Genomic DNA, 144,179 nt, shown 5'->3' with positions numbered 1-144,179 from the left:
TAATAGATATATGTTGAAGAAATTCACCGATTTGCTCCCACGCCTGGATGACAATAGATTGTTTGTTGTTGTTATCTTTGAATCGCATATTTTTAGGGCTTTCGCTTAACATTGAGAGATTAGTTCTAAGCGAATATATTCATCCACAATTAAAAGATCCACGTGCTTCAATTGTTATCAAGTACTCTACTTACTACATATTTTATATTACTTATGTTGCATATTTCTTAAATTATATTCGCTTTAATAGAGTTGTGATTTACCTGGATAGCTTCGAACATTTTTTCCAAGAGGTGGTATCTAAGACCAGAAATACGAAATTAAATTCGGATTGCCATTTGGTTGAAGCTGAAGCCAATCAACATGAGTAAACCCTAACTCTGGTTCTAGTTTTTTTTTTCAATTGACTGTAGCGAGAAAGTTAAGCACGACACAGCTGTGTGAGTGAACTACACCACTTAGAGGGATAAAACTTTCTTTCGTAGTTGGATGGAAAACAATGCAGCGTTTGTTTTATTTCCTTCCGGTCACTAATGAACACTGTTTTTCTAAGATGGTATCAGACTTCTACGTGGCAGCAGCTGTGTCAGCACGATACGTTAGGTCAACATTGACGGGCGATGCACAAGTTAGGTATGCTTTAAGAGAGAAATAGTTTGAAATTATCTTACATGAGTGGCGGGCAAGATGTTATTTCAGTAAGAAAATAAATTTTATTGTATCGCTATCGGAAACATAGACATTTTTTGTGTTTGATGAAGTTTCAATGTTTGACTAGAAGTTGTCTTAGATAACTTCCAACCAAAATATTTATAACTGACAATATTGTCAGTTGCCCTATCAAGATTAAATGTTCATTCGTGTTTTTGCTCGCATGTTGTATGTATGCAATCGACCACTGAAATATATTAATTGCTTAACCACTCAAATTTCAAAGTGACACATTCAACAAGATAAATCCCGAGGTACTTCACGGCTTTCTTTTAATGACTTGTTGTACCCACTTTTTTATTTGCAAACGGATAATTATCGCATTGCGTTTGTTCCACCCATTAATAATAAAATTCGTTCGTAAGCAACTCTGCATGGAACAGAAAACCAACACGTGTTAAGGTAGCGGAATAAATGTGGTAAGGTACAGTGGGGTGAGTGGGTAAATGGGGTGGTAAGTGGAAAAAGCTTTAATATTTTAGTGATAATGCTTTGGATTAATCAAATACACTTATCAATCCTACTTGGCCATTCGAATCAATGCTCCCGATAAGTCAAACAAGAGATAATGAACCATTTCAACAAGCACAAATAAAAGTTTATTCACTGGTCAAGTTGGTCTTTTGTACAAGTTGTTAGGCGAATCAATAGTTGTTCTCTTAACCATGTTCAACAAGTGCATTATTAAGTTGGTTTTATTTATAGAGTTATTTGTTCGCGGATAAAACAAATTTGATTATTTCTGGAGGTCAAATACACCGTGTTCAATAAGTTCGGATACATTTTTCAAAATCCAAATGCAAAATAATGCAAAAAATACCAAAAGGTAGCTGATGATTTTTTTGTTCGTTGAGTCCTATTTGCTAACTAAAGTGAAGGACTTCAAAAACTAGATTTTGACTTATTTCAAGGCGGATATCCAGAAATATTGGAAGATCTTGCACATGAAATTCGTGCATGCCAGCGGTTACGATTTTGATACACATTTGAAGCTGAAAAAAAATCTGGAAGGGGAGATATTTCAAACTTCTAAAACTAAAAAAACCACAAGACAATTGATACGTCACATCTGCGCTATTGAAAGGTGGCTCACTTTTTTTCTTTTTCCTGGAATTCATTTTCAAGCAGTTGCTATTTTTCAGAATTCAGTTACAGACACGAATGTTCACAATTGCTCACTATATTGTAAATTACTTCCGCGTGAAGAAGCCGTCGCACTATGGGGATTTAGGCGGACTTTAATCGAAAAATCCACTTTCACCAATAATTTTTTCACAGTTTTTTTTTTTCGAAAGTAGATACACAAGATAAGAAAACCCCAAAATTTCAGTTCCCTACGAGGTATAGTTTTTGAGATATTCGTTATCAAAGTTGAGAAAATGTTAAAACGCGGTTTTCTTCTTCAAAATCTTGCTGCACTTCATACCAGTTTTTGAAAGGTTTTTTCTGATACGATACCGAGGTTTATATATTGCATTATAAAGATAACTGGGCTGCAAAATGGTGGGTTGACATCAAGGAAGGAGCGCCCAACAGAGCTCTGGTCCCCACAAGTCCCTATCTCACGCTTCCACGGGTCGTCCGATGACAAAAGACCGCCAGCTAAGGGTTGTGTACTTAGCTGGTAGTGCAGCCTGGGCACTGTTGTCCTTCTGACATCAGCTAGAGTGAGAAGGTACGCCCAGAGCGTCTGTTCACCAGGAGGTGCGGCTCAAACAGCGTCTGCCTGGTACCCAGCGGCTGATTAACGAAATGCTGTATCGCGTCAGCTATACCTAAGGTGGCAACCCCATCATCGCGATGTAGGTAACGCGACCCCGGTAAGGTTGCTTACTGAAGCCTCTCAAATACCACGAAAAATGGAGATAGAAGAAAAAGAGAACGTTATTTTTGGCAACCGACCCGGCAACGAAATAAGGACTATGATTGGAAACCCGGTACCTGGAATGTCAGGACCCTAAATGAACCTGGACGAGTGAGCCTTCTGGCTCGTGAAATGCAGAAGGTTGGAGTGAACGTGGCTGCTATTCAGGAAGTCCGATGGCCTAGATCCGGAGAACGTGAATTCCGAGCCGTGGACCTCACGACAAATACTGCAATATCACAGCGGCGGCAAAAAAGCAGAGCATGGAGTTGGTTTCGTAGTGATGGGCAAGCAGATGAAGCGAGTGATGCGGTGGAAACCCATTAGCGAACGAATCTGCGTGTTGAGGATACGGGGCAAATTCTTCAATTACAGCCTAATCAACGTTTACGCACCGACAAACGATAAATCCGACGACGTGAAGGACACGTTTTTTGAATGTCTTGATAAAGCCTATGGAGAGTGCCCAAAGCATGACGTGAAAATTGTTATCGGAGACGCTAACGCTCAGGTTGGTAGAGAGGATTTTTTCCGTCCCATAATCGGTAGGGAGAGCCTTCACTCCGCTATCAATGACAACGGCCTACGGCTAGTAAATTTTGCTGCTGCCAGAGGGATGGCCATCAGTAGCACCTACTTTGCACGAGAGAACATCCGAAAGCACACCTGGAGACACCCAAATGGTGAAACTTGCAACCAGATAGACCATGTTCTGGTGGATGGGCGCCATTTCTCGGATGTTATCGATGTGCGGACATTCAGAGGTCCGAACATTGACTCTGATCACTACCTCGTTGTCAGTAAAATTCGATCACGGTTGTCAACTGTATCGAACGAAAGATCACAGCGAACGATGCGTTACAATATCCAGCGATTGTCGGCGGAAGGAGTATCGGCTGAGTACCGCCAGAAGCTCGACGAACGGATAAGTGCAATCAACGTTAGCGACAACATCAACGATCTATGGGAGTCGATCCATGGAGCGGTGAGCACAACAGCACGAGAAGTGGTAGGCACTGCACAGAGGCGACCCAGGACGGGTTAGTTCGATGTGAAGTGTCAGAGAGTGACAGACGAGAAGAACGTTGCCAGAAGCCGGATGTTGGTGTCAGGTACCCGATCGAATAGAGATCGGTACAAGGAAGCAAGAGCAGCCGAAAAACGAACCCACCGCAGGAAGAAAAAAGAGTACGAAGAACAAGTTATTAGTGAGGCGCAGGAAAAAATGGAGCAGAACGATATGCGGAGGTTTTATGAGTCTGTCAATGGCATGCGGAGAAAGACAGCGCCATCTCCCGTCATGTGCAACGACCAACAAGGGAATTTGCTGACAGATAAAACTGAAGTGGCTGCCAGGTGGAAGCAACACTTCGAGACTTTGTTGAATGGAGGAAGTGACGGTGCATCGGCGAACAGAATAAATATTAGCGACGATGGACAAGCTGTGGAGTCACCTACACTAGATGAGGTTAAAAAAGCTGTCAAAGAGCTGAAAAACAATAAGGCTGCGGGAAGGACCAGCTCCCGGCTGAACTTCTCAAACATGGCAGTGAGCAGCTTTATGAAGTTCTGCACCATATTATGTCGAAAATATGGGAAGACGAGGAAATGCCTGCTAGCTGGTTGGACGGCCTCATTTGCCCTCTCTTTAAGAAAGGGCACAGACTGGAGTGCGCCAATTACCGAGGAATAACCCTCCTTAATTCGGCGTACAAAATTATGTCCCGTATTCTGTTCAACAGATTGAGACCGCTTGAAGAGTCCTTCGTCGGCGAATATCAAGCAGGTTTTCGTGAGGGCCGATCAACGACGGATCAAATGTTTACCCTGAGACAAATCCTTGATAAATTCCGGGAGTACAACTTGCAGACACATCATCTGTTTATTGATTTCAAGGCGGCGTACGATTCAGTGAAACGGAATGAATTATGGCAAATTATGCTTGAACATGGTTTTCCGGCGAAACTGATACGGCTGATTCGTATAACGTTGGACGGATCGAAATCAAGTGTAAGGGTTGCGAATGAAATATCGACGTCATTTGTTACCTTAGATGGATTGAAGCAGGGTGATGCACTCTCGAATCTACTGTTCAATATAGCGCTCGAGGGAGCGATTAGGAGAGCTGGTGTGCAAAGAAGCGGTACCATTATCACAAAATCGCATATGCTCCTGGGATTTGCGGACGATATCGATATTATCGGAATTGATCGCCGTGCCGTGGAAGAGGCTTTTGCGCCTTTTAAGAGGGAGACAGCGAGGATTGGACTCACGATCAATACCAGCAAAACGAAGTACATGGTCGCTGGCAATCAACGTGGGTTCATTAGTGGTGGTGGTAGCGAAATAGTGCTGGATGGTGAAAAATTTGAAGTGGTAGAAGAATGTGTGTATCTTGGAACATTAGTGACGTGCGATAATGATGTTACCCGCGAGGTGAAAAGGCGTATTGCAGCTGCAAATAGGGCTTATTACGGACTTCGTAACCAGCTTAAGTCCCGTAGTCTGCAAACGAAAACAAAACTCGCGCTGTATACTACTCTGATTCTTCCGGTGGCTTTATACGGCCATGAGACATGGACGTTAAAGGAGGCTGATCGGAGAGCTCTCGGAGTGTTTGAGCGTAAGGTGCTGCGGAAAATACTCGGCTGTAAACAGGAGAACGGCATCTGGCGGCGTCGCATGAATCACGAATTGTTCCAGGTGTATAAAGGGCTGGATATTTTTAAGCTTATACAACACGGCAGACTACGGTGGGCTGGTCACGTTGTTCGTATGCCGGGAGAACGTCAAGCGAAGATAATATTTAGTAGAGAACCCGGAAGAGGCCGCAGGCTTCGTGGAAGGCCGCGTACACGATGGCTTTTTGCAGTTGAAGAGGACCTGAGGGCGCTCAATGTTCAGGGCGACTGGAAGCGATTGGCCCAGGATCGAGTCCAGTGGAGAAGGATACTCCATTCGACGTAGGTTCATCGAAGAGCTGTAGCCCATCAAGTAGGTAAAGATAACTAAAAGAGCTTTCATATCGTACTATCGAAAATCGTGATATCAAAGAGGAAATAAAATTAAAATATCAAAATACGGAGAAAACACTAAAAATTAGATGTATTTTCAACTTTATAAGTCAGCAACTTTTTTTCCTCGCATTTCCCCGCGGAGATATTTTGTTAGGAATCATATTTAGGTTGTGTACTTTTAGATTCCCACAGAAAATTTTGCGCAAACTTGCGCCATTTTGAGAAAACGCGATTTGTGCTCCAAAACTTGCCTGTTTTTCCTTAGTGTGCATCATTGGAACACAAATTTCAATATTCTATTATAATAAACGTTCTTCCCTATTTGTTATTGATATTTTGTGAATAAAAATTCGATGTCGTTTGGTAATTTATATAGATTGTTGATTAAAGAGTCAAAATATTAAGCCCTTTTCAAAAGTTAGTCGCGAAATAACTGGAATTGATATTTAACAACATTTTTCTGTTATGACAACATATAAAACATCTTATAAGCTCGAAAAAAGGAAGAAAATATTTTTGTCCGACAGTTTGTATGGGGAGGCCCCATAGTGCGTCGGTCGTATGTTTCGGAGTCCAGGATCTTCACATGGTTCTACGCGAGCGGGCAGCAGGGACCATGTCCAAGGGCTTGACGACCCCTCCCCAGCCGTCTGTGAGTCAGGGGGTTCTGCCTAGGAGGTGGTGGGGTTAACAGGGGGCACTGTTAATTCCCTCCCAAAAACCACATATCCGCAAGCAAACCTTATCAAGCGACCGTGTGCCGCTTAAAGCATACAAGCCCCTAACCCCGAATCCCAAGGTGTCAGGCGACCCGTGCCGAAGGGATGAATGGCCTGGGGGGTGAAACAATTAGCCAGGTCGTTAACGGAGCCTGTGGAGGTTCCACAGAGTGAGGGCTGCTTCGGCGGCAAGCGGGTGGCAGTGGGTGGTACCCACACACCCCCAAGTGATGCACATGTGGTGCAAGAGAATGGGAGTTGGGGGTATTACTCGTAATACCCCCACAGAATGAGGGACCGAGTGTATGGGTGAGCACACAAGTAAGTCTCGCATGGTACGCATGGTCGGTAGTGTTAGAATGACTGAAGTCTGGTGAGGCCTGGCAGGAGTGTCGGGGGGCAGATACCTCTGCGGCACCTCAGAAGTAGGGGACACGAAAGTCTCGCTGCGTCTGGCAGGAGTGTCGGGGGGTTGATGCTTCTGCGGCACCTCAGAAATCGGAGACATGTAAGGTAGTGGTGTGACCCCGTCCCAGGATGGGGAGACCACCACATTGGCTGAGGACTACCTGGGCTTCGAAACGTCAATGGGTGGGTGCTACCGGCATAGTACCTTACGGAGTCCTATTGACAGTATCAAAGCCCGGGTAGGTGAGTGTTAGGCACGCTTGACGTGCCGGGTGTTCCACGCCCAAACGATGCACAGGAGGTGCACAGAGTGGATAAAATGGGAGATGGGGGTATTACAACCCCCACTGAGTGAGTGACTGAATGTCAAAGAGAGTGGTGCACAAGTGGTGCAAGCGATTGGGACTGAATGTATGAGCGAGCACACAAGTTAGACTCGCATGGTACGTATGGTCAGAGTGGCTGCTTAGGCAGTAGTGTGATCCGGCTGTCAGGGACGGAATGAGTGAAGTCTCGCTAGGCCTGGCAGGAGTGTCGGGGGCAGATACCTCTGCGACACCTCAGAAGTATGGGACACGAAAGTCTCGCTATGACTGGCAGGAGTGTCAGGGGTTGATGCCTCTGCGGCACCTCAGAAATAGGGAGACATGAAAGGGTTTGCCTCGTAGCTGAGGTAAGAGCGGCATAGGAGTCACCTCCCTAGGGTCACCTCCGGCTTGGCAGACAAGTGGTGCCGTCCTGTTACAGGACAGGGTGAGCACCATACTGAATGAGGACTGTCTATGTTGTGAGATGGCGGCATTGGGGTACCCTGCAGGGTGCCTGATCTTCCCTTGCAGTCATTCAAGCGGCATAGGCAGGTGAGTGTTGGGGCACATGTGGTGCCAGTATGTCTTGTGCAAATGTGTTGCATGGGGAGTGTCGAAGAGTTGAGGCGCATACGTGCACTTGTGTACGTCATGGAGGGGGCGCAATGCCCAATAGTCATCCCCCGAAGTATTGCTTAATTGCGGGCCGGGGAAATGACTGGAGAGGAAGGAGTTGGTTTTAGTGGGTCGGGAGTGGTGATCCCATCCCCACACTACCTGGGTTCGCCTCCCCAGGTGTCTGTTTGCAGATTTCCATCACCTTCGTAAAAAAAAAAAAAAAAAAAAAAAAAAAAAAACATGGTTCTACGCCACCTGGAAATCGAAATGAGCAGCTTCGCTTGCGTATTCGCCGTAAGAGATGGTCTTGAAACCTGTCGTTTACTGCAATGACGTGCGATGATTAGTCGATCACGTATTGACCAAGAAAGGGGTTCGAAACGATAATGCTTTCTGCAGAGCAGGTGTCAACGGAGGCGGAGGTTCGTTCAAGGTAACGCTATCGATCATTGAAAAAGCTTCCGAACGAACAGCCAGATGCAAAGACACGGGTGTGGAAATGCCTTTGCTCTTAGCAGTTGCACCGATTGTCCCGAAGAAATGCACCAGATTTGGAACAAGCTTTTAAATTTGAACAATTTCGAATGCTTTGATGGTCGGCGATCTGAAAATCGTCAAGCTCCTCTGGGAAATAATGGGTCATAGTTTGGCATTCCTCTGCCCTAAAATCAATCTTTCAAATACAACCGGTCAACACCGAATTCTTGGTCACATTCGGGAGATGGCAACGAAATGGAGAGAACTGGGCTCCGACAGTAAGGTGGCAAGACAGTATTACGGTTACGTAAATGAGCCGTTGCTGAATCGGCCTCCCATCGAAAAAATCATAATTCTTTGCTCACCTTGCTCGCCAAACATTACACTGGGCGTAGTGAACGCCATTTTGAAAAATGAGTTCTTTGATGCAGTTACTGCTAACGAATGGGTGAAGATAAGCAGCTGCCAGCGCCACAGCAATTCGAATTTACTGGCCGGAATTGCCATAAATTGATGACAAACTGCCATAACTTTAACAATAATGGTCTATTAAAAACTATATATTTTGAATTGTAATATTAAACCCCATATACAGATGAATTTCTTTACAGGCACTGGACCAGTTCGACAAAATACACAAAAGTTTCTTCCAGAAGATCCTCCATGGAGACTTTCTAGAACATATTGAGAATTTCGCTAATACGTGTTTTTTTTTTCATATGATTGCTTTGACGTTTAAGATGTATATGGAACGTAAGTGCATAGCACGGAACCATTCCCAAAGCTTTGCTATCTTACCTTTAATGTAGAACTCAAAACAAAAATCACTATGAATCAAAAACTTTAGCTACATGTACTTATGAAAGTGCCGCACCGTTTAATTTAGAGTAGCTTGATTTTTAACTTTTACAACATCACCTCAACCAAGGTTTTAAATTTTTGTGTCATGCTGTCGCCGTTTTCCTTCCTGCGAACAGTTGATGCAAAAAGTATAAGATTGATAATGTCGCTGACTAACATCTAGATTGCTTCGACCTAACAACCAAAGTACCGGTATCTAAAGTGTCATACTGATAATGGTAATGAAACCTAACATGTACTACAATATGACGTATAATAAATGTCCAAGCTGAGCTTATTGAAGCATATTTTGGCAAAATAATTTGAATGCCATCAGCGCCACTAGCCTTCTAGTACTTATGCTTCTACTTTGCGAACCATCACATTTGCGACAGCTAATGAAGAGCCCAATTAGAAAGTTTTGAAGTTGACACGATTTCAACAAACACAAACTGAACGAAGCTCGCCGACTAAGTTATGGCGGCGCTTGGCTGGAAGCTTGGCCTCGCTGTCGCTCGCAATGTGCGATCTTTGACCCGGATGCGTTTCACAAATTCAATAAGATAAGCTGCGGCTACAGGAGCTGACGTGTTTTTTTTTCTTCTGTAAACTGACGAAGCAGTTACTTTGCCAAGTCAAATTTTCTTTGCGGAATGATTTCCAAGGAAGTGCCGCTTTTGCATAATATAATGAGTGGGATTCCAACTTCCAACCAAAAATAGAAAGAGAAACCTCATTCGAGAGTGGAGTTTATTTTGGCTGCTGTTTCCCAGCAGGTGACGGTTGATTATGTTGATCTGCCTTTTAAGTTATTTGCATATCTGATCTGCATCTGTGGATAGACTCATGTGATTGTCGTTTAGGGTGTACTAATTCGGAATGTGACAAAGCAGGCAAGCCACAGTTTGCATCTTAATATTATTTGCACATTTGAATGAAAAAATAACAGATTGATACACCTAATGGTTTTAGTGCCTTTCTCGTCAATTTATAAGATTTAGAATCACACATTAGATAAGTCTAAAAAATAAGTTCTGGAAAGTTTTGATTTGGTTCATATATGGTCAGGGTTCAGCCATATCACACCAAGCGCCAATGGAAAATTTCCAATTTTTTTGATAAAGTTTTCTTGTAACAGATTAAATTAATCACAAATCGAATCAGACATCGTTCGAGCTGAGGATATTTTACAACAAATGTACGCATGAATTGACATAAAATACTTTCCATTTTCCTTTTGCGAACAAAATATCACATCTATTATCAGACTAAGGCCGGAGTGGCCTGTGCTGCACATAAAAGTCTTCTCCATTCAGCTCGGTCCATGGCTGCACTTCGCCAACCACGCAGTCTGCGGAGGGTCCGCAAATCGTCCTCCACCTGATCGATCCACCTTGCCCGCTGTGCACCTCGCCTTCTTGTTCCCGTCGGATCGTTGTCGAGAACCATTTTCACCGAACTACTGTCCGACATTTTGGCTACGTGCCCGGCCCACCGCAGTCTTCCGATTTTCGCGGTGTGAACGATGGATGGTTCTCCCAACAGCTGATGCAACTCGTGGTTCATTCGCCTCCTCCACGTACCGTCTGCCATCTGCACCCCACTATAGATGGTACGCAACACTTTCCTTTCAAAAACTCCCAGTGCGCGTTGGTCCTCCGCGAGTATCGTCCAGGTCTCGTGCCCGTAGAGAACTACCGGTCTTATAAGCGTTTTGTAGATAGTCAGTTTGGTACGGCTGCGAACTCTATTCGATCGGAGCGTCTTACGGAGTCCAAAGTATGTATGATTTCCAGCCACTATGCGCCTCCGAATTTCTCTGCTAGTATCGTTATCGGCGGTCACCAGTGAGCCCAAGTACACGAATTCTTCAACCACCTCGATTTCGTCACTCGTGGTGGGTGGCTTACATTGACCTCTCTTGAGCCTGTTCCTATCATGTACTTCGTCTTGGACGTATTGATGACTAGTCCAATCCGTTTAGCTTCGCTTTTCAGTCTGATGTAGGCTTCCTCCATCCTCTCAAAGTTACGTGCCATGATATCAATGTCGTCGGCGAAACCAAATAACTGGACGGACTTCGTGAAAATCGTACCACTCGTGTCAGTCCCTGCCCTTCGTATTACTCCCTCCAAAGCGATGTTGAATAGCAGACACGAAAGACCATCACCTTGCCGTAACCCTCTACGCGGTTCGAAGGGACTCGAGAATTCCCCTGAAACTCGAACTACGCACATCACCCGATCCATCGTCGCCTTGATCAACCGTATCAGTTTATCGTACAAAATATCACAAGTCAGTCTAAAAGCCCCGTTTGGTTGAACCCCGACCATATTTTACTGAGAAACTTACTAAGAATAAACAAAAAAAAAATGGCAGCGTGATTTATTTCCGATGCTGACAAAAAAATGCTTCACAAAGGTTTTGTATCCCAGGAGCTCCGGTGAAAATTTACTCGGGAAATATATGAAAACATTCGTTGTGAAACGAAAAAAGCATCTCAGAAATTTCAACTGCTTCCATTCATCACATTCCCTTTGATTCTAAAATAAAGGTATATGTATTTGAATAAGAGGCCACAGCTTAAATTTGAAGGAAATTAACAAATTCAAGCTTAATGAACTGGTATATGTACACAACTTGCAGATTACCATTACTTAGTACCAAACTCAGGAGCATGCACAGAACCATTTGATGGAAGGGAAATCATACTATAAGCCAAGGATTAAAATGGATAGGTTTAACTTTCCAAGTTAACCGTCTTGATCAACATGAGAAGAACCCAGTCAGAGCGAAGGTATCTTTGAATTCTTCACCTCCGTCGATGATGCTCAAAAATAAAACAAAGTGCATTATATTTTTTATGGAACAATCTTATTCATATTTCTTTTAAATTGATTGGTTGATTTTGGTATCTTTTTCGATAAACTGAAAGAAAAAACACGGATAGTTCCCCGCCCTGTGTATAAAAATATCCGTACTAGTTAGTAGAATAGAAGTTGCATAGGACACATGACCATGGGCGTAGCCAAGGGGGGCAGGGGGGGGCCGTCGCCCCCCCCCTAAATTGTGGAAAGATTGCACGGGTACTGAAATGAATTCCCTTAAACATGTGCACTTTACGATCCAATCATATACAGAAATAGGTGGTTGAAATTCAAAAGATTCCCAAAACTTATTAGGGCATCCAGGATCCATAATATATGAAAGTTCAAAACAACTCGAAACATTTCGGACTCAAAAATTCTTCTTGAAATCCTTCTAGAAGCTCCCCTGGGAACTTCTGAATTCCTCCGGAAAGTTATCCACAAATTCCTCTGAAAATCGTTCGAAAATCCTTCTCATGTAATTGTAATTCCTCCTTATCTAGAAACCCCCCACTATTTTTTTAGGAAATTCCTTGAAGATTTCTTTTCTTCTCTCCAATATTTACTTCTAGATATTTCTTCGGTTATTCTCTCTTCAGGAAAAATCCGGCATTTCCTTCAGGCATGCATTCGAGAGTTCCGTCAAGAATACATACGGAATTTCTTCCCAAAATTCTACCAGAAGTTTCTTCAAAAATTTATGACGGAAATCCTCCGATTTAGCTCCATAATTTCACTTGTAAATCTATAAGAAATTCCTTCGGAAATTCTTCTAGGAACTTCACCGGGCATTCCTCTCGGAACTCTTCCTTTAATTCCTCCGGGATTACTTCCAGGAAATTTCCCGGGAATACCTCCAAACGTTCAATAGCGAAATCATCTAGCATTCCAATCTGGAATTCTTTTCGCAATTAATTCAGAATATTCTTCAAGAAATTCTCTAGAAATATCTTCATGAACTTCTCCTGGAATTCGTCCAAGTATTTCCCCAGAAATTCTTACAGGTATTTTTTCTGGAGTTTCTTCAGGTACTTCTCCAGGAATTTTCCCGGGAGATTTTCCGCGGAAGTGTACTAGAATTCCTTCCGGACTTCACTCGGAATTTACTCGGATATCTGCCAAGAGTTCTTCTAGAAATTTCTTCGGAACAATCCGCAGGGATTTTCTTCAGCAATTCATCTGGGAATACTTTCAGGATTTCATCTGGGAATTTCTGCATTAATTCCTGGTATTTTTCTGGGAATTCCTTCAGATATTTTTTCGGAAATTCCTTTAGGAACTTCTCTAAGAATTATTTCAGGATTTACATATGGGAATTCCTCCGGAAGTGCTTGTGGGAGTTCCTCCGGAAGTTCTTCCAGGAGTTTTTCCAAGAAATTCTCCGGTAATACCTCCAAGAACTTTACAGGGACTTCCTGGACGATATTTGGCAGGAATTTCACGGCAAATGGGATTTTGGAAGTTCCTTCAGAAATATTTTTTCTCTTCCTGTAGGGTATTCCACCGGATATTCCTCTGAAGTTCGACCAGTAGTTCCGTCGGGAATTCAATCAGGCTTTCTTCCAGGAATTCATGTAGCATTTCTTTAGGCATTTATCTACAAATTCCTCCAGAAGTTCCTCGGAGAATTTATCTGGGAGTTCTTACGGGAATTCCTCCGGGAGGTTCTTTTAAGAATTCTTCCAGGAGTTCCTCCTGGAATTCTTACGGAGGTTCCTTTGAGAGTTCATCCTAGAATTCTTACGAGAGTTTCTCCAGGATTTCCTCCGGAAGTTCTTGCTGTAGTTCTTCAATAAATTCCTCCAGAAGTTCCACTGGCAGTTCCTCCGAGAATTCCTCTGATAATTTCTCCGGCAATTCCTATAGAAAATCCCCCGGGAGTTCCTCCGGAAATTACTCTGGGATTTCCTTCGTGAGTTCCTTTTCAGAGAAACACCCGGAGAAACTGCCGGTGAAACTCCCGGAGGGATTCTCGTAGAAACTGCAGGTGGATCTCCCGGAGGAATTCCCGAAGGACTGCCGGAGGAGCTCCCGTAAGAACTCCCGGAGGAATTTCAGGAGGAACTCCTAGAAGAATTCCTAGAGGACCTACCGGATGAGCTCCCAGAGAAACTATTGGAAGAACTTCTGGAGGAATTTCCAGCTTAATTTTTGAAGAAAGCCTAAATGATTTCCTGAAAAAAGCCTGAATAAATTCCTGGAATTGTTCTTGGTGGAACTCCCAAAGGAATTTCCGGAGAAACTCCCGGATGAATTGCTGGTGGAATTCCCGGAGGAACTCTAGAAGGAATTTTCTGGAAGAATTTCTGAAGAAACTTCCGGGAGAATTTTCAAAGGAACCCCGGGGAAACTACCAGAAGCATTCTCGGAAACAAGAGAATTCATCTTATAGACAAATCTCGTCTAGCTGAAACCTTTGTTGGGGTTTGTAGCTGGACCATCATCATCATCAGAGGACCTCCCGGAGAATTCCCTGGGGAGCTCGCAGAGAAATTCTCCGAGGAGCTTCTGGTGGAAAATCTATATGAATTCCTGAAGAAGCCTAAAAAAATTCCAATTCTGCCGAAATTCCCGGAAGAATGTTCAGAGGAACTGCTGATAGAACTACCGGAATTATTTCTCGAAGGGAATCCTAGAGAAATTGGAAATGCCGGTGGAACTCCTGGAAGAATTCCAGGAGGAATTTTCGGAGAAACTCCTGGAGGATCTCCCAGTGGAAATCTTGAAGTTTCCACAGGAATTCTTTCAGGATTTCATTGCGAATTAATCTAGGAATTCCTCCGAAAATTCCATTTTTGATTTCATTTTCGGTATAATTTCTGTATAAATTTCCGGTGGAATTCCTGGAGAAATTCTTTGAAATTTTCACAAGAAATTATTCGAAACAATTCACGGAAAATTTTATGGAATTTACACAAGAAATTCGAAGATTTTTCGTTAAAATCTCAGGAATGTTTACTGGCATTTCTGCGGAATTTCCACGGAATATTCTTATTCTTAAAAAATATGGGAAACAGCACGAAATTATTTGAATTATTGCAGAGAATTCTGCAGAACTTATAAAGAAGTTCGTGAAGATTTTCTTGGAGTAAATAATGGTGGAATTTTCGGATCAATTCCCGGCAAAAATTATGGTGGAATTCCTGAAGACACTGCCGAATAAGTTGCTGGAGGCATTCCTAAAGAATCCCTGATAGAATTTCGGATAGAATGTCAGGAGCAATTGTCGAAGAAATTCCTGGAGAAAGCTTGCATATTGATTTTTCTGCCTATTTTATAATAAATATTATTTCAGAGAGGATGTATTCAGATGTATGGTTCTAGTTTTCTTAAACTTATGGAAGAATGCATAAGACAAGACTTATGGAAGAATGCAGGATTTTTATAATAATTGTTATAGCCGATTTTATATTCTTTCTGAATACTAAGTTCGTTAATATTTTTCTCACTTTATTTGAAAATATCTGATGAGCAATGAATCACGCATTTTTAAATCCATTATTGTATTAATTATTATTGTTTCGATTTGGTTTGGATTTGGTTTCATGTGTTAATATTCCTGTGTTTTTATAAAACTACTATAAAACTACGATTTAGAAAAAAGTTGGCCCCCCCTTCTCGAAATCCTGGCTACGCCCATGCACATGACTTTCCATGATGAATCCCGGTCAATATTCCCGATTACCCCACCGAACTCACACAACTTCCTTCCCGTGGTTATTGTGGAGATGCAGAGGTATTCTCGGTCTCTAGTAGCAACAATAACCACACACTAACATTCCCTTCATTTCCCAACTGACTGTTAAGACTCGGCCTTTCGCCGTTATTGATCAACATTCGTGAGCTGCTGAAAAGTGCACTTTGAGAATAAATGGTGAACACCACTATTCACTTGGATCGAAGTGCAATTTACACCATCTTTGATTAATCACGTATCAACCATTGATATGTAGGGGAGAACAGTGCAAGCACAATGGGCTTGCTGATCGACGGTCTCTCTTACACTTATGGATACCATTATCCAATTGTTAATATAATGGTGTCATAAACATACGGGGTTCATTGGAAACAAAAGTAACCTTACAATGCAATGGCCAGTCTGGAATGGGTCACTGGAGCTGCAATAGAGCTAGCATTTTGGCTAAGCTTTTTTGGGAAAGATTCGAAAAGATCTGGTATTATGTATTAAAATTTATTTTTTTGTCTACTTTCCGGTGGTTAGTGTGGTGATTTGCGCATAGCTGCGCCAAAGCGGGAAATTGACTGGTGCAATGTTAGAATGAGGTAGACCTGTACGCCGAAGTATTTGTGAACGGCGGCGGCGTAAGGCCATTTTTACACCGGCGTCGGCGGCGTCACGCCGGAAGCAATGTTCGGCGGCGGCGTGACTGGGCGTGAAGAATTTAGAGCTGAGAAAAAAACTCTTGCTTTTTATGAATCTTAGGGGTTTTTGTACAATTGCTTTTTTCCCTCTATTCACGTAAATTTTTAAATTTTTAGTTCTTCACTCGTCGAGAGTACAAAGGCCAGGGGCACTCGAATCCGAATTCGAAATGGAAGTGAAATTCCGTAAATGTTCCAATTTTTCCGACCGTAATAACAAGTAATGTTGCGAAGGACTCAGAACCCAGGTTGGGGTTCCCGGGCTGCCCGGCCACTGTAGGGGTGAGGACTTGGGGTAACCATGGAATGCCCGAAAGCCTCGAGTTGTGGGAACATGCTCCCAAGATTGATCTCAGGTCCCAGTGAAGCCGTTAAATTAGTTTGTATAGACCCCCATCTTTTAAAAAAGAGATGAGGGCGGCGGTGCTAGCAGCGTTGTCGGATAGTGCATCCCTGATGCTAGCAGATATCCCGTAGGTATCCCTGAGAGCCTGATATTTGGCGCATCTACAGACATAATGTTCCATGGTGTACGAACATCACAGACGTCGCAGGTTGTATGAAAAAGGCTCCCGTTAAAGTTATGCGAGAGCCGTGTGTGTCCGGTACGGAGCCGGGAGATGATTTGCTGTTCTTTGAGGTTGGATAGGTCTGTCCATGGCGATGTGGTCCCCTTCAATTTCCAAAGGTATCCGGATGTTGTGACAATCCAGGAAATATCCCAGTTTTCTCGTACAGCATTCCTTATCCAGGTTTAACGTCACCAAACGGGACAGATGACCTAAAACGCTGCGAGGGTCGTGTTCGGGAGCATGTTCGCTAAGATGCTTTGGATCCAGGGGTGCTTAGGCTCGTTGCTCTGGAGTGCGGTAATGACGCTGGCAGAGCCGGACAGGGCGAGGATGGGTTTCCTTTATGGATAGGTGCGATAGGACTGCTAATTACAGTGACTTATGGGGGCAACATCCTAATAGCTATAGCTTGAATCTCCACAGCTAAAGTTTACATTACATCATCCACTAGGACATTTCCGCATCACAGCTCAAGTACTTCGGATATAAATCCAGAAATTCGAGAAAGGAATTCTAAGAATTAATTTAGAATTTCTTTCATGAATTCCTTCAGAACTTCCACCAAGAATTCCCTTGAAAACTCTTTCCGAAATTTCTTCAAAAGTTCTTTCATGAGTTTCCTTCTACTTTAGGAATTGCTTCGGAAATTCCTTTACGGAGTCTTTTGGGAAGTAATTCATTCGAAACTATTTTTGAGGATTCTTTTGAAAATTCATTTAAGAATTCCTTAGAAAATCCTTCAAGAAGTTCTGTAAAAATACCTACGGCCACTGTTTTAGGTATACAATGTTATCGTGAAACATTGCACAGCTCACCAAACCATGGAACGATAGCTGAACCTACCTATGGGTAGTTTTGAAACCATATTCATCAATCTATTTGAGTACTCACCCAGACTAACTGAACAATTTGTAGTCAGTCATGTTGCTGCTGGTCCATCGTTGGGTTTCCATTATAACACTCAAATAAGTATTAAAATCAATTTTATGCAACTCATATGAATGCTATATTGGTTATTAAAGCACTCATTTGGTTGGTATGGAAAAGTAGGCGTTTCTTTACTTAAACATGATCCAGGTATTATGATCCGAAATTTCAAAAAGTCTTTTTCCAAGCTGCAGTATATCGTGAATAACTTTCAAACGGATAGAGATAGGAGGTTGCTATTTTTAGCAAAATATTCGTTATAAAATTCCCCATCTTTCTATGTATATCTAGTTTCGAAAGCATTATGATGGATACCCGTTTTGGATGCATTAATAAAAAAATATTAGGAAAAATTCATCATTTTTGGGCATTTAAAGCATCAGTGAAAAATATATAGAGCTGAAACATGCGGTATCAAAGTTTTACCATAAAGTATAGACCCTAAGTTAAATGTAAAAAATATAAAATGTATAGGTTTCATCGAATTTCTTTCCGATATACCGGTATTTTCGATGTTACCTATAAAAAATGCACTTTTTTCATAAAACGCGTCGGGGCCACCCCTAAACGTCACTTCCCAGAGTTGTCGTAGAACAATTTTTCTTTTGTTATACCCTAAGCTTTCATTTGAAGGTTGAGCCCCCAAAATCCCAGACTTGGTCCAATTTTGGGACACCCTAGTATACATTCGAAACTCCATTTAGAAGAAAACCTTCGGAATTTGATTTAGGATTTTTTTTTTAATTTCTTCAAGAATTTCTAATAGAAAAACTTCCAGTAATTTGAGGAATTCTTCGGAAACTCTAGGAAGATATTTTTGGTAAAGCCTGCCACGTTAAATCCCGGACACCCATCTTCCAATGCGATTTTTAAAAATAATTACAAATCACTGAGATGATCAATTTACATGGCAGCTGAATCTCTTCGCTTTATGTGACATTTCCAGCATATTTTAGTTGTCGTCTGAATTGATAAAATGGCAATAAATCATTTGGGCATTATCTAAGCACATATCTAAGTGTCCGAAATATAACGTCTTTCGAAAATTCCCTCTGGAATTTATTTAGAACTTTCTTCAGGACTTCTTTGTGAATTCCTTATAGGAATCCCTTCGGACATTCCCAGATATTCCTTTAGCAACTCTTCCAGAAATTCTTGTAGACCTTCGAAAATTTCCTCTTTTATTACTTGAAGAATTCTTTGGAAAATCTCTTCAGAAATTCTATTGGAAAATCTCAGAAAATTTTGTTTGTAAATTGCTTCATTTTATAAACCGTTGCTTAAGTGTTTTTTAATAGAAAATAAGTTTAATACTCAAATACCTTTAGAAATTTCTTCAAAAATTCCAATTCTCCAAATTCGAATTCTTTCTGGAATTATTCCTGCAGTAATTTAGAATGGTTTACTGAAGGAATTTTCTAAAGACTCCCTAGAGGAAGTTCCAAAAGAATTTCTGAAAATATTACAAATGCCTTTCCGGAGGAAATTTTGAAGAAATCCCTGGATGAATGTCCAAATTAATTCCTGGTGGCTTTTCTAAACAGATTATTGAAGAAATTTCTGGAGGAATTGCCGACTCAATTGTTGAAGGAATAACCGAAAAAGAACCTGAAAATATTTTCGAACAGGATTTTTAAAAGAGTTTCTGAAGGAATATTCGAAGAAAGTAATTTACGAAGGAATTTTAAATGGATTTTCCAAACAGGTATTGGAATTTACATTGAAATTTATTTTCTCCAGGAGTTTCTTTAAAAAAATCCGGACAGTAGTAAAACAAACTCGGTTTTAACTCTAGAAGCAAAACTGCATGCCAAGAAAAACTCCCATAATATCGTGAGTGCGGATATTCGAACATTCTCAAGAATTCCTTGGGAACTTACTGCAGGAGTTCCTTCGAAAATTTCGACTGTTTTTTTTTTGTAAATACCTTAAATAATTCTTTAGGAAATACATTCAGGAATTTATTCAGTAAGTCATCAAGAAACTCATTCTAGTATACCTTAAAAAATTCCGTCAGGAATTCCTTTAAAAAACCTCCACAAATGAACCCAATTTTTTCTGGAAATTCTTCAAAAACTCTCCTAATATTAATTCTGATAATTTCATCACGAATTCCCTCAGAAATTCTTTTTGGAATAACTTTAAAAATGTCTACCCATGTAGATGGGTACACTTCCTTACAGTTGTAATGGATTTGACGCGCCCTTCCTAAAAAGCTATCTCTTGGAAAGCTCAAGATTGCGAATCTATTTATTAGTCTGTTGAAGGAGACTCTCTCTATTCCGCGGGCTTCGCGCAAGTGTCTCTGCTTACGGGCCCACCACCTTCGATTTTTGCCCTTCACACATCAATTTCGACTGTAATATTGGATGGAGCCGTATGCAGAGCTAGACTCGAGTCAGGATGGTAGATAACTACATACATACATACATACCAAATTTTAAAAATTTCTACAAAATTCCTTCGAACATTATTTTAAAATTCCACTTCCAATTCCATTTCCAGTTAAGACATTCCATTCCCTCGGAAATTCATCTAGTAGTTCTTTAGGAATTTCCTCCGCCATTTCCTTCCAAAATTCTAGGACGAATTTTCGGATATCTCCGTACGAATTCCTAGAAAGATTTTCAAAAGAACTCCTAAAGAACTACCGATATGCTTAAATTTCTTAAAGAATTCATTTGGACATTCCTCTAAGAATTCCTTCGGAATTTTCTCCATGAATTCCTTCAGAAAATCTTCCAGACGGAGATAAATTCAGAAATTCCTCAAGACTCTAAGGATTTTCTTCAGGTATTCCTTCAGAACTTCCTCCAGGACTTCCTTCGGCCGTTATTCCAGGAAAACCAATAAATTTCTTTTGGAATTGTTTATCTAAATAAATCGAAACCGTTATTTTAAGAACAATTCTGGCTATTCAAGTACAAGGAGAGTGAAGAAAATGTTCAATTTGGTGGGTCACGTACCCCATCGTGCTCCAGCTTCAGAAGCCAAGTTACCATTATTGCATTCTGTAGCCAAGAAGATCTTGGGTGATCTAACATTTAATACGCCAATGCGGGTAAAAGTGACAGAAATAAAAGCAAACAATTCTGCTATCCAAGGAATCCAAGTTTAAAAGTGCTCGCGTTTTCGGGGGCACACCACTCGATACGGAAACAACGCACAACTGTCATTTTTATTATTTCACGCATGCTGCGACGCAGCAAAGCTAAATCAACAAAAAATGACAATTGTGCGACAGAGGCGACTGAATCGAGTGGTGTGCCTCCGAAAACGCGAGCACTTTGGAACTTGGATTCCATCAGGAGTGACCTTAATTAATGCCTGTTAGGTTGCCTTGGTTCAGCAGATGCAATCGCACTGCATACTATGATTTTTGTGTTGGCCAATCATCGGCGTGAAGTACGAAATTCGGCAGCGCTAAGTCACCCGGCGTATGGCGCGCCGCCGACACCTCGGCCGGCGTCGGCGTACGTCAATAAGTGTCGGCGGCGGCACGGCAGCGCACAGGTCTAGAATGAGAACGCTGTCTGTCTTTGTTCTAGATCCTAGGGTAGGCTGATCAGATCATTTAGGTAAAAAACGGGACAGACGCGCTTACGAAACGGGACATATAAAAAAAACCTTGAGATAGGATTTTTTTTAAAGCTTCAAGAGCTGTGAAAATCTCATTTTCAGACCTAATTTTCATTTTAAGTGAAGAAAAAAATAGTTTAGAGTGAATCATTTACCACCATAACCTTCTATTGTATTAAGTTTGTTGACGAAAAATATTAAACTACAAATATTTCACTCTTCAAAGGGACGCGAACAAAAACAGGAAGGAACAGAAAACTACGCATCTTTCAATATTAAAAAATAAGTGAAATTGCGAAAAAAGCAATAGGGTAAGATTATTGGTTTTCCATGCCAAATCCCTTTTTCATGAATATAAGTGGGAAAAAATCTGCGGATAAGAATAACAAGAATCTCAACAAAGAAAGAACATTAATAAAATGTAATTTTAATTATTTCCATGAATATGGTGGGTGCACGAGAATAAATGTTAAATTTTAATGCCGCTAGAGGTAGCCTCACATCTCGGGAATCTTGTTCGTTGATTTTGTTCCCATGTGCTCCCAAAAAAAGCGGAAATCTTGGACAATTTATAGTCTGGTTTACAGCTCGGACTCTCGGAGATCTCCGCCGAATTGTTTTTTAAACCTGGCCGAATTGTTAATTTTTCATCCGATATTCCGTCCACACACATGGGAGCGAAATTTACAGACAAGCTCCTGATGTGTAAACTAGCCTTAAAGTATGTAGGGACTTTAAATCTAGCCTTCAATCCGACAAAATTTTCGATTGGTTTGAAAATATTTTTTTCATACCGCTTTTTTACAGTGGATGATTTTGAAACATTCAGAATTATTCAGAAAAACTTTGAATGATTCTTGATATTTCTAAAAGAATCAAATGATTGAAAAATACTTAGTAAAGCAAATTTGAAAAAAAATAAGGTTAAAAAAAATAATCGAAAATGAACTGAATCTGGAAAATATAATGTCTGTCCCTGCGCTTCATTTTATTGACTGGTCTGACCTTATTTTCAGGAAATACTTGCCTAATAAGTCACTAATTCCGTTCAAACCACTAATGGAATATTTGGACAAATTTCAATACCTCTGGCATAAGCAGAAAAAGTCATTGAAATGAAACTGTATTTAAAAATCTCCCGGAGAATTACATGTTTTCGATATCATTAACTGTTTAAACCCATAAAAAAAAGTCGATCAATGGAAAATACAAAACGGTATAGACAGCAGTCTTTTAAAAGCAACACTAATAACATAACAACTCACACTTTTTTGATGGGTTTCATCTACTTTCTTTGTTGAGAGATGAGCCATCAGAGGGCTGCAAATTTCTCTAATAAAGACACACACAAAACACTTTCTATGTATTTGATTTCTGCCTAAAATATTGAATTTGTTTGAATAATATTTTGAAGCTCTTTGGAAAAATCAATGAAAAACGGGACAAATTGAGGATTTTTTTTAGATTTCGACGGGACAGCACAATAAGGTCTAATAAACAGGACTATCCCGTTAAATACGGTACGTATGGTCAGCCTATCCTAGGGCCGGGGCTTGCGGAAGCCCTTGGATAACATAAAGTATGTCGGATAACCATTTTAACCTCAAAATGAATTCAACGTTTCAAAATTACTTTGTGGTGAAGTTTTGAACGCAATCTCAGGTTTTGTCCGTAATTCGTATGAGGGCCCGCCACTGTAACACATCACGATTACCAGTGTTGTTAAATATATAATTGTTGCAAGAGCTACACATTGACAACATTTAATGGCTATTGACATATTTCGCATTTTGATGTACGGTAATGCACATCTAATATATTACCACATGGGTTCAAATATTTCCATGGCGTGTCATTTTCAGAGGTTTTATCTGTCTATAGGGATCATAGTGATATGTTTCTACCTCGACAAAATAGACATATTTTCAACAGTTATAATATAGTTAGTTATATGTAATCATATTATGATATCTTTTCCATGATTCTCTTAGTGAAAGAAGTGCTTCTAACAAGTTGCAATGTTAGCAAAATTAAGAACTCGTTGGATTGAGCTGAATCTACGATCGAAAAATCAGAGAGAAGCTTTTCTGTATTACGAAAACTTTCCGAAGTTCAATAAGCAGTGATTTCTTTTATGTCAACAACATCATTTTGTTGATGTCCGTTTCTCATCGTCGAACCTAATAAACAGTTTACGTGCAACAAGCATATTTCGTGTAGCAAAGTGCTTGCTGTTCCCTTCTTTCGGTATCTTAATAAACTGCATCAGATTTCCCGTCCGTGGCATTCTCGGTGTAGAAAGGTAGCTAAGCACACCGCACCCGAGAACAGCAGTTTTGATATAGCGGTATGTAGCGTTTTATTGAAACCATCTGCTCCGTTCATTCGCGCCGAGCAGGGATCTTTTCCAGGCTGAGAAGCACGTAGTTGAACCTGCTGAATGCACCGAGTACAGAATACAAATTCAACACTTTATTGCCCAATGGCAATCGCAAGCGTTCGTTATGCGAAGGCTCCTTGGTAGCTGCATTCAGCCGGCAGAAAACCTAGCAATGATCCAGCGTTGTATTAAACTTTGTATGTATAGTGGCAGGACCTGGAAACAAAAGTTAGAAGGGTTATAATTAGCAGAAATGCATATCACTTGAATTTAAGAAAGACAGAATAAGTAAAAGTAGGAGCAATAATAGCACGAAAATCATGAAATGACGCAAATACATTTGTCATGATATTTACTCAACGTAAGGGAAAGTGAGTCTATTTTTTTACATGATTCAATAGCGTGTTATTATTACAGTGGATTAGAAATTTCCTGTGGAAATTGCGAAATTAATGTTGCAAAAACTACTTAGAATTGCTTGTAGAAATACTGCAGAACTCCGTATAAATTGACCTTTTTATCTTTTTCATCATCATTCAAATCTCATCTGGTTTTATTGTCATGGTCAATTCTTTAAATTATTTATTTATTTCAACTTTCGCAAAGTACGTGATCTTTTTACGTCTTTAACGTCTTTAATATGTCTAAATCGGCCTGAACAATTGATGTTGGTCCAAATTTAACGAATGCTAGACCAAAAGTAGAAAACAGCACTTTTTCGATTTTTCGTTTCAAATTTTAAAACAGATATCTTCTTCTTCTTCATTGGCATTACATCCCCCACTGGGACATTGCCGCCTCGCAGCTGTGATCATTAAGCACTTCCACAGTTATTAACTGCAAGATTTCTAAGCCATTTACCATTTCTGCATTTGTGTATCATGAGGCTAACACGATTATACTTTTATGCCCAGTGAAGTCGAGACAGTTTCCAATCTGAAAATTGCCTAGACCGGCACCGGGAATCGAACCCAGCCACCCTCAGCATGTTCTTGCTTTGTAGCCGAGCATCTTACCGCACGGCTAAGGAGGGCTCTCAGATATAAGCATACAAAAATATGATGATTAATTAAGTTAAAGAATCGATTGAGCGCTTCAAAGAAACTCACGTGGAAATTTCAAAGAAGCTAATTTTTGAAGAATTTCATGAGGAATAACAGACGAATTACCTGCAATAATTCCAAAAATATTCCCGGAGAGAATTCCAAAGAATTCTGTGATTATATTCCGAATAAATTTGTGAAGATGTCTCGAAGAATGTCCCGATGATATTCCAAAGAAAATAAAAAAAAATGTCTTTTAAAATATCAGAAAAATAAATTTAGTGGTATTTCTAAAGAATATAAACTAATTTTCAATATATTGAGCTTGAGCTCATTCAGTGTGGTCTTGTTTGCTTGCAGCGCATCTTACATTCTAGATCTAGAAGGTTCCGTAGCACTTAAAATCTGCACACTATTGGTATGTATATAAATTATTTTAAGTCCATTTCAAAATTAAAAATTCTCTTTATTGAAAAAAAAATAAATGTTTCAATATTTCTGTGCAACACGAACGATCTTTTCCTTTTCTCTGAAAGCACGTACACTGGCCAGATGGCATCTTTCTCAAAATACAATTTTAACTCGTTTTCGACATGGAAGACAGTCAGCAAAAAATCAGTAGCATGCAAACTTGTATAGCAAAAGTTTCCACGTATGCGGTATTTTCATAAACCATTTGACAAACGGCAGAAAAATGTACCAGAAAGAATATAATTTATAGGCATATTCAGCAGCTGCAACGTCTTCCGGGGCGATCATCGCAAAAGGTTCAAGCCAAGCGTCCTAAGGAAACCGGAAAACGAAACACATAAAAAACTAAATGAGAAATGTTCCGCTTTACGCTGGGAAGGAAATTCGGGTCTTTCAATATTCGACCCTCATCATAGCGGTCCCCTCTGTGATGGCAGTGGCGTTGAAGCAACCCGAACAATCACAATGATTCTTATCGCCCGTCTTCGAGACAAATATTAGACTTCAGACTCAGATACTACATGGCGCTGTTGTAACACTGTCCTAACCTTCAGTGTTAATCTGAAATCAGAACGCCAGTGACAGTCTTCACCAAGTATGCCTAATGGTTGTAGGCAGGATATCCAATCGGGGCACTTTTTGCCGACCTTGCAGGTGAACCGACGCGTTTTATATCCCAACATTCTTTGAATGGTTTTGAAAAGAGTTTTGATTCGCGCTGCAGGCAGTGAGTGGGGTTTCACCACTGACTGGCCTTTTGCTTTGCGTGCGGGGCGCTTACTTTGTATCGCTAATGAATTTTTCCTGTTGACTCAAACCCACCGGGTCCGCAATCGTTTAGCGAGTAATTATTATTTTATATAACTTATGTTTTTGGTCGTTCGAGATACGTTTTTAAAAAACTAAACAATCGACCTGTCTACTCGAGTGAAGAAATACGAATGAATTTTATTGTTAACTAATTATTATGGAACCTAGCTGGGGAATACTTTATGCTGATACTGGCAAGAACCATCAATCATGGGTGTCGGTCGCGGCTCCAATAACACCGGTGCGGAATGTGCAAGGTGTTGGTCTCCGGTTACGTCCGGTCCAATGTGGCTAGCTTAGAGTTGGACGCTAACAGTTGCCGTTCCAGCAATTTGACTCTGGTTGCATTTACGTCCGTAACTGGCCCCTCCTTGAAGTCCGAAACGTCCTCGTTTCCGGTAGGTTTGGCACGTTGCTTCTCATGGAAAATTTTTCTGCTCATATAAAATAAAATGGCGATTATAATGGCAAGCAGGCTGACGCCTGATAAAGACATTGACGTTAGTACGACAGAATTCATGGTTTTTCTTAGAGAATCCAGATGATGTCTATTGTTGATGTGGATTTTTCGAAACTCATCTCAGGCTCTAGGTCTTTAATTTGGATGTCCAAACCGTCCAGTGGAACGATTGATAACTGACCTGTTTTATACCATTCTTTGTTGGTGAATTCCAACCCATCGATATAGATAGTACAGTTATGGTATTCTATTAAAAATGTGCCAGTTAGAGTTCTGTTATGTATTCCACAAGAAGTAATGATCTCTTGGTTTTTGATTTGCTTGACGACCAAATGATTTGGGGTTAATGGTTTTACCACCGATACTTGGCTTACTTCCTTAAATGAGCAGTTTGCTGGTTTTCCGTTGAGAAGCATTGAGAAACAGCCATCGTTTGTCGAGTTTTGAAGGTTTTCCAAGCTACAGATGTGGTTGCGTCCTATTTCCTGGCAGGGTTTGTTGATGAAGTAGAGATTGAAATCGTTGATGATTGCTATGGTTGCCGGTACCTTCAGCGTCCTATCTTTAATTATCAAAGGTTCTAGTAAGAGAGTTTTATAGGCAAGAGTTTCGAGCGAGGGAATTTCAATTACAAAATAATCTTAGTTTCATTATGGAAGCTGCTTATTTCAAGGAATTCGTACATTTGATCTACGGTTTCTACGTTAAGCTTTTGGGTTTCAAATTGTTGTATTATAATTTTAATTCATCAGGAGTCAAAATATCTTTGGAAATAACTCTTAATTTGGCTAGCTGTACTATTTCAAAAATGGTTCTAAAGTGATCATTTACATTATCAATTAAAATATTGGTTTTAGAATGTCTTGTAGAATTATCAAATTTTTCGCTACACCTGAACTAGTTCGTGAATCTATTAGACTTCGTTTGATTTGATCATGATCCTTTTCTAACTGTCTGATAATTCTATTCATCCTATCTTGAAGTTGGCTATTGATTTGGACTTGTTCGTTATTTTCGTTTATCAAAATTTCGTTATTGGACTCTAACTTTCTGATATTCTCCGAAATTTTATTAGATCATTATCGTCCAGATTGCCTGTAATTTGTTTTAGAGTAGAACTGAGAAAATTGAACAATCCTCGTCTGTTTCTATGTCTTGGCATTAGGTTGTGAAACAGAGTTTGAGTATTGCTAAATTTTGACTCAAGCATTTTGGTTATATCTGTATAATTTTCAAAACTTTTGATTCCTTGAAGGATAATTTCGAGCTTTGCAAGAATTGGTTCGTATCGTTTTAAGTCAATTGTGTGGTAAATTTGATGCTTCCCAATTTTTACAAAGGTTTTCCCAATGTCTAGTGTTAATAAACCAGGATTTCGTTGGAGATCGGTTATTTGGATGCTAGGGAGGATCTTGCTGTAGATGAAGAGATGATCACGGCGAAAATGATGAGCGTGGTAGCCTTCATATTGTTGTCCTAAAATTAGAAAAACTTTTTTTAGTGAAAATAACTAAATTTATTCTGGTTTAGTACGATAGCTTAAAGCAAAGATGGATTATTTAGAATGGAATTTGTATAGTGATAGGGTTTAATTGGATTAGTGCTAGCAGGTCGACTATCTGGTTTAGGAGTTATTGCGATTTGTAATTAAGCTTGGAAAAGTTGAGCAAGTGCTGGGATATGTCCAAGCCATACGTTCTGCGTAAAGGAATATTCTTACAGTATTGTATATAGTTAGCCTTTCACTTGAAGTATTCCTATTCTCTGATTCGACGAAGGGCTTCTTTATGTAACTTCCTTTGATTTTCATCAAGGAACGTCTGTTGCCCGTCCTCGGCGACTACGACGGGGGTGAAGTTATCCTGTCTCTTGTTTTTTACTCCGTGTCGTTTGGTGAACGCCAGTTGACCTACATCCAGAGGTGGGGGTTTCTTTGAGCATTTTGGTTACGTTGGATTTGTGAGATTTGGTGCACAGCTTCGTCATAGATTTTATTCCGAGCTTCTAACATTCTCTCACGATCCAATGGCCTTTCTTCGTCGTCTTTTATCCCGTAGAATATCTCTCGTGGTTTCATGTTGGTAGCTGAATGTATGCTATTGTTGTAAAGAGTACAGGAAATAAGGAACATTTCTTTGACAGTGACATTCGGGTACCTATGTTTATTACATTTAAATATTTCGGCTATTGTAGAATGGAAGCGTTCTACGATGCCATTGGTTTCACTACGATCAACGGGAGTAAAATATTGTTGGACGTTCAAATCTGCGAGTATGCCTCTTAGTTCAATGGACTTTATAGCCGGTTCGTTATCTGAAACTATTAGCTGAGGAGTTCCATACAAGGCAAAGTATTTCAGTATAGCTTTTCTGATATCCGGAATAGCTCTAGATTTTATGGGGATGAGGCTTCCAAATCTAGTTAATTTGTCGACTACCGACAAAAATAAGTAGGGTTGCGAAATGAAAACATCGATATGGATGATATCCAATGGTTTTTAGGGATGGGAGTTTCGCCATGTTTTATCTTATACGGTTTCCTCTCGTACTTGGCCTTATTGCAAATTTGGCATAAGATAATAAATTTCCTAATCTTAGTCTTAAGGTTAGGGAAATAATAACGTCTAATCATTTCGGCGTAATTTTCTTTGATGCCTCGATGTGAGGTTTCATGGGTTTGTTCTATGAGCGAATCTTGCTCTTGAATATTAGTTACATCTGTTAACATTTTCTGCGATATCTTGATCTTGAAGATTTTATGTCTACTAAAGTAATTTTTATAGACAATTTGGATAGTTGGAATCAAGCTTTCGGGGCAAAGTATGCAATTTTGTTTTGATGGGTCCATGCATTCCCGGAAGATTCGAATCATTAATGGAACTCCAAAATTTAGTTTGGTAATGATTCGTCTATGAACTCTCGGAAAGATTTCCTCATAGGTTTCAGAATCTTCAGTGCCGATTTTCAAAATAATCTGATTGCGAAAGAAGTTAATGGGACGTTCGGTGCATTCGATGAATTCTGACACGTCAGTATCTGCTGAATGAATTGAACTTGAATCGGATGATTCTTCGTTTACATTTATTTCAGGTATTCTAGACAAAGCATCTGCCACGACATTTTGTCTCCCTGGCCGGTGTTTTATTTCAAAATCGTATTCGGATAACTGAAGTCTCCATTTTACGAGTTTTGTGTTTGGGGTTTTTAAATTTAGGGCATATGTTAAAGGTTGGTGGTCAGTATAGAGTGTGAACTTCTTACCAAAGAGATACAGGCGGAAGTATCGAGTTGCCCACACAATGGCCAACAATTCCTTTTCAATGGCCGAATAATTCTCTTCGGACTTGGTCAATGTTCTCGAGGCGTAAGCTATGGGTCTATCCGCTCCGATAGGTCCCTGCGATAGCACCGCTCCTAGGGCGAAATTGCTCGCATCCGTAGTTAAAACGAATGGCTTATCGAAGTCGGGATACTGCAAAATGTTACTATGAGTCAGTAGACTTTTGCAGGTTTCAAAGGTTTTCATAAACAAAGGCGTGTGCTCTACGGATTCTCCTTTGCGTAGTTGGGCGGTTAATGGTTTCGTGATTTTGGCGAAATCAGGGACAAACCGCCTGTAGTAGCCAAGAATTCCTAAAACCCTTTTAGTTCGGTTTGATTTTTGGAATAGGCCATTTAAGAATGGCATTGATTTTATCAGGATTTGGTTTCACACCTTGGTCGGTGACAATGTGACCAAGAAATGCTACTTCTTTCTTTAGGAATTCACTCTTATCGAGTTGAATTTTCAAGTTAACATTCTTGAGAGCTAGGAAAACTTTATTTAAGTTTTCAATGTGCTCTTGCAGAGAAGTTGAAAAGACAATTATGTCGTCCATGTACACAAGACAACATTTGCCTAATAAATTTCGTAAAACATTATCCATGACGCGCTGAAATGTTGCAGGCGCGTTCTTTAACCCAAACGGCATGCGAAGGTATTCGTATAATCCATGTTCAACGCTAAACGCCGTTTTTGACACATCATCAGGATGAACTTCTACCTGATGGAAACCCGAGGTGAGGTCCAGCGTCGTGAAGTACTGACACCTACCAAGTTTGTCCAAAATCTCAGTGATATTTGGTAGCGGGTATCTGTCGTCTATTGTCTTATCGTTTAGTTTACGATAATCGACAACTAAACGCCATTTTTGTTTGCCTGAGGCATCCGCCTTTTTTGGGACAACCCAAATTGGTGAGCACCAAGGGGATGTGCTAGGCCGTATAATGCCTTGAGCTAACATTTCGTTTATTTGATCTTGTACCTCTTGCTTATGGCAATAGGGGTACCGATAGCTCTTCGCATGGGTAGGGATTTCATCCCTGGTTTCAATTTTGTGCTTGATTGCGTTAGTGAAGGTCAAGTCATTGCCTTTAATGAAGAAAACGTCCTGATATTTAGAAATAAGTTTTAGAAGTTTATCCCTTTCTTCTCCATTAAGATGATCGATACGAAGTTGATTTCTCAATTTCGGGTTAATTGGAGCGGGATCAAAGCGGCATTCATTTTTAGACGTTGTGTTCAATTTACGTTCTTCAAAATTATTCAATTCAGAGGAATTAAACAGTTTGGGTTGCATTTCACGGTGAAATTGCAACAGTTTTCAATAAAATGTGGGCTTTATTATGGTCAGCCCTATACAGACCTGGTACAATCATCACATCTTGTGTTAGGGGAAGAGGGTATTCGATGTAAAAATCTCCATGACTAACTTTTGTATTCAACACTACGGGAACTTCTTCGTGAGCATTGAGAGATATCGAAAAGAGTCAGGATATTTTCGTAACATTTGAATGGAATATTCCGGAAATTTTAATGTATTAGTGGAAGTCAATATTTCTACTCCGAGACTCTTAAGGGACTCATATCCTATAAGGCCATCGAAAAAGAGTGGAATTTGAATAATTGGAAATCTAATGCAGGTTTATTTTGGAAAATGGTCAACCTTACTTTTTGATTAATTTCATATGAACCATTAATATTGTTCACGCATGTAGGTTTACACTCAAAAATTGCATTTGGCAAAACTTTGGCTGGATCAATATAATTCTTGTTGGCACCTGTGTCAATGAGGAATTTTAGCTGCTTCGTTTGTACTTGCACAACGATGTAGGGAAGAAAATTATTTACGTTTTGGTTTCCGCATCTGGGCTTGGTTGAAAATTTGAGTCGTCATGATATTCAACAGGATCTTCATATGGCTCATCTGTGTACTGATCGGAATTAGTGCAATATGGGAAAGTTTGGTCGGACTCATGTTGATCTTCGTGACAATTAATCCTCATGTTGCCTTGGGGTGGGTTGTTCTGTCTGAAGTTTGAGGAAGATTGGGGTTCGAATTTAATTGCGTTCTGCAATTGACCGTTATGCTGGTTCTGATTTTGAGGTTTGAAATTATTTTGATAGTATGGGCGATAATTCGGGTTGTAATTTGGTTGAGCCCTAAAATTATTTTGGTATCTATTGAAATTTCCACTTTGCTGAGGCGGAGCTCTGTTAGTGTTATTCGGAAGAAACTGATGTTTTGGAAATTTTTCTCTCTTGCGCTGAGCAGCGTTAAATTGATCAAGCGCACGTTGATAAGCTAACAGAAGAGTAGTAGGGCATGTAGTTCTAACGAGTGTGGAATATGGCTCGACGAGGCCATCAATAAATGAATTGAGGATCATGTCTTCATAACTGCGAGAAAGGGTTTGAATATTTCTGTTCAAGTCAGGATCTAAGGCTAGCTTTGCAACAATATCCGATAATAATTCACGGCATTCGTTATAAAAGGTCGTTATATTCTTGTTGCTTTGTTTTAAATAGCAAATCTGGGTTACAAGACTAGAAAGATCTCGTTTATCACCAAAGTACTCGATAAGTACTTTTTTGATAATATTCCAATCGCAAAGGGGTGTGTCGCGCTTCAAGAGCTTCACTGGCCTCCTCTGTTATCTTGTCCCTAATAATACTTGTCCAAAGAGGTAACACCATAGTGACATCTGCTGCTGATGGACATAATTGCTTTGCGTGATCGAGTTTTTCTTCGACGGACGCGATCCAGGTGGCTAATGATTTTTATCTCCTTTATATGGGACAATTAGTTTGATTGCATCTGGCACTCTAGATGGGTTAAATGAGGAAGTAGGATTGGAAGGCAATCTTACTCTAGACTCTACTTCACTTTCATAATTTGAACGGGGACGGGATGATAGAGCTTCAATTTGTAGTCTCTGTTGCTCAATTTGGGCTGTAAGAGCCTCAATTTGTTGTGTAATTTCCTCAGACATTCTCCTTGTAATCATTCACTTAATATTCACAAATATTTTATCTAACGATTTTAGGGATTTATTGTTAATTCACTTTCACTGTTTCACTTATTATCACTATTAATCGATAATGTTGTTGATAGATTCGTTTACTTACAGTTAGTTTTCCGCGATGAACCGTCGCGAGGGGATAGGTTGATTAAGTTGATCCGCAGGCTTTCGCTTGATGAGTGCTGGATATCGTCTCGAATCTTCAATAATCCGTCGAAGATGCCTCCTGTCGGTGACGTTATTCCCACGTTCTTCCAGTTGGCGGGCGATTTCACTTTACACTTATCACAACCGAAAACTACCGGATCCTACCGACTGCGCCACTTATGTTTTTGGTCGTTCGAGATACGTTTTTAAAAAACTAAACAATCGACCTGTCTACTCGAGTGAAGAAATACGAATGAATTTTTATTGTTAACTAATTATTATGGAACCTAGCTGGGGAATACTTTATGCTGATACTGGCAAGAACCATCAATCATGGGTGTCGGTCGCGGCTCCAATAACACCGGTGCGGAATGTGCAAGGTGTTGGTCTCCGGTTACGTCCGGTCCAATGTGGCTAGCTTAGAGTTGGACGCTAACAGTTGCCGTTCCAGCAATTTGACTCTGGTTGCATTTACGTCCGTAACTTATATACCGATAGCTATTCAGGTGGTCACATTGCCCGAAGGGGTTGTCTTACTTTATAATAAATGGCAATTTCGTGATTGAATGGATGTGCTTTTTATTTACAGGTCCCCGTAATAAATTTGTTTTGTTCGTTCTTGTTGGAAAGTTATGTCTGTTCTGGGATTAGTTGTGAGAAGTATTTTTAAATACTTTTCAAAATTTTGAATAAATATCAATGTTTTTAAAGTATTTTTGCCTTTCTCGTATACAAAGTATACGTAAAGGCTATATGTTCGCTCCAAAAACGAACTTTTTATAGGAGGCCCGGAGACCCATAGTGTTATATACCGATCGACTCAGCTCGACGAATTGGAGTGATGTCTGTGTGTGTGTATGTGTGTGTGTATGTGTGTGTATGTGTGTGTGTATGTGTGTGTGTATGTGTGTATGTGTGTGTGTGCGCAAAAAGTCTAGCTCACTTTTTGGGCACTTATCCTCAACCGATTTGCTCGCAACAAGTTGCATTCGATGCAGAATCCTGTCCCATTGTTTCCTATTGACAATTGACCCGATCGGACTATGGGCTTAGAAGTTATGGCCAAAATATTTTTTTTCATAAAAAAGCACATTAAAAAGTCTAGCTCACTTTTTGGGAATTTATTCTCAACCGATTTGCTCGCAACAAGTTGCATTCGACGCAGAATCCTGTCCCATTGTTTCCTATTGAAAACTGACCCGATCGGACTATGGGCTTAGAAGTTATGGCCAAAATACTTTTTTTTCATAAAAAAGCACATTAAAAAGTCTAGCTCACTTTTTGGGCACTTATCCTCAACCGATTTGCTCGCAACAAGTTGCATTCGACGCAGAATCCTGTCCCATTGTTTCCTATTGAAAACTGATTCGATCGGACTATGGACTTAGAAGTTATGGCCAAAATACTTTTTTTCATAAAAAAGCACAATAAAAAGTCTAGCTCACTTTTTGGGTACTTATTCTCAACCGATTGGCTCGCAACAAGTTGCATTCGATGCAGAATCCTGTCCCATTGTTTCCTATTGACAATTGACCCGATCGGACTATGGGCTTAGAAGTTATGGCCAAAATACTTTTTTTCATAAAAAAGCACATTAAAAAGTCTAGCTCACTTTTTGGGAATTTATTCTCAACCGATTTGCTCGCAACAGGTTGCATTCGACGCAGAATCCTGTCCCATTGTTTCCTATTGAAAACTGATTCGATCGGACTATGGACTTAGAAGTTATGGCCAAAATACTTTTTTTCATAAAAAAGCACAATAAAAAGTCTAGCTCACTTTTTGGGTACTTATTCTCAACCGATTGGCTCGCAACAAGTTGCATTCGATGCAGAATCCTGTCCCATTGTTTCCTATTGACAATTGACCCGATCGGACTATGGGCTTAGAAGTTATGGCCAAAATATTTTTTTTCATAAAAAAGCACATTAAAAAGTCTAGCTCACTTTTTGGGAATTTATTCTCAACCGATTTGCTCGCAACAAGTTGCATTCGACGCAGAATCCTGTCCCATTGTTTCCTATTGAAAACTGACCCGATCGGAAGTTATGGCCAAATGATTTTTTTTTCCATAAAAAAGCACAATAAAAAGTCTAGCTCACTTTTTGGGCACTTATTCTCAACCGATTTGCATTCGATGCAGAATACTGTCCCAATTGTTTCCTATTGAAAATTGACTCGATCGGACTATGGGCTTAGAAGTTACGGTCAAATTATTTTTTTTTTTTTATAAAAGCACATTAAAAAGTCTAGTTCACTTTTTGGGCACTTATCCTCAACCGATTTGTTCGCAGTTGCATTCGACGCAGAATCCTTTCCCATTGTTTCTTACTGAAAATGGACCCGATCGGACTATGGGCTTAGAAATTATGGCCAAAATACTTTTTTTTAATAAAAAGCACATTAAAAAGTCTAGCTCACTTTTTGGGAATTTATTCTCAACAAGTTTATTTATCAACAAGTTGCATTCGACGCAGAATCCTGTCCCATTGTTTCCTATTGAAAATTGACCCGATCGTACTATGGGCTTAGAAGTTATGACCAAAAATCTTTTAGCCTTTCTTGTATACAAAGTATAGGGGAGACTGGGTAGACTTGATCCCCTTTTCTGATTTCCGATGTATCACAGCCAAAAATAAATAAACATACGCGATTTCCACACTGACTCTCTAAGAAATATAGTATTTAACCTTACTGATGTACGACAGTCCTTAAAATATTGTTGTTATTGATACATAATCGATTTTTTAGAATGCTGTCAAAAGTCTCCTTTTAAAATATTCGGGGGAAATTGATCCCTCTTCAAGAGCTTGCTCTGTTAAAATTAGAAAGGTGCCCTAAGATTTTTTAAATATTTTTCCTTCAAAACAGGCGCAACTTTCGAATTGCTGTGCGTATACATGAACGATTTTTGTTATTGAATTCGACAGCACAAGTTATTTTTAAATTTGGGGAGACTTGATCCTCTTTCTATGATATCTACCCAATAAATAATGTTTCCTGCCAACCCTTCATCAAATCTGTCAAATCTACAAAAAATCGGAAGCCAGAGAACAGATTTATATTTTTTTTAATTTTTTCGCCAAATTTTTGTATGGGTGACTAATGGGGGATCAAATGTCCCCATATTGAGGCAATAACTTCAAATCCAAATATCCTAAAACTTTGATGGAATGTTAACATTTCCACCAGTACAAATCATTAAGCACATTTATGGCTTTGTGCTGTGAAAAAAACGAAAGCATTTGGTCATTGTTATGAAAAGTTATTCAAATTTTGCGTGGCCAATAAAAAAATCTTTAGGAAGGTCCAAACATACAAACCGCCCTGCAGAATAAATAAGGTTGTCAACCCAAAAAATAACTCACCACATAAAGGTCATTTGTCTATAGATCATACTAAAAAATACGCTAGAACAAAACTACTTTAGTTCTCGATAAAACAGGGGGTGATCAAGTCTCCCCGGGGATCAAGTCTCCCCGGGGATCAAGTCTCCCCGGGGATCAAGTCTACCCACCTTCCCCTACTTAAAGGCTATATGTTCGCTCCAAAAACGAACTTTTTATAGGAAGCCCGTAGAGCCTTAGTGTTATATACCGATCGACTCAGCTCGACGAATTAAAGTGATGTCTGTGTGTGTATGTGTGTGCGCAAAATAATCTCACTGATTTTTCAGGCACTTATCCTTAACCATTTCATTTCTTAAGCATTTATCCTCAACCGATTTGCTCGCAACAAGTTGCATTCGACGCGGAATCTTGTCCCATTGTTTCGTATCGAAAACCGGCCCAGTCGGACTATGGGCTTCGGAGTTATGGCCAGTTTTTACAAGATTTTTTTTTTCTCTATTTAGGCACTTACTTACGGCCGATTTACTCGCAACATTCGACGCAGAATCATGTCCCATTGTTTCCTTTTAAAAATAGGCCGGATCGGACTATGGGCTCAGAAGTTATGGCCAAAATACTTTTTTTCATACCAAAAGTGCGAAGAAATTACTCACTCACAAGAAACGAGAAAGGCACTATCACCGCTAGGTGGATTAATCTGGGTTTTTACACATAGGTACAGCACAGCTGAGTTATGGTCGCATTATTCAATGACAACCAAGCAACATTTTGTTTATATCTTTAGTATTGTGTTACCATGCTATTTCATGGCAATCTAACTATAGTAAGGAACGAGAAGCAAAATAATATTTTGAGATCTAGCTTTAATGCTTCAGAAATTTTCTTAGATCTAGCTTTAAAGGTTCAGACAGGCAGAAATTCATTTTAATGTATATAGAGTTAATAGATCTGTTCAATTGAACATTTCAAAAAATATCTAGGGACATTATCCGCTGACAAATTTATATAGTCGAAGAAAAGCACATCTTTTTGAAAAACTTAGAAAGTAATAATCAAAGAATGAAGCTTGTCATAAGACGAGTTTGAACAATCCCATTGAATTCGAGTCAAGTACGAGACACTGAAGAGGGCCTTACTGTTGAGGTCGAAATACGTATCTGTCAAGATACAATTAAGTGGTGAAATTCAATGGGATTGTACAAACTCGTCTGATGACAAGTGAAGACATTCCACTAAAAAGCTCAAAATAATTTTCTTAACAAAAAGAATGCAGATTAAGGAAGATCATACTCACTGACGAAGCCAGAGGTGGCCACCTCTCGTCTCAAGCACGATGTAGCTCTATCAAATAACATTAACTGATGCCACCAGTCGTCATACTTCACTGCTAGATGACTGTTGAACGCATTTACATAAGACAAAATTATTGACATAGTTTTGGCATTGGCGTTGGGTTGTTTCGGTATCGTAGAGTGAAATATAATGCGTCTCCATCGCAGCATTTTAGTTGCCTCACATCACATGTTGCTCTATCGAAAATCATAAACATTTTCCGATTATGTATATACGTTCAATTTCTCAAAAAATATAACAAAAGGACATGATTCAAATATATATTTGGTTTAGAATGACAAGAATTTTGTTTAAACAAAAATCAACACTTTATAAGAGTGGCTTTTACCTTGAGTAAAACAATATAGTTACTTCAGAAAAAAGTTAGCGAAGGACTCTACCCTTCCGTTGGTGTTCATATCACTGCATAACTCTTTCCTGATACTTGATGGGCTACAAATCTTATTAAGAAAATTATTTTTAGCTTTTTAGTGGAATGTCTTCACTTGTCATGAGACGAGTTTGTGCCTTCCCTCAATGAACTTACGCCGAATGAAGTATCCTTCTCCACTGGACTCGATCCTAGGCCAATCGCTTCCAGTCACCCAGAACGTTGAGCGCCCTCAGGTCTTCTTCAACTGCAAAAAGCAACCATGTACGCGATCTTCCACGAAGCCTACGTCCTGTTCCGGGTTCTCTACTGAACAGAATCTTCGCTTGACGCTCTTCCAGCATACGAACAACATGTGTAACAAGGTTACAGAGAATATCAAGGTTACAGAGCTTAATTATATACACGTTGAATAAAAAAACAAATCCCACTTTCGCTAAGCTAGTTACACTAGAATTGAACGCAATGGATCCGCAAAGGTTAAACGATATATACTTAAAGCAACACAAACGCTCCTATTGGTGGGTTTTTAAACCAAAAATTCAAATCTTTCCTGTAACAACTTTGCTGGAAAAATCGCATCACTAAAATTGATAGCGATTAACTGCATCAGGTTCCATTTGAACTGATGAGGGCTTTGTTTCATAGACAATAGATTCAAAACGGGGGCGTTGCGTTGGCCTTTTTGATAAAATTCGGACGATCAAGGAATCTCAATTCGATCGGTGAGCAGATTAGAAGTGATTGCGATAATTGAAGCCTAAACTAGTAAAAACCAGTGAAACCGTGATCGTAAGTCGATCGAAAAGTTTGTTTTGCGAAACAGAAGTGGAATTTATTTAAATCGGCCCTAGAGTGAAAAGTTTTCAAACACAAAATGTGAGTCCAGGAAAGCTAGTGTGATAATGTGTAAATTATAATCTTTATAATGATTAATTATAGCCGAGTCCAATCGAGGGATTAGAAAACTTAAAAATTAGGCTGTGTCATAACATCGCCTGTGCAATTATTCCCACGAGGTGCAGGTAATTAAACTAAACTTTGAGATGAACTAGGAAGATAACGATGTAATGCGAACGTTTATTATATTTCATTCTTTTGAAGGACATCACCATCCTTCAAGTGAATATGCGCGTGTGGGGCGTAGGGTGTAGTGATCACCCACACTATCTCTAGAGACAGATCAGAAGCCCGGCGGCTTGTAGGCTCGCCTCGTCATCGAGCCCGTATCTGACTCTTACGCGCCCTGGTTCAAAGGAGGTGATCCACGCTTCTATTCGGAATTATTCGAACGTCATTCACCGAATAAATCGACGTTGGCCTCGAAGGAAATTTAGGATTGGTATCGAGAACCAGACCCACACGTACACTAATACCAACGCCGTCCAACAGAACTAGCTGTCTCGTACGTTGCAGCTCAACCGTCGGAGCGAAGAAGACCGCTTCGGAAAAAGCCCAGGATTGACGGGATTCAGCCCACTGCGGAGGCGTGCGCTGGTAGTGAACGGAGAGCGAGAAAACTGACAGCACTGAGAGCCTAGCCGACCGACCCGTGGCGCGTGGCGATATCCCTCAGAATCAAGTTCGTCGTCGGATGAACCGTCGAGTGGGCGGTGAGAAGTGAATTGTGGGTACTCACCGCACTCAGAGAGCACAGGTGTTCGTGGAGCGAATATCGCATCGTAAGACTCGAATGTCTACAAGCAGGTCAGACCTTTTATTTTTATAATAACCGTTCGCAATTTAAACTGAACAAGAACAATTTAAATGAGAAAGCGTGCACGCAGTAGAAGTAAGGCATAAGATGTTTTTAAAGGCACTTATAAGGCATATACCATGGTGAACAGATACGATTAAGATCAAAAGCAGATATTATACATTTTAATGAGAAAGAGCTTTTTTTGGGAACTGAATGGAGAGTGAGCTTGATCGTTAGTACATTTGATTAATTTCTGTTTTGCCCTAAAAGTTATCAAGGTTTAGCGAAAGCGATTGGAACAGACAGTTGTTGTACGATTGACTCGGGATTGTTCTATTAGCGAAGGGACTCGCCTTGAGTAGTCTCGCCGGGTGAACTCATGCTAATCCACATGCAAGTAGTTTCATGCTACTTGCTTGGCGCATAAGTGGAGATAGTTTGAAACAATTCTGAACTCGTGACACTAACCGTTACACATGTCGAGCCATGCAACGTCGCTAGATGCCGTTTTCCTGTTTACCGCCGAGTATTGTCCGCAGCACATTACGCTCAAACACTTCGAAGGCTTTCCTATCAGCCCCTTTAACGTCCATGTTTCATGGCCGTATAAAGCCACCGGAAGAATAAAAGTAGTATACAGCGCGAGTTTTGTCTTCGTTTGCAGACTACGGGACTTAAACTAGTTACGAAGTCCGTAATAAAACCTATTCACAGCTGCAATACGCCTTTCACCTCGCGGGTAACATCATTTTTGCACGTCACTAGAGTTCCAAGGTATACACATTCGTCTACAACTTGAAATTTTTCACCATCCAGCACCATTTCACTACCACCACCACTAATGGACCCGTTGTTTGTCTGCAATAATGTACTTCGTTTTGCTGGTATTGATCGTGAGTCTAATCCTTGCTGTCTCCCTCTTAAAAGACACAAAAGTCTCTTCCATGGCACGACGATCAATTCTGATAATATCGATATCGTCCACATAGCCCAAGAATATATGCGATCTTGTGATAATGCTACCGCTGTTTTCCACATCAGCTCTCCAAATCGCTCTCTCGACCGCTATATTGAACAGTTAATTCGCGAGTGCATCACCCTGCTTCAATCCATCTAAGGTAACAAATGATGTCGATATTTCATCCGCAACCCTTGCACTTAATTTCGATTCGATCAAAATTACCCGAAACAGCCGTATCAGTTTCGCCGAAAAATCATGTTCTAGCATAATTTTCCATAACTCATTCCGTTTCGAAAACCTGTCTGGTATTCGCCGACAAAGGACTCTTCAAGCGGTCTCAATCCGTTGAACAGAATACGGGACTAAATTTTGTACGCCGAATTAAGAAGAGTTATTCCTCGGCAATTGCATATTCCAGTCTGTGCCCTGTTTTAAAGAGAGGGCAAATGAGCCCGTCCACCGCATAATATTGAATAGAAAAAAAAAAGATCCGAGACATTGGTAACTCTTGCAAGTGCATTACCGCACCGGTAATGTAATAATTAAACAGAAAAGTGTGGTTGAATGTGATCACTTGACATTTTTCAATGCCTATCGTTTTTTTTATAACTCCATATATTGATGATAAAATTATTTTGAGCTTTTAGTGGAATGTCTTCACTTGTCAGTCAAGTGCGAGTCTTCGTGTCAAGTACCAGACACTGATGACGACCTTACTGTTGAGGACGAAATACGTATCTGTATTTACAACAAGTGGTTGGATTAAATGGGATATTACGGACTCGTCCTCGTTATAGTTATTCTTTCGATTGTACGACAATTCCCCGAAAACCAAATCCCCGAATGCAATTTCCCCGAATGAAATTTCCCCGAATAACAATTCCCCGAACGTATCATTTCCCCGAATGTAACAATTTCCCGAATGCAACATTTCCCCGAATGTAACATTTCCCCGAATTGTTTCCACAGTGCAGATAAAACTAAAACTGAAAAAGGAATCTACGTCGTTTAACATAAAGTCGCATAATTGGCTTTTGACATAATTTTGAGTTGCAACAAAAGTGAGCGTCGCGGGACAACTCGCTTAAAAATTGTAAAAAAAAAAGATGCTGGGACATTGGGCCGAAGACAATTACAGTCAAACCTCCATGAGTCGATGTAGAAGGGACCGTCGACTCATGGACATCTCGAGATGTGGAATAGAAAATCCTTTGGAAGCTGATTGAAGGGACCATCTAAGTAACCCAGGAAATATTTTTTAATATGGCATAATTTGCTTCCATGAGTCGATATCGAGTCATGGAACATCGATTCATGGAGGTTTTACTGTATGCCGAACCGTCATTAGGCCGAGTGAGAAGTAAGAAGTGAAAAATGAATAGTGAGTAGTGAAAAGTGAGACGTGAGAAGTGAGAAGAGCGTAATGAGAAAATGAATAGTGAGTAGTGAAAAGTGAGTAGTGAAAAGTGAGACGTGAGAAGTGAGAAGAGCGTAATGAGAAGTGAGTAATGAGAAGTGAGAAATTAGAAGTGAGAAGTGAGAAGTGAAAATTGAGATGTGAGAAGCGAGAATGAGAAGTGAGATATGAGAAGTGAGAAGTTAGAAGTGAGAAGCGAGGAGTGAGAAGTGAGAAGCGAGTAGTGAGTAGTGAGTAGTGGGAAGTGAGAAGTGAGAAGTAAGAAATGAGAAGTAAGTACAGTAAGTAAGTACATAGTAAGAAGTGAAAAGTATGGAGTAAGAAGTGAAAAATGTGATGCAAGAAGTGTTATGTAAGGAGCGAGAAAGAGCGAAATACGAAGTGAGATGTAGGAAGAGAGAATGGAAAAATTAGGAAGAAGGATATTTATCTCTATCTAATCGCTTTGCCCGGTATTAGGGGAAGACGAGTTATAATGCCTTCTTAAAATGAACACGTTTGCCCGATATAAGACAAAGAGGGTAGATAGACCCTTCTTCAATTGTACACGTTTGCCTGGAGTAAAGCGAAGGAAGGAGATAATGCCTTCCTTAAATGATCGCGTCTACGCAGTATAAGGACAATGGAGGAGATATTGCCTTCTTAGAATGAACACGTCATTTTTTTCGGTTTATATAATTGATATTTATTGCTAGAGGCGATCTCATATATTATATCTATTCCAGCCAAACTCGTCTACATCAAAGGAAGAGACTACATTTGAACCGTTTGTTTGAGGAACTGCATATGTAACATTTTTGGCCAAAATGAGATTTTTATATATTCTGAATCCTCGTCCAAAAATACGTATTCTGGCAAAAAATATGTTCTTCAGGGATGAATGAAATTTTTTTCGTTTGTTTGAGAAACTACATAAGTCCACGCACTTTGAAGAGCAATTGTGGAGTACTGTTTATAGTTTTTGCACTTGAAGTACCCCAGGGTGTTGAGTTTTGCCGAACACTATTGATCTGCATGGATGAAATCGAAAGATTCGGTACCAATTTGTTCAAAAACCATTTTTTGTTGTTTTCTCGAAATTGTGTAAAATGGATTTATGCAGTTTCTCAAACAAATGCCTTATTGCAGGCAAATTTCTACTTCTGAAAAGGTAATTTCATTCTGCTTTGGCTTATTTCGAGCTAACGCCTAACTTTAATGAATTGATCACATCTACCGTTTCCATGTACCAGGTAGATACAGATTTTTAAAGAAGGAATAACATTCACTCCTTCATTATTCTGGAAAAACACCTACTTTCAAAGTAGAGATCAAATTAATCCATTGCGTTATTCCAAGTAGATGTACTACTTTTAAAGAAGGGATCACATTCACCATTGCCTTATTCCGGGCATACGCATTATTTTGTTTAAGGATTCATATCCACGATTACAGTATCTTCTTAAGAAGAGATAGACCTTACATAGGACAGGAGTTTGATTACACAATTTTTTACCATGATGCTTTCAAACGGAATTTATGTTCGCGATTCTGCTCCACTAAATTAATTCAGCCTATGTTCGAATATTTTAGAAAAAAATAATAGGAAAACACTTTATTATAATATGCTTATAATTTAACAGTAAAGAAGATCAAGGGCTATCGAAAGATTTGGTCATGTTCGGCATCTCCAAAGAGACACTCTGGATCAAATCTTTGAATGCTGCTCTGTTCGGGCGTCAATAGTCGATGACAATTATGTGTTTGCAAAAACTACTTTATTTTCGGGGTTTTGTTACATTCGGGGAAATGTTACATTCGGGGAATTGTTACATTCGGGGGAATTGCATTCGGGGAATTGTTACATTCGGGGAAATTGCATTCGGGAAAATTGCATTCGGGGAATTGGTTTTCGGGGAATTGTCGTACAATCTATTCTTTCACTACAAGAACTCCTACTTTTTATTTAATAGAGTTGCCATTTTATTTTTAACCAAACTGCCTCTGCTGTGCAATTAACAGTGAAGAGGAGTATAAAACAATCGCCATAAATTTTGGTTTCAGGACTATCGTCGTGGGTAGCACGTAACATGAAGAAACCGAATAGCCGTTACTCAGTTCGATGCTTTCTCTATATGCAGAACATGAGTATTGAGTATAGTCTGTCCTGTATACAACACTACAGAAAATCAAGTTTTGTGCGAAGGTTCATATGGTCCACGATATTGCAATGCGTTAATTATTGGGATGCATAGTTACATTCCTCTCTAGTTCACAGCAATGCCAAAGGACTACCGAGTCAATTGAAAACAATATAAATAGTCAACATTAGGATCTCAAATTTGAAACACTTTCTTCTCTTAATAAGAGTACACATACGATACCATACTTACATAGAACTATTTTATAAATAGAAGAGGGTAAGAACACGAAAAGAGATTGTCCCACATAAAAGTTAAGGAAAATCTTAAACGAGGTCATGTCATCATCTTAACCGAAAGAGGCACTAAGCGTGACACCTATTTCTAAGTTTTGATCCGTTTTAGGTTGGGTTCTCTAGTGACTTCCCAGAGTATGGGATCACATAAAAAAATAACTCACAAAAAGGAGAGAAATACCCGAAACACCCGTTCACACTTCCGTTTCACTCAAACAGTCCCTAAAACAACCGGAAGCAATAACGGAAACCAGAGCGCTACATACATATGCCGGCGGCCAACAACGCCGGAACGCCTACGCAGATCATGACAGCTGATTATATTTCACCACCCCACACAGTGTTTGTTGACCCGATGTATGCAATGTGGTGGCGGTGTCAGACAACACAATTTGGGTCCTTTTCCATGGTGCTGCTTATGAAAGGCGCACACTTTACCCGATTTGACCATTTCAGACTTGTCCCTCCTCCACGTTTGCAGAAAAAAAACCCCTTTGTAATTTGTTAGAAGCAACGACTTTTGCTGGCCTAACATCCAAAAGTGTGACTGATGAATGGCATTTCTGGGCTGAAACAAGCGACAAAGGCAGCAGAGCGTTTACCGAATCACCACTGCTGGCTATGTTAAACCTAATATCGAGATGTTGATCTAAAAGTTTATCAATCATGTTACGAGATTGGGTTGATTCGGAAGGGTAACGATTGAAATGTATATATTGCATAAAACAGGAAATATGTTCTACGCAAGATGTAGAAATGTGTTCTAAATCATTATCATGAAATCCAGAAGGTTAGCAGTGATGTCGCTTCAAAGTATACCCATCCCACGGATTTAAGATTTTCATACAATTCTGCTTAGGAACATACCGAAACAAGAGTTGCAAAGGAGGGCCGTCTACGAAAACCGCATATCGTATAACAAACGGCGAATAAAATCGCATTTGCCAAAAAATAGTTGTATTGAAGGCATCATATACGATAGTTGATACAGTAATTAAAATTAATCGTAGATGAGTATTTAAAAAGTCGTAATAACTTATATTATTTACAATATCTTTTATCAGTGCGAATGAATGTCTACATGAATCTGTCTACTGAAACTGTTGAAGCCATTCCAGTTCAAATAGCATGTAGTAGTTCCAAGCAATTGAAAAGATATAGGGGAACTGGGGGTAGGACGCCCACGTTAAGGAAAATGCCATTTTTATCAATGAAAACCACCATTTCAGCCAGTTTTCATCAGCGCATACTGAAGAACAGCATATCTGCGACTGACTACCGATAACAGATATCTAATTGTCCATTTTATTGCACAGAAATTTGATTTTTAAAAAGCACCCGAAAAAAAATGATTTTGAAACCATGCGGGGTGAGATGCGCCAGTGGATGGGTTAAAACGCGCATGTGCTTATCGTACTGATTTTCATTTTAATTGCCTACATTAAGGCAATTAACCGAATGTTTCAGCTGTTTCGGTCATACGAAATGAGCATGGGCGTAATGCCCCACACCGACCTCAGAAGTTTGAAGGCCCATAAAATCGTTTTAAAACCATTTTTGACGACGATTTCGTGTGGAACATAAAGAACACGAGTGAGCAGCATGGCTCATGGCTCAATTATTAATTTATCAATGTATAACAGCGACAGAAAGACTAAATTCCACCGAGCTAGAATTGCATCAAAACACGCAAAAATCGTTTTTTCGAGTTTTTCATGTATAACTAGAGAAAAATCATGAAATATATGTATCCAATGGCAATACTTTTCATTGCTTTATCGTATAGACTATTGAAAATAATCAAAATGGGGATATTTAACCTTATTCAGGGGTGGCGCGTTTTAACCCCTATGGGCGTGCTACCCCCACTTCCCCTAAATTTTGCAGCTTATTATGGACGAACATCCAAACTGCTTTCAGAACCCGCAGTGTGGTACGGTGGAAAAGTATCCAGCTACAGATTCAATAATCGTATAATCGAGACTTGTTGTTGGGAAGTTTTTTTATGTTTATGTCGGAACTGGCAAAACTTCGTAAGAAACGGCATTCGCATTAAAATAGTCGCGTAAAATACGACCTGCATAAAAAAACGCGTAAAAGCCGACCCCAGCATACAATTTTCAAATTACCCTTAATAAAAGTCCTAAGAAATTAATAGAAATAAATAGAATAAAAATGAATGTAAATGTAAATGAATAAAAATTCAAGCAGTATACCTGGAGATAATGATTTATGAGTATTAATTTTAATTTCAACAATTAAATTGACAAAGATAATACCGCCAACGGGGGTGTCATTGGGCCAAAATGTGGTATGCTCCAAGTAAATGTTACAAAGCTCTAGTAGTTAACATTGGAATCAAGTTTTAATTATTTTGGTACAAGCTTGAATAATAAATTTACCGCTGTGTGGGGGAAAAATAATGAATTATGGAAATTCTTCAAAGTTATATGTTGTTCAAAATTGGCCCATTCTCACCCCGCACAGGGTGTGACATTGGGCCAAATGAAATAGTTCAGCGGTGACGATGAAACTATGTAAGGCAAATCAACTGAAGTCTTGACCCAATCTCACCCCTTTTTTACGTGCATTGCCCGTTGCTACGAAAAAACCAGAACCGTTATATAAATATTAATAAAATTCGATAAAACAACAACAGATTATCGTCGTAACATGATAACCAGGTATCCATCGATCTAAAAACTATATATGTAAAAGATTTGTGGGGCATTACGGACACTATTTTAATGCAGGTTCATTAGCTCAATAATTTAACATTCAAATTTCAAGCATTATCGTACGAGCACAATTAGTTCCTGGAATTTGTTTTGTGATCTCCTAGACGTGAATTCTAATATAATTTCGAAGCGTTTGAAGTTTTCATCGAAATTCAGTTTCTGAGATATATTAAAGGAGTTAAAACATTTTTCGTTATTGGCCCTTACCCCCAAGGCCCAATGTCACCCGAACGACTGTATAATATTGTTTAATAAGGAAACGAGAAGTTGAAAGTTTCCGCGCGACGGGAAAATATTTAGCATTCACAAAATATTCGCGTAAAAGGTAAAAGCAAAAGAGCGAGGATATGAGGAGAGAGAGAGAGAGAGAGAGAGAGAGAGAGAGAGAGAGAACAATTTTTAATTTGGACGATGCTCAGACTAAAAACGGGCACATTACCGGGGGAAACAATCAATTTCATGAACAAATATAACAGAATTTTATATTCAAAAAAAGTTCTGGAAATTTCTTCTAACTTATACGACACCCTCGATAAATTAAATATACCCATAAGTTCTCTAACCTCACCTAAAGCATGACCAAGTACGATAAATGAGGGACACGATGGGGTATCACATTCATCGTTCGCATGACAGTTCCATTTAGATTTCAGGAAAAGAGCAATATTTCTTGAAATGACAAAGCAGGTCACGCTCAGCCATAGAATGGTTGAACAGAATCTTGAATGTTGATCACGAGACAAATGAAAACGAGACATAATTGGATATTAATTTACTTATTACTTACCATACACATTTTTCTCGACCAAATGCGAAATTCAAAATATAAATTCAATTAAAAGATTGCGCGTGCACGGCAAACTATCGCCAATCCAATGTATGAACGAAAAAGTTTGAAAGTGTTATATAAAATTAATTAGTGAAAACTTTCCTATTTACCAAACTTAAAATGCATCATCGGTTCATTTCATCGCTTCATGGAGGGAAAATATTCTTTCGCCTTTCAGAGCATCCCACAAGGCTTGTTGCGTGTCTATGTCGGAAGCTTTCAGAAGCCATTAAAAGAACTTTTCACGGCACGGAAGAATGCGATTATGGCTTTTCTTCGTAGCAGACAAATATGGTCGTGAAGAATGTTAAATGAATTTGAAGGGAGATGAAAATGAGATGTGCATGATATACAGGAAACTTTTCGAGTGGGTAAGTGTATTTTCGACAAGAAGACAGAACCTGAACAGGAAAAAAATGGCATAAGAATATTTGCTCAGGTTTTCCATACCCCAGAATCAGTTGCAAATTAATATGCAAAAAAACACATATGCAAAAAAAACACTTCACTGACTGTACAGGGGGCCCTCCTTAGCCGTGCGGTAAGATGCACGACTACAAAGCAAGACCATGCTGAGGGTGGCTGGGTTCGATTCCCGGTGCCGGTCTAGACAATTTTCGGATTGGAAATTGTCTCGACTTCCCTGGGCATACAAGTATCATCGCGTTAGCCTCATGATATACGAATGCAGAAATGGTAACTTGGCTTAGAAACCTCGCAGTTAATAACTGTGGAAGTGCTTAATGAACACTAAGCTGCGAGGCGGCAATGTCCCAGTGGGGGATGTAATGCCAATGAAGAAGAAGACTGTACAAAGGGTATTGGATGCCAGACTGTTGCTTTATACGGGTAAACGCATTTTTCTAAAGAGGTGTTTTCTACTATACAGCTTGATTTCAGGTAAATGTGCATATGCATAATTTTAGCAGGGTTCGGGGAGGGCATTGCCCTGGCCCCAGCAAAATCTTATGCACCAAAATCAACCTTCCAGCCCTTCGCACATAGATAAAAAAGAGAAAGCTTGTTAAACTGCCCGAATATTAGAATCTATGACAAAAGGTCGAAAGGACAAAAGGACGAAAGACAAAAGGTCGAAAATACAAAAGGTCGAAAGGACAAAACGTCGAAAGGGACGGAAGGTCGAAAGGACAAAAGGTCGAAAGGACAAAAGGTCGAAAGGACAAAAGGTCGAAAAGGACAAAAGGTCGAAAGGGACAAAAGGTCGAGAAAGACAAAAAGGTCGAAAGGGACAAAAGGTCGACCATGAACAAGTTGAGATTTTGTGTATTCCAAAGGAATTTTTGAAATGCATTTAACTTCAAGCAGAAATAACACTCATCTCAGTAATCAAAGTTTAAGAATGAGCAATTTTCAAAGAAGGAGTAATGACTATTAAACAATATTATGAATATCTAGATAGTTCTGTTAGAGATAAAAAAGAAGCCTGCATTTAAAATTCACCTGCGTGTAATGCACATCAAAATGTGCGGCGTGCGCCATTTTGACAAATCGAAGTGACATTTAGAAAACTCAAACATCCATTTATTAATTGTACTCACTGAATGAATTTTATTTAATTGTTAAAAATTGTGAAAAATAAAAGGGCAGATTTTTTTGACAACTATGTAACTCTGGTGCGAGATTGATTCTCTCCGTTTCAGTTTTTTGTCTATTTCGCCTTTTTGATCTTATTGATATTTTTTTCGTTCGACCTTTTGTCCCGTTCGACCTTTTGTCCCTTTCGACGTTTTGTCCCTTTCGACGTTTTGTCCCTTTCGACGTTTTGTCCTTTCGACCTTTTGTCCCTTTCGACCTTTTGTCCTTTTCGACCTTTTGTCCCTTCGACCTTTTGTCTTTCGACGTTTTGTCTTTCGACCTTTTGTCCTTTCGATCTTTTGTCTTTCGACCTTTTGTCTCTAACCCCGAATATAAGGTAGCTGAACATATTATTTGGAAAAGATTTTTCATTTCTGTAACCCCAGCATTACGTTCGATATTCTAATTCAAATATTTTTTTATGAATTGAGAAATCGACCGACGATATTTTTATTTCGATCGGCTGCGCAGTCTTGAAGGATTGAAACAAGCCGTATATTTCTCCGACGTTTCAACACGGGGATGGTGTCTTCATCAGGGGAAAAATACTGCGTTAATCGTCTGGCGTGGATTTTTTTGGTATATGACATGTACCAGAAGAATCCTTGCCAGACAGTTAAGGCTCCCCCAGACCTAAGCGATTCTATCGCCGCGACGGCGACAGCTAGTCGCCGCGATTCTATCGCTGGGTCGCTGCTGGCAATGTTCCATTTATCCTTCCATACCAGTAACGACAGAATCGCAGTCGCCAAGCGATAGAATCGCGTCCCGACGGTCGCGTCGCGTATGTTTGGGGGAGCCTTTAAAATTAGACTAAACAATAGTCATGGATCAAACACAGATTTTTTTTACCCGGATGAAGACACCATCTCCATGTCGAAACATCGGACAAATAAACATCTTGTTTCAATCCTTCAACACTGTGCAGTAGTTCTTAAAATCGAAATAATTTATTATGTTTCTTTATTTACGTGAGATCATTTTTTTAGTTGAAATATTTTTTTTTGTTCTCCACTAAACTTTTCAAAAGTCAAATCAGTTAATTGTATTAGTATTTAAACGGTTTGTCCCGACTATACGCAGATAATTTTCCATAAATTAAACTGTATCAGAAACATAAAATCAAACCTAAAATATTGAAAAACAAATAATAATAAAGGTATCTAGCAGTACCCTAAGATAACATGTGGTGTCCACAATCCCTTCAGCATTTTATTCCAAGCTATACTTTGATTGATTACGAATGTATTTCTTATGTTATCCCCAATTGTTTGTTTGTCTGCTTAGTGTCGCTGTCATTTTGCGAAGTCAGTTACTTTCATCATTCCGACCTCGACTTGTCAGATAAGCGCCTGAATCGTTTCCGTCTAATACAGCCTCAAGTAAATAAAATAGATGTCGAGTTACCAAATAGCATGGCATATGTAGGGAACATAATAACGTTCATTGTTCTTTTTCCTTTCTTCCTTGGCTCAAACTGGAATGGACAGGATGTCAGTTTGTCTGGCCTTCTGTTGAGTAATAAAATGCTATAAATCCAAAGCGTGCAGCCCACTCATAAATTGTGAAAACGGCCGTTGTTGCCGCCGACAATGTCGACCGCATCGTTTCCAATGGCACGTGAACTGCACGAACGCGTCGATTCCGTGTGACAATGGATGAGACCCAAATTGAAAGTGCGAATCACGGCCATAAATCAAGATTAGTCAGCGATGCTCTTTTGTGTGACGTGTTGCTCATGTCGATGTCATGGCTACTGTTGTCATCGCACCTTGATGCATGCCGGCAAAGTTCCCGACCACACCTGTTCGCTTTCCCGAACGAATCAATTTAGAGTGCCAAACAATGCACTGCGGTTTGATTTATGGGTGAGCAGGTTCATTGGTTGTGAACGACAATTTGTCTTTAGGCTCGATTTTCGATTTTTTGTTCTCCTTTTCATCCTTTTAACCCTGATAGATGAGTTTTCCTCGTGATATGAGAGATTATTTTGAATTTAGGATTTCACTGCACTTGTCGTAAAACAGGTTAGTACTATTCCATTTAATTCCACCATTTTGTAACTTTACAGAGTATTTGTTCCATTTTTAATAACATGCCCCTATATTAATAATAATTGCAAATTGAACTGTTGGTTTTATGCGTGCTCATTCCTTTAAAATCACAAAAATGAGAGGCAGAGAGATTTTTGTTCCAATACCTTGTTTTTGATTGTTATATACGGGGAGGCCTGTCATGAATGCATGGAGCAGTAGCCCCATTTCGACTTCAACTGCCTTACCACTAACCAAGCTGAATATAAATAAGCTATACTCCGAGTAGGAGTATAAACAATTCATTATTGAGTAATCAAATCTAGCAAAACACATCATGATAAACCCTTTAAAATAATTCGATTTACCTTCTTCCAAACGTTCTAGTTTGAGATCATATCGCTATCTCATCCATCATTACTGAACCGAATGACCATAAAACCCAATAAATAGAGAAAATTGTCATTTTATGTCACCCAATTCCCAAAGCCGGCCTTTGCAAATCGGTCGACGTAGCAGAAGTCTTACTAAAGCTAAACTAACATCGGATAAGGGAATCGTCCAGAGAAAGAGAGAAAGGTCCTGTTTTTACCATCCACTGACGACGGCTGATGTTGTGATTATCGCCTTATTTTATAGACGCGGTTTTCCTCAAGCACAAACAAAACGATCCACTTTATTTGCACTGTCTGCAGACCGAAAGCAATTTGCTTTACATAGCAGTTTGTGCTGATGCTAAGAGAATTATGGCTCACCTCAACTTGTGTTCTTGTTGGAACTTTGGTCACATTTGAGAATGTAATTTCACCAGAGTGATTGCGGATTGAAGTTTTTGGCATAAAAAAAAGTTTCACAGCTTCAGGAAAACAAAACTGGAAATAGAAAACAATATTGCAAATCATGTGGGCTTGGTCGTTTTGCTTTTTTTACGTTGTGTAATGAGATTTTAAAATGCCTTTTTTCGAGATGCCGCGGTTACACAATTCAAATGCCGACGATGAACTTTCCGGCGTACGTTTAATGTTGGTGAACCGTATATAAACGGCTGCTGTCATCCGGTCCAGAATAAATTTATTATTCATGAACCGTCTCTGTGTGGCTTTAAATGTGCGCTTCCGAAGCATCTTCTCGACTGCTGGTGGCTTAACCGGCGATTTTCATCTCCAGTGTGGCGTGCGAGCGTTTTCGCTACGAATTTCGACTTTAACGTTTCACAAGGGAACGACAGAACATAAACTTTCCGCTTCATAGAAAATGACAGCGAACTGGTGGTAGATAAAAAACGGGTGGATAAAAAGAAAGGCGTAGTATATGTCTAACTTTACTTTGATTCTAGTTATAACTACTGGGAATTGAATTCTCACACCCATCTTAGAATACCCCGCATTAATTAGATAAAGCGCTTATCGTAATCTGAATTATCCTTTATCATATTCGTTTATTTTTACATGTTGAGTTTCCGATACTTCAGTGCATTTATTTGCATAATAAAGTTATATTTTAATACTAACAATGATAATTTGTTGATCACGATAATGAATCGTGGAAACGTCTTATCCGCCCGAGGCCATGGCGTGGAAGAAAAACGGAGCTTTGCAACTTTACAATCAACCGGCCAGGGCCCAGGGATGCACATATCTGTAAGGGAAATCACACTTCAAACATCTTTTGCAGTGAGTGACTCGTAACTTCATGCAACCTGACACGGGTGTCACAAGGAATATTGTAATACATGAATGCACGTCTATCTGTTCAACGAAGCGGAGCACGGGTTATTCTTACCCAAGATCTTAAAAAAAAATGGTTGAAACACATGCACAATTGCACAAGCATGTTCCTTTTAAATGCATTTTGAGATTGTAATATAGTTTCTAAAAAACTATGCATTCCTGGTTCTGTAGAATCATACTCTACAATCAATTTTATATTAATTGATCAAAGATGAGACACTGGCCTGATTTGGCATTCTTTAACTACTTGCGAACAATAATGACAATTATAATTATTGGGAACTAGTCTCTACCATTTAGGTATCCTCGTCTTCGGGAATGATAAGGATGGCCAGTGGGACTCTTACACCTGTCTTGCACCACCGTTTTATTTTCTGGCTCAATTTCCACAGCAAGAACGTGGCATATATTCCATAAAACATTTTCATATTTCAGAAAATGATATTCGTGGCAGGTGAGTAGGGCAAACTTTTCCCATCAATCATTTCCTGCGTACGAATGACGCCGATACCAACTCTTTTCAACTTTGAAGTATAGGACGCCCCAACCTTCTACCTGTCGGATTATTTCTCTATGAAATAGCGACTGTGCACGCCGGCAACATATAAAGAATCATAAATTCTCGATGCGATAGGAACGTGAGCTGCAGTGCTTGTCCATCCCATTAACTACTGTGAAAAATGGTGGTTGGCGAATGGTTTCCCAAACGGACATATGATGAATTATTGAAGAAACTTTACCGAGGAATTCCATTACGGCCAGTGCTCCTAAATTTCGGCGCGACGTCTTGAAATTCAGCATTTTTCCATTTACTTCTCTGCCTCGGTCTATCTTCTGCTTGGTCATACATCAATAGAATGATCAATTATACCCAGACCTGCCAAATGGGAAACTACCGTCATAAAGCTGAGTGGAATCTGTGACGGATGGTCGTAAGACAAGAAGTCAAAAAATCCTAACGTCGAATAGCCAGAAGGACGATTTACAAAAAAAAACAAAATTGGATGTCTATTACACTGAGTGCCCATTTAATCTATGACATTACGACTTAAATCAAAACGCCTCTGCATAACTAGGATCTATACAAAATTAGGAATTGGCCAAGAAAGAAATCAGCAAATTCGCGCCGAGTGCCAATAAAAAAATACCCATTATACGCAGAAAATAATGCGGAACGGTTCCAATTATCAACAAACTGTATCATTTTTTCTCAGCTCTGTGATCAAGGATACTCTTAATTAAATAAGCGCATAAATAGAAATGAAAACACAACAAGACAATCGAAAAGCTGACCAAATATGAAATTTTCATACGTATTGAAAAATTTTCATAGCTAATGCGATAATAAAAGCTAATGTCAAATTCGTTTTTAAACCTGGGTCAAAAATACCAAAAATTAAAAAAAACATTTTCAGGTCCATCTGTCATTGAATATGTTGTTGTGCGTAGCATCGAGTTTCTTTTGATTCAAAACATATGGTCACCCAACCGGACTGACAGTGCGATAGCCAAGACTAATCATATCATGATAAAAACGTTTAAGGCTGTGAACCATTCCACCGATTCGTTTAACTTTTAGTTAAAATTTGACAGTTCGATGGTTATTTTCCCATCGTGGTTAAAATTTTACTTCGAAGTCGACCCATTTGAGTTTTGACAGATTGATGGTTATTTGGAGCGAAATGGATTTGGCGCCAATTTTCTCGCGAACAAAGTTTAACTATCGAACTGTCAAATCTAACCATGCTCCGGAGCAGGGTTATTTTTAACCACGGCGAAATAACCAGCTCGAAGATTGGCACCAATTTCCGGCATTCGGTTGCTATCGGGGTCCACGAAAGAATCTCCTTTGATGTCCTAGAAATTGAAACGGACTTGCCAATCGTAGGCATCCGTCTAAAAGGCACCATGGACATTTCGGTGATCAACTGCTACCTTCCTTGTGGAGCTATTCCCAATATCAGGGCTAAAATGGAAGCAATTATTGCAGCGACCCCGCCCCCACACATGGTGCTTGGCGATTTTAACGCGCATCATGTCTGCTGGGGAGGCGAACGATCCGATGCCAGGGGCACAATATTGAACAACCTCATCGAAGAGACTGATTTGGTAATCCTTAATGATGGTTCCCCAACTTTCTTCAATGGGCACTCGCATATGACATCTGCTGTCACTCGATCACAAGTTCCCGTCTTTAAGTGGGCTGCAGGAAGCGATCTGTATGGAAGCAACCACTTTCCAATACAGATCAGTGCCAACCTCCCCCCTGGCGAAGTCACTCGTCGGCCTCGTTGGAAATACGAGAAGGGTGACTGGGAAGCTTACGCGGCGTTTATATCGGCAGAACTGGAAAAGCATCCCCCAACGGACATGGCGGCCTTTGCGGAGGCAATAAAGCTCTCTGCCTCCCAGTCGATCCCAAAAACGAGCAACAAACCTGGTCGCAGATCTCTTCGCTGGTGGACAGATGAAACTCGTCGGGCGGTTAAAGCGCGTCGGAAGGCTCTTAGAGCGTTAAGGAGACTCCCGTCATCCCATCCAGGGCGGCCGGTATCCCTCCAAACCTATAAGGAAAAACACCGGGAATGTAAATTGATTATCGGAGAAGCAAAGAGAACGTCGTGGGAAAATTTCCTTGACTCGATCAACCCCTCGCAATCAACATCGGATCTATGGAAAAAGGTAAACGCCGTAAGCGGTAAACGGTATACTAACGCCATTGTCTCGGACATCAACGGTACCGCTACCTCCGACCCAGGCACGGTTGCCAACAAGCTAGGTGAGTACTTTGCCTCCCTAGTTTCTGTCGGCGGCTACCCTACGGCCTTCCAATCGACGATAAGAAAGTGGCAACCATCGATCGATCGATTACTATCGCAGAAGATTGTACGACAATTCCCCGAAAACCAATTCCCCGAATGCAATTTCCCCGAATGTAATTTCCCCGAATGTAACAATTCCCCGAATGCAATTTCCCCGAATGTAATAATTCCCCGAATGTAACATTTCCCCGAATGGAACAATTCCCCGAAAATAAAATACCTCTTGCAAACACATCTTCGCAATCCATTGTATGCGTCCGAAAAAAAGCAGCGTTCAAAGATACGTTCAAGAGTGTTTTATTGGAGATTATCAGCTGAATAGCCTTTGGTAGTATTTGATGTTCTTGATCCTCCAAGATGTGTTGTCTTCAAAGATATAAGGTAATTGTAGATGTAAATCCTCGTAAACAAAAAAAAATGCGTTTGCCCAGAATGAGGCAATAGTGAATGTGATTCCTTCTTTGAAAAAAATGTATGTGCTCGGAATAATGCAATGGTAAATGTGTCCCTTCTTCAGTGGGTGTTACACCAGATAATGAATGTTATTCGTTATTTAATAACATATATCTGCCCTGAATATGATAATGGGGGATGTTCTTTAAAAAAAGGCATTTTTACGAAGTAAGGAAATGGTGGATGTGGTCCTTCAAAAATAGGCGTTAGCTGAAATAATGCAAAGATGAATAAATTGAGCATGAGAATAAGGACTAATCTGATCTCTTATTTAGATGCAGGCGAATTCGGCCAGAATAAGGAAAAAAAAATTATAAGATCTTTTATTACGCATATGTATTGAATGTATTATATATCACCGAAAAACATTTTGCCGAATTAATTTTCTCAATATAGTGTTAGGCGTACTGTAACTTTCGCGGTATGACTTTTGATGGATTATACCTTTTTCAGAATGACATTTGGAAGAATCCCGTTTTTCAGAATGCTATATTAAACAAAATTTGCACATACGACCTATTCTCAAAGCACTCTAGAAATTGGCATTTTCTTAGATAAGTGTGGTGTAGTATAGCAGCAGGTTTGAAACATATTCTTCTTCTTCTTCTTATTGGCATTACATCCCCACACTGGGACAGAGCCGCCTCGCAGCTTAGTGTTCATTAAGCACTTCCACAGTTATTAACTGCGAGGTTTCTAAGCCAGGTTACCATTTTTGCATTCGTATATCATGAGGCTAACACGATGATACTTTATGCCCAGGGAAGTCGAGACAATCTCCAATCCGAAAATTGCCTAGACCGACACCGGGAATCGAACCCAGCCACCCTCAGCATGGTCTTGCTTTGTAGCTGCGCGTCTTACCGCACGGCTAAGGAGGGCCCCTTTGAAACATATAATTGCTCCATATCATTCATATCATTCATTTTTTACCTGGTAAGAGAGCTGCTTGCTTAATAAACGAATTATTTCCTCTTCTTTCTTTAATGCAGACAGAATTTCTGTCTCGAGAGGCCTTATACCGTATAGACGAGTTTATTTAAAGAAGGCATCATCTCCTCCATTCTCATTACACTGGACAGACGCAATCATTTGAAGAAGGCACTGTATCATTCTTTCAGTTTATTCCAGACAAACGAATTCATTTAAAGAAGGGGCAATCTATCCTATTTTCCTTATACCGGGCAAATGTGTTCATTTGAGGAAGACATTATCTCTTCCTTTCTTCTAATACCGGGTGATGCTATCGTCTAAAGAAGACATTATCTTCTACCGTCTTATACTGGACAGACGCGTTTATTTAAGAAGACATTCCCTTGGCTTTAAACCGGGCAGATGCGTTCATCATACCGAGCAAACTCATTAATTTATAGAAAGCATTATCTCCTCACTTCGTCTTATACAGACCAAATGCGTTCATTCATAGAAAGCATTGCCTTCTTTCAGTGCATTGTCCTCATCTTAAATGGCTCTAAATTCTATCTGAAACTTGGCCTGTTTTTCAACTTAGTGTTCTATTATTAATTATACAGTTATTGAAAGCTTTCCCGTATCTTCCTACCCTGAAGCATCTTAGGCCGAACCGAGAATCGAACTCGCAACTTCCGGATCGACAATCATACCCATCGCCTTGTGCCGCACTCAAAAAGAATTCGGGGAAATGTTACATTCGGGGATTTGTTACATTCGGGGAAATGTTACATTCGGGGAATTGGTACATTCGGGGAATTGTTATTCGGGGAAATTGCATTCGGGGAAATTGCATTCGGGGAATTGTCGTACAATCATCGCAGAAAGAGAAAGAGAAATCACCACTCGATCTACCCTTTTCCCTACGTGAGCTCACCTTTGCCCTATCTAAGAGCAACGGGAAATCCGCGGGTCCGGATGATATAGGGTACCCTTGCCTTAAGCGGCTACCACACCATGCTAAGTTCACGTTCCTAGATCAAATCAACCAACTATGGAGAGAAGGTTCCTTCCCGGATAGCTGGAGGGAAAGCCTAGTGATTCCCATCCCCAAAAGCGCTGTTACGTCTAGAGATGTCTCTAAGTTCCGACCAATCTCGCTTACCAGCTGCCTTTCCAAGGTAGTGGAGCGGTTAGTAAACAGAAGGCTGAGAGAAAAGCTGGAAAAGGATAGCAGAATCGACTACCGGCAACATGCATTCAGACCTGGGTACGGGACAAATACCTACTTCGCCGCTCTCGGTGAGGTGTTGCAGGAGGCCTACAGCCAGGGGAAACATGTTGATTTAGTTTCCCTCGACATTGCCAAGGCTTTCAACAGAACATGGACCCCTTTCGTCTTGCGCCAGCTGGCCGAATGGGGGGTGACGGGAAATACCCTTACTTTCTGCAAAAACTTCCTGGCTAATCGGAGCTTCCGAGTCCTAATAGGCGATACCACGTCGCAACCTTTCCGCGAGGAGACAGGAGGATCTGTTCTGGCGGTCACCCTCTTTCTAGTGGCCATGAACGGACTCTTTGGAAACCTTCCCCGAAACGTACATGTTTTCGTTTATGCCGACGATATCCTGCTCATCATCATCGGCGACACACCGGGAAGAACAAAAATCAGGGCCCAGGCGGCTGTATCGGCCGTCCACCGATGGGCCAGTTCTATAGGTTTTTCGATGTCGGCAGCCAAATGCATAAGGGGACACGTGTGCCGGTGGAACCACCAACTCTCCGGACCGGCCCTTAAAATCCGCGACCAGGCCATTCCCAACAAAAAAACGGTCCGCATCCTGGGGGTATCTATCGACAGGAAATTAAACTTTCAACATCATTTCGACGGTGTCAAAGCTAGTCTCAAGCCGAGGCTGAATCTCCTAAAAACTATCAGCAAGCCGCATCGATCAAACAACCGCCGGATTCAGCTCCAAGTCGCCAGAGCCGTGGTCGATAGTCGGCTACTATACGGCGTCGAGCTAACCGGTAATGCACATGAGAAAGCGGTCAAAATCCTGGGGCCCGTTTTCAACAACTACATCCGGACTCTTTCTGGTCTTCTTCCCTCGACCTCCGCCGACGCAGCGTGCGCTGAACTGGGAGTATTACCGTTCCGGTTGCTTTTGCGATCCTCCATATGCCGTAAGGCGGCTGGAATTTCAGCCAAAACTGCTGGCGAAGAAAAAACCTCTCTCCTATGTTTAGGAGACAAATTCTTACGGGCGGCTTGCGGATCAGCCCTTCCTTCCATCTCCAAACTCCATTGGCACGGACCTCTTCCTTGGAATTACCAACCAGCTAAGATTGACCACCACATCAAAAACCATTTCAAAAACCCAGATTAATCCACCTAGCGGTGATGGTGCCTTTCTCGTTCGTTCAAAAGGTTTGGAAAAATCTCAAATAACACCAATATGTGGATTGGTCTTATTTTTCATATTTGTTTATATGCATAAAAAATTCTCGCCAAACTCAATTTGTTGCAAACAAATCGGATGAGCATAAGAGCAAAAAATGGCATTTTATTTAGTAGTTTTAAAATTAGTATTTCCGCCATAACTTTTGACCCAATTGAACGATCCGGCCAAGTTTCTATAGGAAACAATGGGACAAGATTCTGCGTCGAATGCAATCTGTTGCGAGCGACCTGAGAAGCACACATATTGCACATCTGGCCAATTTCAAATAGGAAACAATGGGACGGGATTCTGCGTCGAATGCAACTTGTTGCGAGTAAATCGGTTGAGGATAAGTGCCCGAAAAATGAGTGACATTTTTTGAGTAGTTTTGCGCACACACACACACACACACACACACACACACACACACACACACACACACACACACACACACACACACACACACACACACACACACACACACACACACACACACACACACACACACACACACACACACACACACACACACACACACACACAGAGACATCACCTCAATTCGTCGAACTGAGTCGATTGGTATATAACACTATGGGTCTCCGGGCCTTCTATAAAAAGTTTGTTTTTGGAGCGATCATATAGCCTTTACCGTATACTTAGTATACGAGAAAGGCAAAAATGGTATAATTTTCGATCCCATAGTCCGATATGGCCAATTTTCAATAGGAAACAACGGGACAGGATTCTACGTCGAATGCAACTTGTTGTGAGCAAATCGATTGAGGATAAGTGCCCGAAAAATGAGTGACATTTTCTACGCGATTTTTTCGTATGAATTTGTATTTTAGCCAAAACTTCTGATCCCATAGTTCAATCTAACCAATTTCAAATAGGAAACAATGGGACAGGATTTTGCGTCGAATGCAACTTGTTGCGAGCAAATCGGTTGAGGATAAGTGCCCGAAAAATGAGTGACATTTTTTACGCGATTTTTTCGTATGAATTTGTATTTTGGCCATAACTTTCGATCCCATAGTTCGATCTGGCCAATTTCAAATAGAAAACAATGGGACAAGATTCTGCGTCGAATGCAACTTGTTGCGAACAAATCAGTTGAGGATAAGTGCCTGAAAAATGAGTGACATTTTTTACGCGATTTTTTCGTATGAATTTGTATTTTGGCCATAACTTTCGATCCCATAGTTCGATCTGGCCAATTTCAAATAGGAAACAATGGGACAGGGTTCTGCGTCGAATGCATTTTGTTGCGAGCAAATCGGGTGAGGATAAGTGCCCGAAAAATGAGTGACATTTTTTACGCGATTTTTTCGTATGAATTTGTATTTTGGCCATAACTTTCGATCCCATAGTCCGATCTGGCCAATTTCAAATAGGAAACAATGGGACAGGATTCTGCGTCGAATGCAACTTGTTGCGAGCAAATCGGTTGAGGGTAAGTGCCCGAAAAATGAGTGACATTTTTTGAGTAGTTTTGCGCACACACACACACACACACACACATACACACACACACACACACACACACACACACACAGACATCACCTCAATTCGTCGAACTGAGTCGATTGGTATATAACACTATGGGTCTCCGGGCCTTCTATAAAAAGTTTGTTTTTGGAGCGATCATATAGCCTTTACCGTATACTTAGTATACGAGAAAGGCAAAAATGGTATAATTTTCGATCCCATAGTCCGATATGGCCAATTTTCAATAGGAAACAACGGGACAGGATTCTACGTCGAATGCAACTTGTTGTGAGTAAATCGGTTGAGGATAAGTGCCCGAAAAATGAGTGACATTTTTCACGCGATTTTTTCGCAAGAGTTTGTATTTTGGCCATAACTTTCGATCCCATAGTTCGATCTGGCCAATTTAAAAAAGGAGACAGTGGGACAGGATTCTGCGTCGAATGCAACTTGAGGCGAGCAAATAAGTGCCCGAAAAATGAGTGACATTTTTTACATGATTTTTTCGTATGATCTTGTGTTTTGGCCATGACTATTGATCCCATAGTCCGATCTGGCCAATTTCAAATAGGAAACAATGGGACAGGATTGTGCGTCGAATGCAACTTGTTGTGAGCAAATCTGTTGAGGATAAGTGCCCGAAAAATGAGTGACATTTTTTACGCGATTTTTTCGTAGGATTTTGTTTTTGGCCATAACTTTCGATCCCATAGTCCGATCTGGCCAATTTCAAATAAGAAACAATGGGACAGGATTCTGCGTCGAATGCAATTTGTTGCGAGCAAATCGGTTGAGGATAAGTGCCCGAAAAATGAGTGACATTTTTTACGCGATTTTTTCGTAGGATTTTGCATTTTGGCCATAACTTTCGATCCCATAGTTCGATCTGGCCATATTCAAATAGGAAACAATGGGGCAGGATTCTGCGTCGAATGCAATTTGTTGCGAGCAAATCGGTTGAGAATAAATGCCCGAAAAATGAGTGACATTTTTTACACGATTTTTTCGTATGATTTTGTATTTTGGCCATAACTCTCGATCCCATAGTTCGATCTGGCCAGTTTCAAATAGAAATCAATGGGACAGGATTCTGCGTCGAATGCAACTTGTTGCGAGCAAATCGGTTGAGGATAAGTGTCCGAAAAATGAGTGACATTTTTTACATGATTTTTTCGTATGATTTTGTGTTTTGGCCATAACTTTCGATCCCATAGTTCGATCTGGCCAATTTCAAATAGGAAACAATGGGACAGGATTCTGCGTCGAATGCAATTTGTTACGAGCAAATCGGTTGAGAATAAGTGCCCGAAAAATGAGTGACATTTTTTACGCGATTTTTTCGTATGATTTTGTATTTTGGCCATAACTTTCGATCCCATAGTTCGATCTGGCCAATTTCAAATAGGAATCAATGGGACAAGATTCTGCGTCAAATGCAACTTGTTGCGAGCAAATCGGTTGAGGATAAGTGTCCGAAAAATGAGTGACATTTTTTACGCGATTTTTTCGTATGAATTTGTATTTTAGCCATAACTTTCGATCCCATAGTCCGATCTGGCCAATTTCAAATAGGAAACAATGGGACAGGATTCTGCGTCTAATGCAACTTGTTGCGAGCAAATCGGTTGAGGATAAGTGCCCGAAAAATGAGTGACATTTTGTTGAGTAGTTTTGCGCACACACACACACACACACACACACACATACACACACACACACACACAGACATCACCTCAATTCGTCGAACTGAGTCGATTGGTATATAACACTATGGGTCTCCGGGCCTTCTATAAAAAGTTTGTTTTTGGAGCGATCATATAGCCTTTACCGTATACTTAGTATACGAGAAAGGCAAAAAGGCGAAAATTCAGTGCAACTCCGTTAAGCTGTGCTAGAGCGACTGCGGACTCGATACCCAAATCACGAGTGCCGCTACACCGACGGATCAGTCTCAGCTCGAGATTGGATTTTGGATTTGGTGCCACACCGTCAAATGGCGCGAACTGTCAAATCTAACCATGCTCCGGAGCAGGGTTATTTTTAACCACGGCGAAATAACCATCGAACTGTCAAATTTTAACTAAAAGTTAAACGAATCGGTGGAATGGTTCACAGCCTAAGTACTCGCACTGATTTTTGCGAATAGCGAAATTTGCTTTTGGGTGGATATATGTATATTAGAGTGGGGCGCAGTTGTATGGAAAAACGCAAACTTTGTCCGATCAAGTGAGATCAAGGTTTTTCTGAATCGTTTTGGGACCTCAATCCACTGTGCAAAATATGGGCTCGATTGGTTGCAACCTCGCATGCCGCATCGCGTTTTAAATTTACATGGAGATTAGTATGGGAAAACGTACTTTTTTACATTTTTGCTCTTAGCGGCTTCAATTCATCATCAACCACGTGACTCAATACGTTAGCATATAGCCTGGAGGATGCCAAAAGACTTTGCCGAAGAAGGTACGTAGCTGGAAGGTCTACAAAAAATGTTATTACGTTTCGAAAATTGATTGTTCAAACCATATGCAAGAAATCAATGTTTCTGCCAGCACTACCGGACAACCTATGGTTATCGAAGGGCAAAACCCATCTGAGCGATTCCAAGCAACAGCATCAAAATTTAAGAAAATTTTTAATTCATGATTTTCTATTGAGTTGAAACTTTGCACAGTTTTTCAATTTCATCTAAATCGTCATTTTTCGATATCAAATCTTCATATTGAGACACGACTAACTTTTCAAAAGGGTGTATGTGAAAATGGTTCAAAAATATTTAAAAAGCTGCACAGCAAAAACGGAATGTTCGATTGTTATGATTTTTTCAGCAAAGTTAGACAACTAAATGGTGATTCTTAAGAAAATGTGCACAGTAAAAAAAAAATGTTTTTGCCTTTAAAAATATCATTTTTGTCACAAAAACTCAAATATCTCAAAACCCTATCTTTTTTCGAACGTAATTTTTTTAGGGAAAACGGTCCATTATATTAGCTATCTACCATGAAATTTTGGTGATGGTAAACTAATAAACAAAAAAGTTATGACATTTCAAACATTTCACAATTTTCACATATAGTAAACAAAAAAAAATTTCCGTTTATTTTTTTTTTCAAGAATCGCAGTTTGATGCTGATTTTATTGTTAAGGGCCTTGCGTGAGTTAAACAAGTTGTTTGTATGATATTCCATATTTATGTATTCATCGATATTATGTATATTATATGTATAAATATTATATGTATAAATAAATAAAAATGAATTAATATTATCCTAAGTATTAAATTAAATGTGGCAGTTACACAATGTTGTTATAGAAACTCTAAGAGTTTTGGGTTTGAATTTTGGTATGGGTTATGATATCATGAAAACAGTTTATTAATACTTATTTTTATTTATTTTTATTCAATTTTTTTAAATATCGAACACTTTTGAATTATTATCAGCACAGTTTGAGTATAGTTTTGCTTTAATTTTATTTTCCGACAATGGAATGAAACAGTGAAATTTTTGGGTTCCTTGGATCGTTTTCGCGTTATTAAATTGCTCGCTGAGCTCTGAAGCCTTTATTTCGTACTCTTCAGTAGTAGTAAAACAAAATGATAATTTGGTTAAATCTTTTTCTTTTCTACGATTTGCCCAATCAAAAAGTTCTTTCGCAGTTTTAATTGGATGCTTACGTTCTTTGGCTAAACTTGCTCTTGTGGCCATGCGCTTTATTGTTCCTCCAATAGCATCACAAGGACCTTTGCCATGTGATGTAGCAAAAAAATGCCATTCTGCATCAATTCCATACATTGATTTAAATTGACATAGGCTCGAAAAATTCTTACGATTTTTGTACTGCGACGCTGCTCCATCAGACATGAAATATATCTTTTTGACTTCTTTATGCTTATCAACGCGTAAAAAGTAAATCATTTTTTCAATGAACAAGTTTACGGATACTTAATCGTGTCTTAAATCTTCGGAAATAATAATAAAACTTAAGTGTTCAATTTGCGTACTTCCATTAAAATAAATAACGAATGGATGAATTGTAGCTTGTTGTACGTTCCAGTGATGGGACTGCACTTCATCTTGCAATACAAAGCTGTAATTTTCAGAAAAATCACAAATGACTAAAAATTCACCATTTTGTAATGTATTTTTCGTATTTTTAAAAAGCTGGATTGTTCTGTTTTAATGAAATCGTGAGGGATTAAACTTTCTAATTTCAAGCAAAAATATGACACAAACTCATCTACAGGTTTTACAATAGTTTCTATGTCACACCTATCCGTGGTCACCCATTGCTCAAATGATAACTGATCAATATATTTTTCTTCAAACTCAGCGAATAAAGTATTTTCCAATGATGAAGAATCTGGACAATCCAAACAAGATCGTAGATAGCAATTTGATGTTGTATTTTCACACAAAAGACTACCAGTTAACATTTTAATATCCTTTGTTAAATTGATCCTTTTCAAACTATGTAAAATAAGATTAATATTCTCATGGGTTGTGCACACACACACATTATGTGTTCCTGAATTGGAAAGAAGCTTACATTGCCTTGGCCGAAGGCTTGCAAATGAGGAAAAACCTATTTTAATATTATCGTGAATTTCCTTGAAGCGTGTGTACGCTTCTTTCAAAGTCGTCATCATTAATCGTTTTTGGATTGCTTGACGCTTTCCATCTTTTTACTGATACATAATCTTTTGACCAGGCATAGCTCGACTTACTTCATCATCTTCAAAATATTGAACTACTATTTCTTTTGTCTCATCTGTTAATGCAGTACTAGACCTAGTATTTTTGGTTGAAAGACAGTTATTCTTCAATTGTTTTGCCTCTTTTACTGTATTTCTATTGGTTTTGAACTCATCAATGGCATCCTGAATAGACCACGAACTTGGCAGCATCGACAAAATCAATAATTTTTCTTTCCTTGTCGTGGCTGCATTCGAGAACCTTTCCTTCATATTTATAATTACCTCATCGTAGTCTGTATTTTCCACATCATCAGGTCCTAACTTGAAGAGGTTTCTTCGTACAGCTTCGTTTATTTCACGGTATTTTTTCTCCGGGTAATACACGTAGTCCATCTTACTCCATTTAATCGGAGTCACTTTTATCCCAGCTATGCCCTCGTTAAAGCGTTCGATGTTGACCTTTTGGATACACTCATCTTCCGATTGATTTGTTGAAACAGATTTCGCTGATGGTACGGTGGCAAGGCTCTCAGCACTTAATACTTCTGGTAATTCCTCAGTTGTTGTCGATACATCTGGCAATTCCTCAGTTGCTGTCGTTTTCGAACTTCCTGCGCTCTGCTCAACCGATGATATACAGATTGCTCTTTTGTCAACGTTTAGACGGCAGGACGTGCAAATGCGTAAATTTGTATTCAATGTGGACATTGGAGCATAACCAGTCGCTTTCAGTTTATCTATGGTGCTTTCGGTGAGATTTCGTAACTCTTTTGAACACTTTTTTTCCATCAAACGGCCTACAACAGTTGAGAAAGCGGCTACTCATGTTGTTCGTAATATTTCAATAAACAAAATCACTTTTAAGTTTTTACTGACTAGTTTGGTGTCATTTGCTTGACTGAAGAAAAAAATTACTATAAGATCTTTAACAACCTTAGTAGTAGTAATTTTTTCGGGAGCATTGTCATGGTATGTACCTATCATGCATTTGTTGTTGTTGAAGATACCCGTTTCCTCCCGATCATAAAGTCTATTCTCTAAGAGGTATATTTTTTGCAGGTAAACTATAGACGTACACGTGTATATAAATCTTTGATTTTGCAGCTTTTGTCTTAAAAATAACATTTCTGATATGTTTCTATCAACGTTATTATCAACAGGTTTCAACGCTATTAAAAGAATTTTTCGCCAGTCACGTGCAATGAAAATTATGACACTATCAATACTTTTGATCACAACACTGGATCGTGTCTAAGTTTCTTATAGATGCTATGAATAATTAAATCAAAATATCATGAAAACAACTTGTTTAAATCACGTCCCTTAACAATAAAATCTGCATCAAACTGCAATTCTCGAAATAACTTACACAGAAAAAATTTTTTTTTTTACTAAATGTGAAAATTGTGAAATGTTTGAAATGTCATAACTTTTTTGTTTATTAGTTTACCATCACCAAATTTTTATGGTAGATAGCTAATATAATGGACCGTTTTCCCTAAAAAAATTACGTTCGAAAAAGATAGGGTTTTGAGATATTTGAGTTTTGTGACAAAATGATATTTTTAAAGGCAAAACAATTTTTTTACTGTGCACATTTTCTTAAGAATCACCATTTAGTTGTCTAACTTTGCTGAAAAAATCATAACAATCGAACATTCCGTTTTTGCTGTGCAGCTTTTTAAATATTTTTGAACCATTTTCACATACACCCTTTTGAAAAGTTAGTCGTGACTCAATATGAAGATTTGATATCGAAAAATGACGATTTAGATGAAATTGAAAAACTGTGCAGAGTTTCAAATATTTTCGAAATGGTCGCTCAGGATCGACTGACATGCCCCCGTGGAATGCCTCATCTTCCTTCTTGTCGGATTTTTTTCCTTGTGAAATAATTTCGGATAGCTCCCATTAGCTCTAAAGCCCTATAAGATCAATTATTTAGAAATAACACTCAGTTAAATTATTGGTCTACGTAGTACGGCATTTTTGTCAGAATGAACGATTTTTTGCATATGGTTTGAACACTCAATGTTTGAAGCGTTATAACTTTTTTCGTGGACGTTCCAGCAACGTGACTTCTTCAGTAAAGTTTTTCGGCATCCTTTGGGTTGTACTTTAACGCAATGTGCCACTTGGTTTACGATGAACTGAAACCTGTAGTAGTAGAAATGCAAAAATATACGTTCTCCCATATTAATTTCCATACAAACTTCAAACACGATGCGGAAAGCGAGAAAGCAACCAATCGGTCCCATATTCTGCACAGTTGTTCAGGACCCAGAATGGCTTCGAAAAACCATTGATTTGAAAAAATGACCATGACGCCCCACTCTAATGTATATAATCCCTAGTAACATTTTGGTTTTATGCTGGTTTTATTATACTCTTGTAGCGTAAATTATGGTCTTCAAGAGCGCTATAAAACTTAAAATGTTACGTGGGAATGGTGTTCTATGATCCTGTGCACATTTTTTCATCAAGAATTCCGTATGAAATTCATATAGGAGATTCCCTATTCTACAGGAATTCATTTTGATGTTCCAATCAATATTCCTACAAAAGTGTTTTTTCCTCTTTGAAAATCACTCAGCAGCTTGTAATAAAAAATCCTCCAAAAAAAAACGGTTTGATAGCACTTAGGTTGGAACTGGTTTCAACCTGGGTTGGAACTGGTTTCAACCTGGGATGGAACTAAAAACGAATTCGACATAATTTCATCATGGAAATCAAAGGCGAGAAACCACTGCGTCCACTAATTGAACTTTTGTGGTGAACCCCTATTTTATATTTAGCGTCAAACAGGCTAGAAAATAAATTGATGATAACCAACTAGGCATTATGGCGCGTCTTCTCCCAGTCAGGTGAGATGGTGGTAGGTCATTTGGCATAAAGTCGTTTGGCATAACGCCGTTTGGCATAAGGCCGTTTGGCATAAAGGTCGTTTGGCATAACGGCCGTTTGGCATAATGGCCGTTTGGCATAATGGTCATTTGGCATAATAGTTGTGTAATCATCAATTTCGAAACTTATGCATAATATGTTCAATTATTCATAATGATTGTCACTTTAACATTATAAGAGATATGTTTTAAATTGATTTTTTCGAATTAAAGTTCAGATTCTATCAAATCACTTGACAGAAGATACTTTGGTAGACTTTTTATTATCTGGCTATTTCACTCAAAATCTTTTTACCTCTGGGTCAGCAGCAAGATCGTCGTTGACTAAAATAAACTACAAAATACGAAACTTCAAATCGCAAAATTGTAAGTGCACAAGGGCAAAAACAATTTTACACAAAAAGGCAATAAAAAGCAAATGAAGTTATTTCTAAATGACATATATTCATCTCTTTCAAAACATACTTTGTGTATGCTTTTTCAAATAATTTTGTCAGGTATAACACAAGGAAGAATATGCATGGTTCCTATTCTCAATATATGCAATATTAAGTTCTAGGAAAGGGAAGATATAGTTCCTTCTTTCAAAGGACGCATTTTCTTGGCGAAGGCAAGGGAAGATTTTATTCATTTGTTCAATTAAAACATTTGCTCGGTTTAAGGCAGAGGAGGATATGATCCCTTCTTTCAAAAGATGCATCTTCCCGACAGTTACATCAGAGAAGATATGGTTCCATTTTTCAAAGGATACATTTGCCTAGCAGATGGTGAAATACGATATGCTTCCTTCTTCCAAATCAGTCATTTGCTTGGTTTAATGCGAGGGAAGTTATGATCTCTTCTTTCAGAGGATGGCAGAAGGACCAGTAGAAGGCAAAAGATGATATGGTACCTTCTTTCAATTCAAGCATTTACTCGGTTAGAGGCAAGGGAAGATGAGATTCCTTCATTCAGAGGATGCATTTGCTCGGCAAAAGGTAAAAGATGACATAGTTCCTTTATTCAATTCAGGCGTTTGCTCGGTTTAAAGCAAAGGAATATATGATCCCTTTATTCAGAAAATGCATTCGCCCGGAAAAGGCAAGAGAGGAAATGGTGGCCCCACTCCTGTACCCCGTATCTGTAGTTTTGGAGATAATAATGACTTCTTTTGATGAACGCATTTGCCCAATACAAGGCAAATAGAGGATAATGGTTTAAGGTGAACACAGGTAATAATGCCTTCTCTAGATGAACGCATTTGTCCGATATAAGGCGAACAGAGTTGATAATACCTTCTTTTAATGAGCGCATTTGCCAGGTATAAGGCAAACGGAGTTAATAATGCCTTCTTTAGATGAACACATTTTCCAGATATAAGGCGAACAGAGTTGGTAATAGCTTCTTTTAATGAACGCATTTGCTCGGTATAAGGTGAACTTAGAAGATAATGCCTTCTTTAAAAGAACGCTTTTGTTGGTTGAATGCGAACAGAGATGATAATGCCTTATTCGGATGAATGCATTTGCCCGATATGATGCGAACATAGTTGATAATGCCTCCTTTTCATGAACGTATCTACCCGATTTATGGCATTCTCATACAAAAGGGCGACCAAAAAAAAATTTTTCAATGAAAACTGTTTCTATGCAACATATATTATGTAAAGGAATATTCAAGAACCTTTTTAAACCCTTTAAGGGCCATCGTTAACCCTTCAAAAAATGTCACCCATGAAAAAAAAAATTTTTTTTGTGCATTTTTTTTTGTTTGTTTTTAATACAGCATGCATAAAATAGCAAACAATCATATTTCTAGTGATAATGTTGCTCATTTTCTAATCATTAACAGGTATGGAGAATAAAAACAACAATTTTCAAGAAAACTTTGATTGCTGCGTTCTCGTAAACGCGCAAATATGCGCAAGCAAATCACTCACAAAAAGGTGGTACTAGAGTTATATTTCAATCCCCCATTTACAGATGAGGGGACATTTGGGGACATTAGGTTTGTGGGAGGTTTGCGGGATAGGGGTCTCCAGTAGTCTTGCGAGCAAAGGCGTAGGATTTCCAATCCAGAGATGGCGAGTTCGATTCTCGGTCCGGTCTAGGATGTTTTCGGGTTGGAAACGTTCTCGATACCCTGGGCATAGTGTATCACTTGTATTTGCCACACAAGATACATATTCATGCAATGGCGGGCATAGAAAAGCTTTCAATTAATAACTGAGGAAATGCTAATAGAATACTAAGTCGAAAAGCAGGCCAAATTCCAGTTGGAATGTAGAGCCATTGAAGAAGAAGAAGAAGAAGGTTTGCGGGACCATTTTATAGCAAAGAATTATGATAACTAATGTTTTTCTTCTACAACTTTTTGATATTAATCTTAGCGTGTAAACAAACCAAACTATCTCAAAGCTAAGGCTATATCTTTTGACTGAATAAACACTGCGCTTCAATATTTTCCGATTCTCTTATCTAGGGTATATACTTTCATATGATATATAAATTAGACAAATTGGAGATAGTAAGTTTTTCGATTAATGGCCACCCTTTTCCCTATAGTGCGATGTTTCACGTTCCATGTTACAGAAACCCTTTGTTCTTCCCATCTTTTGAGTTCAATTTTTATCGCACAATACGATACGCCACAGAAAGGCTTTGGAAAAATAGTTTATCATACAAACGGTTCAAATATTTCAGGGAGAATTTAAAGTTGGAAGCGTGAGCAACCGGTACCATGCGTCTCCTTTATAGTGATCTTAACACTCAGCAGCGTTGAACCTATTGCGCTTGCAGACGTCTAATCAATCAATCATCTTTCTGTTTCAGTGCTTATAAAGGGAGTTCCGATTAAAACAAATCCTAAAATTCTGTTTATTTGCTTGAAAAATAAAGATGATTAGATGACAACAAACTCTATAGCCGTGATCGGGCAAAGCGATGTAAACTTATTTTTCTAAAAATGACTTCGAATCGCAGAAAATGATTTTTTATATTGTAATTTGGGAGATTTGTTCAATATTTTTATTTTCACGAGACGATTGATTGCAAGGTTGCAAGTCTCATTAATAAAGGTGATAATAACCATCACACTTAACACTCAATATTCGGTCATTTTAGAAATAGTCAATCACAGAACAACGCAATGTTTGCAATGTCATTTAAAAAAATAAAATAGTTACATCTAGTTACACTCACTAAATCCAGATTTTTTAATCGTTCGGTGCAACATCGAAGAGAGCAACGTTCCGAAGTTTCAATCCGAATTTGGGACCGAAGCGTTGGAGCAGGAACATTATAATTCGTTCGCGGTAATAATAGGACTACTAAGCTAAGAACACAACAATATGAACTAGTCAGTGAGGTTAAATACGAACTGCAAAGCAAAATACGGCTAAACCTCGTTCCAGAATTGGTCTCTTATACCGATCTTGTTTCCTCGTCCACCTTATGAACCATTCTTTACAAAACCGGGGTCATCACAGTGAATCAAAATTGTGGAGAGCTTCACGATTAATCAGCGGCATCATTGAGCCGTCGACAATTTGGCGTCGTTTCTTGATGATTTCCGTACAGTTCTATTGAAAGTCTAGCTCAGAAGGTGCTGATGGATTTCTTCACCGGCAAGTATTGCTTATTTTTCTGCAATGAAACAAATGGAGGTAAAAGAACACATTTGGCTGTTGTGTAAATATTGCGACCCAATTCCACTCAAGTAAAAGAAAAATACGTAAGGTGACTGTACTGATGTTGGCCATATGGCTCGTAATTTGGCTAGTTTTGCGCATAATTCCAAAAATGTAGCAATTTTTAAGAGTTGTATTACCTCTAATAGATGTTATATCTACACATCTACACTGTTGAAACTGATCGATTATTTTTTTTTTTTTAATATCTGTTTCTCAGTGTTGGCGAAATTAAGCACTAAAGTGGCCAAAATTGAGGCCCGCCTCAATACGACGCACACGTTTGTGATTCAAACGCGTTCGGCTGTTGTTCAATTCCGATACATGTAGGTGGGGTTAGCATTAGCATGATCATGAGCATTATGACCGTACAAATCGTAGTTGCTACTCCGTGATTGACTAAAACTTGCTAAATTGTACAGAGAACCAAGTGAAAAATGTTTGAGATCAGCTATTTATTCCTAATGTACACGTTTCGGATGCACGTTCTTACTGTCACATAGGAAGGAAAGTATTGATTCAAACAAAGGTAATTGCCTGTTATTGACCAGCTGGATTGGAAATTAATTATTATGTTCAAAAACTCGATTTGTGCAGCTGTACAATATGTCACCAATTCCTTCGGTGGGGTTTGAACCCACGACCCCAGTATGCTAAACAGGTGCTTTCCCTACTAAGCTACGAAGGACCTCCGCAGCTCCACAGCTTAGCGAGTACTGAAGAGCCCAATTTTACAACTACCAATCTTAAACTATAGCTGCTACTTGCTATGCTATCAACACAACTTGTAGTAAAAGTTATTGCAGTATTGAAGTTCATGGTTAAGTGATAGTCAACTTGTGCTAGCGTGATTGAAGAGGCCGCTTTGTGTTTTTAGGTTTTTGTTAGGATTCGCGTGACGGAGGTAAACAGGCATACCAGCAGTTTCGTTTGATGGTACGTAAATGCTTGGCAAAATACAGCAGATGTTGCTTCCAGAGATTCCAGAAGCGTTGAGCTTGAACGTGAGTGGAATGCTCTGGACTTCTTTAGCCAAAAATACTGTGATCTTGAACCTGATCTGTTGGAAGACTGTAATCTTCCAGAACTGCGAGTGGCAACGTGCCATCATGAGAAGCCTTTTTTTAGATTCAGGAATTTTTGGAAGCCTCAGCGTGTTATTGCGTACGTTCAACGTTTTATTTAAAATTGCAGTAGCAACTCAGCAGATTTATCTAAATCCGTTGAAGAATATTTAAGTATTTTTGATTTTTCATCTTTAGATACAGGTATACAAATTTACTGAAAAATAAATTCAGTTTCAAATGTAATTTGGAGAAAAATATTTAAGCTCTTTTAGTGGAATGTCTTCAACAGTCATAAGACGAGTTTAATACTTGCCATTTAATTCTACCACGTTTTGTAATCATTGCAGATACGTATATTGACCTCCACTGAGAGGCCGTCTTCAATGTCTCATACTTGACTCGACTTAGTGATCCACCTTACTGTGCAGTGTACATATACCATGATTTGCCCACAATAATTTCAATTACATGCCCATAATAATTTCAATTACTACGCCCTCCCACCGTGCCAAATTATTTTCAAATAAATTAATTTTGATTTAAAAAAATAGGCAAGCCTCTTCCCTTTAGCCCACATTTAATTAGTGTAATGATCCATAAAGGAAACATAAAAAACGCAAAACACAAAAAACGCAAAATTTCCAGGAATTATCTCATTTATTGTAATTGACGAGACGTTTTTCTTCAATACGCTGAAAACCCTATTATATTTATAATATGAATTTTTGCAACGGTGGTAACGAAATTTACCTATTCTATGCACCCACATACAATTCATAAGTATTTACACATACTCTCCAAACAGTCACCAACATCTCCTCATGCAAATGTGGAAGTGTTAGATATGTTATGGCATGGCTTATGGTTATGGGCTCCAATGTGTTAGAGTAAGGCTTTACAACTGCAGAGGAGTTCAATTAACACTAAGCTGTAATGTGACAGTGCTAGGATATGTGAAAATATGTCGGTATAAAGAAATAAAAGGAATTAAATTTCTGAAAACCCGAGAAAGAGCAGATTTTACCATCCACCCCCACAACACGAACGTGACATTTATCCGCAACGACAAACCACGCCGCGAGTCACCCGCGTGGAAAGTCAACAGCATTCAACGAAACTTTCATCAAACCCCGCGTCCTGCCAACATCCCACCGCAACTTTTGCCATCTCGACAATACAATGAAGAAGGTATGCGCTTTTCACAAGCTGTGAACTATTTAGGATTCTTTGAAAGTACTCAGTGTAACGATTTTATTTTATGTGCCGACATAGTTACGATCACAAAATAGCTTGGCATGCTCGGTTGGGACTATGCTTTATTGGTATAGTTGGGACAAGTTTCGAGAAACGGGGCTATGCTTTTTAATGAATTCTTGTGGTGTGTCATAAATTTCGCCCGTCATAATTACAGAGGAAGTAGTTACTTTGAATAAGCCAAATGCTAGATGTACATAAAACATTTCATCTAATTTTCAATACTGTACATATGTATTATTGCTCAGGGTCTTCCATCTGCATTGGGCAATCAATATTGTTTAAGCGGATAAGTTAATCACTTCTATCAGTTTTGTCAGCCAAATACATGAATCGTTTTGTTACAAATGAAGATTAACATAAAGACAACAGTCCTTCAAATATTTGATTAGTTTAATCACCGTTACTCAATATGGGAAGGCTTTATTGATACTTTTCGGTGAACAATTATTGTTCACCGAAGTGTATCAATAAACCAACCCCATATAGTTCTTCAAATAGAATGATAGTGGTTTAAAAAATTATAGCATATTCATATTTACGTGGAAATGTAAATATATAGAGAAAGACCATTCAAAACAGTAAAAATATTTCCTCACCATTCTTTAAATAAAAATTTTGTAATTGCATTACCATGACTATGTAGTAGCATGAAGTCTGAGGTAAATAAATTAATAAAATGAGTAAACATGTCTTAACAGTGCATCTTCGTGATTATCATCATCTTGGTGACAGGAACGATGAGATGAAAATTAAAAATGGGTCTACTATGATGCTGTTGGTAAGAAAGGGAGGAACTATTGGCGTTGTAATATACGAGAGAAAGAGAGAGATAGTTCATTGCTTGTTATTATGAATGTTGGTTGCCGCAGCAATCGAATAAAAATTCGAAACGCACCAACATTGAAATGTGAAACTCGGGATGAGTGTGAGATAGAAAAAGATGGCATGATGATGCTGCCTAAAAAAACATGTTTCCGTTCGACTTTGTGTGTAGAACTGTACCGCATCTTCATTCTGTTGGCGATTTTTAAAGCGATAGCACGCGTTTCGTTTTGTGGATTGGCTGGATATTTGGATTACCAGCCAAATAGGTTGATTTCGCCGATCAGCGTCACGACAATTGGCGCAGTGGAAGCTCCCGGGTATAAAGTTTTGTAACGTTCAATGTTATAGTGAAGTGACAATTATTTGCAAGTGAAAGATTGATCTTTTTGCATAATTTAGTAAAAGTGCCACTTGCAACATAAAAAAAACCAAGTGTGAGGAACAGTGACTTTTTTATTTCGAAAGAACAGAGCAAGAGGACTTTTTTTTCAGATATAGGAACATTTGAATTCCTTTTCAATGCATGTATGAAGATGAAGACAGGAACATTTGGATTCCTATTCAATGATTAGAAGGATTTGGAAATAGGAACGATTGGATTCCTATTCAATGAAAGAATAAAGATGGAAATAGGAACATTTGGATTCCTATTCAATGAATGGAAAAAGATGGAAATAGGAACGTTTGGATTTCTATTCAATGAATGGATAAAAAACCCGACTTAATCCACCTACAGTGAACGCAACCCTTCTTACACTTTTGAATGGTTGTGTGTGCCCAGTGCATATTACAATTTCTATGCATATGACCTTCAATTGAATGTAAAATAACTGATATTATCATGCTTTTAACGATTTCAAAATAAAAACCCAGATTAATCCACCTAGCGGTGATGATGCCTTTCTCGTGCGGTAAAAAATAGTATTTTGGGCATTACTTCTGAGCCCATCGTCCGATCGGGCCAATTTTCAATAGGAAATAATGAGACAAGATTCTGCGTCGAATGCAACCTGTTGCGAGGAAATCGGTTCAGGGTAAGTGCATTAAAAGTGAGCTAGATTTTTTACGCGCTTTTTTCTGAGAAAAAGTATTTTGGCCATAACTACCAAGCCCATTGTCCGATCCGTCCAATTTTCAATAGGAAACAATGGGGCAGTATACTGCGTCGAATGCAGCCTGTTGTGAGGGAATCCGTTTAGGGTAAGTGCATTAAAAATGAGCTAGACTTTTTTACGCGCTTTTTTATGAGAAAAAGTATTTTGGCCTTAACTCCCAAGCCATTGTCCGATCCGTCCAATTTTCAATAGGAAACAATGGGGCAGTATACTGCGTCGAATGCAACCTGTTGCGAGTAAATTGGTTGAGGGTAAGTGCAAAAAAAGTGAGCTAAACTTTTTGCTTTTTGGTGCGCACACACACACACATACACACACACACACACACACACACACACACAGACATCACCTCAATTCGTCGAGCTGAGTCGATTGGTATATAACACTATGGGTCTCCGAGCCTTCTATAAAAAGTTTGTTTTTGGAGTGAACATATAGCCTTTACGTATACTTAGTATACGAGAAAGGCAAAAAGGGATATTTCTGGAAATTTAACAATTTTTAAAAAATACAAAAAGACTGCAGATTTGATTTGCCGCCTTAAATGGCAATATTACAGCTTCTGTTTAGGCCCAAAAGAGTTCAAATCGGGTCATAGACGGCTGAGATATTGGTGTGACAATTCTTCATTAGTAGTCTGAAAATATGTCTCATATTCGTATTTCACAGATATCTCTGAAACCGAATTTCCAATTGCAGAAAAAAATGAATGGGTCCAATGACAAAAACATAGCTTTCGTTTAAAGACAAAATCGCACAAATCGGTCCAAGGACGACTGAGATCTTGATGGGACATATTTTACCAATGTGTGAAGTTGATACGTCTAATGCTTTATGTTCGTATTTCAGAGATATCTCCGGAACCCAATGTCTAATTGCAAAACAAAATACAATGGGTTCAATGGTAAAGTCATAGCTTTCGTTTAAATATAAAATCATGCAAATTGATTTACAGACGGCTGAGATAATTATGCGACATTATTTTGTTAGTTTTCTGAAAATACACTTCATGTTCGTATTTCTCACATATCTCTGGAACCAAATGTCCGATTGCAAAAAAATTGAACTCGTACAATGACAAAGTCATAGCTTTCGTTTAGTGTTAAAATCGTGCAAATCGGTACGACTTGGGTCTCCGAGCCTCGGATAAAAAGTCGGTTTTTCAAGCGATCTTTATACCCTTCTTAGGGTGTAAGAAGGGTAAAAAGGGATACTTCTGGAAATTTAACAATTTTTATTAAAAAATACAAAAAGACTGCAGATTTGATTTGCCGCCTTAAATGGCAATATTACAGCTTCTGTTTAAGCCCAAAAGAGTTCAAATCGGGTCATTGACGGCTGAGATATTGGTGTGACAATTCTTCATTAGTAGTCTGAAAATATGTCTCATATTCGTATTTCACAGATATCTCTGAAACCGAATTTCCAATTGCAGAAAAAATGAATGGGTCCAATGACAAAAACATAGCTTTCGTTTACAGATAAAATCGCACTAATCGGTCCAAGGACGACTGAGATCTTGATGGGACATATTTTACCAATGTGTGAAGTTGATACGTCTAATGCTTTATGTTCGTATTTCAGAGATATCTCCGGAACCCAATGTCTAATTGCAAAAACAAAATACAATGGGTTCAATGGCAAAGTCATAGCTTTCGTTTAAAGATAAAATCATGCAAATTGGTTTACAGACGGCTGAGATATTCATGTGACATTATTTTGTTAGTTTTCTAAAAATGCACTTCATGTTCGTATTTCTCACATATATCTGGAACCAAATGTCCGATTGCAAAAAAAAATTGAACTCGTACAATGACAAAGTCATAGCTTTCGTTTAGTGTTAAAATCGTGCAAATCGGTCCACGGACGGCTGAGATCTTGATGTGAGATTTTTGTAACGCACACACATACGCACACACGCACACACACACACATACATACATGTGCTCAGTTCGTCGAGCTGAGTTGATTGGTATATACGACTTGGGTCTCCGAGCCTCGGATAAAAAGTCGGTTTTTCAAGCGATCTTTATACCCTTCTTAGGGTGTAAGAAGGGTAAAAATGGAAATAGGGACATTTGGATTCCTATTCAATGAGTGGAAAACGATGAAAATAGGAACATTTGGATTCCTATTCAATGAATGGAAAGAATTGGAAATAGGAACATTTGGATTCCTATTCAATAAAAGAAAGATTTTAAAGCCGCAGTACGACTTCCAAGAAAAATAGAAGCGTTTTGGATTTCACATGAATCTTGAAGTGATAGAACTAAAGGTTCAAAAAGAACATTTGGATTTCTCGCTACGAAAATCAATGGATCACATTACGAGAAAGCGATAGTTAGATTTTATCGAATTTTAGAAAGGATTCGGATTCAACATGAATTGTTTTCGGATTATAATCATATTGAATTTGGATTAGATTTGAATTTGATAGAGAACGAAGTTGAATGTAATATTGATCGGATTTGGATGGTATTTATAATGAATTTGGATTAAAGTTGGATTTGTTACGTATATTAGATTAAATTTTAATTGTCTTCCAATTGGATTTGGAACAACTTTGGCATTGAATTCGGATAGGATATGTAATGTTTGCGGAATAGGTTCGAATTAGATTTGTATTTCATTTGGATTGAATTCAGTTTAGATTTGGGTAGGAACAGAATTGGATTCGAATCAGATTTTAATCGGATTTTTATTTGGATTTGGATGGAATTTGAACTGAATTTCGATTGGATTTAGATGTTTTTTGATTTGGATGGATTTTGTAATGGAAATCCATTACAATTAGGATCGGACTTGCGATGTTTTCCGATGGGATTTGAATTGTTTTGTGTTGGATTTAGATTGAGTATGGATAGAACAGATTAAGATTGAATTTGAAACTAAATTAGTTTTGGTTCATATTTGGATTGTGTTTGAATTGGATTTATATTGAATTTGGATTGTACTTCAATTGGATTCGGATCGAATTTGTAATGGATTTAGAGTTAATTTGGATTCGGATTGGATTTGTTATGTTTTTGGAAGGGATTAGATTTCGGTATTGGGTTTGAATGGATTTAATTTATTAATTTAATAGTTTGATTAAGATTGGATTTGGATTAAATTTGAATCGCATTTTGATTTTAAACGAATTTGGACGGAATTTTGCATGGTTTTGGATTGGATTTCGATTAGATTTTGATTAGATTTGGATGGAATTTGGATTGGGTTTAGATTGGATAGTGTTTGGATTGAATTTGTATTCGATTCCAAATGGATTTGGATTTAATTTGGATTGAATTTGAATCGGATTTGAATTTGATTTATTGAATAAGAATTGGATTTGATTTGAATTGGGTTCGGACTGGATTTGGATTGAATTTGAATTCAATTGGATGGGAATTAGATTTAATTTGGTCTTGGATTTGGATTTAATTTTGATTTGGAATGGCTTTAGATTGGATTTGGATTCAGATTCGATTCGAATCATGTGTGGATTGGTTTTGGCTTAAATTTGGATTGGATTGAGATTATATTTGAATTGAATTCGGATTAGATTAGATTCGATACTGATTTTTGATTCGATTTGGATGGCATTTAGAAAGGGTTTTAATTTGGATGGGATTTGGATTGGATTTGAATCGGTTTCGGATTTGGAATGAGTTTAGATTGGATTTGGTTCAAGTTTGGAATTTAATTTGGATTGAATTTAGATGCTATTTGTAATAGATCTAAAATTTTGATTTTTAGTAGAAATGAATTTGATTTGGATTGGTATTAGATTTTGTCGGGATCGATTTGGATTTGGTTTGAATTGAATTTGTATTTGAAATGGATTGAATTCGAATTAATTTTTGGATAGGATTTAGATTGATTTTGGATTGGATTTGAATCGCATTTGGATTTTAAGCGGATTTTTTATTTAAACGGGCTGAATATGGTATGGTTTTGGGATTGGATATGAACTGAATTTGGATAAGATTTGAATTGTGTTTGGATTAAATTTGGATTTGATTAGGAATGGATTTATATGCTATTTGCAATGAATTTGGAATACATTTTTTATTTGATTTGGTTATGAATTAGTTTTTTTTTATGTTGAATATACTAGATAAGGATCACATTTGGATTGAATTTTAATTGAATGTGAATAATGAAAAAATAAAACTTATGTAGAGTAGAGCGAGGAGTAGAGAAGGCGGATATTGTAGTAGCATGAAGTCTGAGGTAAATAAAATAATAAAATGAGTAAACATGTCTTAACAGTGCATCTTCGTGATTATCATCATCTTGGTGACAGGAACGATGAGATGAAAATTAAAAATGGGTCTACTATGATGCTGTTGGTAAGAAAGGGAGGAACTATTGGCGTTGTAATATACGAGAGAAAGAGAGAGATAGTTCATTGCTTGTTATTATGAATGTTGGTTGCCGCAGCAATCAAATAAAAATTCGAAACGCACCAACATTGAAATGTGAAACTCGGGATGAGTGTGAGATAGAAAAAGATGGCATGATGATGCTGCCTAAAAAAACATGTTTCCGTTCGACTTTGTGTGTAGAACTGTACCGCATCTTCATTCTGTTGGCGATTTTTAAAGCGATAGCACGCGTTTCGTTTTGTGGATTGGCTGGATATTTGGATTACCAGCCAAATAGGTTGATTTCGCCGATCAGCGTCACGACAGACTAGTCATAAAAAATATTAGGTAAAAAATATTGATGCTTTCCAATGTTCGATAACTATTAGATAAACGGGTCCACTACTCCATATTCGTCTAAATATTCATGGCATGTCATTATTACACCTATGTGCTAATTACATAAAACTATGTCGGCGACTGCGTGATAGATCATATCTAGTGAAAATTTAATACTGACTCCAAACATAAATACCAAAAACTCATGAATTTTCGAAGGCATCTCAGAGGCAATTAACTGATATTCTTGTGATCAGTATCAACACTTACTGGAGTTCTTGCCACAGCAGCTTTTACAAAACATTTGATAATGCGTGAATTGAGAAACTTTCAACATTTTCTCAATGTAGCTACAGTTTCAAGAATATTATCTCTTAAAAATGTGCTTTGTAACCGCTCTGCAGTCACGTTTAAAAAATCAAACAACCCTTCCATATACGTAGACATCACCTGTCTGAGTGCGCTTACCAATGCCTCAGCCTTAGCAGGATTTATGCTGCATTGCACTACATACTCTATACGAGTGCATACCGCAAGCAACTCACCTGGAACGTTCACAGAAGAAAAGGAATGTATTTGCATTAGGGTGATTATTTCATTTTCGAAAACTTTGAAACTAACTGCAGCTCTGAAGTTGACCGTGGGTGAACATGACACTATCGAAATTCTTGTCGACCATCGAAAGTGATGAACTTATTATTATAATAAAAAATCACTTTAATAAGACCTAAACAAACCTATCCACCATAAATTCAACGCCCATTGGCTGAACGGTTGAATCACTGATACTTTTCGAGACCGTGAAGACCAAAATCCAATTATAATAATTAATGATAGCCGCCGTTGAGTATAACGAGTTGAGTAATTTGTGGTGGTGCATAAATTGAAATGTGAGCCGAGTTATCGGACAAATGAATTCAGTACATCATAATAATGTTGGCTTTTTTGTTTCAAATTCTTCGTTTTTCATTCACCCTATGCATTTGTATAGCATCTTTCGATTGGCTACCGAGATAATGGCAACACATGCAGGTGGTAGGAAGCACATATACTGCAATGCTTTAATGCCAACAGAGCTTAAAGACGGATAGTGTGTTGCTCCGATCAGCAGAATTGAAATCAACATGCCCTATTTTTTTAAACGCACTTCAAAAAGTGACTATTCCTTTGGCTGATCTTTCTACTTATTTCATACCACAAAACCATGCTGGCATCGAAATATGTACTATATATATACTAGCTTTTACCCGGCGCGCATTGTTACGCCAGAGAAGGGAGGGGTCTTGAACCACCACAGAGTTTTTTCTTGCTTTCAAAACCCCCCCAATGCCAAATTTGGTAACATTTGCTTGATTAGTAAATAATAATTCTGTAGAAATTTGTACTCATTTGTAAGGGATCTCCTCTTTCAGAGCAGTAGGGGTCATGAACCATCATAAGCATGTACCTTTCCTGACCCCAAAAACCCCTGCGTACAAGTTTGCACGCCGATTGGTTCAGTAGTTCCCGAATCTAAAATGGTCGAACAGACAGACAGAATTTTGTTTTTATATACATAGATTGAAATCTAATTTTGTAAAAGGTAACTATGTTAACCAAACCGATGATACTCTTATTTTAATGTACTCAAATGAGTACAGGTTTCATTGCACTTTTGTACTAACTTTATTGAGTAAGTAATTTCTATGTTATTGAATATTTAGCGCTCCTTTAAGACGTAAAACATAACTATTAAACAATATGCCTAGAAAGAACAAAAAAGTGTGTGCCTACTAAGAGTTAGTGTCACGTTTATTTAATGCAATACAGACGTGACTTGCAATTCTCACGTCTAGCATTGGTAAGCGCATTGTGTGCATGGAAAACCAACAAGCTCTTGGAAACTTTTGCCACAGTCTGCCACAGTCTCTGAATGCTGCGCGATGGGGGAACATGTCTGACTTTCTGTTCCACCAGATTTGATATTCAACGACAAAACTCCATTGTAGCGATTTAATGTTTTATGTATGCAGTTCAAGTGCAATTCTCGAAACTTTCGACAAGGTACAGAAACTTCCATGAAAGAGGCTAAATGTGCTCGATTATCTTTTCGTGTAACCATACTCCCAACAGTCCCAACTGATGTAGAAACATCGAACTATGAGTGGGGTTGAAAAGTTTTCACAACGATTGCGGTTTCATATCGATTACGGAAAGATTACTTCAATCGCTTTCATCTCGTTTCAACTTTGAGAGTAAAAGTGATAGATAATCGTCACAATCATTGCTTGTTGAAGCAATATAACTATCGCTTCCTCAATTCGATTGCAAACACTAAGACCAAAGAAATAGCTAAGAATAGTTCGTTTTTCGTTCATCCTTACTGATTGATTTCTGATAGCTAATGTGTCAACTCTGGAGAAGAATTTTTTTTTCGAAACGACCTTGAAGCAAACATTTAAGGGCTCAAGCAGTGGATCTGGCTTGTATCATAGACGTTCTTTTGCAAGATACAGGCACCGCAGAAATATAATGACGAATAAAAAAGTGCACTGTTGTTGTGTTGCTGACGACGACTTGAGCAATTTATATTTCTTTCCTCGGCAGGTGGCCATTATCGAACAAACTTTCTGTAACTAATCTAAATAAATGACTTGATACGCACAGCTTATTGAAGGAGATAGCTCATTTGGCGCACAAGTGTTCTCAGCAAATCCCTCCAACAATAATAGCAAATTGGCCACCTGGGGATGCCAATTTTCAATCTAGATCCTGTAGAGATTCTTTGCTGGGGTTTATACAACGAAAACTGAGAAAGCATTTAAATAAAAACTGTTAAAAACCTATAACATTCATTGGTTAAAAATAATATTTGTAGAAAGACTTGGGGCCCTCCTTAGCCGTGCGGTAAGACGCGCGGCTACAAAGCAAGACCGTGCTGAGGGTGGCTGGGTTCGATTCCCGATGCCGGTCTAGGCAATTTTCGGATTGGAAATTGCCTCGACTTCCCTGGGCATAAAAGTATCATCATGTTAGCCTCATGATATACGAATGCAAAAATGGTAACTTGGCTTAGAAACCTCGCAGTTAATAACTGTGGAAGTGCTTAATGAACACTAAGCTGCGAGGCGGCTCTGTCCCAGTGTGGGGATGTAATGCCAATAAGAAGAAGAAGAAGAAAGACTTGGAAAAGTTCAACGGTTATATGCTGGATGTTTTTTTAAGCTTCACCATTGAGAGATTCATAATTGAGGCCTAATAATTTGACAATCAAATAATGCAGCAAATCTTCATTCATGGCCTTCCGTAACTTAGTGTCATAAGGGTCTATTAGGTCAGACAGACAGAAATTCATTTTTATGTATATAGATTCTTCATTATTAGCCGGATTTTCAAGAATGCCTACAACCGAACCACAAAACTGAAATGTCCAAAAATTCATAATTTGCGAAATTGACAGTAAATTATTTCAATTCGGTGAAATCAAACCAATTTTTTCTCTAGCAGTAAGGTTGTACGTCTTGCTTTCCATTGGTATAAAAATGTAGACATAATACCAACTAGAACCAAAGTTATGGATAAAATTCAAAAGGGTGCCCACAACCGAACCTCCTCCCCTGAACATATTAATTTACCACCTCGATTTCGTCACAACCAGCACAAACACGTGGTGGCTCACGTTCTTGACCCTCTTCCTATCATGTAAATAGCTGATCGGACTGAAACGTGGACACTGAAGAGTGGGGCATCATGGTCATTTTTCTCCAAATCAATGGTTTTCGAAACCAAAATGTTATACCGCTTCGAAGTTTGATAATTCAAATCATATGTAAAAAATCGTTCATTCTACCAGCACTGCCGAACTACGTGAACCAATAATATAACTGAGTATTATTTTAAAATTATTGATCTTATATGGCTGGGGAGTTAATGGGAGTTATTCGGAATCATTTCTCAAAGTTAAAATCCGGACAAGAAGGAATAATGGGTTTGCCCTCTAACATCAATAGGCTACCCGGTAGTGCTGGCAGCAACATTGATTTCATGCTCACGGTTTGAACAATCTATCTGAGAAGCGTTATAACATTTTTTGTAGACGTGTCAGCAACGTACTTTCTTCAGCAAAGTCTTTCGACATCCTTCAGACTATATGCAAGCGTATTGAGTGACGTGGTTGGCGATAAATTGAAGAAGATAGGAGCAAAAATGCAAAAAAGTACGTTTTCCCATACTATTCTTCACATAAATATCAAACGCAATACGGAAAGTGCGTGTTAACTACGCCCCGTCGATTGGTAGCAAAGCCCCTACTGGCAACGCACGCTACTGATGTAGAAACCACATCGGCCTGCTTGCGCAGGAACGATTCGCGAAGATGAAATGTAAACAAAACGACTACATGGTATTACAAACGTGAATTGGATCAAGGGATCGCGCTAAATCTAAAATAATAGTTAAAAACGCTCTTATATCTCTTATAATTATTATTGCTAGTGTTCTTATTAACTAACTATATCCTAATCTTAATTACTATTCATGCATTAGAAGGTAGGGATACAATGAATTCTAAGTTACTAGTGGAAAAAGTCATTAAATCTGCTATAACCTCCAAATATATATATACAGATTGTTAGGGAACACATATAGAAGAACTGCATTATCATCCACTTCCATAAATCACCTGCGGCTCGGAAAAAAATTTAACGTAAACCTAAACAATGATCCTAAAATGAACATACAACCCAGGTTCCTAAGATTGCGACAGACAACAGAGCACAAGCTGATTTCTAGTGTTCGTTACCGTCAATAGGTGAGATATTGTGCACAACATGTAGAACTAGTAAACATTACAATACAAACTTTAACTGATTCTACAGATATTTGCTCCTTACTGAGCTAGAATCATAGGATTTATCCCCTACAATAACAGCAAGAATCACTAAAAGTAAGCCTAATAATTTAAACATTAAAAAACAATGTCTAATCGAATATTATTCTAGGAATTTTATAACTTTGCTGAATATAGTTCATGGAATTTTGATTCTTTCCCCTGTTAATCGGCCTGCGAGTAACAGTGCGGATGTAACTAATCGAGCCCATCTATTGCATAGTTGATTGGGGTTCCAAAACGAGTCAGAAAAACCTTGATCTTACTTGATTGGATGAAGTTTGCGTTTTTCTCCACTCTAGTGGACATTCGCTATACCCACTCCCTCCTAAACTGTTCACGTGGACTCTACGACACTACCCATAATTCCATTACCCATAATACCATTACCCCAAAGGCCACTACCCCGAACGCCACAACCCCGAATGAGTCACTACCCCGAATGCCATTACCCCTAATGGTACACTACCCCGAATGAGCCAGCACCCCGAATTAGTCATTATTTCGAGTTTATACTTCATTTCAATGAAATGAAGTATAAATGTTACTCAATAAAAGTTTATTCATAATTCATATGAATGAACACTAATTGGAACTGAAACTGTTTCAATGCAGTATAGAACTAAAATATTCTTACTCCGTAAAATCCCGTTCCACTTCGTATGACACTTTTCAAGAGTCCTGGAGATTATGCAGCACGTTTTCATGCACAATGCAGAGAGTTTGAGGCAGTTGCGGTCCACGTCAGCATGGCTTCAAGGGCAACAGTGTTGAAGTTGTTCCTTGGTCGCTGTAGTAAAAGCAACGGATTCTGGATGAAGCGTGGTCTAAATCTCAGAATCGACGAGTGGGTGAATGGGTGAGTAAGAGTGAGTGAGTGAGTAAGTGAAGTGAGTGAGTAAAAGTGAGTGAGTGAGCGAGCGAGTAACAGTAAATGAGTAAGAGTGAGTGAGTAAGAGTCAGCGAGAAAGAGAGAGCGAATGATTGAAAGTAAATGATTAAGTGAAAGTGGTTGAGTGAGTAAGAGTGGTTAAATAAGTAAGAGCGGGTGAATGAATGAGAGTGGGTGAGTGAGTAATAATTAGTGAGGCAGAAGAAATGAGTGAGTGTGTATGAGAGAGAAAAGAGAGGGAGATCTTGTTTGTCTTCGGGAAGTTGCGTTGACTTAAATAAGACATCATCTCGGTTCACCTTCTGTCAGGCAGACACGATACTTAGGTATTATTTTCTCTGTGTGCCGTATAGCGGTATAAGCACGTTCATTTGAAGGTGGTATCATCCCCTCTGTCTGCCTTATACCGGGCAAACGCGTCCATTTAAAGAAGGCATCATCTTCTCTGTCTGTATTATAACGGGCAAACGCGTTCATTTGAAGTAGGCTTTATTTCCTCTGTGTGCTTTATACCGGGCAAACTCGTCCATTCAAAGAAGGCATCATCTCCTCTGTCTGCCTTATACCGGGAAAACGCGTTAATTCAAAGAAGGCATCATCTCCTCTGTCTGCCTTATACCGGAAAAACGCGTTCATTTAAAGAAGGCATTATTTCCTCTTTGTGCCTTATACCGGGCAAATATGTCCATTTAATGAAGGCACCATCTCCTCTGTCTGCCTTATACCGGGCAAACGCTTCCATTCGAAGAAGGCATCATCTCCTGCCTTATAGCGAGCAAACGCGTTCATTCCAAGAAGGCATTATTTCCTCTGTCTGCCTTATACCGGGAAAACTCGTTCATTTAAAAAAGCATAATCTCCTCTGTTCGCGTTATACCCGGAAAACGCGTTCTATTGAAAAAATAAAGATCTCTTACTCCATTTCGTAGAATAGTACTTTTCTAGGTCATAATAACAGGAATGACAGTAAAAGTTAGTTAGAAGGCAAACAAACTGTTGGTTAACCTTTTGTCTGTGCTCTGAGGTCAATATGTCATTTTTTAAGTTGTCAACCGATTCTCCTAATTTGTGGTAGTTTGGTAAAGCTCGCCGAGATCTGTCTCCTAGGTACAAATTCGATTGAAAAATCTTGAAAATATGCGCTACAGTGTACCTTTTTCAGAAAACTTACGTTGTCTGTGCTCTGGGGTCAAATTGACCCCAAATTGAAATTGTTATAACTTTTCTAATGTTTGTCTAATTTTTGGGCTGTTTCGAAAGATAATTTAATCATCTTTCAGATCGTTACCAAAGATTGTAAAACTGTTGCGATTCATCGATATCTGTTGGTGTTAAACATAATAATAGAATACTACAGATTCTAAATGTTTTCGGGGTAATGGATTTCGGGGTAGTGTCCCATTCAGGGTGATGGTTCTCGGGGTACAGTTACATTCGGGGTAGTGGCCTTCGGGGTACTGGCATTTGGGGTAGTGGGGTGGAGCCATAATGACATCACCCTTTATGGCACCTCGAAAGTCATTATTGCAAGTTTAAAAGATAAAAATATTACTCAATAAAAGCGTATGGATGACAAGACAAGTGAATAAGAGTGATTGAGTGAGTAAAAGTGAGTGAGCAAGAGTGAGAAGTGAGTGAATGAGTAATTTAGAGTGAGTAAGTAAGTGAATGAGCAATTTAGAGTGAGTAAGTGAGTGAATGAGTAATAGAGAATGAAGAGTGAGCAAATGAGAAAGAATGAATGAGTGGGTAAATAAAATTGAGTGAGTAAGCAAGAGTGAGTGATTGAGCTAGTAAGTAAGATAGAGTGAGAGCACGAGTAAGAGTAAGTGAGCTAGTAAGAGTGAGTAAGTGAGTAACAGGTAACAGTATCATGAGTTAAAAAAGAGTAAGAGGGAGTGAGCGAGTATTAGTGAGTGAGTGGGTGAATGAGTGATAATTAGCGGGGCAAAGGAAAAGTGAGTAAGAGTGAGTGAGCAAGAGTGAGTAACAGGTAACAGTATAATAAGTTAAAAAAGAGTAAGAGGGAGTGAGCGAGTATTAGTGAGTGAGTGGGTGAATGAGTGATAATTAGCGGGGCAAAGGAGAAGTGAGTAAGTGAGTGAATGAGTAATTTAGAGTGAGTAAGTGAGTGAATGAGTAATTTAGAGTGAGTAAGTGAGTGAATGAGTAATTTAGAGTGAGTGAGTGAATGAGTAACAGAGAATGAAAGAGTGAGCAAATGAGAAAGAATGAATGAGTGAGTAAATAAAATTGATTGAGTAAGCAAGAGTGAGTGATTAAGCTAGTAAGTAAGATAGAGTGAGAGCACGAGTAAGAGTAAGTGAGCTAGTAAGAGTGAGTAAGTGAGTAACAGGTAACAGTATCATGAGTTAAAAAAGAGTAAGAAGGAGTGAGCGAGTATTAGTGAGTGAGTAGGTGAATGAGTGATAATTAGCGGGGCAAAGGAATTAAGCGAGAAAGAGGGTGTGCGTATGAAAAAGAGCGAGATAGAGAGAGAGAGAGAGAGAGAGAGAGAGAAAGAGAGAGAGAGAAATAGGGAAAGAGAAAAAGATGCAGAGAAAGCAATAGAGAGAAAAATAGAGAGAGAGAAAGATATAGAGAGACAATGAGATAGAGAAATAAAGAGATAGAGAGATAAAGAGATATAGAAAGAAAAAGATAGAGAGAGCAAGAAATAGAGAGAGAAAGCGATAGATAGAGAAAAGAGTACTTTTCCAGGCTATAATAGGGGTAGAATGACAGTTTAGGTTAATTAGACGAAAACTGTTGGTATAGGCAGGATCATTCATGTATTTCTCAAATTAACTCTAACTCTTATTCTCTGCAAAGATTGTCACTTTGCGATTCATAGATATCTGTTGGTGTTAAACATAACAATGGGACACTATAGATTCGTAATGTTTTCGGGGTATTGGCCTTTCGGGCTAAGAGATTTCGGAATAGTGTCTCACTCGAGGATATAAACAGGGCATCATGGGTTCAATCTGAAAATTGTACCTTCCGTAGATTGAATTTTTATCTTTGTTCCAACTGTGTTTTCACACAGTATAAAAATGTTACAGCATATATGGTGTAACAAAAAGGCTCCGTTCGATTCGACTCATTATCCCATCACTTTTTAAAATTACAGCTCGTCATTACTATGGAGCTTGTATTCAATATTACGTACACGAAAAAGTTGGAGGCAATTAAACACAAAAATATGCGTTTAAATATTTCCATGGCGTGTAATTTTCAGAATTTTTAACTGTGTACAGTTATATTCATATGAACAAATTTAAACCCTTCCGTGGCCTCTAAGCGGAGTTGTAAAGTCCTAAGCATCTTCCAAAAGTATGTCCAACTTACTACCCTTCTTCTTTCTTGGCATATGGGCCGATGTTAGAGAACGGCTTTAATCCATCTAAAGGGCAATGATTAGTCCCAAACCATTATCTATAGTCACGGCAGGAAGTGATGCTGCTCTCACACAATAGCCTTGGCTAATACCAGTTTATGCGAAGTGATCAATGCAGCTTATATTTGTTATAAACTTTTCATTTTGGTGGACAAGTATTGGGAAATTTTTTGGATGGTCGATCAGATAATCGCAAGCCATAAGATAACCAGAGGCAATCTATAACATTTACGCTGCACATGTTTAGGATTCGTTTGAAAATAACGTCTTTAAATCGGATTATGTGTTTACCATCAATCATCATAAATGTTAATCAATAGCCAGAAACTAACTAATTTAGCGTTTTTGAAGGTGTAGAAGGTGTATAAGGTGAGTTTAACTATCGCAATTATTGTAACAGTACTGTCAGCAACGAGATATGTCGTGTGTCCACGAGGTGTACTTCCGTTCAAAGTTTCTATGCTTTTGACGTGCTATAACCCTTATATGGTTTATATTCTAATCAACACTCATTCTAAGGATTGATGACACATGCTTTCTAACTACCAACTATTGTGTAACATCTGACGAACGAAGGGAAGGCCCTTGATTACTATTCACGCGTTGACACCCGCGATAAAAACTCCAATTATTTTCTCCCTTGCAAAACCCTTCCGCATTTCCCAGACCGTTAATTTTATGCATTTCATCTCGTAGCGTGAGTGACCGTAGCCAGCGGTCGTGAATAAAAATGTAGCAACTCTTATACCTATAGCAAATGCCAACCACCGAACTCTATGTTTTCGTTCCCTCTGTAGCGTGCAGAATCATCTCGCCTCGAAAGTAGGCAAGCGACGTTTAAGAAGATCAAGCTGCTCCTATGCTCTTCCTGATTCCGAAACCGTGTTGGACGACATACATATGCGAAAGCAGAGGAGCACATCTGTGCAAGTGACTCGCCACATTCAACACGGACTGGACGCGGTACGACGAAAAGTTTACGTAAATCCACTCAGAACTACTCGCATTAAGAAGCCCTGGTCGCTTCATGGAAGGCAGGATTTAGAACGATTGCGGTATCCTTTCACTGACTGGCCGGTTTGTTTGCTTACGTTTCCAGGGGATTTCCAAAGCACACAGTGATCCATTAAAGCATGGTTATTGCAGCCCCGCAACCGCAAAGGCCCCCTCACTTTGGGATCCCCTTTCGGCGCGTATCGTGAAAGCGCTTTTTGGCAATGCTCCAAGCCGGAAAAAGTTTAAAAAGTATTTCATCCCGTAAAATGTGTTTTTTTGCTCGAGGTGTACCATGGGACAACGCTGAGTACGGAGGAATAGCACATGAAATCTGTTCACACTACCATTTTTTTATACGTCCACCATCCAACAAGTCAGAACTAATGGCAAATAATACCGGGGACAGACAGTGTTATTCCGGCGTGGCGCTGTGCGTTACAACTGCCAAAACATGTGGGAAAAAAACAAAATCATGAGACAGTAATAATTACAGTGAGGTCATATGTCTATCACGAGTATAAAGTAACTGAACAAAAAAAAACTTACCTATCCAATTAACCTTTTGCTTTTCCCCCTTACCTTGTCAAAGTCGTACCCATGTTTAAGCTATGGGGTTTCAATGAGATTTTATATACACATTACACACATTTTATTACCATTTCAGATGATGTGTCATTCCATAAATGCGATTGGAATCAATGCATTCTTCAAAAATCTTCGGAAAACAAGTAGCATCTGTACTAATTGTTGTAGATCCTTCCTTTTAGAATGATTTTTCAAATGTACGTGTATGTACCACTTTTGCTAGAAAAGATTTTTTAAATATGTTGAATTTTACTCCCAGTACTTTGTGCTTTTCATACCAATAATCTAAAAATTAGTGAATAAACTTTACGTATTCCACACTTCACATATGGGCACCCTCTGGTTGGTCTTTGGTTCATAACTTTGGTCCTAGTTTATCTTATGCTGACATTTGTATATCAGTTCAAAGATAGAATAACCCTACTAGTAGCGAAGAAATTGTATTAATTTCGTCGATGTGGGAAATTTTATTGACTATTTCGTAAATTTGACATTTTTGGTCATTTAAATTTTGTGGTTCGGTTATGGGCACCCTTGAAAATTCGGCTAAAATAAAAAAGAAAGGACCAAGAAGAACCTAAATTTAAATAAAAGGAATAATTAATTTATTCTAATAGCCAGGAGGCACAAAAACTCAGAACAATCCACTTATAGCAGTGATCATACTTTTCTCGTGCGTTATAATGCACTAGCTGAATGTACCCGGCTTTGCTCGGAATTGCTAGTTTGATTCGCAGTTTATTTTTACAATCGGAAAATGAATAAACCAACTATTCAACAGGATAATTGTGTGTTTCTTATTGATACTTCACATTTGATTAAAAACTGACTTTGAAGAAGAGATCAAACCCATCCATCCTGGGCGATGTTCAGCTATCGCTTTAACCTGTTGCCAAGCTAGAATTCGGTCGACTTTATTTATTTCTTTAAGAGGTGAGCCAGCCTACGGCTGAAAGCCTCTAAAATAAAGACAATAATAATAATAATTTATTTCTTTATTGAGGCTTCGCCGTCATGAGCCTCTGGGTCTGCCTCTGCTGCGATGTTCCGCTGGGTTCCAGTTCAATGCTTGCTTACAGCTTTCGTTTCCGCTCCTACATAGAATGTGGTCGACCCAGCGCTACTTCCGATCCCGAATTACTGTTTCTATCTGCCTCTGATGTCAACCACGATGGAGCTCGTTGTTTGAGATTCAGTTGTGAGGTCACCAGGCCCGAATCACATACCGCAGGCATCATAATTTCAAATTCTGTCCCTTTTTTCTTAGTTGTGGATCTTTACGCTTTGGAAGAAGTCTTATTTCGGCCGGAGATACGGGTTTGTCATCATAACTTGAAGATTCATATGCGTACTCTTGCCCCACCGGTTCCTGCGTACTTTTACCCCACAGTCCCAAAAATTATTCAAGTAATGGTTTTGACTTCTCGGAAAACCCACCGGATTGGTGTTCTGTACCATAAAGTAATCTATACAATAGGTTATCGAAATGGTATAATGTTCACCTGATTGAACATATATATGGTAATGAAATACTAGTTGCGGAAATCCAATCATTTTTAGCTAAATAAACAAAAAGTTAACTCTCCCTTGTTGTTTATTCAAATCATTTACAATTACACATGATAATAGTTGACCAGAATACCTGCCAAACTGATGCAGTGTTGCTAGTTTATCTTTTTTTATTACTTCAAAAAATCGAAAACGTGCTCTTACCCCACGCGCACTCTTGCCCCACTCTACTCTATAAGTTCCCACTTCATAAGCGCAGAGTGTGCCTGGGTGCTAAGTAGGAAGCCAACTCCGCGATGCCGGGGAACGTGTTCACCTCGTAAACCAGAGAATAGCAAAATTTGTCCCGTCGGCATTCTGTGTTCTCCAAAGTATGGCTAACGGAATTCACGCAGTCCCAGGATCTCAAGCTTCATGCGGCGTGCCTCATTGGCAAGTTGTGCCAAAACATTCCATGTTCCTATTCGTGTCCGTTGTTTCGCGCTAAGAGCCGTTGCCGTAAAATAAGTTCGTATTCTTTCATTATCGAACTCTCGAACAAATTGATGTTTCGGGAGCAGTAAGTTGTTTGCGGGCAGCAGGGACTATGTCCAAGGGCTTGACGATCCCTCCCCAGGTCATCTGCGAGTTGTGGGGCTTGCCTGGGATGTGGTGGGGTTTGACAGTGGGCCCTGATAAACCTCTATAAAAAGCTGCATGTATCCGCAAGTAGGCCCCACCAAAGCGACCGTGTGCCGCTCAAAGCGCACAAGCCCAAGTCCTGGTGTTAGGTGGGACGCTAAACATCCCTGACACGACGGCCCTCCGACGAGACAGGAGGTTTGCGCAGGCCCAATAAGCCGCCTAGAAAACCAATCATTACGAACAATATAAGAGATAACGCGACTCGATATAATCGGCAAAGACCTTGGCGACGAATACAGGATCACGATTGGAAGCTTGGAACATGGAATTGCAAGTCGCTAGGTTTCGCAGGTTGCGACAGGATGATCTACGATGAATTACATCCCGCAACTTCGACGTCGTGGCGCTGCAGGAGATTTGCTGGACAGGACAGAAAGTGTGGAAAAGCGGGCATCGGGCGGCTACCTTCTACCAAAGCTGTGGCACCACCAACGAGCTGGGAATCGGTTTCATAGTGCTGGGTAAGATGCGCCAACGCGTGATTGGGTGGCAGCCAATCAACGCAAGGATGTGCAAGCTGAGGATTAAAGGCCGTTTCTTCAACTATAGCATCATCAACGTGCACTGCCCACACGAAGGGAGACTCGACGACGAGAAAGAAGCGTTCTACGCACAGCTGGAGCAGACATACGATGGATGCCCACTGCGGGACGTCAAAATCGTCATCGGTGACATGAACGCACAGGTAGGAAGGGAGGAAATGTATAGACCGGTCATCGGACCGGGTAGTCTGCACACCGTATCGAATGACAACGGCCAACGATGCATAAACTTCGCAGCCTCCCGCGGAATGGTAGTCCGGAGCACCTTCTTTCCCAGCAAAAATATCCACAAGGCCACATGGAGATCACCTAACCAACAAACGAAAAACCAAATCGACCACGTTCTAATCGACGGTAAATTCTTCTCCGACATCAGGAACGTCCGCACTTACCACAGTGCGAATATTGAATCCGACCACTACCCCGTTGCAGTATGCATGCGCTCAAAACTCTCGACGGTGTACAACACGCGTCGAAGTTGGACGCCGCGGCTTAACATTGGACGGCTACAAGACGCTAGACTAGCCCAAGAATACGCGCAGCAGCTGGAAGTGGCACTCCCAACGGAAGAGCAGCTAGGCGCAGCGTCTCTTGAAGATGACTGGAGAGATATTCGATCCGCCATTGGTAGCACCGCAACCGCTGCACTTGGCACGGTGCCCCCGGATCAGAGAAACGACTGGTATGACGGCGAATGTGAGCAGTTAGTTGAAGAGAAGAATGCGGCATGGGCGAGATTGCTGCAACACCGCACGAGGGCGAACGAGGAACGATATAAACAGGCGCGGAACAGACAAAACTCGATTTTCCGGAGGAAAAAGCGCCAGCAGGAAGATCGAGACCGTGAAGAGATGGAGCAACTGTACCGCGCTAATAACACACGAAAGTTCTATGAGTAGATAAACCGTTCACGTAAGAGCCACGTGCCACAGCCTGATATGTGTAAGGACATAAACGGGAACCTTCTTACGAACGAGCGTGAGGTGATCCAAAGGTGGCGACAGCACTACGAAGAACACCTGAATGGCGATGTGGCAGACGAAGATGGCGGTATGGTGATGGACCTGGGAGAACGCGTGCAAGACATAATCTTACCGGCTCCGAATCTCCAGGAAATCCAGGAGGAGATCGGCCGGCTGAAAAACAACAAAGCCTCTGGAGTTGACCAACTACCAGGAGAGCTGTTTAAACACGGTGGTGAAGCACTGGCTAGAGCGCTACACTGGGTGATTACCAAGGTTTGGGAGGATGAGGTTCTGCCGCAGGAGTGGATGGAAGGTGTCGTGTGTCCCATCGACAAAAAGGGCGATAAGCTGGATTGTAGCAACTACCGCGCAATCACATTGCTGAACGCCGCCTACAAGGTACTCTCCCAAATTTTATGCCGTCGACTAGCACCAACTGCAAGGGAGTTCGTGGGGCAGTACCAGGCGGGTTTTATGGGCGAACGCTCCACCACGGACCAGGTGTTCGCCATTCGCCAAGTACTGCAGAAATGTCGCGAATACAACGTACCCACACATCATCTATTCATCGACTTCAAAGCCGCATATGATACAATCGATCGGGACCAGCTATGGCAGCTAATGCACGAACACGGTTTTCCGGATGAACTGACACGGTTGATCAAAGCGACGATGGATCGGGTGATGTGCGTAGTTCGAGTTTCAGGGACATTCTCGAGTCCCTTCAAAACCCGCAGAGGGTTACGGCAAGGTGATGGTCTTTCGTGTCTGCTATTCAACATCGCTTTGGAAGGGGTAATACGAAGAGCAGGGATTAACACGAGTGGTACAATTTTCAATAAGTCCGTCCAGCTATTTGGCTTCGCCGACGACATAGATATTATGGCACGTAACTTTGAGAAGATGGAGGAAGCCTACATCAGACTGAAGAGGGGAGCTAACCGTATCGGACTAGTCATCAACACGTCGAAGACGAAGTACATGATAGGAAGACGTTCAAGAGAAGGCAATGTGAACCACCCACCGCGAGTTTGCATCGGTGGCGACGAAATCGAGGTGGTAGAAGAATTTGTGTACTTGGGCTCACTGGTGACTGCCGAAAATGATACCAGCAGAGAAATTCGGAGACGCATAGTGGCTGGAAATCGTACGTACTTTGGACTCCGCAAGATGCTCCGATCGAATAGAGTTCGCCGCCGTACTAAACTGACAATCTACAAAACGCTCATTAGACCGGTAGTCCTCTACGGACACGAGACCTGGACGATGCTCGTGGAGGACCAACGCGCACTTGGAGTTTTCGAAAGGAAAGTGCTGCGTACCATCTATGGTGGGGTGCAGATGGCGGACGGTACGTGGAGGAGGCGAATGAACCACGAGTTGCATCATCTGTTGGGAGAACCATCCATCGTTCACACCGCGAAAATCGGACGACTGCGGTGGGCCGGGCACGTAGCCAGAATGTCAGACAGTAACCCGGTAAAAATGGTTCTCGACAACGATCCGACGGGCACAAGAAGGCGAGGTGCGCAGCGGGCAAGGTGGATCAATCAGGTGGAAGATGACTTGCGGACCCTCCGTAGACTGCGTGGTTGGCGACGTGTAGCCATGGACCGAGCCGAATGGAGAAGACTCTTATATACCGCACAGGCCACTTCGGCCTTAGTCTGAATAAATAATAATAATAAGTTGTTGGCCGAAGGCTCCCTATCTACCAGGATGGGGCTGCCATCTTAGATATAGCTTCCGGGGAACAGCATTTCATACTCAGCCGCTGGATGCCGCTGGAGCCGCACCTCCTTGGTGAACAGACTCTCGATCAGTCGGGTCGAATTTGTTTAAAATCCTACCCAAGAACAGGACTAGGCTAGTGCACTTTGAGCGGTACAAAGCCGCTTTGATAGGGCCTGCTTGCGGACACATATAGCTTTTTATAGAACTTCCACAGAGCCCACTGTCGAACCTCACCACATCCTAGGCAGACCCCACACGACCCACCCTCTCACTCTAGCTGATGTCAGAAGGACAACAGCGCCAAGGCTATACTACCAGATAAGTACGCAACCCTTAGCTGGCGGTCAATTGTCACCGGAAGATCCGTGGAAACGTGAGTATTGGAACTTGTGAGGACCAGAGCTATGCTAGGCGCTTTTTCCCGGATGTCAACTAACCATTTCGTTGCCCAAGAAGCCCAGAAAAGAATACGTGCTCCAAACTTGGCCTTTAACCTTCCCTCCCAGCATAATATCGTCTCCTTAGGATGGAGAATATGTGTTCGAAACTTTCTTGGAATCGGTCATGGGGTTCATAAGTTACATAGAGTTGATCGATGATTCGACAATACTCCTACCTCCTCACTTTCTACCTTTGAAAAGAACCCTTCCATCCTCCACTAGAATTACCTTCTTAGGGCAGAGAATATGAGTTCCGAATTTGAAGGTCAAGAAGTTCAGAAGCTACAGTGTTCGATAACTAAACAATAATGGTGATAACACCAAAGTTACGGGACTGTTTGCTGTAAAATACACTGATATAGATAGGTGAACTTGTTTTCTAGCCGTGCAAAAAAAATAAGAAGGTATCATTTTACTGAAGAAGTTTCTTTAACTCGAACTTTGAGTTGTTCCATTTTTCAGATTTTTTTCAATGAAAATTAGTTGGATTCGATGTGATTTTGAGTAGGTTAGGCTTAGTGTATATCAGTTTAGCCATAGCGTGTAATTTTAGGATTTTTTCACTGTGTATCTCACCTAGTTGATTGAGTGTGTCACGTATTTAAATACAGTAATGTAATTCTCCAGAAACAGGTACCGCTTCTTTTTTCATTGAACTATGCGATGTGGTTCGACATTATCCTTAGATTAATTAAATATGTGTGCATGAAACCACACATTAGCAATCAAAATAAACCAAACTTTTTCCATCGCCACTCGTTGCAAAATAAGGTCTTTTCAGAACTCGCACAACTCCTGTTTGAAAAATCAGAAATTTGTTGTATAAATGATTGATTGAATGCTTGGGAAAGGATATTCTCCATACATCCTGTGAATTTCGTAGATGCTATAAAATAGATAAACTACTGGATATTAAAATACAGCTTGATTTCGAATATAATAATTGGCTAGTTTATCAAGATAATGAAGTATTTTCAAACCAACAAAGGAACACTTTTCTTTATACTTTTATTGCAGCAACAAATATGTCATCAGGTCAGTTGATTTATCACCAGAGGCCCAATAAATGTTATTTATTGCGAACAGAATGGCCACATCGTTAACTTGTGCTTTTTTCAAGCGTCTTTGTTCTTTTGGATTCAATGAAACATGAAACAAGTAGAGCCAAATGAACGGCAATGACTATATGGTCTTGAAAATACTGGAACACGCCACATAATGAATTCTGATTAAATTTCGTTACAAAACACTAATTCTACACTTCAATACTAGTCTAAAAACTGTGAAACCATGATTGACTTGACCGACGACCTTTATTACCAATAATGACTAGAAAGTTATTAAAATGTTGCTCTCTAACTGAATAAAACTAAACTCTATCATATAATTCCACTTTGCTACTCCGTTGTTTGCCTACAATATGCGAAATAACACAGATAATCAAATTAGTGGTGTTTTTTTTCGAAACTCATTCTTAATCACGTAAGCTACGCTCCACGGTCGCATAAGAATGAGAGGATTTTTAATTCAACTCTCAGAAATACAAGCCGCCAAATATATTTCCGCAACTCCCCGACTGTCTTACAGCGAGATATTGAGAGTTTTGTGGCTATTTCATCTAGATTCATTCTGGTAAGTGATCCGCTCTATGGGATAGGATTATACGATTGCTAATTAGGATCGCATGAGCTCAAGCTCAATTGAAAGGCGGATACATACAACATGATACCAAATTAAAGCACAATTCAGTGCGTACTAGTTAAAGTTTCAACTTGTCGATAGTACCCTGTTGAAATTTTGCATCATAACATCTTATTCTATAACTAGAGTTTGATTAATAAAACGGGCTAATATTCCACACCACACATGAGTTTTATGCTGACCATAATTTATTTGATGACTTCGACTGTAGTGTTGATTCTGGATATCTTTTGGTTTGCAGTCTGATGGTTTTAGAAAAAAAAAATTATTTTGTCTAGCGTTCTTACATCTTACATGTTTTTCTTATAGTAATAAAATGAATGGTCAAGAAAACAACAGTGGAGCATCAGAAACATGACTTCCTTCGGTAGGGTAATCTTAATAGCGAAAGCACCTGTCTAGCGTACTGGTTTCGTGAGACCCTGCCGAAGGAAGTGGTACCCCCAAAACAACTAAATCTGTCACATATTGCGTATATCCCAACTAGCACAAGTTGAGCATATCTGGTTGCAATCACCATATTGTGACTGCATCGATGTGCAATATGTGTGCTGCTCGGGATGTTTTCATGAGTTTCAGACGTAGTAATAAATTAAAGCTTATTTTTCGTGGTTGCAATAAAAAAGTTTATGCTTAGGTTACATTATCACCAGTGTATTATCATTGAATAATTTAAAACATTAGGATACTTTATTTCAACATTTCTTGGCCTCCATCAACATTATTACAACAATAAAACAAATTAGCAATAAATAGCGTGGTAATTCCACATTGCAACTTTTGTGCGTCATACTTTCCCTTTTTTAAGATTCAACAGTTCTTGAAAGTACATGCAATCAAGTTTAATTATATTTCTTGGAAAATAATTCCAACGGATAGCTTTCCGGTCCATGATTATTACTATCAAGTCGGACGAAGGATCCAAGCAGAAAATAAAAATAACGTAAAAATCCTCTCTTTGGGTGGGATGTGTAATGAGATTGCTCATTAAAACTGCTAAGCACTTGCTGCAATCCCGGTGCTTCTCTGGATGGACAGGCGGTCACAGATAGCCTTCAAGAACATGATGACGAATATTTCTCTCTCCAACGAGGTCAACAAACAAACCACATCGCCAGCTAGATGCCGTCGTCATAAGTTGACAAATAAGACAGAATAAACAAACGCCGGCGCTTCCTCTGAGCTGGCTATAATGTTAAATCACGAATACGCGAGACATATCGCTTGTCTACCCTTGAATGTCGTTCAAGGATATGTTTCGCACAGAGTGCTATGCATCATTGGATGAGGCGAAAATCCTTCTTAAAATTGGCAACATTGTCCTTTGCATAGCATAGCTATGTGGGCAGCAGGGTGTTCAAAAATATTTCAAGGGATCGAAATTTCCAGCAATCTATAAAAATAAAATATACATTGATGCTTCTTTTCCATTTAATTAGCCGTTAGATCAAATTTATTACCTATATAATAATGAGTTTACACTCAACGTTTCATTAAAAAAAATATTTTATTCTATCGATTTTCACTTAATAACATCTCAACACTTCTTACAAACTACCTATTACCTCAAGTACCTGAACTAAAAAGAGATTGATCGGGGGTTCGAACCGGCTATTTGTATACTAAAACTGCTGATGGGGCATATCACATCTGGGTCGCTGGTCATTGGACTTTGCTCGTGTGGTCTGACTCCTTTATTGCTGATCTATCGGTTTGGTCGGTGCTGGTTGGTCGGTGTCGGTGGGCCATCACGTAATTCCTCCGGGGGGTAAGATCGAACGTCCTCGTTCGATTGGGGAAAAACTCCTTGCGCTTTCTTGGGGATTCTGGTTGTCCTGGGATATTTGATAGTAAAAATGACTTTTTTCCTGCGGAAACAGAGAATCGCTATTGTTATAAGAATTATTGCGGTGGTTGAAAACCGCCGAAGAGTCCATAGAACCATTTCTTGTGTTCGAATTGTTGTAGTTGTATGTGGTCAATTCGATGTCGATTGTTTGAAGTTTCCAGACTCAGACTTGATAAGTTTTGCTTCTGGATTAGTTTCCTGTTGATCGATAAGTTCGGGAATATTCCTGTTAGTTGAACTGTATTGATGAATGTTTCCTCTGAAGTAAAGGTATTGTTTGCAATAATGATAGTGCAGTTTTGAAAATGCAGTAGAAAATTTCCTGTTAGGTTTCTATTATGGGGTCCACAGTTTGATCTGATGTGTTCATCTTTCCCGTTTCTAATAAGTACCTTGTTTCCCGGTAGGGCTATAACATCTGTAGAATTTGTCCATAGTACTGAACAGTGGCTTTCCAATCCCATTATGATTGGGAACAGGCATACATCTGAGAAAGGTTGAATGTCGTGGAATTGTTGGATTATGTTTTCAGGATGAATGGTAGTGTAGAGCTTCTTCTGCGACTTCACGATATAGTTGGGTGTATCTGTTATGAATTTGTTGTTAACGGCTAGTGGGATGATTCTAATTATCTCACAATTGTTACTGGTTTTTGGAACTTCCAGGATGTAAACCAGAGTATCAGATTTACTAACTATTTTGGGTTTTGTATAGCTTAATGCTTCCTCTGGAAAGTCAGTCGTTATCCCTTGTTTGTTGATAATCGTTTCAATGAGAAAGATTTCCTTAAGAGTTAGTAACTTACTATTCGAAAGTGATACACGAGCCCTCAAGATGGCGTCTTCAATCTCCTCGAGGATGTTGTTCATCGTATCCAAGGATAAAAGTAGGGTGATAGCGTCGGTCTCCTTAAGAAGAATGTTGTTCACTGATGTGAGTTGATTGACGGTGTTAGTTATCTTCGAAATCCTTTCGTTGATAACTCGGTTAATTTTGATCTGTTCGTTGGACTGGTCGACTAGGGCGTTGAATGTACTGTTGATTATACGCAGATCATCTGCGTCTGGGGTTCCTGCGAGCCATTTCCAGCCTTTGCCAATGCTGTCCCATCTTTTATGCCTATTTCTTCTGACTGGTTTTAATTTATATAAATTATCAGCTAGCTGTCTACTTTTTCGCAAGATGAGGTTTGACATAGGTAAATCTTGATCGATTTTTCTTGAAAACTCTAAAAACAAAGCAACATTAATTTCTAACATTGTCAAGTTTATTGGGTGCAAAATTTTAATAATCCCTGTTTGAATGTAGCAATTTTGTTCTTTTAGCATGAGTAATGGGTTATGGTGAAGATCGTTAATTTCTAAATATTGGCCTAGTATCTGTTTGATTGATATAAACAATAATACATTGAAAAACTTCATACTTTTTTCAATCTTTTAATTTTACCCTTATGTCTTTTTATTCCTCTAGTGTTTTCGAAGGTTTTCTCTTTAATTTGTTTTGCTGCTGTAGGGACTGCTCTAGGATCTAGCTTTTTCCTAATATTGGGTCTAACGAACACTCTTTGGCCTTCTTCGACTATCGGTGGGTCTTCTTTATGAAAATTACTTTTTGCTTGAATATTTCTAGCTTTTTCTATGTTTTGTTTTACTTTTGAAAAAATTTCTTGGGCCTCTCTAAAAATATCTTGTGGGTCAATTTAATTCCGTTGATTAAAAAGAACCTCGTTCGGTGTGAACTGTGTTGCCGAGTGCACGCTGGAATTATATAAAGAAATACAAATTGAGATTAGTTCTCGTGTGTTCATTTCGGGAAATTTGTGTTTGTTTGTATTATAAATTTCTATTATGGTCGAGTGTGTTTTTTCAACTTGTCCATTGCTTTCTGAAGATGAAGCATAGGCAAGGGAAACTCCAAGGTTACTTAAGAAATTCTTAAGTTGGATGGATCGGAATGTTGTTTCATGATCTGTAATAATTTGTGCTGGTACTCCGTAGTGACCAAAAAACTCGGTGAGGGCGTTTCTCACGTCTATTAGGTTCTTAGTGTCCATAGGGATCATTTGCGCAAATTTGAAAAAGGATCGACCATTGATAGAAAATTATATGAGTTAATTGAAAAAATATCCATGTGAACTCTGTCCATTGGTTTCCTTGTTGCTGGCCTTGGTGAGATCTTCATGTTGTAGGGCTTGCGTTCGTATTTGTGCGTGTTGCAAATCGTACAGGCGTTGATGGCAGATTTTATTTTATGATGCATCTTTGGGAAGAAATACGCTCGTTTCAGTTGATTTTCCACTTCTGCTATTCCGCGGTGTGCCCTTTCGTGCTCCTTCGTGATGAGAAGATTTTGCCTTTCTTCGCTGGTGACGTCTTCTACTTGGAAGTGTGTTATAACGAAAAATCCAGAGCTACTGAAATGATTTTTATAAGATTCTTGAATAAGGTGGATAAGGTTTTCAGGGGCGAGGATTGCAGTCTGTTTTCCAGTGTGGTATTTTTTATGTATGCTGTCATTGAAGTCTCGTTGTAGTTTTCCATACTTATAGTCGCTCTTCTATAATTCGTGAAGGGTGATTCTGTTGCTTCTATGTTCAATCTTGATGTGCGAAATATTATTTGATTTCTGTAATAGTTTATTGGTCTTTCAGTTGATTTAATGAAGTAGTCGTCGGAGGTGTCAGCGGAATGAACAGTTTCCAAGTCTTCAGATCTATTATCCGAAATGTCATTAGGTTGTCTCATTTCGTCGTCGTCTGATGTATCAGTCTGTAACATTTCAGGTCTTCCTTCGTCTATGTTCGCGTTAATTTCAGTGGAGTCGTCAGTTTTGCGGCTAAGAGCGTCTGCCACAACGTTCGTTTTTCCTTGTTTATATTCCACTGTGTATTGATAATTCTCTAGTTCAAGTCTCCAATTTAGTATTCTATTGTTTTTTGTCGAAGTTTTAATAAACACAAGCGGCTTATGATCGGTAAATAGTTTGAATTGGTTTCCGTGTAAATATGATTTGTACTTTCTGATAGCCCATATGATAGCGAGTGCTTCTTTTTCTATAGTTGAATAGTTCGTCTCCGCTTTATTGAGTGTCCTACTTGCGAAAACGATCGGTCGTTCTATTTTGTCCTGTATTTGGGACAGCACTGCTCCCACTGCATGGTCGCTAGCGTCCGTGGTTAAAATAAAGGGGAGTTCGAAATCTGGGTATGCGAGGATTTGGTCTGAAGCTATGGTTTGTTTCAATTTTGAGAATGATGCAACGTATTCCGGATCTTCTATGTTTACGGGTATATCTTTTTTCAAGAATTTGGTTATTGGTTTAGCTATTTTAGAGTAGTCCTTAATAAAACGACGGTAGTAACCAGATAATCCTAAGAACTGTCTTATCTCTTTCTCATTTTTCGGAATTTTCCAATCAAGAATCTGCTGGAGTTTATCAGGGTTGGGTTTGACTCCTTCGGGTGTTACAATGTGTCCTAGAAATTCCGTTTCTCTTCGAAGAAATTCACATTTGTCTAACTGAATCTTAAGGTTAAACTGAGCGAGTCGTTCTAATACTTTGCATACATTTCCTAAATGGTTTTCGAGGCTATGCCCGATGATAATAATATCATCAAGATAGACGTAGCAGATTGAACCTATATAGTTAGATAGGATATTGTTCATAGCCCTTTGAAATGTGGCTGGGGCGTTTTTTAGACCAAAGGGCATTCTGGTAAATTCAAAATGTCCTTGGGTGGTAGAAAATGCAGTTTTCGCACGATCTTTTAGATCCATTTCGATCTGGTGAAAACCAGATTTAAGGTCTAGCGTTGTAAAGTATTGAGATTTCCCGAGATTATCTAGAATATCTTCAATTTCTGGCATGGGAAATTTGTCATTGATTGTTTTTTCATTAATTTTCCTGTAATCGATAACAACTCGAATTTTCTGTTTACCCGAAGCATCCTTCTTTTTGGGAACAACCCAAATTGGTGATGAATAAGGACTGGTAGATGGAGTAATAATCCCACAATCAAGCATTTCTTTAATTTGAGTTTCTACATCGGTTCTAAAATGGTGTGGGTATCGATACGTTTTGTATAAACCAGGGTTGTCATCTTTTGTAACAATTTTGTGTTTAACTATTGTCGTGGAGGTTAGCTTCTCGTTATTCCTAAGCAAAACTCTATGGTTCCTTACAATCGTGTCAATGAGTTTGTCTTTTTCTAGCCTTGATAAATGCCCTGTTCTAATTAAGCTTTCTATTGTCTCCTTATCGGGGGCTTCATTTGAATCTATTGGAATTGGGGTTAACGTTTCGAAATTATTGACTTTCAATTTAAGTTTGGGTAGCTCAGGTGCCTTTTTATCTTTGGAAATAATCTTTATGGTGCTTTTATTATCAATGGAAGAATACAGTCCAGGCTGAATAACGTTGCCTTTTGCGATTTTCTGAAAGGAAGGCACAAACCAGTCGCCGTTTTTATCAGTTTCCACAGTAACTGTATAACAATGATATTTTCTTGCTGGATAGTATTTCTTAAAAGTTATATCTACTTTGTTGATTGAAATTTTGTTCGTATTGAAATCAATGAATGTGTTTGTTTGGGACATAAACTCTGTACCTAAAATACCATCGAAGAAATCATGAAATTTCAGTTCATGATACGTTTGCACTGGAATATTTGGACCTAGAAGATTGTATTTTCCTTTTTTATTAATAACTTGCGTTCCGAATATGTTTTTTACGGTAGATGTGCTCTTAGTTTTCATAGTGGGGATAATACCAGCTCTAATTATATTTTGTTGGCACCGGTATCGATAAGTAGCCGAATTTTTATGTCATTAACTTTATCCTGAACTAGAATGTAAGGTAGAAAATCAAAATCTTGTTTTATTTGGGGTTTGTGGATGCCGTTGCTGTGCAAAATTTACGTTTCCCTCAACAACTTCCTCTTCATCATCGTCTTCAGAACAATCATGATCCGATGATTCTAGTTCCGTATTATTGATTAACTTTCTATTCAACGTTAATCTGCTTTTGAGAGATGGGTCTATTTCCATCGAAGAAGATTGCCTAGGTTGAAATACCTTTGAATTTTCACCTTGTAACTGTGGCTGAAATGAAGGTTTTGAATAGTTTCTTTGATCGCTTTTTGAAGTATTGTCGTGTTTAAAAGGTGGTTTGTTCGATCTGTCTGAAAGAGAACTGGCTGAGATTTCTTGAGATTTAAACTTGCAGAGAAATGCGTAAGCATCCTCTATGTCTTTCGGGCGGGCCGCTTGAACATGTCCGAAATATGTGCCTTTCAAGCCGGATATGAATGCAGCAAGGCCATCTTCATCAATAAAAAGATTAATTGCTGCCCAGTTAGCTTTATATGTGGTATTTTGCTTCGCTAATGTTTTTATATTTTGAATCAACTCTTTAGACTTTTGATAATATTTATGGATACTCATTCCATCTGTCATTCTATGTTGCCATAACTGGCTTTTATAGGTCGACAATTCTTGTCGATCACCTAAAGCATTAATTAAGATACTCTTGATGGTGTCGAAATCTGGGGGGTTTCCTGCTAAGCAAAGAATATCTTTGGCTCTTCCTTCAATTTTGTTCGTCACAGCGGTGACGTACATCTTAAATAATTGTGGAGAAACCTCTTCTTTGAAATAATCTAAAGTTTCCTCAGCGGTGGATAGCCATGCATGTAGTTGTTTTCTATTGCCTTCAAAGTGTGGGAGTGATTTAATTGGGTCGGGAATACGGAAGAAATCCTCTACTCTACGGTTTGATATTTGTACTGACTGTTGTTCACTTCGGGGTTGCGGTTGTGCTAGTGCGTGAATGGCTTGTTCTTGGTTTTCTTGTCGATGCGACAGAGAAGCGATATTTTCGTTAATTTGACGGAGTTGGTCCATCATTTGAGTCAGAGCTTGTTCCATTTCTACGGTTTCGGAAATGAACAGATTTGAAATCGGAGGGATAATGTTACTTTTTAGGGGGATATGAGAAAGGTCGCCGGAGTCGTCCGAATCCAAGCTATCTTCTGTCTCTGAAGATTGAATATTTTTCAATGTAATATTCAACTGTTTCCTTGCTTGTTTTAATGCCTTGTCACTGACAATTTTCGGCATTGAATTATCAAATAGTAGCTGTACTTGGCTATCGTAGCTGCAAACTTTGCTTTATGCTAACGAAGCCTAATGCGCACCTGCTGCTGTTTTGATTGGGGGAGGAGGAGTAAAACAAACGTAAGCTCGTTGCTCGCTGTTTTTCAAGTGTAGGGAATGTAGAATTAATGTCGCCTTTGCTCGCTGCTCGACTGAGTGGTGGGCTAGGGCTAACAAACAAATAATCGGCCTATCTTGTAGTACTGAATCAATGTTTCTACACTGTCTGTTCGGTCTATCTAGTAGTGCCGATCCAGAATTTCGTAAATTATCACTTCACAACACAAGTAAAAGTATGTAAAAGTTTCAAATTTACTTACCGGTGTCCTCTTGGTTCAGTTGATTTTCTTTGTGCCGGGGGGATCCTCAAATCTTCACAGCGGATGTAATCCTTCAGCTGCAGACGCGTTAGCGGGAACCACTTGAGTAGCGTTTTTTTGTGCACTACTATTCCACTGTTATAAACACAAGTCTTTTCAACTTTACCGAACTGCTACAGCGCCAATAATGAGTTTACACTCAACGTTTCATTAAAAAAAATATTTTATTCTATCGATTTTCACTTAATAACATCTCAACACTTCTTACAAACTACCTATTACCTCAAGTACCTGAACTAAAAAGAGATTGATCGGGGGTTCGAACCGGCTATTTGTATACTAAAACTGCTGATGGGGCATATCACATCTGGGTCGCTGGTCATTGGACTTTGCTCGTGTGGTCTGACTCCTTTATTGCTGATCTATCGGTTTGGTCGGTGCTGGTTGGTCGGTGTCGGGTGGGCCATCACGTAATTATATATTAATTCTTTAATAAAATAATTAGATAAATGACTTTTAATATGGATCACAATTGTTTAAACTTCATACTTAAATTAAAAACCCAGATTAATCCACCTAGCGGTGATGGTGCCTTTCTCGTTCGTTCAAAAGGTTTGGAAAAATCTCAAACAACACCAATATGTGGATTGGTCTTATTTTTCATATTTGTTTATATGCATAAAAAAAATTCTCGCTAAACGCAATTTGTTGCAAACAAATCGGATGAGCATAAGAGCAAAAATGGCATTTTATTTAGTAGTTTTAAAATTAGTATTTTCGCCATAACTTTTGACCCAATTGTACGACCCGGCCAAGTTTCTATAGGAAACAATGGGACAAGATTCTGCGTCGAATGCAATCTGTTACGAGCGATCTGAGAAGCACACATATTGCACATCAATCACAGTAACTTATATATGACCGGATTCAGTCACAATATGGTTACTGCAACCAGATTTGTTGAAATTGTGTTGCTTGGGGAATAGATGAAGTCTAAGTGCTAAGAAAGTGAGTTAGACTTTTTGAACTCTTTTTCACAATAAATAGTAATTTGACCATAACATCTAAGCCCATAGTCCGATCTGGATAATTTGCAATAAGAAAATATGAGACATTCTGCGTATTTGTATTTTGGCCATAACTTTCGATCCCATAGTTCGCCAATTTCAAATAGGAAACAATGGGACAGGATTCTGCGTCGAATGCAACTTGTTGCGAGCAAATCGGTTGAGGATAAGTGCCCGAAAAATGAGTGACATTTTTTACGCGATTTTTTCGTATGAATTTGTATTTTGGCCATAACTTCTGATCCCATAGTTCTATCTGGCCAATTTCAAATAGGAAACAATGGGACAGGATTCTGCATCGAATGCAATTTAATGCAAGCAAATCATTTTTTTTATGCAAGACATTTTTTACGCGATTTTTTCGTATGAATTTGTATTTTGGCCATAACTTTCGATCCCATAGTTCGATCTGGCCAATTTCAAATAGAAAACAATAGGACAGGATTCTGCGTCGAATGCAACTTGTTGCAAGCAAATCGGTTGAGGATAAGTGCCCGAAAAATGAGTGACATTTTTTACGCGATTTTTTCGTATGAATTTGTATTTTGGCCATAACTTTCGATCCCATAGTTCGATCTGGCCAATTTCAAATAGAAAACAATAGGACAGGATTCTGCGTCGAATGCAACTTGTTGCAAGCAAATCGGTTGAGGATAAGTGCCCGAAAAATGAGTGACACTTTTTACGCGATTTTTTCGTATGAATTTGTATTTTGGCCATAACTTTCGATCCCATAGTTCGATCTGGTCAATTTCAAATAGGAAACAATGGGACAGGATTCTGCGTCGAATGCAACTTGTTGCAAGCAAATCGGTTGAGGATAAGTGCCCGAAAAATGAGTGACTTTTTTACGCGATTTTTTCGTATGAATTTGTATTTTGGCCATAACTTCTGACCCCATAGTTCGATCTGGCCAATTTCAAATAAAAAACAATGGGACAGGATTCTGCGTCGAATGCAACTTGTTGCAAGCAAATCGGTTGAGGATAAGTGCCCGAAAAATGAGTGACATTTTTTACGCGATTTTTTCGTATGAATTTGTATTTTGGCCATAACTTTCGATCCCATAGTTCGATCTGGCCAATTTCAAATAGGAAACAATAAGACAGGATTCTGCGTCGAATGCAACTTGTTGCAAGCAAATCGGTTGAGGATAAGTGCCCGAAAAATGAGTGACATTTTTTACGCGATTTTTTCGTATGAATTTGTATTTTGGCCATAACTTTCGATCCCATAGTTCGATCTGGCCAATTTCAAATAGGAAACAATGGGACAGGATTCTGCGTCGAATGCAACTTGTTGCAAGAAAATCGGTTGAGGATAAGTGCCCGAAAAATGAGTGACATTTTTTGAGTAGTTTTGCGCACACACACACACATACACACACATACACACACACACATACACACACACACACACATACACACACACACGCACACACACACAGACATCACCTCGATTCGTCGAACTGAGTTGATTGGTATATAACACTATGGGTCTCCGGGCCTTCTATAAAAAGTTTGTTTTTGGAGCGATCATATAGCCTTTACCGTATACTTAGTATACGAGAAAGGCAAAAAGGTGTCGGACGTTAACCGTATTGAGGAAGAGATGAAGAAAATTTCTTCTCTCTCCGAATCGATTGGTGGCATCCGAGATCACATTACTGCCCAGATAGACAGCGCGTTGAAGCTCGGTATGGAACAATTGGCAAGTAAATTGAATTGCGTTTTGGGTGAGGCTATTAGTGGCTTCCAAAAATCTGTTGGTCAAGAGTTGGAAAATATGAAAAGTTCATTTTTTCAATTTAACTCGAATAAGAGCTTAGCTGTAATGAATATAATGCATGGTACATCTAGCACGGCTTCGGAGCCTGGTCAGAATCCCAGACCTAAAAAGCGTAAGGTTCTTGATGACGTTAGCGATGCGTCGGAAAATTTGTTGACAGAAAACGTTAGTTTCGCGGATGTTGTGAAAAGTAAAACTGGGAATAAAGTTAAAAGTACGAAAAAAATTGCTGTAACGCAGGAAGCGAAAAGTAAACGTAAGGCTCGCCCGGTTTTTGTGATTAAACCTAAAGAGTCCAACCAGAGTAGCGATGCTACTCGGAAATTTTTGAACGATAAATTAGATCCAAAAACACACAAAATCAGTAACTTTAGGAACGGGAAAGACGGCTCTATTATTGCTGAGTGTGCAACAGGATACAATGTAAATGTTGTGAAAGATGGCATTCAAAGCGATCTGGGTGAAAGCTACAATGCTGTTGTTCCCACATCGGTGCCAAGGCTTAAAGTGATGGGCATGTGCGATAAATTATCCTCCGATGACTTCATCGAGATTTTAAAAAATCAAAATGAAGACATCGCTATAAATGCAGTAAAGGTTATCAGGACGTACGAAAATCCACGTTTCAAGTACAACAAATACAATGTTGTGATTGAAGTCGATAAGGATACTCATAGTTGCTTGCTGACCGCGAAGAAAGTGAATATAAGGTTTGATCGGTGCCTTGTAGTTCCCGAAATTAGTGTTCTAAGATGCTTCCAATGTGGAGAATTTGGGCACATGAGTACGGAATGCAAGAATAGTATTGCGTGTTCTAAGTGCAGTGTAGGTCACAAAACATCTGATTGCACGTCAACTGCTTTGAAATGTATCAATTGTTTGAAAATGAATAAAGAACGTAAAATGAATCTGGACGTAAACCACGGAGCATTTAGTACTGAGTGTAAAGTTTATAAAAGGTTATTTGATCCTAAAAAGAACAGCTTACGTTTCAATGAATAGCAACCAAGTTCCAGTAGAAATGTGAATAATTTAGATATTTTGTATTTGAATATTGCTGGTTTGTCTACAAACTACGTTGCACTACGTAAGATTGTAGAAGATAAACGTCCACTTTTAGTATTTCTATCTGAAACTCATATTGTTAACTTGGAAGCATTTGATCAATATAGTATTCCGGGATATAGTGTTGCTGCTTGTCTATCACATTCGAGACACACCGGCGGAGTTGCTATTTATGTCAAAGAATCAGTTCAGTTCAAGCTTCAATTGAACGAAGTTTGCGATGGCAATTGGTTCTTAGGCATTGCAGTTGTACGTGGCATGAAGTTGGGTAATTACGGTATTTTATATCACTCTCTCAGTGCTAATGACCAGCATTTTTGGAAATTTTTGAAAACTGGTTAGAGTCGTTTATGGATCCTAGTAAATTAAATGTTATTGCTGGCGATTTTAATATCAATTGGTGTGACGATTCAAATTCGAATCATTTGAAGCGATTAGTTGACTTTTTTAATTTAAAACAAAAAGTAAATGAGTATACGCGTATTTCTCGGCACAGTAGAACTTTGATTGATCATGTTTACTCTAACTTTGATTCTGTCACTAGTGTTACGAATTGTGATTTAAAAGTAACCGATCATGAAACACTAGTCATTAGCATTACAGATGACAGTAGTAATAATAACGATTTGGTAAAACTTAAGTGCTGGAGAAAATATTCGAAACAAGCAATTACGAGCCTTATCGAAACAAACGTGGATTTTCGAGAAAATACTGGTAATTTAGATCAAAGAGCAGCTGTTATCACGAGCGTCTTAAAATCCTGTACCAATCAGTTAGTTGAACAGAAATTAGTAACTTTGAATAATTCAAACAGCTGGTACAATCTAGATCTTTTACGTCTTAAACGTAAAAGAGATAAGTTGTACAAAAAATGTCGTAAAAGTAATAATGAAAATCATTGGAATAGGTACCAGGTTGCGCGGAATAAATATTCGCAATGTTTAAAGCATACTCGATGCGAATATATACAGAGGAAAATTTATCAGCATCAAAACAACAGCAAAGAGTTATGGAAAATATTAAAATCATTGTTAAAACCTAGTTCTTGTAAACCGCGATCCATAACTTTTAATGGCACATTAGAAGAGTCGGAAGAAGTAATCGCGTCTAAATTCAATGATTATTTTATTGAAAGCGTTTCAACCATTAACCGATCTATCGAGTTAGTGGATGAACCTGACGAAATAAAACAGGAAAGGATCGCAGAGTGCCGTGCTCAAGAACGGTTGATTAAATTTTCCGCACGTCAAAAACTTCATTTTGATTGTAGTGAAACCCATAATTGGGTATGAATTTCAAGAGTAACTCGAGATCGAACAAATGTATAGTAGAAAAAATAGGATAAAGTGCATCTTAGTGCGTTGGTACAGTTAATGTGGAAGGAAGAATTGAAAGTGACCCCATGAGTCCGACAGCCGATCCAACGTACTTTGTTCCGAGAGCCAGCACGAGAAAGCGGTGTTCTTCTGCATTCGTGGAAAATTATTTGCCTCTCAAGTATACGAAGATCACACTTTCTAATGTGAATTTAAATTGCTATTTCGGGAGAAAACTTCAAGTCACGTTTTTCCGGATGAGATAAAGTCTGGTGAGCAGCAATTTCGGTGGAAGGAGCGGAAGGGATGCATATGGGTCCGTAAGTGCAACCCATATTTGGTAAGTTTTTAAAGCCTGTTTTATGCCAATCTTAAAAAAATTACCAGTCCTTTTTATTTTTGTTGCGGTAAACAATACAAAATGTAATACGGGTCTGACTTTAGTTAAAGATAAACTTGACAAATATTAAAAAAGATGAGGCAATTCCCCGTATCCATCGAATCCTACTTTAGCAATATTTCACATCTTTTCTCTCTACCCAACTATGTGTACCGAAATCGAACAACAGTCGATCGCGTTTGAATCACAAACATGTGCTTCTGCCTTTCGAATTGAGGCGGGTTTGCTTCTGCTACGACAATGAAGGCTTGTTTGCAGCCGTTTGATCATTTATTCATCCACTTAGAATTCATTTGTTGATCAAAATCATTATCATATCAGGGGGGGAGGGGAATTTAATTTCTTTTTGCTCTTTTTTCGTTTCAGAGAGCGAGCAAAGGCGCTTAAACCTAGGCTATTAGCCAGGGCAAGGCTAATACCTTCGCCCCATCCGAGGAAAATCATCGGCAAGGATAATGGAGTGACATAAATTTCTTAGCAAAGTCACTCCCAACGTATTTCCACAAATTTTCTATCATTTGCTTATAATGATACTCCTAAACCACATACCCTACCCACCATCCAATTCCTTGACATCTATGAGGGCGTCGGTGAGTCGCTGGCCTCTCGTTAAGTAGATGTCATATCATTATTTCCTTCCCTTTCCTAGTAACGGAGAAGATGGGCGTGGCCGGCAATGATAGCTTTCATGTTTTATCATTTTGGACCCCCAATTGGATTTCCATTGAATCCCAAATGGAAATCCATAAGCAATTGGGGTAAGAAAGGTAAAGAATATACATGACAACTATCAGTATGCAATCTACGAAATACTCCGTTACAACGCAACGCAACGCAACGCAACGAACCTGACGAAATAAAACAGCCAGTTAACAGTAACTTGAGATTCGAAGGTTTTCACCCCATTACATTTCAAGAACTTGAAACGATTTGTTTTAATCTAGGAAAAACGGCTGGTATTGATAATGTTAATGCTAAAATTATACAAGATTGCTTTCATGTCATCGGACACAACCTGCTGGACCTGATAAATGAATCATTGCAAACTGGGCACGTGCCGCAAGTTTGGAAGGAATCCTTAGTTATTCCAATTCAAAAAGTTGCTGGAACGATTAAAGCCGAAGAGTTTCGTCCCATCAACATGTTGCACACAGTAGAGACAATTTTAGAACTTGTTAAAGGCCAGCTACTTATGTATTTAAATAGTAATAACTTGTTAATACCGGAACAATCGGGATACCGGGAGGGTCACTCCTGCGAAACCGCTTTGAACTTGGTATTAGCTAAATGGAAAGAAAGCATACAGCATAAAGATACGATTGTTGCTGTGTTCTTGGATCTTAAACGCGCTTTTGAGACAATTTCTAGGCCCTTATTATTGAAAACTTTGGAGCGCTTTGGAATTTCAGGTTCTGCATACAATTGGTTTGAAAGCTATTTGTCTGACAGAACTCAACGGACTGCTTTTAATGATCCTGTATCTCGTCCCATGGAGAACACCCTAGGAGTGCCACAGGGAAGTGTATTGGGGCCCCTTTTGTTTATTATGTATATAAATGACATGCGACGGGTTTTACGTTTTTGTGATATAAACTTATTCGCAGATGATACTGCCCGAGCAGAAGCCATGAACAGAATAACAAAACATGATATGGATTTGATTGATATAAGAGATAAAAGAACAGGCAACAATATCAAAAATTTGCACCGAAATATCATTTAAATATCAAGATATGCTATGGATAAGAACAAACCAATGGCACATGATATTGATCACTTCTTACAAATAGCATAACTTGATCTCCTTTTGATATTTTAGTGCAAAATATTGATATTGTCGTCTGATCTTTTATCTCTTATATCAATCAAGTCCATATCTCATTTTGCTATCTAATCAACATTTGATATTATTTTGCTATTATCGTCTACCCGGGTGTGTTATTCATTGCAGCTAGAGACTTAGAAGATGCGATTGAACGCTTGAATGAAGATTTGCATTCTTTAAGTAGATGGTTGAAGTACAAACAGTTGAAATTGAACATTAGTAAAACAAAGTTCATGATTATTTCGCGAAATCGTTCAATTGATAATGTCTCGGTGAAAATTGATGAAGAGACACTTGATCGCGTACGGGAATTAAATATCTTGGCGTGATTATTGATGATAAATTGAAATTTGACCAACATATTGACAATGTCATCAAGAAAATAGCCAAGAAGTATGGAATCCTCTGTCGACTGAAAAACGAATTAAATATTGCTAGCAAAATACATTTGTACAAATCAATCATCTCTCCTCACTTGGACTTTTGTCCTTCCATTTTGTTTTTAGCAAATCAGACACAAATATCGAGATTGCAGCGTTTGCAGAATAAGATTATGCGTTTGATTTTGAGATGTAACAGATTCGCTTCCTCAACTTTTTTGTTGGATGCTTTGCAGTGGCTCTCGGTGAAGCAAAGAATTGTGTATTTGACAATGGTGTTCATTTTTAAAGTAATTAACGGTTTGCTGCCTCGATATTTGTGTGATCGAATTGAAAGAGGAAGTGACATTCATAGATATAACACTAGAAACGCGGAAGATATAAGAACACCATACTTTTTGCATGGAGCTTCACAAAATTCTTTGTTTTTTAAAGGTATCAATTATTTCAATTCGATGCCTACACATATCAAACCCGCCACGACATTATCACCGCTTGAGAAACTTGGTGGTTCACACGTCAAAGCTGCCTTTTAAGCAGCTACTTAGTTGACTTTTATAGTTCGATAAATTTTGTATCTTGACGAAGTTTGACCTACGGATTGTTTGTTTGGACAATTGTATTTTTTAATTATTGAGGCCCTGATAAACTGTTTCGTTCGCCTCGATGATGATGATGGATTTTATATATATTGACGTAATTGTAATCTGATCTTTTTGTGTAGTCTACAAAAGTTTGAGTCTCGCGCGCAAAGCAGATATGGATGATTTTAAAATTTATGTACAGACTTGCGCATTTTCAACTGTTTGAATGATTCTTCGGATTAGTAATGGGCTATCTGGTAGAGTTTTGTTCCCGTGGTTGATACCGAAACTTTTGATATCGACGGAGCGGTAACACAAGTTTTAGTTTTGTTGACGACTTAGATTATTAATTTTATTGATGCTTACGAGTGATAAACGTGGTCTTGTATAAACATGAAACGCGATTCTTGGTGGAACTTTTGAAATCTGTGCGAGAGGTATCACAAGTTTTGCATTTTAGTATAAGCTCGAAGTATCACTACCGATGCTTATGAGAATCTGTAGATGAAAACAACAGTTTTATTTAATTTACATTTTTTGCTGGATAGTAATGAAAAGTTATGTAATTCATATCTGTGATGGTAATCAGATCGTTTTTGTTTTTTGCAAATCTGATTAAATTGTTATTATATCATTCAATTAATTATCTTAAAGATAAATCGTCTAGCTCAAACCTTTGTAGGGGTAGGGTAAGACGGTATAATATGCCCCCCCTAAGGCAATACCTATGAAAACTTTTTACTTTTCAACGTAATTTATGCAAACTTTGTGTTATTTGGTAGTTCAACAAGTCGCAAATGCATTACATGTGAGTAGTCATAAAAAAATATTACTGAGAACACGTAATAAAGCTTTTCTGAAAAGTCGCGAAAAAGTGGATTTCAAAAAGTGCCTGGGCAATACGCCCCACCGTAATCAAACACGTTTCATAGACCTTCATTAGCATTTTATCTATCACATAATAAAAAGGTTACAAATCCTTATGAGCTTGACATTAAAAAAACAACTTAAGTCCATTTAAGCAGGTGTGAATTACATTTCAATATTGTCCATACAATTTGGAAGCAAATGCTGCAGGCTCGCTGCACTTGTGTACAGTTGGTAAGGGCATACCGTCCTGCCTACACTGGGGCGTTTTGGCCAGTGAAACATGTTTTCGAAAATCGTTAATTTTTGAAGATGAAAGAAATTTTATATCATATTAACGACTGAGAAGCGTTATTTTGTTGCCCAACTGAGTGTTCCTGTGCAAGTTTTGCGGACAGTATGCTAGAGTCGCTCCAGAATGTTGAGCAAACAAATATGAAAAGTTACATCAAAACTGTAACTTTTTGTATTTTGCTATTATTTTCATTGTGTAATAGAAAAATACTTCCACATTCACATAGTATGATGGTTTTACAAATATTTATAGGTTCCAACTGATTTTCACCCTTAGTTAGGTATAGTTTTCTAGAAATCAAAGGGGGGCGTTTTGGCCAGGTGGGGCGCATTATACCGTCTTACCCTATGTGGCGGGACCATCATCATCATCAAAAAATACTCTTTGGAATCTAACGAGCTACATGACATTGTTTCACTTTCCTAGGCATGCACGTCGCTATGAAAAGAGGTTTTATTTATGATACCGTGAAAGATCATATTTCGGACGCACACAAACTTCGGACACCCAAATTTATATGGAAGTTTTTCTGGAATAATTCACAGAAATGTTTCAACTTTTTCGTCCTGTAAACTGTATGTTTGGAAGTAGTTTTGTAATATTTGGAGCACAGTTAGCCATGTCGTTTTAAAGGAATTGTTTATTTAAAATTCAAATAGAAGATCTGCATTAAAAATTAGCACATTAGCACTTAACGTTTTGTCATACATCTTGCTATTAATAGGAAAATCAGGGCCCTGTAGCATAATCAGACTAATAATATTAGCTACAAGTTACAAGTTACAAGTCAACAAATTACAAGTACTTGTAATTTGCGTCGCATAATAATGTTTTGCCAACTAATAATATTAGAACTTGTATTATTAGTAAGGTTGAAATTACAAGTCCGTCAGGTTCATTTACCTGTCAAAATTCATCCGACAGTTCACTGTCATTGCGGAGGTAAACGATTTGTTTACGTTTGTTTGCAAATTTGTGGATAGAATATATATTTTGACTGTGATAGGTATGCACGGAACACGAATTATTATCTCAGTAAATTTATTGGTTCCGCGGTTTAAGCCAGCTTCGTGGTATTGACATTTTTAACCAAGCCAATGTAATGCACACTGGAGCACGCACTGGAGTCGTTTTTACGTGGTCTTTGGGATTGACTTAAGTTTTAATTAAAGCGATTTGTAATTTACGTGAACGTACCGCTAGACTTATTTGTTGTGTGTTTTTGATGCGAGTTTAATTTACGTGTATTGTGAGACTTGTGCGGGTTTGGATTTTGCTAATAATTCGATTATGAAATTTGGACGATTTCTTTTTTAGTTCAAAATACTAACTGATGAGAATATCGCAATAAATTCTACAAAGAATTTAGTTAGTTCCGTTTTTCCTTTCTTTCCCATGATTGTTGTCATAAATAAAGCAATATGCATGGTCTTAAACGAGATTGCTTAGTACAATAGTACAATAATACAAATTTCAGTAAATTAATATATTCTCAATTTTGAGATGAATAAAGTCAACTTTGGGTAAACTAAACTCAGCTTTGGTTAATATGTTTTAAGTGGATTAAGTTAAACTTTTTTTTAACTTTATTTATTTGTTTTTAAGTTAAACTACTAAGTTTTACGAAACTCATTTTAATCAAAATTTGTTTATTAGTCCAAAGTACGGATCTCAAATCCGTAATCTCTAAAACAACTTACTTTTGAGTAGTTTTGGGTTTCTATGTACTGCATAATTGCTAATGATCTTTAGCGCTCCACCATTTGAATACTTGATGTCAGTATTTCTACTATACCGTCATTCGGGGCGACATTGGGCCTAGGGGATAAGATTGGGCCAAAAACGAAAAATGTTTTAACTCCTAATATCTCAGGAACTGTTACGAATTTTGATGAAAACTTCAAACGGTTCGAAATTATATTAAAATTCACGTCTAGGAAATCACAAAACAAATTCCAAGAACTAATTGTGCTCGTACGATAATGCTTGGAAATTGAATGTAAAACTATTGAGCGAATGAACCCGTATTAAAATAGTGTCAGTAATGCCCCACAAATCTATTACATAACTAGTTTTTAGATCGATGAATACCTGGTTATCATGTTACGATAATTTGTTGTTGTTTTATCGAATTTTATTAATATTTATATAACGGTTCTGGTTTTTTGTAGCAACGAGCAATGCACGCAAAAAAAGGGGTGAGATTGGGCCAAGCCTTCAGTTGATTTGCCATACATAGTTGGTAAAAGCCGTAATGTAGGCAATTATTTTGAATGAACGATTGAATCGTTTCATCGTCACCGCTGGACTATTTCATTTGGCCCAATGTTACCCCCTGTGAGGGGTGAGAATGGGCCAATTTTGAACAACATATAACTTTGAAGAATTTCCATAATTCATTATTTTTTCCCCAGGCAGCGGTAAATTTGTAATTCAAGCTTGTACCAAACTAATTAAAACTTGATTCCAAAGTTTTTTTTTTTGTGTCTTTATTAAAGAGACTTTCAGCCCGAGGCTGGCTCGTCTCCGCGATTCCAATGTTAACTACTAGAGCTTTGTAACATTTACTTGGAGCATACCACATTTTGGCCCAATGACGCCCCCGTTGGCGGTATCCAAAGTCATTTGAAAATTTTCATAATTCTCAGTGTTGTATGGGAACGAGATATTTATTCTTAGTGCACAGTATTTCATTATACGGTAATTTGAAGCAACTAGAATGATAGCTTCTTTCTCTGTTAAGTCGTTAAAAACAATTGAACGATGCCTAATTACTTTGCACAGCTAAAATAATAAAATAAAAGCTACTTGTAAATTAAATTACAGCACCATTCATACTTGTAAATGAAACTACAAGCCAACGCTAATAATTTCTACTTGTATTTTCTTTATGCAACAGTTACTTGTAAATTCCACTAATATTATTAGTGTGGTTTACTTGTAACATTAGTCTTGTAAATTCATACTTGTAGATTCATTATGCAACAGAAAATTACAAGTTACAAGCTACTCTACAAATATTATTAGTAAAATTTCGATTATGCTACAGGCCCCAGAAGATTAATTGTTCTATATTTGCACACTTCAAAAGACTTATGCTGAATATGTTTTCGTATAGCCATAAATTTTTTGGATCACCCCAACATCAATCGCTGTTTTTCAAATTTCACCGTTTTGTTGTTCGTCAGAATACCAACAGCAAAGTTTATGGCAAAACAACACACATGTGGTTCATGAACTCCTACATACAAGCAGATATGGTACCGACTAAGCACCGTTCCATGAATGAGTCACAATCTGCGTTATCAGACAATATGAAAAATATTTTGTTCGACAGGGATATATCGATTGGAAAACCATATATGTACTGTTCTAATGTCATTAGACACATCTCCATTTTATCAGAGAACAAATAGAGTGAATTTATGATGCCTTTTTCCTCATCATGAACATTTTGGGTAGAAGTGTATAACAAAACAATGATCTAATAATAACCATTTCTACTGAAATATCTAGACTTACCACTCTAAACATGAAACAACTTCCTAACGACCCTGAGCTCTACTAGACGATTGGCATGTTTGCGTTAAGAATAATGGACGTTTGGTGTTCATAAGACCTAAACTAAAGATCTGCATTCTGGGCGGCCGCTCGCCCGGTTACCGTAAAGTTGGAGTGGTTGTTCGTGTTGCCATCCAATAATTTATTATTTTTCTTTTATCTTTATTAAAGAGACTTTCAGCCCAATGATGCCTCGTCTCGTACTCGATTTATTCTTGTTTCCATTGATGATAAGACCGTTCGGCCACGGATGATTCGAATCGAGGAGTTTAGCTCGGGTGGAAAATCATAAGGAATATAATGTTGTATGGGGGCAGCAGGGACTATGTCCAAGGAACATGGAACTGCAAGTCACTAGGTTACGCAGGTGGCGACAGAATGATCTACGATGAATCACATCCCAGCAACTTCGACGTCATGGCGCTGCAAGAGATTTGCTGGACAGGACAGAAAGTGTGGAAAAGCGGGCATCGAGAGGCTACCTTCTACCAAAGCTGTGACACTACCAACGAGCTGGGAACCAGCTTCATAGTGCTGGGAAAGATGCGCCATCGTATGATTGGGTGGCAGCCAATCAATGCAAGGATGTGCAAGCTGAGGATTAAAGGCCGTTTCTTCAACTATAGCATCATCAACGTGCACTGCCCGCACGAATTGAGATTCGACGACGAGAAAGTAGCGTTCTACGCACAGATGGAGCAGACATACGACGGATGCCCACTGTGGAACGTCAAAATCGGCATCGGTGACATGAATGCACAGGTAGGAAGGGAGGAAATGTATAGACCTGTCATCGAACCGGATGGTCCACACACCGTATCGAATGACAACGGCCAACGATGCATAAACTTCGCAGCTTCCCGCAAAATGGTGGTCCGAAGCACCTTCTTTCCCGGCAAAACTATCCGCAAGGCCACATGGAGATCACCTAACCAAGAAACGGAAAACCAAATCGACCACGTTCTAATCGACGGTAAATTCTTCTCCGACATCACGAACGTCCGCACTTACCGCAGTGCGAATCTTGAATCCGACCACTACCTCGTTGCAGTACGCCTGCGCTTAAAACTCTCGACGGTGTACAACACGCGTCGAAGTCGGACGCCGCGGCTTAACATTGGGCGGCTACAAGACGGTGAACTAGCCCAAGAATACGCGCAGCAGCTGGAAGTGGCACTCCCAACGGGAGAGCAGCTAGACGCAGCGTCTCTTGAAGATGGCTGGAGAGATATTCGCTCCGCCACGGACCAGGTGTTCGCCATTCCCCAAGTACTGCAGAAATGCCGCGAAAACAAGGTGCCCACACATCATCGACTTCAAAGCCGCATATGATACCATCGATCGGGACCAGCTATGGCAGCTAATGCACGAACACGGATTTCCATATGTGAATATGTGCGTTATGTGGAAGATATTGATTTGGAAAATGTATTGGAGGTAACCACTTTCCTTTTGATGGGACTCGAACCCATGACCCTACAGTACGCTAGACTGGTGCTTTAACCAACTTAGCTACGAAGGACCTCCGTCGGCCTTCGCAACCTAGCGGCTACTGAACGAGCTCGAGATTCCCAAATTGGACGGTTTACCACGGTTTAGCATTACTTCTGGAAGGGGCTCGTGTGATTACTAGTTACTCTCGTAACTAGCTACCCACTAGTCGTCACTTCTCGGCTGATCTTCGGCACGCCAATTACGCTGAAAGATTCGGATTAGTTCTAACAATCGTCAACAATTTCAAAGCTTCAGGACTATGACCAACTGGTTACGATTTTTTCGGCGTTCGTACACGTCCGATAGGGAAAGAAATTGCTTTACACTTTGTTGGTAAGGCTGAAGAGCCACGATATTATAGGTGGATCGTCTACAATACTCCAAACAGTCCTTGCATTCAGAACCTAATATTCAAATCGATCAACAAGAAGATCTACGATGTCCCCTCTAGTTTTATGAGTTAGAATAGCTCCACGGTATTCCATTACATAATTACAGATACACTACAGAATTCGTTCAACATCTACGACACTCCAAACTGTCCATGAGCTCAGATCCTAATATTCAAATCGATCAACATCGATGTCTAAACTACTTTTATGAGTTGTAATAGCTCCATGGGATTTCATTACACGATTATAGGCACATTACCGAATTCGTTCGACATCTGCTTCTTCTTCTTTTTCTTCTTCTTATTGGCATTACATCCCCCACTAGGACATTGCCGCCTCGCAGCTTAGTGTTTATTTAGCACTTCTAAAGTTATTAACTGCGAGGTTTCTACACAGTAAAAAAAAAGTAATATCACATCCGATTTATAATAAATAAATTACTAACGAGATAAAGTATTCATTTGTTTTTGTTCGTTGATTGAAAAAAAATCCGAGCTGTTTATGTTTTGATTATTATTTTAAACAAAAGTGTGTCAGAATGACTTATTTTTAATGTTAATGTAAATGTCAAAAAGTGAGTAACATTTTTCAAAGTAAGTAAATTTTTACTCACTAGTTCTAGACTTTTACTTACTTTTGAATTATTATATAAATACTATAGATAGTGGAATATATAGATGAGCAAAGATAAATCCTCTGTCTCCTCTGTTTATTTGTGGACGCAGTAGCGCCCGTGGCAAGTGTTTTTTTTTCAATCAAAATTTTCAACGTCTGTTGTCTGTGATGTTTTTTTAAATCAAATGCTGTGTCTGGTTGTCTAAGGTTGTCACTGGTTTTGTCAAGGGTTTTGGTTTCTGCATCTGATAGTAAAAAAAATTAAATTGTCAAATCAAGACAAAATCTTCAAAACGACTTATCTGCTTTTGTAAACAAAGATTCAAACAACGATTTGACGAATCTGATAGCTCTCCCACGCAAACCAATACCATCAATAGGTAGGTGAAGGTTTCCGCTACCTGTTGACGGTGTTGGTTTGCGTGGGAGAGCTATCAGATTTGTCAAATCGTCGTTTGATTCTTTGTTTACAAAAGTAGATAAGTCGTTTTGAAAAGTTTTTCTTGAAATATTTTATTTTATTTTTTTGAGAATTTCTCCGCGTGCTGCGTCTGGTTGGCAAGTCATCGGACAGACAAACAGGGCTATGGGTCTGTTCAAATATTACGTAACGCAATTGGGGGTTGGGGTTTTTTGTTACGATTTGTTACGCAAAATATGGGGGGGTGAGGGTCTCTCGAAGTTTTGTTACGCGTAACAATAGAGAAAATTATTAGGATGTTTTTGAAAAATATTTATTATCTTTAAAATAGCATGAAGTACATAAAAAAATTAATTATTTTATCGTGCTTCAAGTTGTACCGAAATTTTAGATTTTTCCCAAAAAACAGCATTTGTTATGCCTTACGCACAGGGGTGGGGGTACTTCTGAAAAGTGTTACATATTGTTACGAGGGGAAGGGGGGTTCTTGAAAATAACGATTTTCGCTTTACGTAATATTTGAACAGGCCCTATTATATTTAAGATGATGATTCTGAAGAAGTCCAAACCGATTTATTTTTTATTATTTTAAAGTTTGCGGAAAATTGTAAAAATTGAGGCTGCTGACAACCAGTAACTGTTGATTATATACCCGGTAAAAATCGTTTACTCATTAATGAGTACATTTTCTTCGCTATATCCTTCTCTCTGCTGAAAAATTTACTAGTAGATAATTCAGAGACACCACCTCCCTCTTGTTTTTTGCTCATTGCTGAGCGGTAAGACGTGACCTTCTAAGAGGTGTTTTCCCAGGACGGTGTCCTTGCAGGATTACCACCGCTTGTCAGAATTTTAGTTCCGCAAACGGGTCCAACGTAAAACGAAGGAACGGGTCCAAGCAAAGATCGTAACGGGAACAATTAGTATAAATAGCACTGAGAAGTACTGTTGCAATGAAAATAGCGAAAAAAAAGAAGCGTACAGCACTAGAGTACAATGCGCTCTGGTAAATAATATGTTTTTTGTGCATGGTAAATAATATGTCCTCAAATGTCTGAATAGAACGTTAAAGTCTTGATCCCCCATAGTGTCTATCAATCGACTTTGCTCAACACGTTGTGGGATTAGAAACAATGGAAAACATTATAATGGCAATCACTTACCTTGTCACGTATTGTGGTCGTATTTTCCTCCTTTTATAATGGCGTCTTCGGTGTCCGATCCTGAGAAAAAAAATAAAGATTATTAGTTTCATTGAAAGATAATTTTTTTTTATTTTCGATGGTTGAACGGTGGTTTACTTACTTTTTGGTGTTCTATTTATTAAAGAAATTCTATTTCTTAAAAAAAAAAACTTCTGCACGGCACGACACAGCGTCCACTTCCACTTTCGAAACTGTACTGTGCACGCAGGCAGACAATGGTCGATGGCGACGGCGTTCGTGTTGGATCGCAGCAGTGTTGCTAGGGAATATTACACCGTTTATATGTATTATAACACTTTCAGGGTTGATATTGTGTTATATTACAAACGTGAATGATGTGCATCGTTTCAAATGTACATAATTACCGAATAATGTAGGTAATTTTATGTTATTTGCATGTCATGATAGAACGGGTTTTTTTCGATTCGATCTTACAGTCAGGAATGTAATAAAACATGAATCTGACATAAAATTACGCCATATTTGTATTTACATAGATTTTACTAGTACGTGTTAGAAAGCTACGTCGCAGCATATTAATATTTTTTTTGCTGTGTAAGCCGCTAAGGTACCATTTTTGCATTCGTATATCATGAGGCTAACACGATGATAATTTTATGCCCAGGGAAATCGAGACCTAGACCGGCACCGGAAATCGAACCCAGCCACCCTCAGCATGGTGTAACAGTTAAAAAATCCGACGTTTGCTGTTGTACTGTGGGTCCGCGACGTTAGGCATAAGTACGTTAGGCATAATGAACATTAGGCATAACAGACGTTAGGCATAATGGACGTTTAGCATAATTTTGCCTTCTCTATGTCGTGGGCTGTTCTTTGGATCATTTTATGCCTAACGTCCATTATGCCTAACGTGCATTATGCCTAACGTCCGTTATGCTTAACAACGTCCATTATGACTAACGTACTTATGCCAAACGTCTTTGTGGCTAACGGGGTCTCTTCAGGTCTCTTCAGGAACTCGACCATTTCTAAAGTTCGCTTGAAACCATCCAAACGCGTATGCTCAAGTTTGTTGGAAAAGTTATTTCTGCAAGAAAACCTTCTAAAATCCAATCCTACAATTGGGAACAAGTTTCAAAAGTCTATTGAATCAAGAGTGAGAAGATTAGATGGAATATTTTATTCCAACTGGTGATTCACGAGATGTTTAGTGATCATCCGTAGGTAATTATAACAGTGTTACCGAAAACCGCTTAGAATATACATTTTTTTGATATATGGCATGGGTCTATATAATCTTCTCTATCCATAATCACCACGGCATTCCCTTTGTCGGCCCGAGAATAGATCACATCCCTAGTTCTCAGTAGCCTGATCGTGCACCAGGTATCGGAAGCTCTTTGCAATGTTAATATTCTAATTGGGATTATTTATTTGACGACATTACGACCAAAAATTGTGGCTTTGAACGTGCTTTGAAAATAGAACTTTTTACGCTTTTTGTTACAATTGTAGAGCTTCTCACAAGATCAATCGGCGTTTGACGTTTGAAGCTTTTCCAGCAGGTTTATTAGAAGTATATTGATAGCAAAAAGATCGCCAATAAACCTGAGCAACTAGCCATAGTGACTGCTGTCATAAATCCGCTTTAAAAATTCAATTCAATCCAACAAGCATAGAAATTGTAAATTGAGCTACGATTGGTTTGAACATCTTCAACATCAGGTTTTACTTTTTTTACTTCCTCTCCAACGAAACGTTTTTGTTCTAAATTTATTATAAATTCATCAAATGGGCGAAAATATTTAGGATTTTGTAGAATAAACTGTAGGGTAAGACGGGTATACCTCGTTAGGAATAAGTACGTTAGGCATAAAGATGTTAGGCATAAGCACGTTAGGCATAATGGATGTTAAGCATAACGGACGTTAGGCATAAAATGACCCAAAGAACAGCCTATGACCTAAAGAAGGCTGAATTATGCCAAACGTCCATTATGCCTATCGTACTTATGCTTAACGGTCTTATGCCTAACGTACTTATGCCTAACGTCACGGACCCGGTAAGACGGTATAATACGCCCCCCTAAGGCAATACCTATGAAAACTTTTTACTTTTCAACGCAATTTATGCAAACTTTGTGTTATTTGATAATCCAAAAAGTCGCAAATGCATTGCCTGTGGGTAGTCTTTCAAAACTATTAATGAGAACACGTAATAAAGCTTTTTTGGAAAGTCGTGAAAAAAATAATTGAAAAAAGTCGAATATAAAATCACTTAAATAAAGGAGAAAAAAATGATTTCAAAAAGTGCCTGGGCAATACGCCCCACCGTAACCAAAGACTTTTCATAGCCCATCATTAGTATTTTATCTATCCCATAATGAAAAGGTTACAAATCCTTATGTGCTTGACATTAAAAAAAGCCAACATAAGTCCATTTAAGCAGGTGTGAAATACATTTCAATATTTTCCATATCATTTGGAAGCAACTGCTGCAGACTCACTGCGCTTGTGTCCAGTTGGTAAGGGCATATCGTCCTGCCTACACTGGGGCGTTTTGATTAGTGAAACATATTTTCGAAAATCGTTACATTTTTGAAGATGGAAGCAATTTTATATCATATTACCCACTGAGAAAAGTTATTTTGTTGCCTAACTGAATGTGCAAGTTTTACGGACAGTACAGCGTCGCTAACATTAAAAGTTAGATCAAAACTGTAACTTTTTGAATTTTGTTATTATTTTCATTATGTTTTACAAAAATACTGCCACATTCACATAGTATGATGGTTTTACAAATATTGAAAGTTTCCAACTGGTTTTCACCCTTAGTTAGTTATAGTTTTCTAGAAAGCAAAGGAGAACGTTTTGGTCAGGTGGGGCGCATTATACCGTCTTACCGTATCCTATTTTTGAATTTCGGTTTTTGTTTTCAAGATTGATCTGCTGATTTTTTTTTGGAATGCTTTGTATCAGTACTGAAACACACTCAAAGATATTATTTTTCCTATAAATGTTCTTATATAAGAAAATTGGAGTCACTTGTTGTACGTTATCATAGGCCACTAAAAACGTACATGATTTTTATAAAAAAAAAAAAAACCCCAGATTAATCCACCTACAGTGAGATTTTGACCCTTCCTTAGTTATAAGGATTTTTTTTCCAGTGTCCAGTATTTAAAACGAGATAAAACTACTCAGCTTCCCACGGCGATTTACCTTGAAAGTGACACATTAATTGCCTACCCAAAGGCGGATGTCATGGATCGAGTGATAACTCAACGAATGATAACGTACTGTACTTCATGCTGCCTATCTATAAGGAGCTCGTCGGATTGAATAACTATTGTGACATGGTTAGTAACAATCGTAACGCTGGTTGCATATATTGCACTCGTAATTCACAGAGACCTCGATATTAATTAATCCAGAACTAACTAAATCAGTCATTGATCTGAGCGAAACTCAATAGCGTTCAATAATAACATATATTTCGCCTTATGGATGCTTAATTTACTAGAACTAAACTTGTTCAATACCTTAAAAATGAGCTAGATTTTTATGGTAGTAAATTTCAGAATTTGCACACATACGCACACATACATGCATACAAGTGGTCTATTAGTGTCTCAAAACATGCTCACATTTGCTATCTAGCTTCCACTGAAGAAATTTTTGAAATCCCTTTCAATTTTTACGTTTTGCTTTTCTGAGAAGATTTTTTGTACATGCCTCTATATGTTCCTCAATTAAAATCATTTGTTTCTTTGAAACAAATAAGAAAAATAGGCATAATTCCATATCACTTTATTTGTTATAATTATATTTTCAATATCAAAGTGAATTTGTTTCAAATATCATACATTTTATTTAATAATTCACGAGATTTCTTGATAGATTAATACGTAACACATCTGCGTAACGCATACAAAGTGAAATTATAGACACTTCCGAAGGAAGGGTAAAAAAACACGTTGATTAAAACGTAATAGCTGAGTTTGTCAAACGTTTGTACCCTAATGTTGTTTTTTCTGCACTTGATGTTGATGGTGCATTAATTCATCTCGATGTTCTTTATCACGCTCGAACATATTAATATTATACTCCTGAACACATGAAACAGTTGCCAAGGCCCTTTACTTGTCGTTGAGCTCAGTGGCTGTTGGTTGATACTCATCTGTAACCAAATTAAATACAGTATGCTCAAATAGGTGGATTGTGGGACGGACCATTATTTTCCTGCCTGGAAGACCGATGATGCCAATTAGTTTATGGAGCAGAAAGGCAACACATAAGCATACAGATGAAAGCGCTCGGTCTTCTTGTATATACATTTATCTTAAAGGAGATGGAAACCTGGTAGGTAGTTCCTGTAATTTAGGCTGTCTCTAATTAAATGTTTATTCCAAATGCTCTAACGCCATTAAGTACAACGGAGACAGAGTCTACCATTTTTAATCATTTTCGCATTGAAAACATCACAGAAAAATAATTTGAATCCATTTAAGAGAGAATGCAGTTAACTTTCAAATAGTATGATGTTCCAACGTAGCTTGTTGAAAAAAAAACATAATCTCCAAATTCTTGTTTGATTCAAATCAATCGTAAATCAAAACCCACTGGATTCATCAACCAAAAAAACACGAACGATACGACTCATCCATTTGAAACTTCGCATGATTTTAATATTTTCTTCATTGTTGGAGAAAGCGTGATGACGTTTTTCGCATAGGGGAGGTAGGGCAATATGCCCTATGTAAGTAAAAACTGCTTTAATACATCAGTTGTAACGGTAACAGAAAAAAAAAGTTATACCTGATGTCATCTCAAAATTGTAGGAAATCACAATCATATAGATAATATTTAGTCACATTTCAAAAACATGGTGATATTCTGTTGCTGGAAAACATATGAGGCAAAACCTTTTAGAAGGTGGCTCGGCTCTTAGCGAACAATGCACCACGCAATTTATCAGCAATTCTGGTATAGTGGTATGACCAGTGCGTGGAAGCGCGTAGTCCATTGTAAGCTAGTTCGACTATAGGGCGTTATCCACCGATATAAGCTCGTAGTGGGAGGCTTACGTTGTCCTCTCTCGAGCCATTTCTTATATTAGCTTCCTCCAATCTCTCAAGCCTACATGCCATGATATCAATGTCAAATAGTTGAACGGACTTCGTGAAAATCGTATCTTTCGAGTCAATTGCTACCCTTCGTATTACCTAAAGCGATATTAAATAGCAGCCACGGAAGACCATAACCTTACACTACGCAAAACACCTGATCCATCGTCACCGTGACCAACCGTATCAGCTTATCCGGAAACCTGCAGCAGAACCTCATTATCCCAAATCTTGGTACTAACCCAGTGCAACGCCCTATCAAGTGCCTCGAAACCATATTTAAGCATCTCACCTGGTTGGGTTTCCTGCACGCGTGCTCCCAGGTTCGGCACCATACCACCATCGTTGTATCGCCATTCAGGTTCTTTTCATAGTGCTACCGTCATCTCTGGATTACCATACACACGTTCGCTAAAAGAATTCAGTTTATATTCTAACACATGTAAACTGCAATATATGTAATTGTATATGAGATAAAATTCTTTATTCCCCCTGCTACACATGCTGAGTAGGCAGGGATAAGAGTTGCTGAGTAAGAGGCTAGGGAAAACTCAATGGAGTCTATTTTATTCCTTAGGTACGCTAAGAATCAATTATACACTATGCCAAGCATTATTTGTGCCATCTGTGGAATTCATATACTGTATTTCAGGAAGTCTTTGAACAACCAAGAAAAAGCCTGGTTGAGACTTTAACCTTCCGGGACTCGCATGTACCTAGATCACCCACGCTGTTTTGTCTTTTCGAAAGGATTGTACTTTAAACACCAGTGAATGTCCCCAAAGGTAACCTCAAAGTTGTTCAAAATTACTTTTTTCAATTTGTAGCACCTGGTGGTGAAGTATCGAAATTCACATAAACATGGATAAAAAAAATCTTATATACTTGCCTTTATCATTATATGTCAGTGATACTCATCCTTGGTGAAATTTCGGATCATGCCTCTATAAATTTCTGAATGGAATCGACATTTATGTGCATTGATTGGTCCTAAAAATAAGCACGCATGTTAAATTCTTCTACTTGTTAGTTTCGGGATTTGACTAAAATGTGTTTCTTCGGTTTAACTACTGAGGTGATTAGTTCGGATTTACAACTACCAAGAAAGAGTGTGATCCAGTGCTCTGAATTCTAATGAATTGTCTGTACCACACTACGTGCTTTACCTAACTCAAACCCAATACAGTTAACAAGCAGTTTTCGAGTCCAACTATCTAACACTCAAGAATTTGTTCTGGCTCATGCATCCGACAATTTATCACAAAACTCAACGAATAACTTTACTCCAATCCTCGAACAACATTTCTATTATACGCCGGCACAACTTATCTACGCATTTGTACAGCGGGACCACTAACAAGGAAAGTTTAACAGCGTCACTTACATACGGGCTGCTGACGTTTTTGTTGTGCTTTGCTATGATTAGGAAAGTTTGTACAATAAAAGTATTGCCAAAATGTGGTTCCAATGAGAACAAGTTTCGCATTGGTTATCCTAATTTTGGGATTGCAGGAATTCAACAAAGCTTCAACGTTCTTGGTTTATATATTGGCTTTGAATACATGGGCGATTAAAAATTGTAACAAACATGGTTGCATGCACAGACCACAATGAAGAAATCTTCAATTTTCTTAACAAATTCTATTAATACTTCAAAAATGATACTTCATTGTACCTATTTCTACATAGATACATTTTCTATTCTGAAGCGTATTCGAAAAGTGCAATCTACTTCACTATTTGACGAGCAGGAAATTCATTCCAATTCTCTTCGTGTCGTTGTTCGATGCCACACCATGAGCCATGACTCCAGAAGGCAACCGAGAATGAAATAATAAATTTCGATCGGATGTCATTTTCCAAAATTCAGTTTCGCTCAGATAGGTACACCCCTTCCCTCGCTTCAGTAAGAAGACTGATGTGGCATTGAAAATAGTTTTCGCATGCGCCATTAATAGTTAAAGAATTGTAAAATCAATTTCTCAGGATGGCGGGTACTTATAATAAATCTGCATCCGTTTTCTCTGAATGTTTCACAAATTCTTCTCATTCCTGTGTCTTGATGAGTAGCACCATGATAGCCTTCGCGTCTGGCAGAATAATATCCGTTCGATAAAGTTTTATAAGATGAGGTATGTGCTGTATATGGGTTGGTAGAAGGGAGCTCACGTCCCACTATCGAGCGTTTAATCCGGAGTGCTTGCAATTAGGGCGTACAGGCTTGTGTAAACAAACACTTAGAAGACAAATAGTTGAAAAAACAATTACTGCCTGGGGAAACCACGGTACCACGCTGTCTCTAACAGATACAGAAATTAGTTATGAAGAAAAACGTTACCATAGGGCGTGAACGATAACCCAATTGTTTGTTTACAAATCGCAAATCAGTTACAATGCCAAAATCGCAAATGAGTCCGGAAATACTTGACAAAATCCACTTTGAAGCGATTGTGCTGAATGAACATTAAGCTAAGTGGCGGAAATTTCCCAGAGGAGATGTAAGGCCAATAATAAAGAAGAAGATTAATTTGTTGAACGAAAAAGGACGAATAAATCTCCATAACTTGCTTCTGGAAGTGTAGTTTTGAGGAGGGTCGAGCAAAGGCGTAGGATTCCCAATCCGGAGATGGCGAGTTCGATTCTCAGTCCGGTCTAGGATGTTTTCGGGTTGGAAGCTTTCTCGACAACCTGGACGTAGTGTATCCATTGTACTTGCCACACAAGATACATACTCATGCAATGGCGAGCATAGAAAAGCTTTCAATTGATAACAGAGGAAATGCTAATAAAATACTAAGATGATAAGCAGGCCTGTTCCAGTTGGAATGTAGAGCCTCCTTAACAAGAATTTTCAACTGACAAAAGAGAGGCACAAATTTCCATTTCTCCATTACTCATGTTTTGCGTTATTATGCGCTTATAAAAAATACCATATATAGATTTGCTATGTTCATAAACTCTATTAATCTGCCAGAAATTCTTTATCGATTCCCATACGCCCTACTTAGTAGATGACTCCCAGATTCCGATTCCAACTCTGTTACAGAAAAAAAAAATCTTATATAAACTCCCAAATCGGATTACCGACAACGTAAACACGATTGCAAATTCAAACGATTGCTTGGGGACGTCGAAAAGCAAAATTAATCGTATTCTCTCTATGTTATCCTGGTGGTGGACATAAGATTGGGAAATGTTTTAAGGAAGAAATAACCACGTCGCAATCCTGCAGGGATATTGAAATTGGAAAACGATTAGGACTTCTGCACTGAGGATAAAATTAAAGTAGAAGTTGAATGCTAATGAATAAATGCTAAGTACTATTCCAAATTTAGCCTTTTACTAACTTTACAAGCACGTCGGTTGATCTAATAAAAATAATATAAATTTATTATGGGATAATTTTTCGATCCTCTATATAACATTTACATTACATTTACATTACATTTACATTACATTTACATTACATTTACATTACATTTACATTACATTTACATTACATTTACATTACATTTACATTACATTTACATTACATTTACATTACATTTACATTACATTTACATTACATTTACATTACATTTACATTACATTTACATTACATTTACATTACATTTACATTACATTTACATTACATTTACATTACATTTACATTACATTTACATTACATTTACATTACATTTACATTACATTTACATTACATTTACATTACATTTACATTACATTTACATTACATTTACATTACATTTACATTACATTTACATTACATTTACATTACATTTACATTACATTTACATTACATTTATATTACATTTACATTACATTTACATTACATTTACATTACATTTACATTACATTTACATTACATTTACATTACATTTACATTACATTTACATTACATTTATTACATTTACATTACATTTACATTACATTTACATTACATTTACATTACATTTACATTACATTTACATTACATTTACATTACATTTACATTACATTTACATTACATTTACATTACATTTACATTACATTTACATTACATTTACATTACATTTACATTACATTTACATTACATTACCACGGAGCAGGGTTCGTATGCTTGTCGTTTTGATTAGGGTTCTTTCTATAAATTACGTAACACTAAATTTGGTGATTTTGGACCACCACCCTCCCCCCTCGTAACACTTTTTGCATGAAAGGTTTATTTTTTGTGTATGGATCGTAACACTCGGCTTGACTTCCTCCCTCCCCCTACAGCGTTACGTAATTTGTGAAAGGCCCCAGACCAAAGCAAGCATGCATCTTTCAAGCCAAGAAGGAATCTTTTTCCGTTGTTTTCGGCAAAGAACCCTTTTCACCCATCAGTCTTTTCTGTAGATAAACAAAAATCGTGCCTATCGGATGACATTCTTTTTTCTGTTTCATCACTTTTTCGTCTCACTCATTTTTGGCGAGTATTATTTTACTATGTTCTGAAAACTCAAATATGAATATGTGTGAATGAATATGAATATGATTTGAAAAATGTATTGGAGGTAACCTTCGATGGGACTCGAACCCACGATCCTTAGTACGCTAGACTGATGCTTTTAACAAACTAAGCTACTAAGCTAAGGACCACCGTCGGCCTAAGTTGCGAAGTGATGCGCGCAAGCTAGCCACACCACCACGCTGTCTCTATGTTGGCATTAAGTAATTTGTTTCTCAAACTCTATTAAAGTCAGCATTGATGATGGCATGAAAAGACTAGGATATGAAAAAAACGAGCAAATCAAATTTTCGAGGCAATCGAAGCGAGTGAAAACGGTTATCATTCTTCATGCTGTTTCTCTTTCACGAAAAATAGAAATATGTTGGACATATAGCCTGCAATGCCGGCCCAGTTTGGTGGGTGTGTGTGTAAAAGAAAAGCTGCACCCAAAATAGAAATGAAAATAAGAAGATGATGACATCAGCAAAAAAGAAAGAAGTGACAAAAACAGAATCGGACTAGTTACATGAAGAGTGAGCACCATCCATTCTACCACTACACGCTCATTTTGATTTCACTCACCGGTGAGTAGTTTTTTATTGCTGTCTCTTTTTTCCCACGGAAATTTTACTCACTTTTTGAAAAAAAGTGGAACCACTCAAATTTTGAGTGGTTCCACTCTTGATAAAAAGTGAGTAAAATGTCTGTGGGAGAAAAAGAGACGGCAATACAAAACTACTCATTATTGAGTAGAAAAAAATTAGCGTCCTAGGACTCCATGCTTCCTTCATGTAGTTTTGATCATGATCCGTTTAAACAGTTTTTCCATATATATTCCATATATTCATATATCATGCGATGCCATGTTGAAACAACAATAATGTTCAATTGAATAAAGCAGTTTGCCAGCATCAGTGGCGTAGCCACGGGGGTAGTTTTGGACATAAAACCCCCCCCAGAGACAAAATTTTTAGAAGAAAATTATTTTTAGAACCTTCTTCGCCACATGTCACAACGGCAAACGTTATTTGCTGTTTTGTTTTTATTTTGAATTTCGTTAAAATCTTTTAGTTTCTTGATAGGATCTACTCGATGGGATTCTTACTAAAAATGCATGAATCACGCACACACGCGCTGTTGAAAAAAATAAATCGAAAATGCCCAGCACGCCAGAGATGATATTTGTTACTCAGAAGGGGTTATTTCATTTTTGATTTTTAGATTCTTTTCCACGTCCTACTTGACTGGACTACCTGTTCGTTGGATAAGCAATGAAAAAATATACGATTTTCGGTCCAGGCACATGTTTTCGAATCACAACGTCAAAAAAACACGCATGTGAAAGGATCTTACAGCGCCAACGCGAAAGTTCCGAAAAGATGGTAACAGCATACATGCAGCTACACAATTCCTTTACTATATCGTGGCATGAACTGCAAGTAAAGTTATTCGCTTAGATACATTGTAAAAGTCGATTGTAAAGTCGTTCAGATAAAAGGTTCCCCCAAACACACGCGACGCGACAGTCGCGACGCGATTCTATCGCTTGGCGACAGCGATTCTGTCGCCGTTGGTTTGGAACCGTAAATAGAGCATTGCTTGCACTGCCCATGATCGCATATTTGTAACACTCGCATTTTTGTTCATTTTGTAAAAATCCTGTCAATCTCTCAGAAAGCTTAATTTACTGCATCTAATCCCACAACAGTAAAATAGGCTTTACTATCTTTCTTATCTGTGGTAAGCTATAAATGATTGAGTTTGTGGGAAGTATTGACATACGATTTACAAAATCAACCAAAATGCAAAAGTTACATTTATGCGATCATGGGCAGTGCAGCGACCCAACGATAGAATCGTGTTGACTAGTTGTCGCCGTCGCTGCGATGAAATCGCTTAGGTCTGGGGGAGCCTAAAAATGATTTTTGCGGCCGTGCGGGGAGATCTTTGTTGAATGTTTCTGTTTCTGTGGCAAACGCGGGTGAGGAAGAAGGTGATATGGCAAAACGTCAGTTTTCATGTAGCAATAAGTTGCATTTGGCGCCATTTGGCTACCAAGATATTGGAAGCTTTCAACATTCTCCACTGGTTGCCCGGCTACTGTGAAACTGGAAGGAGTAACCGTGTTTACATCCAACGATTTGGTTTTGTTGACGTTGATGACTTAACCTACCGAAGAGGAGCGCTCGGCAAGGTCGTTGACCTTACTCTGCATATCAGAGCGCCGTTGCGCGAGGAGTGCAACATCAGCAGCCAATTCGAAGTCATTTAGGTGCTCCATGGTTATAGGCTGCCATAACAGCCCTCGGTTTGGTTCACGTTCAATCGCATCTACCAGAATCTCGTCGAATCCGATTAACAACTGTAACGGTGATAGAATACGTACCAGCTACGACCCGAATAGGGTCGGACAAGACCCCATTGTGCAGCACTCTACACGAGAAGGCCTCGTACTGTGCCTCGATGAGGCCGATGATTTTCTCAGGAACTCCCTTGCGTCTCAGGGCGCCCCACATATTCTCGTGATTGAGACGGTCGAAAGATTTTTCGTAGTCAATGAATACCAAGTAAAGGGACTCTTGGAACTCGTTTACCTGCTCCAGAATGATGCGGAGCGTGACAATATGGTTCACACAGGATCTTCCAGCACGGAATTCGGCTTGCTGCCGCCGGAGAGTCGCATCGATCTTCTCCTGAATCCGGGCTAGGATAATTTTGCACAGAACTTTGAGAACGATACACAGCAACATAATGCCTCGCCAGTTATTGCATACAGTCAGGTCACCCTTTTTGGGAACCTTCACTAAGATACCTTTCATCCAGTCGACCGGGAAAGTTGCGGTCCAGATATTACGAAATAAACGATGCAGTAGTTGAGCGGATGTCATGGGGTCAGCTTTGAGCATCTCGGCTGATATGCGGTCGACCCCTGGGGCTTTATTCGATTTCATGCTTTGGATGGCTGTTTGAATCTCTAGCAGTGATGGAGCTTCGGTATTGACGCGTGTTATACGTCGGATTCTAGGCAGATCATGCCGAGGTGGTGATGGCCTGGCTGGCACTTGAAAAAGTTGTTCGAAGTGCTCGAACCAGCGTTTCAGCTGGTCAGTTGGGTCGGTCAATAACTGATCATTCGCGTCTTTCACAGGCATCGTTGCATTCATCTTAAGCTTAAGCGTCGTGAGATATCGTAGAGGAGGCGAATGTCCCCGGTTGCGGCGTCTCTCTCCTTCGTCGGCCAGAGAGTCTGCCCACGATCGCTTGTCCCGTCGACATGAGCGTTTTACTTCCTTCTCAAGAGCCGCGTATCGTTGACGGGCTAAGACTTTGGCTCCTCTGGTTTTCGATCGCTCTATCGCGGCTTTGGCTTCTCTTCGCTCCTCTATCTTTCTTCAGGTCTCATCGGTGATCCATTGTTTTCTCTGGGTGCGCAGTTCGCCCAGATTGTTCTCGCTGGTGGCGATGCGCAGGCGTATTTCGCCGATGAGGAGTTGATGATCAGACGCGATATCGGCACTACGTTTATTCCGTACATCAAGGAGGCTCCGTTTCCATTTTCGGCTGATGCAGATGTTTTCGATTTGATTTTCTGTAAAGCCATCACGGGAGACCCACGTGATCTTGTGAACTGGTCGATGAGGGAAGAGCGATCCCCCGATCACCATGTCGTTATTACCACAAAATTCTGCGAACAGCTCTCCGTTTTCGCTCATTTCTCCGAGACCATGGCGTCCCATAATGCACTCATGGTTCGAGTTGTCGGATCCGATCTTCGCATTGAAGTCGCCCAAACAGATCTTGATATCACCCTTCGGAATTCTATCTACGACGGCATTGAGTTGACTGTAGAAGTTCTCCTTATCTTGCAGATCGGCAGCATCGGTTGGCGCATAACATTGGATTATAGTAAGGTTTCGGACCCGTGTTCTAAATCTGGCAACGATTATCCTTTCACTTATAGATTCCCACTTCATAAGCGCAGAGTGTGCCTGAGCGCTTAGTAGGAAGCCAACTCCGCGATGCTGGGGAGCGTGTTCACCTCGTAAACCAGAGTATAGCAAAACTTGTCCCGACGGCGTTCTGTGTTCCCCAAAGTTTGGCCAACGGACTTCGCTCAGTCCCAGGATCTCAAGCTTCATTCGGCGTGCCTCCGGGGAAAAGAATTTCATACTCAGCCGCTGGATGCCAGAAACAGACGCTGTTGGAGCCGCACATCCTTGGTGAACAGGCGCTCGGTCAGTCGGGTCAAATTTGTTTAAAGTCCCACCTAAGGTGCTCGGTATTAGCCATTTTTGTCAAATACCGGTATTCGGTATTTGGTGGAGTCAATACCGGTAATACCGGTAGAATACCGGTTTTTGTGAAAATTTCGAGTTGTAAAAGAAAAACTTTGGATTTGGAGTTTTGGATGAAAAACAATATTTGTTGCAATGATATGGAAATGCTAATATCATTTTCCAAGCTTAGACGCACATGTTCATGATAGAATTAGAGGCGAAGGCGAAAGTATAGAATTGATAGTTGCGTTAGGATACGGCAGGCATGATGAATGTTTTTATAGAAGTCGATTTGAAAGCGAGCGGAGGGCAATATTTGTGATGGCACATATCGCACGACCTTCCTTCTGCCAAGCTCCCGTATGAAGGGGGAGGGAAGAATATCAGTGTGGAAGCTGATATATCTCCACTGGCAAAAGGAAGGTGGTTTGATTTGCTCATGCGATATGTGCCATCACAAATATTGCCCTACGCTAGCTTTCAAATCGACTTATATAAAAACATTCTTCATGCCTGCCGTATCCAAACGGAACTATCAATTCTATACTTTCGCTTCTAATTCTATTATGAACATGTACGTCTAAGTTTGGAAAATGATATTAGCATTTCCATATCATTGTAAATCGTTTAACTTCACGTACATCCAACCGACGGTTTTTTCTAACAATTCTGAATAAGAATCTACCAAAACCTGTATAAGAACTGGGCATATGTGAAATTGCTAGATTCTTATACAAATATTGTATTCGAATCTAACAATATTGTAAGCTTTCCTAACATTTTTTGTATAAGAATCTAACAATTTCGCATATGCCAAATTCTTATACAGGTGTTGGTAGATTCTTATACAGAATTGTTAGAAAATCTAACAACCGCCGGTTGGGTGTGGAAGTAACACACACAAAATCATTAATTAGAATATTTGTTGACAATGATGCACTTCAAATGTTATAATCATTGCTTGGTGAGCTGGGCAAAGCGAAACTTAAGTAGACATTACATACTGAGCGATTCATCTCCCAATCCGCATTGGATTTTGTTATATTGCAATTTTTGTAATATTGCAAACTACTGAGAATGCCCTCTCTGGTTCAACCGAAGTATGACGCATGGTTCCAAGACCGTCGAAAATCAGTGTCAAATAAATACTTGTCCTTGCCACCAGCAACGCTACAGTAGATTCACAAGTTTTTCTTTAACTGATAAACCAGAAAAATATCCATAGAGGCATCTTCTTCGTACCACTTCGTACCGATCGTCAGGTAGATACCCATACCCAAGGTGAATACAAGAAGAACTAATAATAGAACTAATACAATAAGAACCCTGCCCATACCCTTGCTTAATCAAAGTAGCCCTGGATGCCACGAAGAAAATGCCAAAATCGTTTCTGATTAATTGCTTCACGGCAGAATTATTTAAAAAGTAAAAAAATCGGCGTATTTGGATCGACTTTCTTGGATACATTCCTTAAAAGCATCGAAATAGTGGGGGAAATTTCTGTGCCTTGATTTGATAATAGTTCCAACGTAAATTGGAACGTCACGTCGGCTTCATATAGAGTGCAGAACTCACAGAGCAGTAGTTCCACAACAGATTGAACAGGTTTGAGGGCTTGAATTATTTATCTGTGCTGGAATTCCTGTTTATAAGGGACTGATATGCGATTACAGGCAGTTGAGCTAATATATGTAGGTTAAATTTATTCGAGATTTTTGATAATGACAGCAAAATTTGAAATACCGAAAATACCGGCATTTTCCATTTCTAAAACCGGTATTTTCGGTACCCAAATTTGGCCGGTAATACCGGTATTACCGGTTTCGGTACTATCGGTTAGACCACCCTAGTCCCACCCAACACCAGGAATAGGCTAGTACGCTTCGAGCGGCACACGTTCGCTTTGATAGGGCCTGCTTGGGGACACATGCAGCTTTTTATAGAAGTTCAACAGAGCCCACTGTCGAACCCCACCACATCCTAGGCAGACCCCACAGGACGCACCCTCTCACTCTATCTGATGTCAGAAGGACAACAGTGCCAAAGCTGCACTACCAGCTAAGTACGCAACCCTTAGCTGGCGGTCAATTGTCATCGGAAGACCCGTGGAAGCGTGAGTATTGGAACTTGTGAGGATCAGAGCTATGTTAGGCGCCCCTTCCCGGATCTCAACTCACCATTTCGCAGCCCATTTCGAATGAATGCCCTTTGTAAAAAATGCTATAAAAGTTTATACATAGCAATGTTCGTGAAAATGAAATGACGAACAACTTCGTATTTTTGATCGTGTGACTTAATTTGCCATTAAAATCTTTGCAACATGTTTCAAAAAATCCTAAATTATTCAAGGAAAAATCACATGGTAATTAATATGCGTTAAACACTCAGAATGAGTGCAAATTGAGAAAATGTAAGTCGTGTACAAACAGAATCCTGTATAATCTCCTATGCAAAACAACAAGATTTTCATGACTCTCTAACGTATTTCAAAAATGTTTTATAAATGGACCGAATGGTGGTGTAATTGCATGTAAAACAATGGGGAACGCATAGTTGTTTGTTATTTTTTTTCTAAAGGATTAAACGACAATCTTACGGGTGAGGTGAAACAATGGCAAGTCGTTAAATTTGAGTGAAAATGAAGGGATTTTGCTCATTTCTTCCATTGCAGTTTAATACTGAATATACTTATATTGAATTGTAATGGTAGGGGAGGAGGTTCGGTTGTGGGCACCGTTCGGTCGTGGGAACCCTGGGCACCCTTACGTATCTTTTGACAGATAACAGATGCTGTCATACTAGCAACCGTTATTAGTTTGTTATTGTAACATGATGTTTTGTGCTCAATATAAAACCGAATAGGGATCTGGGGACAAATCAATTTTCTTACAAAAAAAAAAACAACTCGAAAGTTTTTTTCGCCGTTTTTCAAAGTGTCAGAAATTGAAGTGATTTAATTCAAAAAGTGAGTTCCAATGTATATTTATACAGTAAATTTAATCTATTTTGAGGCTTAATGACGATCGCCATTCAAACTTCAGCTCGAAATTTTTTTTCTCCATTTTCCAAAATGGCTGCGAAATTCGGTGATTGAAATAATGAGTTTAATTCATATTTTTGTTCTTTGGGTATGTCTAGTTATTATATCCTCATTTTTTGGAACAAATCGTTGACTGATTTGCTTGCAACAAGTTGCATTCGACGGGGAATCCTGTCCCATTGTTTCCTATGGAAAATTGGTCAGATCGGACTATAGGATCAAAATGTATGGCCAAAATATTATTTTTTTGTAATGAACGAGAAAGGCACTATTACCGCTAGGGTGATTAATCAAGATTTTTTTTACTGTGAGGTATATCAATAAAACGTAAATCAATGAAAAATTTAAACCCATCTACCTAAAGTGCTATTTTAGACTTTTCTTATGTGATTTTTTTCAATAGTCTCCCTAATGCACCGATGGAGACTTCATGACTGCTAGGTGGATTGATCTGATTGTTTTAGTGCCTCCTGGCTATTAGAATGATTTAATTATTCCTTTTCTTTAAATCTGGGTGGTTTCTGTTCATGCTTCTTTATTTTTGGCTGAGTTTTCAGGGTGCCCACAACCAAACCACAAAATTAAAATGTCCAAAAATGTAAAATTTTCAAAATTGTCAGTATTTTTTTCAAACCGATGAAATCAAACTATTTTTTTCGCTAGTAGTAAGGTTATTAGTCTAGCTTTCCATTGGTATACAAATGTCGGCATAAGATCAACTAGGACCAAAGTTATGGATCAAAGACAAAAGGGTGCCCACAACCGAACCTCTTCCCCTAATATTCTCTCATACGCGTTCTACAACGAATTATATGAGTTATTTTTTAGTGAGGCCATTTTGCCCCGTGGGCACGTTATGCACTGCACCCAACCAATTTCGGGTCGTCGGGGTGCCATTCCTTCGATCGGTAGGTCCTACACCGATTTTTTGGGCCGACTTAGGCAATCCACCGGTGTCCTGTTGAGGCGGAAACAGTGCTTGGGAAATTAACTGATCTGTGGAAATGTTGAATGAATGCAATCGTGGTTATGCAATAGTCTTTCACAGATGGTGATTCGAGGGCTCTTTCTCCGCTGGGGTATGATAGCATTTGAAGGAGAAAGGCACTTTATCCCCATTAATTTACATTTGCATTTATTAAGCCGTTTTTTTCTGAAATGATAAAAAATATGTTTGCAATCCTGTTAAGAGCAGTGAAGTAGCTATAACTCTGGCATGCAATGAACGATGCTGTTTATTTTTCATTGCAAAAGAATGAATCAAAGTCCTCGTTAAGTGTAACTTGTTGCGAACAAGATCGACCATTTTTAGTACCAAAAACTGCCTCTTTACGTGTTTTGCGATGCAACCATGTAAATGTAGATACCTGTCTGATAATTCATCCCAAATCGCTTATCGTAAAATTTACACTGCGAAAAATATGCAAATTTACCTATATTTATTAGGTAATAACATTTACATCCCTGTGAACATGAATATTTATAGCTAGGTTGTTAATCGGAACTACTTCCCTCCAATCTTATATTTACTACAGGAATGTTTCACAGGAATGAATCACAACTTGATCGCATCCTGATGAAGTTATTTCCCCCTCAATGCTGTTAAAGTCACACTAAAAGTGCGCTGCGAAC

The 144,179-nt window shown here is 38.9% G+C and overlaps 1 protein-coding gene and 1 long non-coding RNA gene across 2 annotated transcripts; both read right to left on the bottom strand.

Moving 5' to 3' along the window:
* Nucleotides 1-37,594: 37,594 nt before the first annotated feature.
* LOC134220513 (uncharacterized) lies at nucleotides 37,595-125,853 on the bottom strand. The gene is made up of 3 exons (XR_009981932.1): nucleotides 125,777-125,853; nucleotides 125,635-125,694; nucleotides 37,595-37,687 (listed from the first exon to the last, which is right to left on the bottom strand). It is a non-coding gene; the product is annotated as an uncharacterized LOC134220513 (long non-coding RNA).
* LOC134220510 (uncharacterized) lies at nucleotides 101,566-103,888 on the bottom strand. Its single transcript, XM_062699589.1, has 2 exons — nucleotides 102,735-103,888; nucleotides 101,566-101,915 (listed from the first exon to the last, which is right to left on the bottom strand). Exons 1-2 carry the CDS (start codon nucleotides 103,348-103,350, stop codon nucleotides 101,743-101,745), a joined length of 789 nt encoding a protein of 262 aa, XP_062555573.1. The 5' UTR covers nucleotides 103,351-103,888; the 3' UTR covers nucleotides 101,566-101,742.
* Nucleotides 125,854-144,179: the final 18,326 nt, after the last annotated feature.

The sequence above is a fragment of the Armigeres subalbatus genome, chromosome 3 (assembly GCF_024139115.2).
Source record: "Armigeres subalbatus isolate Guangzhou_Male chromosome 3, GZ_Asu_2, whole genome shotgun sequence".
NCBI classification, from domain to species: domain Eukaryota; kingdom Metazoa; phylum Arthropoda; class Insecta; order Diptera; family Culicidae; genus Armigeres; species Armigeres subalbatus.
Note: the sequence above shows the minus strand (reverse complement) of the source record. Positions and strands in the feature narration are given on the sequence as shown.

Excerpts from the sequence above, each read along its gene's own strand:
- LOC134220510 (XM_062699589.1), bottom strand. The coding sequence starts at position 103,350 with ATGAAGTTTTTCAATGTATTATTGTTTATATCAATCAAACAGATACTA. Across the intron at positions 101,916-102,734 it reads TCGTGTATCACTTTCGAATA|GACAACCAGAATCCCCAAGA; the intron begins GTAAGTTACTAA and ends CAAATATCCCAG.